Genomic DNA, 121,896 nt, shown 5'->3' on the forward strand with positions numbered 1-121,896 from the left:
TGGACTCAAACCATGTAGAAATCCCCAATTTACCTGAAAAAGAATTCAGAAGGTTAATTATTAAGCTAATCAGGGAGGCACCAGAGAAAGGTGAAGCCCAATCTAAGGAACTACAAAAAGTGATACAAGAAGTGAACACAGAAATATTCAAGGAAATAGGTAACATAAATAAACAACAATCAAAACTTCAGGAAAGAATGGACACACTTATAGAAATGCAAAATACTCTGGAAAGTCTCAGCAAGAGAATTGAACAAGTAGAAGAAAGAAATTCAGAGCTCAAAGACAGGGTCTTCGAATTAACCCAATCCAACAAAGACAAAGATAAAAGCATAAGAAAATATGAACAAAGCCTCCAAGAAGTCTGGGATTATGTTAAATGACCAAACCTGAGAATAATTCATGTTCCTGAAGAACAGGAACCTAAGAAGAGAAATCTAAAAGTCTGGAAAACATAGTTGGGGGAATAATTAAGAAAAACTTACCCAGCCTTGCTAGAAGCCTAGACATCCAAATACAAGAAGCACAAAGAACACCTGGAAAATTCATCACAGAAAGATCATTGCCTAGCCACTTTGTCATCAGGTTATCTAAAGTTAAGACAAAGTGAGAGGTGAAGCCAGCTGAACTTCCTGGGTCGAGTGGGGACTTGGAGAACTTTTCTGTCTTACAAGAGGATTGTAAAATGCACCAATTAGCACTCTGTAGCTAGGATTGCAAAATGCACCAATCAGTGCTCTGTGGCTAGCTACAGGTTTGTAAAATGGATCAATCAGCACTCTGTAAAATGGACCAATCAGCACTCTATAAAATGGACCAATCAGCACTCTGTAAAATGGACCAATAAGCAGGACATGGGTGGGGACAAATAAGGGAATAAAAGCTGGCCACCCCCAGCCAGCAGCAGCAACTTTCTCGGGTCCCCTTCCATGCTGTGGAAGCTTTGTTCTTTTGTTCTTCACAATAAATCTTGCTACTGCTCACTCTTTGGGTCCATGCCACCTTTAAGAGCTGTAACACTCACCACGAAGGTCCACGGCTTCATTCTTGAAATCAGTGAGACCAAGAACCCATCAGAAGGAACCAACTCTGGACACAAAAGGAAAGAATCTTAAGAGCTGTGAGACAAAATCACCAGGTAACCTATAAAGGAAAACCTATCAGGTTAACAGCAGATTTCTCAACAGAAACCCTACAAGCTAGAAGGAATTGAGGCCCTATTTTAAGCTTCCTCAAAAAAAAAAAAATTATCATGTAGGAATTTTGTATCCAGTGAAAACTAAGCTTCATATATGAAGGAAAGATACAGTCTTTTTCAGACAAACAAATGCTGAGATAATTCAACACTACCAAACCACCACTACAAGAACTGCTTAAAGGAGCTCTAAATCTTGAAACAAATCATGGAAACACATCAAAACAGAACCTCTTTAAAGCATAAATCTCACAGGACCTATAAAACAAAAATACAATTATAAAAAGAAAACAAGACATACAGGCAACAAATAGCATGATGAATGGAATGATACCTCACATCTCAATACTAACATTGAATGTAAGTGGCCTAATGCTCCACTTAAAAGATACAGAATTGCAGAATGAATAAGAATTCACCAAACCATCTGCTGCCTTCAAGAGACTCACCTAACACATAAGGACTCACATAAACTTAAGATAAAGGGATGGAAAAAGATATTCCATGCAAATGGACACCAAAAATGAGCAGGAGTAGCTATTCTTATATCAAACAAAACAAACTTTAAAGCAACAGAGGTTAAAAAAGACAAAGAGGAACATTATATAATGATTAAAAGCCTTGTCCAACAGGAAAATACCACAATCCTAAACATACATGCACCTAACTCTGGAGCTCCCAAATTTATAAAACAATTACTAATATACCTAAGAAATGAGATAGGCAGGAACACAATAATAGTGGGAGACTTCAATACTCCACTGACAGCACTACACAGGTCCAGACAGAAACTCAACAAAGAAACAAAGGATTTAAGTTACACCCTGGAACAAATGGACTTAACAGATATATACAGAACATTTCATCCAACAACGGTAGAATATACATTCTATTCAACAGTGCATGGAACTTTCTCCAAGATAGACAATATTATACACAATATATAGACAATATAAATTTAGGAAAATTGAAATTATATCAGGCACTCTCAGACCACAGTGGAATAAAACTGGAAATCAACTCCAAAAGGAACCTTCAAAACCATGCAAATACATGGAAATTAAATAACATGCTCCTGAATGATCACTGGGTCACAAATGAAATGAAGATGGAAATTTAAAATTTTTTCTAACTGAACGACAATAGTGACACAACCTACCAAAACCTCTGGGACACAGCAAAGGCAGTGCTAAGAGGTAAGTTTATATCCCTAAAGGCCTACATCAAAAAGTCTGAAAGAGCACAAACACATAATCTAAGGTCACACCTCAAGGAACCAGAAAAACAAACTTGACCTTAGGTAATCTGCCCACCTCAGCCTCCCAAAGTGCTGGGATTACACGCAATTCCTTTCCATATGATTCGTCCCATAGGGCAACATGGCAGCTGGCTTCTTCCAGAATAAATGATGTGAGAGAGAGAGAGGAGAGAGAGAGAGAAGGAGAAAGACAGAATGCAACCACAAAAAAATAAAATAAAATTTGTTCAAATATATTATGTGGCTCACAGCCTTTGAGCGGGCCAGTGGGTTCATCCTGGAAATGCCACTGGCAAAAAAAGCACACGAATCAGTAGAACTTCCCCCATAGAGATGTCTCAGATGGCAAACTGGGTACAGACGCTAAAACAGAATCTTTATCACCGATTCCCCTAAAAACCTGATGCCACCATTTGCTTTGCCAGAAAAGAATGGATTCTGCATGGGATCTGATCTTCAACTTCTACTGTTTCATATCAACATCGTAAGTGCCTCACTAGTGAAGCAATTGCCTATATCCTAAGTACAAAAAGAGGCTGGTAAAATTAATTTCTGGTATCTATCTTGGGGAGGATAACTTCCCAATATAATATGGAAATTTTTCCAAACTAAATTAGGGTATTCCAAAGATTCTGGGCAATAACAAAGCCCGAGAGTGTACACTACCCTTGCCCACTTAGGTTCCCAAAGTCAGCCAATTCCCTCTTCTATATTTAAACTTGTAAACAGCAGCAATAAATTTAAGTACTAAGATAATCCACTCTCTCGTCTACAATTGAAAATGGATGCACCTCCCCAATGGAGAATCAATTTTTAAATCATATATGTATATATGATGAGATTTATAAACATACGGATGACATAGCCATGTGTGTGTGTGTGTATATATACACAGACACATGATCTATGGCTATTATCCTTAGATCTATATCATGATAGAGAATACCATGACATTCTATAATCTGTGGACTAATTTGTAAAGCTAAATAATACTAGTACATCCTACAGAAAATAGGATATTTGTGAGAACAGGATGTTTGTAGAATAGTTGTTAAAGGAGAAAAAATAATTGAGAGAGCAAGAGCACAAATCACAATAGATAATACAGATCTGCAAGTGATCATAAGGCTCCGATTGACAAGTTAAGACAATTCCTCCACATCTTCCAGATTCCTCTGTTGTAAGCCAGCAGCTTAGCTGGCTTGGGTTATTTACTGAGTGAAATAACCCAAACTTGTATTCCTAATAAAAGAATTGGAGACCTTGGAACGTGCAGTTTACCCTTGATCTTTACCATCTGATGTGGCAATACTGATAGAAAGCCAAGTGATCTCTTGGTTCAAGGCACTTTTCTCACACTCTCCCAGAATGGTAGCTATCATTCCTTTTAATAACAGGCTCATTTACCCTCAGCCAACTTTGCATCCCTTTTTTGTGCCTAGTTACGCGGTGGCATGAAGGATTTAAAAATGGGCAGGTGTCTCTCTTGAATTTTAGTTCAATAATACTTGCCTCACGTGGTAGGTATTATTGTTATGTCATCAGCTGAAATGTTCCTATTCAGGTGTGAAAATCTCAATTTCAAATCCGTGTAAGCATATTTTTTATCTGGGGACGGGTGCATATTTCAGTCTGTAGATGTCTCTGGGAAGTCTTTTTATTTGGTTACAAAAGCTTTCAAATAAGAATTAATTAAGCCAGAATTGGGGGAATCAGAGTAAACTATTGTTAAAAGATAAAATAGGTGGAACAGTAAGATATATCAATCTTATTTGCACTCTTGATTCTCAGACCCTTGTATTCTGACTTCTGGACAAATGTATTTTGACTACTGATTTAGAGCATATGGATGTATGATATCACTCCAACCTTGCAAGTATTATCACCTACATGATACTCTAATTGAGTTTTCAATAGATTCAGTTCCATAAGAATATTTTTTTCAGGTGGTGGGTGGAATATATAATAATATCAATGAATCTTTTACAATTGAAAGCCTATTGCCTTCTTTCATTGTTCGCCGGGCACAGTGGCTCATGCCTATAATCCCAGCATTTAGGAGGCCAAGGCAGGAGGATCACTTGGGCCTAGGAGTTTGAGACCAGTCTGGGAAACATAGCAAAACCCCATCTCTACAAAAAAATAGAAAAATTAGCTGGACATGGTGATGCACATCTGTAGTCCCAGCTACTCAAAAGGCTGAGGTGGGAGGATCAGGCTGCAGTAAGCCATGATGATACCACTACACTCAAACCTGGGCAACAGTGCAAGACCTTGTCAAAAAAAAAAAGAGAGAGAGACAAACAGAATGAAGGACCAATAGAATGTGTGTGTCTGTGTGTGTGTGTGTGTATGTGTGCGTGTGTAGAGAGAGAGAGATTTTTTATAAGGAATTGATTCACACTATTGTGGAGGCAGAGAAATCCCAGAATCTAGTCAGCAAGCTGGAGACCCAGAAGAGCCAATGGTTCTAGTCTGAGTTTAAAGAACTGAGAACCAGGATAGCTGATGGTGTAAGTCACAGTCCAAAGGTCAACAGCTCAAGACCCAAGAAGAGCTGATGCTTCTGTTCTAGTCTGAAGGAAGAAAAAGGCCAATGACCCAGTTCAAAAGTAGTCAGGCAGGAGGAAATCCCCCTTACTCAAGGAAGGGTCAGACTTTTTGTTCTATTCATACCTACAAATGACTGAATGAGGCCCATCCACACTGAGGAGAGCAATCTGCTTTACTCAGACTACTAGTTTAAATGCTAACCTCATTCAGAAATACCCTTCGAGACACACCCAGAATGATGTTTGACCAAATGTCTGCATGGCCCAGTTGACACATAAAATTAACCATCATAGGTACCGTACTAGGAAAAAAACCTCGTGGCCTGACAGTGGATAGGTGTTATAGGTAGAATTATAAGGATGTCCTCCCCAAGATTCCTGTCCCCTGATTATTCAATAATGCACTAATTTCTAAAACTTGTGAAATCCACCAAGCACTGCTGAGAAAAGACTTTGCAAAAGAAATTAATTTTATTGATCAGGTGACCTTAAAATAGCAAGATTTTTCTGGATTACTTGGGCTCAGTGTAATTATATTAGCTCTTAAAAGCAGAGGAGGGAGGCAGAAAAGTCAGTAGAGGAGATGTGACAGAAGACCAGTATTAGAGAAATAAGGCAGAGAGGCTTGAAGTATGAGAAGGACTCAAACCACCATTGTTGACTTTGACAGAGGCCACAAGCCAGGGAACGTGAACAACCTCTAGAAGCTGAGAATGACCCAGCTGACAGCCAGTAAAGAAATGGGGACCTCAGTCCTACAAGAGCTTGAAACTAAATTCTGCCAACAACCTGAATGAGTATGGAAGTAGATTCTCTCCTAGAGCCTCCAGAAAGTAGCACATCCCTGTCAACAACTTGATTTCAGCCTTGGAAGACTAAGTGGAGAACCAACAGAACCATGCTGTGCATGGACTTCTAACCCAAAGAAACTCTGAGATAATCAACAGCCACTAAACGTATGGTAAGTTGTTACGGCATTGACAGAAGGTTAACACAATTAGGCATTCGGTAAGTCCCCAGATAGTGCTGCTACAGAAGCACAGTCATGAAAGAAGGCAAGTAGAAATACAAAATACATTCTTGAGTCTACCAGGAAAGTGTTATTTTCTCTTGTATGTTGCTCTGTGCCCAGTGAAATCAACAAAGTGGCTTCCTGGTGTCTTAGAAACATAACGGCATATTGCCATTCAGAGTCAGTTAATGCTGTTGGCAAATTGGGCACTCATCCATGACGGTTGCCATGTCAGCTATGGTATGAGGAAGTTGATTTTGTTGAACCATGCATATTTTATGCCTCTTGGATATAGTTTCTGTGTTATCTTGTATATGATTAAGTGCATTAAGCAAGCACTGGGGCAATATGGTTTGGATCTGTGTCCCCACTCAAATCTCATATCCAGTTGTAATCCCCAGTGTTGAAGGTGGGGCCTGGTGGGAGGTGACTGGATCATGGGGGTGAATCCTTCATGAATGGTTTAACACCAATCCTTTGGTGTTGTTCTCATGATAAAGGAGTCACGAGATCTGGTTGTTTAAAAGTGTGTGGCACTTATCCACCTCTGTCTCTTGCTCGTGCTCTGGCCGTGTAAGATGTTCAAGACATTCCTGCTTCTCCTCTACCTTCCGCCATGATTAAAAGTTTCCTGAGGCCTCCCCAGAAGCCAAGCAGAAGGCTCTATGCTTCCTGTACAGCCTGTGGAACCAAGAGCCAATTAAACCTATTTTCTTTATAAATCACCCAGTCTCAGGTATTTCGTTATAGCAATGCAAGAACTGACTAATACATGGAGTAACTAGAAGAAGGGCAGAAAAGAACAAGTCCCCTTGTCTACTTGATCACTGACAGCCTCTTCTGTAGTGGGTCACCTCTCATAAGCATACACATGGGGTGCAAATATTCTGACATCTGGCAAAAGATGCATCTAAGTACTCAAGCACACTTGTCACCAATCCTTCAAAGTTATTCCATCAAAGTCTCTGAAAACATAATAGATATGGATCCACTTTCTCAGGCCACTTCTCCTTCCAGGTAAATTGGACATTGCTCTATGTTTTGCCCACTAGGAGGCTTTCTCTTCCCAGCCCTCCCTCAGGGCCACCTCTTAGGTCTACAGTTGGGCCAGAGTCCAGTTCTGGTTCATGTGTAGCCACCAGTAAAGAGGCTCCTTTTATTTTTATTTTTATTTATTTATTTTTTTTGAGACAGAGTTTCACTCTTGTTGCCCAGGCTGGAGTGCAATGGCGCAATCTCGGCTCACGGGTTCAAGCGATTCTCCTGCCTCAGCCTCCAGAGTAGCTGGGATTACAGGCTTGCACCCCCACACCCGGGTAATTCTGTATTTTTAATAGAGAGGGGGTTTCTCCATGTTGGTCAGGCTCATCTCGAACTCCCGACCTCAGGTGATCCGCCGGCCTCAGCCTCCCAAAGTGCTAGGATTACAGGTGTGAGCCACCACGCCCTGCCAAGGCTCCTTCTTTTTCTTCCTAATTAACTCATCTAAGGAAACTTCCTCTGCAATCATAGGCAAGAGTTTAGCAGAGATGTGGCTGTACAGCAAAAGTTGGCATCTTGGGAGTGAGAACTACCTGCTTAGTCAACTAGATTTGGTTTTTTGGAGCTAAAATATACCATTTCAATTTCATGTTAAAGGGCCGCTGAACCACTCTAGTTTATGGCTTAGTTTCAGATATTACCTAGTCTTTGATGGGCAGTACAGATCCTATGAACACCTAGAGCACCATAGCCAGGAATTTAATCTCTAGTAGAAAAAAAACAAGAACTGCTTCTCAAATAAAACAGTCCAAGAGCCAGGCGCAGTGGCTCACACTTGTAATCCCAGTGCTTTGAGAGTCAGAGGCAGGAGGATAACCTGAGACCAGGAGTTCAAGACCAGTCTGGACAATGTAGTCCCCCATCTCTACGAAATATTTTTGCAGGAGGATTGCTTGAGCCCAGGAGTTCAAGGCTGCAGTAAGTCATGATCACACCACTACACACCAGTCTGGGCAACAGAGTTGGAGTGTCTCTGTTTCAAAAAAACAGAAATTAAAAAAAAAAAAAAAAAAAAGCCCGGGCGCAGTGGCTGACTCCTGAAATCCCAACACTTTGGGAGGCCAAGGTGGGCAGATCACGAGGTCAGGAGATCGAGACCATCCTGGCTAACACAGTGAGACCCCGTCTCTACTAAAATATACAAAAAATTAGCTGGGCATGGTGGCGGGTGCCTGTAGTCTCAGCTGCTCAGGAGGCTGAGGTGGGAGAATGGCGTGAACCCGAGAGGCGGAGCTTGCAGTGAGCCAAGATCATGCACTGCCCTGCAGCCTGGGCAACAGAGCGAGACTCTGTCTCAGGGAAAAAAAAAAAAAAAAAGTCAAAGAGAGCATGATTTTGCTACAAATTTCTATTATTAAGTGCCTCTATATAATTTCCCAATTAGAGCCTGCCTTAGACTTCATACAGCATCCAGATCTGCCATAGACATTTGAATCTACAGAGGCATGAAGAATACATGACAGATCCCCTGGTCCAGCTAAAGAGGTGTCTCTTCCAGAGCCTGCTCTGAGTTGGCTGGCAGCCTTTCAGGACACTTAGTTAAAGGTTTGGAATAGATGTACAGTCCCCTTCTAAAATCCATAGAAGACCTCTAAACATTGTGCTGCTTTTTTGGTACAGGAGTGGAGGAAGAAAATATAGACATTGAAAAACAGACAGAACCAGATGGTTTTTGTTCATGTCTATGCTCTATCCAGGAAAGATTTCCATCTTACAGATCTGAGAACAAAATTAAAATTTTTTTAAAGCACACTATCTGAAAATTTAACCTGGAATTAATCTGTGGAAGGGAGAAATAAGCAGGAAAAAAAATGGTTTAATGTAAGAAAAAGGAGCCTAATAATACCCATTCTGCAAGTTATTTTACCTTATTCATTAATTATTTAATCTAATATTTAATCCCCTGCACTTTTGAAAAATACAGAGATTAATAAGGCACCTGTGCAAAAATGACTCAAACTCATAAAACATTTCATATTTTTCCAATACCTATCAGGGTATGTGGCTGTTTTTACAATCTCAAGAATTGTTTCTTTGAATGACTGATAAGATCATTCTAAAAGAATCTCACATCATTGCTAATATGATAGAGCAGAAATAGTCTGAACTTTGGAACCAGAAGACATCTAGATCCAAATCTTACCTTGAACCCTTACCAGCTTTGTGACCCGGGGGAAATTAGTTAGGCACTGTCATAGGCTGAATAATGGCCCCCCAAAGATGTCCACATCCTAATCCCCAGAACCTGTGAATGTGTTATTTTACATAGCAAAAGGGACTTTATAGATGTCATTAAGTCAGGGATCTTGAGATGGGGATATAGTATTATCCTGGATCATCCAGATAAGTTCAGTATAATTACACAGGTCCTTAAAGGAAGGTAGGATGGTCAGAGTCAAAGACAGAGCCGTGATGATGGAAGCAGAGATTGGAGGAACACAGCCCTACTGAAACATTGATTTTTGAACTTCTGCCTTCCAGAATGGTAAGAGAATAGATTTTAAATTTTGTCATTTTAAGCCACTAAAATTGTGGTGATTTGTTATTTCAGTAATAGAAAACTGATCCAGGCACTTCAAAGCTCAGTTTCCTCCTGGGAAAAATGGGAATAACACATTTGTACTATGAAGATTAAAAATATTTTTAGGCTGGATGCAGTAGCCTGTACCTGTACCTGTAATCCCAGCACTTTGGGAGGTCAAGGTGGGAGGATTGCTTGAGGCCACCAGTTCAAGACCAGCCTGGGCAACATAGTGAGACCCCCATCTCTGCAAAAATTTTAAAAATTCAGCCTGGTGTGGTGGTACATTCCTGTGGTCCCAGCTACTCAGGAGGCCGAGGTGGGAGGATCACTTGAGCCCAGGGATTTGAGGCTGCAGTGAGTTACGATCATGCCACTGCACTCCAGCCTGGGCAACAGCATGACAACCTCTGTCAATAATAATAATAATAATTTTAAAGCAGTCATCACATAGTAACTACTCAATAAGAGGCATCTATTAAAAACATTTACTGTACTGTCAGAGATGCAGTCAGATTGACAGATGTTTCTTTCCAGGCTTTACAATTTACTAATTCTAGATTTTCTCACTTGCAAAATAGAGTTAAGAATAGAGTCATATCATAAAATTGTTGCGAGGATTAACTGAAATATTTCACATAAAAATCTTAGCCCCATGTCTGGAACAAGGTTAGCATATCACATAATAAATATTGGCTGGCCGGGCACAGTGGCTCATGCCTGTAATCCCAGCACTTTGGGAGGCCGAGGCAGGCAGTTCACCTGAGGTCAGGAGTTCGAGACCAGCCTGACCAACATGGAGAAGCCCTGTCTCTACTAAAAATACAAAATTAGCCAGGCACAGTGACGCATGCCTGTAATCCCAGCTACTCGGGAGGCTGAGGCAGAGAATCGCTTGAACCCGGGAAGCAGAAGTTGTGGTGAGCCAAAATTGCACCATTGCACTCCAGCCTGGGCAACAAGAGTGAAACTCTGTCTCAAAAATAAATAAATAAATAAATAAATAAATAAATAAATAAATAAATAAATGTTGGCTGCAACTACTACTGCAACTCCTGCTACTACTGTTTGTTTTAGCAATTTCACGCTGAAGCACTCAAAAACTGTCTCTGTAATTTAAAAAGTTGTCCCTGTAATTTCCTGCCACCAGATCACTATATCTTTCCATGGTTACTCACTCTGATCTTCAAAGGCTGAAGTCTGCCCTGGGCTTAAAATGGTGGCTTTATCCTGAGCTCACCAAGATTTAACCTTAACCATTAATTTCCTTCATTCTATTCCCCCAAAAAAATCTCTATTAAAAATAACTAAGCTAGGCTTTAGTCAACATTAACAAATACTAAAAGCAATAATGTTTTTAGCTGTAGTGAACCAAACCCTTAAGATGCAATTACTAGACAACCCCACTGTGAAGTCAAAAAAAATAAGATAAAATTTCATCTTTTCTTCCTTGTCCTAAGTATTTCATTATGAGCTTATTGTCAGTTGAGCCTTATTCACAAACATTTCTTCTTGACCTTTAGATAATTGAAAACACATATTCCAGGCCTCGTATCTTGAGAAATCATTATGGATATGTTAAACAGCAACTGTTTCAGTACCTCTTTTGTCATGCATAAGCTTTTAATTATAAATTAAATATAAAATATAATATGAAATATACATCAAAATCTTCGACATTCATAGGCATAACTTATTACCAGTTTTGAAGTACTTAGGAAGTGAGAAATCAAAAAAAAGGAAGTCAGTTTCTGATTTTCATTGATTTCTTCTGATAATATGTTCATGAACATCATAATAATTGTCACCATGAAAAATCAGAAAAAAGAAAAGAACATGCAGCTTATGTGGAAACTTGGTTCATTTCCCATTTTGGGTAGAAGACTGTATTAGTTTGTACTCACACTGCTAATAAAGACATACCTGAGACTAGGTAATCAATAAAGAAAAAGAGGTTTAATGGATTCACAGTTTCATGTGGCTGGGGAGGCCTCACAATTATGGTGAAAGGTGAAACAGGAACAAAGGCACATCTTACATGGCAGTAGGCAAAAGAGCGTGTGCAGGGGAACTCCCCCTTCCAAAACCATCAGATCTCATGAGAGTAATTCACGATCATGAGAACAGCATGAGAAAAACCCAAGCCCATGATTCAATCACCTCCCACCAGGTCCCTCCCATGGCAGGTGGGGATTATGGAATCTACAATTCAAGATGAGATTTGGGTGGGGACACAGCCAAACCGTATCAAAGACTAAGGTGCGTGTATTCACAATATTTACATTTGTACTTGCTATAGTCTGAATGTTTGTGTCCCCCCAGAGTTCATATGTTGAAACTCAATCTCCAGTGCAATGGTGTCGGGAGGTGAGACCTTTGGGAAGCGATTAGGTTATGAGGTCAGAGCTCTCATAAGTGGGATTAGTCTCCCGGGCCCTTACATAAAAGGCCCAGGAGAGTTTGTCTCTTTTACCATGTAAGGAAACAACTAGAAGTCGCCATCTTGAAGCAGAGAGCAAGCCCTCACCAGACACTGAATCTGCTGGCACCTTGATCTTGAACTTCCAGCCTCCAGAACTGGGGTCAACAAATTTCTGTCATTTATAAATTACCCAGCCTAATATATCTTGTTATAGCAACACAAACTAAGACAGTAATCATGCACACCAAATGACTCAGTCAACATAACATAGCAAATTGATCTTCTATAAACTAAACTTGAATTGGAGCATATATGTAATGTGTTACCCAAACCACGATACTTTTGAGAGCCCTAAGGGGACACTGTTAATAATTTTAGTATGTTAAGAAATAGATGTAGGCTGGGCATGGTGGCTCATGCCTGTAATCCCAGCACTTTGAGAGGCTGAGGCGGGCGGATCACAATATCGAGAGATAGAGACCATCCTGGCTAACACAGTGAAACCCCGTCTCTACTAAAAACAAAAAAAAAATTAGCTGGGCATGATGGCTGCCTCCTGTAGTCCCAGCTACTCTGGGGGTTGAGGCAGGAGAATGGCATGAACCCGGGAGGCAGAGCTTGCAGTGAGCCAAGATTGTGCCACTGCACTCCAGCCTGGGTGACAGAGCGAGACTCCGTCTCAAAAAAACAAAAAAAAAAGATGTAAACTGGTTCTATCCTGGACAGCCTGAACATGTCATCAATGTGGTCATCATTGTTGGATGGATGCAGCTATCACTCTGGTTGTGGGGAGTAGAGAGGAAGGAAGAAGGCACCAGCACTGTGCCGTCTTAAAGAAAGCTGACTCTGCCTCTATCTTTCCCATCCCCTTTAGCTGATGTCAAAATGTCCTTTAAAGGGTCACTTGCCTCTCTGGGTTTCAGGCTACCTTAGAAGATAGAAAAAGGAACCAGACTTTGTATATGCATTGTCATTATTCCCACTCCCCATGATTATCATTTTTCACACTCTATGTTCTGATGTAATTTCATGCACATTTATTAGTCGGCAGACTTTACTTAAGCACCTATTACATGCCAGGTACATTTCAAGATAAGAATTCTTGTGGAGCAGCAAATGATATAGCAGAGACAGACTGAAACCTGAGCATTCATAATACTCTCAAGTTAGCATCGTCTTTGTTATATAACATAGGTAGGGGTTGGGACATGTGTGAACAAGGTGAAATGATAGCAAGTGAGAAGGAGTGTCTAATGAGCTGGGCACAGTGGCTCATGCCTGTAATCCCAGCACTTTGGGAGGCTCAGGCAGCTGGATCACCTGAAGTCAGGAGTTCGAGACCAGCCTGACCAACATGGTGAGACCCCATCTCCAGTAAAAAAAAAAAAAAAAAAATCAAAATTAACTGGGCGTGGTGGCACATGTTTGTAATCCCAGCTACTCAGGAGGCAAGGCTGGAGAATCTCTTGAACCCAGGAAGTGGAGGTTGCTGTGAGCTAATATTGCACCATTGCACTCCAGCCTGGGCAACAAGAGTGAAACTGCACCAGAAAAAAAAAAAAAAACTAATGAAGGAAAAGAAGCCTTTAAGAGGGTGTACCCTTGAATGATGCACCAACCCCCTAGACATTCTAGCAAGAAGAACAAAGTAAAAGGGGCCAGAAACTTGAAAATCTGGTGCTGAAGAAACCTATGAGCATTTTGATGTAAAGTATACAGTGCTACTGATGCAACAGTGAGAGTGGAGTGGACACGAAGGCTTTGGAAGAATCGTGAAGGATCTTGTCTGCCAAGCTAAAAAGCTTAGATTATAACCTATGTGGAAAGGGAATCACAGAGGTGATTACACACAGCAGAGCATGATTCGGTTTATCTACCAGGAAATTATTCTGAGTCAGTATTGGGATCCATTAGAAGAAGGTGAACAGACCCAGTGGGAACTGCAAAGCAGTGACTGCACTGTCTAAAAAAGTCAGCAGTCCTCAGCCCTGGATGAACATGAGAACAACAACCTGGAAACAATATTGGGCTTCATCCCCAGAGGTTCTGGTTTGGTTGGCCTGAGGTGGGCCCAGAAATAGATATATTTAGTTCAGGTACATATGTGTGTATTTGTGTATATATAAGTGTGTGTGTATACATATGTGTGTGTATATGTGCATAGAAATAAAGATCAGGAAAGTTTTAATGCCCTACTAGTGTTGAGAGCCACTGAGATAGGAAAGGGCTTAAACTAGATTTAGGAGAAGTGGTAGGTATGAGAGATTGGAGCTAAAAATCAATAGAATGAGACAATTAGAAGGATAGCAAAGAGGTGAGGTTATAGGGATGCACGTGAAACTTAGATACAGCCTAGTTTTCTGACTTAGACAACTGTATTGATTTTGATGATATTAAACTGCCCCAGACAATGTTTCAGAAGATTTCACCCAAGGAACAAAATGTTTCTCCAAAAACAAAAAAAACAAGCAAGTACAATTTTAACAGGAAAACTAATGACTCTGTCCTCTGCTTGGTGGGAAAACAGAAATTTGGAAGATGCTGACATTTTCCATTTTTGATGTTAAAGATGTATTACCTTCATAGTCTCTGGGTTTTTTGTGGGGGCGGTGGGCGAGATCAAAAGAAGATTCCTTTGGTGATATCCATGTACAGCATTCCCCAAATTTCCCTCACCCCTCCCCAAAGAAGATGCTACAGGCTGACAAGTTCAGCATGTATTTGGCAGCGCTTGTAACAGAATGCTTTCATTTTTGTTTAGTAATAATTTTTAAGAGGAGTGTGCAAGATGCTGAATGGTATCTTCTCTCTTATCCAGATTTGACAGCTGAGGAACCACAGCTGAAGACAAAAGCTCTGACACTAAAGGGACACAATGCCCATCTTTTTCACGTATTTCCAAATGTTTTGTAATTTCTTTGACAAGCAGAACAGTATTCTGGTTTCCCCTACACATCATCCTTTGATATGAAGAAATGGGCAGGAGAAAGACAGTGGAGCTGAAGAAAGGAGTAATAATTTAAATAGTGCTTACTACATGCCAAACACTGTTCTAAACAAATTTCATTCTATTCTCCTAACAGCCCTTTGAAGTAGGGACTATTATTATTCATATTATTCATAAGAAAACAGAGGCATAGGGACGTTAAGTAACATGCCCAAGGCCACACAGTTAGTAAATAGCAGAGCTGAGCTTTGGACTCCACGAAGTCCAAACTGTTAACCACTATCCAGGGCAGCTGCATCCCCTCCTTTGGGTTTAAAGAATATGTTTCCATAAGACAAGTGGATACTATATGATAGAGTTTGGATGTGTGTCCTCACCCAAATCTCATGTTGAAAGGTAATCCCCAATGTTGGAAATGGGGCCTGGTGGAAGGTGTTTGGGTCATGAGGGTGGGTCCCTCATGACTTGTGATAGTGAGTCATTTCTCATGCAACCTGGTTGTTTAAAAGTGTGACACCCCTCATGCCAGTAATCCCAGCACTTTGGGAGGCCAAGGCAGGCAGATCAGCTGAGGTCAGGAGTTTGAGACCAGCCTGGCCAACATGATGAAACCCCATCTCTATTAAAACTAGAAAAACTAGCGGGCCATGGTGGCAGGTGCCTAATCCCAGATACTCAGGAGGCTGAAGCAGGAGAATCGTTTGAACCCTGGAGGTTCTGGCTGCAGCGAGCCAAGATCATGCCACTGCACCCAGTCTGGGCGACAGAGCCAGACTCCATCTCAAAAAAAAAAAGCGTGGCACCCACCCACCCCTGCCCGCCTCTTGCTCCAACTCCTGCCACGTGACATACCTGATTTTCCTTCACCTTCCACCATAAGTTTCCTGAGTCCTACCTAGAAGCAGAAGCTAGCAATATGTTTCCCGTATAGCCTGCAGAAACGAGAGACAATTAAGCCTCTTTTTGTGTAAATTAGCCAGTCTGAGCTATTTCTTTATAGCAATGCAAAAACAGCGTAGTACACTATAAAAGCTGTCCAGTGGTTAAACCATTTTACCAGTGCCCAACAAGAGCACTCCTCATAAAGCATCTGTTTAGAGAAGGAACCAATGAAAAGAGAAAGGCTGAAGACCTAGGAGAGGAAAAAAATTGATGGAAGAAGGTTCTGGAGAAAGTGGGACAAGTTGAGGCTTCCGTAGCCCAAATGAAAATATATATATATGTGTGTGTGTATATATATATACACGTGTATATATATACACGTATATACGTATATATATATATACATGTATATATATATATATCTTTTTTTCCAGAGAAAAAGACAGAGATAAGCATGCAGATAACTTTTTAATTATTTTTTTGTCACTCTGTCCCCAGGCTGGACTGCAGTGGCACAATTATGGCTCCCTGCAGCCTCAACCTCCCAGACTCAAGTGATCCTCCCACCTCAGCCTCGCAAGCCAGGACCACAAGTGTGCGCCACCACACCTGGCTAATTTTTTATTTTTTGTAGAGATGGGATCTTGCTATGTTGCCTAGGCTGGTTTTGAACTCCTGGGCTCAAGCGATCCTCCCACCAAGGCCTCCCAAAGTGCTGGGATTAGAGGTGTAAGCCACTACACCCAGCCCAGGTAACTTTTAGACATGTGTTGGGAACTCAGGCTTACCACACCTGATGAAGTAGGAAGCAAAGCCTGTGCTCAGAGTGGAAAACCAGGAGTGGCCCGGCCGTGATGGCAGTTTGGGGTTTCCACCTAGAGGTTGCTAAACAGGCTTAGCAGCATCACAGAGAGAACTGGTCACATGGCTTGTAGCCACATAGTTTGAGCCCCACTGCAAAATGAAAAGCAAAGTTCCTTACTGATAAATTATTAAGAATTTCAAAACAACGAAGGCACAGCAGTGAAACAATTATAAGCACAAGGTCCTTCCCCATGTGGAGCCTCGTGAGACTACACAGGTCACATGGCCATGAAGCTGGCCCTGATGAGAAGTCACAGGTAAAAATATTCTATAAATATATGCTGGTGGCAGGAATTAGAGTATGCCACTCCAAAATATACCACTTTATCATAAGGATTATTTTGAGCTGAAGATAATTAAGCAATAGCAGGTGCAGGAAAAGCTCTCTGCCTTCCTCCTTTCTGTCTAAAAGCAGGGTGTAAATTTCCCTTTGTAAAGGCAATGTAAATATCCATTTATAAAAGTGTCTCCCCCTCCCACACCAGGAAGAGAAGGATGCTGTTAATCACCAGAGACAACTCTTATCAATGGAGAAGGCAACAACTGGAGCCTGTGTAACAACTCTTGCTAAATAACTCTGCTGTGGTCTGAAAGTTTTTGTCCCCCCAAAATTTATCTGTTGAAATTCAAATTCCTAAGGTGATGGTGTTAGATTATTAGGTCATGAGGTCGGATCCCTCATGAATGGAAATAATGCCCTTACAAGGAAACCCCAGAAAGCGCATTCACTCTTTCCTCCACGTGAGGTTACAGTGAGAAAACAGCCATTGTTAACCAGGACGTGAGCCTTCACCAGACATCAAATCTGCCAGCACCTTGATCTTAAACTTCTCAGCCTCCGGAACTGTAAGAATAAATTGCTGTTGTTTATAAGCTACCCAGTTTATGGCATTTTTGTTATAACAGCCCAAACAGGCTAAGACAACCCTTATCTTCCATCAATTTCCCTTATATATTTACCTCTCCAAAATTTAACTCCCTTAGAAAACTAAGCCCCCTGTTCCTTTGTCTAATTACTTCTCCATGATTTATTACTCTTTGTAAAAATGACATAGAACCTCCCATGTCTAACCAGTTCTTTGGGTTTTCTCTTCTCTTCTGTGAAGCCATGCATGTTTACATGTAACAAACCTTCTCTCCTGTTAAGCTGTCTTCTGTCACTTTAATTTACAGAGCCTCATTCAGTGAACCTAAGAAAACAGAAAAAAAAAAAAAAAAGCATTCCCACGCTGGCATCACATACCAGATTTCTGATTCACTCTGCTACTTCTAACCAAAATCTTTCTCTATGAGGAAGAAGAGAAACAGGTAGTGACTAATTTCCTCTAATCACATGCAGTTTTCCATCTCTTCATTTTGTAGCTAAGTGAAACAATTATTCTCCTCTTTCCATAATGGAGAATATTGATCTTATTTCTCAGCAAGCCTTGCTCATTATGCCAAATTCTTTTGTCAAATTACTTTATAGTAATAATATCAGATAAATTATCAGCTTGAAAATTGACTCTACTTCTTAAAACAGAGACCACATTTTTTAACAAAACAAAATTATTTCATTGAGGAGATTAGAGAATATCATTATAGGACAATAGAGAAAAGTTATTCCTGTAAAGGAATTCTGAAACTAGCCAATTTTATTTGTCCACATAGAGGCTGAAGGAGTTTCAAGTTACAGTGTTTAAATATTTCAGAACAGTTTTTAAATTATATCTTGATTTCAGAAAATTAAAATTTAATCAAGGTGTTTCCTTCCAGTATCTCACTTTCTTCCCCCAAATTTTAGTGTTTTTCAACTAGAGCCCTGTTTCAATTATTAATCAGAAATATTTGTTTTAAAACTAATGAGATAATTACATATTTGCTTAAATACTTAAGCAACCTGACTTGTGTATATAACTCTTATAATTATTTTCATTGCTCATGAACTCTCAAGATACTGAGTGTACCTGCCGGTTATGTTTTCAAATACGTTTGTATTAGACTAGCTGAAACTATTTTAACAATGTTTGTAGAGATTTTGTGGCAGCCAGAATGCACCTGAAGAAACATTTTTAAGATAGATAAAATTGTACAGAGAAAAAGAAGCAGGTAGTATCTTCTAGTCCTCCCTCTCAAGAAAATTTACTAGCACAAATGTACCATTTGCAAAAATCTGTTGATGTAAACTAGAACACTTTGGTTGTACCTCATTTTTTCCCCTGGAACTGTAAAACAGTCGATGGAGTTAAGCTTGGATCAAACTTTGAGCCTGCAAATTATTATGACTATGCTTTGAACAATCTGTCAAAATCTCTGAGTCTGTTTCTTCATTGGTGCAATAAAAGTTATAATTTCTGAAATGATTATAGAAGCACCTTAGAAAATTGAAAGCATTATGAAAAAAGAAGAAGAAGAAGAAGAAGAAGCTGCTGCTATTCATGTCACTCTATGTTCTAACACTAACTTCATTATAATGAAGGGAGTGGACTTAGACATATAACCTCCCTGAGCCACAGTTTTCAGTAATAATAAGTACATAATAACGGTAATAATAATAACAACAATAACACCTACAGGGTTTAGATGAAGATCAAATGAGATTATATCAACTGTTAATATGCAGTTAGACAAATGGATGGATAGAGAAAGAGACAGACAGACAATAGAAATATGCTGTGGGAACATACTTTGTCCTCTCAGAAGTCCCCAGTGTAATAGAAGACATAATGTAGATACATAAATAATCGTAGCATGTGGAAGGCTATAACTGTCAAAAAAGTCATATATTAGAACACTTCTGATTTCTTCTTAGCCATTCAAACATTGTGTTCTGACCAATTTTGTCTTCAGAAAAAGAAATATTACCAGTCATCATTGTTAGACAAAAGCAGGACCAGCTACAAAATTTGTGGGACCTGGTACTAATAAAAATGCAGATCTCCTTGTTAAAATGATTAGCAGTTTCAAAACAGTGACAGTTGAGCACTAAGCCAAGTGCAGGGACCCTTTAAACACAGAACACTGTAGGTATCGTGATTGAAGATCAAATTATTGAAATAAAGTGAGAAGACAAGATCAGAGAAAAAAAGTAAGAAGAAATGAACAAAGCCTCCAAGAAACATGGGACTATGTGAAAAGACCAAATCTACGTTTGATTGGCATACCTAAAAGTGATGGGGAGAATGGAACCAAGTTGGAAAACACTCTTTAGGATACTATCCAGGAGAACTTCCCCAACCTAGCAAGGCAGGCCAACATTCAAATTCAGGAAATACAGAGAACACCACAAAGATACTCCTCAAAAAGAGCAACCACAAGACACATAATCATCAGATTCACCAAGGTTGAAATGAGGGGAAAAATGTTAAGGGCAGCCAGAGAGAAAGGTCAGGTTACCAACAAAGGGAAGCCCATCAGACTAACAGTGGATCTCTCTGCAGGAACTCCACAAGCCAGAAGAGAGTGGGGGCCAATATTCAACATTCTTAAAGAAAACAATTTTCAACCCAGAATTTCATATCCAGCCAAGATAAGCTTCGTAAGTGAAGGAGAAATAAAATCCTTTACAGACAAGCAAATGCTGAGAGATTTTGTCACCACCAGGCCTGTCTTATAAGAGCTCCTGAAGGAAGCACTAAACATGGAAAGGAACAACCGGTACCAGCCACTGCAAAAACATGCCAAATTGTAAAGACCATCAATGCTATAAAGAAACTGCATCAATTAACGGGCAAAATAACCAGCTAACATGATAATGACAGGATCAAATTCACAAATAACATTATTAACCTTAAATGTAAACGGGCTAAATGCCCCCAGTTAAAAGACACAGACCGGCAAATTGGATAGAGTCAAGACCCGTCAGTGTGCTGTGTTTGGGAGATCCATCTCACATGCAGAGACTCACATAGGCTAAAAACAAAGGGATGGAGGAAGATCTACCAAGCAAATGGAAAGCAAAAAAAAGCAGGAGTTGCAATCCTAGTCTCTGATAAAACAGACTTTAAACAAACAAAGATCAAAGGAGACAAAGAAGGCCATTACATAATGGTAAAGGGATCAATTCAATAAGAAGAGCTAACTATCCTAAATATATATGCACCCAATACAGGAGCACCGAGATTTATAAAGCAAGTCCTTAGAGACCTACAAAGAGACACACAATAATAATGGGAGACTTTAACACCCCACTGTCAATATTAGACAGATCAACGAGACAGAAGATTAACAAGGATATCCAGGACTTGAACTCAGCTCTGGACCAAGCGGACCTAATAGACACCTATAGAACTCTCCACCCAAAATCAACAGAATATACATTTTTCTCAGCACCACATCACACTTATTCTAAAATTGACCACATAATTGGAAGTAAGCACTCCTCAGCAAATGTAAAAGAACAGAAATCACAACAAACTGTCTCTCAGACCACAGTGCAATCAAATTAGAACTCAGAATTAAGAAACTCACTCAAAACCACACAACTACATGGAAACTGAACAACCTGCTCCTGAATGACTACTGGGAAAATAACAAAATGAAGGCAGAAATAAAGATGTTCTTTGAAACCAGTGAGAACAAAGACACAACATACCAGAATCTCTGGGATGCATTTAAAGTAGTCTGTAGAGGGAAATTTTTGGCACTAAATGCCCACAAGAGAAAGCAGGAAAGATCTAAATCAACACCCTAACATCACAACTAAAAGACTAGAGAAGCAAGAGCAAACATGTTCAAAGGCTAGCAGAAGGCAAGAAATAACTAAGATCAGAGCAGAACTGAAAGAGACAGAGACACAAACAACCCTTCAAAAAATCAGTGAATCCAGGAGCTGGTTTTTTGAAAAGACCAACAAAATTGATAGACTGCCAGCAAGACTAATAAAGAAGAAAAGAGAGAAGAATCAAATAAACGCAATAAAAAAAAGATAAAGGGGATGTCACCACCAATCCCACAGAAATACAAACTACCATCAGAGAATACTATAAACACCTCTACGCAAATAAACTAGAAAATCTAGAAGAAATGGATAAACTCCTGGACACAAACACCCTCCCAAAACTAAACCAGGAAGAAGTTTAATCTCCGAATAGACTAATAACATGATCTGAAATTGAGGCAATAATTAATAGTCTACCAACCAAAAAAAGTCCAGGACCGGACAGATTCACAAACGAATTCTACCAGAGGTACAAAGAGGAACTGGTACGATTCCTTCTGAAACAATTCCAAACAATAGAAAAAGAGGGAATCCTGCCTAACTCATTTTATGAGGCCAGCATCATCCTGATACCAAAGCCTGGCAGAGACACAACAAAAAAAGAGAATTTTAGACCAATATCCCTGACGAACATTCATGTGAAAATCCTCAATAAAATACCAGCAAACCAAATCCAGCAGCACATCAAAAAGCTTATCCATCACGATCAAGTTGGCTTAATCCCTGGGATGCAAGGCTTGTTCAACATATGCAAATCAATAAACATAATCCATCACATAAACAAAACCAATGACAAAAACGACATGATTATCTCAATAGATGCAGAAAAGGTCTTAGATAAAATTCAACAGCACTTCATGCTAAAAACTCTCAATAAACTAGGTATTGGGCTTCCGGGGGGAGGAGCCAAGATGGCCGAATAGGAACAGCTCTGGTCTACAGCTCCCAGCGTGAGCGACGCAGAAGACGGGTGATTTCTGCATTTCCATCTGAGGTACCGGGTTCACCTCACTAGGGAGTGCCAGGCAGTGGGCGCAGGCCAGTGGGTGCGCGCACCGTGGGCGAGCCGAAGCAGGGCGAGGCATTGCCTCACCTGGGAAGCGCCAGGGGTCAGGGAGTTCCCTTTCCGAGTCAAGGAAAGGGGTGACCGACGCACCTAGAAAATCGGGTCACTCCCACCCGAATATTGCGCTTTTCAGACCGGCTTAAAAAATGGCGCACCACGAGACTATATCCCACACCTGGCTTGGAGGGTCCTACGCCCACGGAATCTCACTGATTGCTAGCACAGCAGTCTGAGATCAAACTGCAAGGCGGCAGCGAGGCTGGGGGATGGGCGCCCGCCATTGCCCAGGCTTGCTTAGGTAAACAAAGCAGCCGGGAAGCTCGAACTGGGTGGAGCCCACCACAGCTCAAGAAGGCCTGCCTGCCTCTGTAGGCTCCACCTCTGGGGGCAGGGCACAGACAAACAAAAAGACAGCAGTAACCTCTGCAGACTTAAATGTCCCTGTCTGACAGCTTTGAAGAGAGCAGTGGTTCTCCCAGCACACAGCTGGAGATCTGAAAACGGGCAGACTGCCTCCTCAAGTGGGTCCCTGACCCTTGACCCCCGAGCAGCCTAACTGGGAGGCACCCCCCAGCAGGGGCACACTGACACTCACACGGCAGGGTATTCCAACAGACCTGCAGCTGAGGGTCCTGTCTGTTAGAAGGAAAACTAACAAACAGAAAGGACACCCACACCGAAAACCCATCTATACATCACCATCATCAAAGGCCAAAAGTAGATAAAACCACAAAGATGAGGAAAAAACAGAACAGAAAAACTGGAAACTCTAAAACGCAGAGCGCCTCTCCTCCTCCAAAGGAATGCAGTTCCTCACCAGCAACGGAACAAAGCTGGATGGAGAATGATTCTGACGAGCTGAGAGAAGAAGGCTTCAGACGATCAAATTACTCTGAGCTATGGGAGGACATTCAAACCAAAGGCAAAGAAGTTGAAAACTTTGAAAAAAATTTAGAAGAATGTATAACTAGAATAACCAATACAGAGAAGTGCTTAAAGGAGCTGATGGAGCTGAAAACCAAGGCTCGAGAACTACATGAAGAATGCAGAAGCCTCAGGAGCCGATGCGATCAACTGGAAGAAAGGGTATCAGCAATGGAAGATGAAATGAATGAAATGAAGCGAGAAGGGAAGTTTAGAGAAAAAAGAATAAAAAGAAATGAGCAAAGCCTCCAAGAAATATGGGACTATGTGAAAAGACCAAATCTACATCTGATTGGTGTACCTGAAAGTGATGCAGAGAATGGAACCAAGTTGGAAAACACTCTGCAGGATATTATCCAGGAGAACTTCCCCAATCTAGCAAGGCAGGCCAACGTTCAGATTCAGGAAATACAGAGAACGCCACAAAGATACTCCTCGAGAAGAGCAACTCCAAGACACATAATTGTCAGATTCACCAAAGTTGAAATGAAGGAAAAAATGTTAAGGGCAGCCAGAGAGAAAGGTCGGGTTACCCTCAAAGGGAAGCCCATCAGACTAACAGCGGATCTCTCGGCAGAAACCCTACAAGCCAGAAGAGAGTGGGGGCCAATATTCAACATTCTTAAAGAAAAGAATTTTCAACCCAGAATTTCATATCCAGCCAAACTAAGCTTCATAAGTGAAGGAGAAATAAAATACTTTACAGACAAGCAAATGCTGAGAGATTTTGTCACCACCAGGCCTGCCCTAAAAGAGCTCTTGAAGGAAGCGCTAAACATGGAAAGGAACAACCAGTACCAGCCGCTGCAAAATCATGCCAAAATGTAAGGACCATCGAGACTAGGAAGAAACTGCATCAACTAACGAGCAAAATCACCAGCTAACATCATAATGACAGGACCAAATTCACACATAACAATATTAACTTTAAATGTACATGGACTAAATGCTCCAATTAAAAGACACAGACTGCCAAGTTGGATAAAGAGTCAAGACCCATCAGTGTGCTGTATTCAGGAAACCCATCTCACGTGCAGAGACACACATAGGCTCAAAACAAAGGGATGGAGGAAGATCTACCAAGCAAATGGAAAACAAAAAAAGGCAGGGGTTGCAATCCTAGTCTCTGATAAAACAGACTTTAAACCAACAAAGATCAAAAGAGACAAAGAAGGCCATTACATAATGGTAAAGGGATCAATTCAACAAGAGGAGCTAACTATCCTAAATATATATGCACCCAGTACAGGAGCACCCAGATTCATAAAGCAAGTCCTGAGTGACCTACAAAGAGACTTAGACTCCCACACATTAATAATGGGAGACTTTAACACCCCACTGTCAACATTAGACAGATCAACGAGACAGAAAGTCAACAAGGATACCCAGGAATTGAACTCAGCTCTGCACCAAGTGGACCTAATAGACATCTACAGAACTCTCCACCCCAAATCAACAGAATATACATTTTTTTCAGCACCACACCACACCTATTCCAAAATTGACCACATAGTTGGAAGTAAAGCTCTCCTCAGCAAATGTAAAAGAACAGAAATTATAACAAACTATCTCTCAGACCACAGTGCAATCAAACTAGAACTCAGGATTAAGAATCTCACTCAAAGCCCCTCAACTACATGGAAACTGAACAACCTGCTCCTGAATGACTACTGGGTACATAACGAAATGAAGGCAGAAATAAAGATGTTCTTTGAAACCAACGAGAACAAAGACACAACATACCAGAATCTCTGGGACGCATTCAAAGCAGTGTGTAGAGGGAAATTTATAACACTAAATGCCCACAAGAGAAAGCAGGAAAGATCCAAAATTGACACCCTAACATCACATTAAAAGAACTAGAAAAGCAAGAGCAAACACATTCAAAAGCTAGCAGAAGGCAAGAAATAACTAAAATCAGAGAAGAACTGAAGGAAATAGAGACACAAAAAACCCTTCAAAAAATCAATGAACCCATGAGTTGGTTTTTTGAAAGGATCAACAAAATTGATAGACCGCTAGCAAGACTAATAAAGAAAAAAAGAGAGAAGAATCAAATAGACACAATAAAAAATGATAAAGGGGATATCACCACTGATCCCACAGAAATACAAACTACCATCAGAGAATACTACAAACACCTCTACGCAAATAAACTAGAAAATCTAGAAGAAATGGATACATTCCTTGACACATACACTCTCCCAAGACTAAACCAGGAAGAAGTTGAATCTCTGAATAGACAAATAACAGGAGCTGAAATTGTGGCAATAATCAATAGTTTACCAACCAAAAAGAGTCCAGGACCAGATGGATTCACAGCCGAATTCTACCAGAGGTACAAGGAGGAACTGGTACCATTCCTTCTGAAACTATTCCAATCAATAGAAAAAGAGGGAATCCTCCCTAACTCATTTTATGAGGCCACCATCATTCTGATACCAAAGCCAGGCAGAGACACAACCAAAAAAGAGAATTTTAGACCAATATCCTTGATGAACATTGATGCAAAAATCCTCAATAAAATACTAGCAAACCAAATCCAGCAGCACATCAAAAAGCTTATCCACCATGATCAAGTGGGCTTCATCCCTGGGATGCAAGGCTGGTTCAATATATGCAAATCAATAAATGTAATCCAGCATATAAACAGAGCCAAAGACAAAAACCACATGATTATCTCAATAGATGCAGAAAAAGCCTTTGACAAAATTCAACAACCCTTCATGCTAAAAACTCTCGATAAATTAGGTATTGATGGGACGTATTTCAAAATAATAAGAGCTATCTATGACAAACCCACAGCCAATATCATACCGAATGGGCAAAAACTGGAAGCATTCCCTTTGAAAACTGGCACAAGACAGGGATGCCCTCTCTCACCACTCCTATTCAGCATAGTGTTGGAAGTTCTGGCCAGGGCAATCAGGCAGGAGAAGGAAATAAAGGGTATTCAATTAGGAAAAGAGGAAGTCAAATTGTCCCTGTTTGCAGACGACATGATTGTATATCTAGAAAACCCCATCGTCTCAGCCCAAAATCTCCTTAGGCTGATAAGCAACTTCAGCAAAGTCTCAGGATACAAAATCAATGTACAAAAATCACAAGCATTCCTATACACCAACAACAGACAAACAGAGAGCCAAATCATGAGTGAACTCCCATTCACAATTGCTTCAAAGAGAATAAAATACCTAGGAATCCAACTTACAAGGGATGTGAAGGACCTCTTCAAGGAGAACTACAAACCACTGCTCAAGGAAATAAAAGAGGATACAAACAAATGGAAGAACATTCCATGCTCATGGGTAGGAAGAATCAATATCGTGAAAATGGCCATACTGCCCAAGGTAATTTACAGATTCAATGCCATCCCCCTCAAGCTACCAATGACTGTCTTCACAGAATTGGAAAAAACTACTTTAAAGTTCATATGGAACCAAAAAAGAGCCTGCATCGCCAAGTCAATCCTAAGCCAAAAGAACAAAGCTGGAGGCATCACACTACCTGACTTCAAACTATACTACAAGGCTACAGTAACCAAAACAGCATGGTACTGGTACCAAAACAGAGATATAGATCAATGGAACAGAACAGAGCCCTCAGAAATAACGCCGCATACCTACAACTATCTGATCCTTGACAAACCTGAGAAAAACAAGCAATGGGGAAAGGATTCCCTATTTAATAAATGGTGCTGGGAAAACTGCCTAGCCATATGTAGAAAGCTGAAACTGGATCCCTTCCTTACACCTTATACAAAAATCAATTCAAGGTGGATTAAAGATTTAAACGTTAGACCTAAAACCATAAAAACCCTAGAAGAAAACCTAGGCATTACCATTCAGGACATAGGCGTGGGCAAGGACTTCATGTCCAAAACACCAAAAGCAATGGCAACAAAAGCCAAAATTGACAAATGGGATCTAATTAAACTAAAGAGCTTCTGCACAGCAAAAGAAACTACCATCAGAGTGAACAGGCAACCTACAAAATGGGAGAAAATTTTCACAACCTACTCATCTGACAAAGGGCTAATATCCAGAATCTACAATGAACTCAAACAAATTTACAAGAAAAAAACAAACAACCCCATCAAAAAGTGGGCGAAGGACATGAACAGACAATTCTCAAAAGAAGACATTTATGCATCCAAAAAACACATGAAAAAATGCTCGTCATCACTGGCCATCAGAGAAATGCAAATCAAAACCACTATGAGATATCATCTCACACCAGTTAGAATGGCAATCATTAAAAAGTCAGGAAACAACAGGTGCTGGAGAGGATGTGGAGAAATAGGAACACTTTTACACTGTTGGTGGGACTGTAAACTAGTTCAACCATTGTGGAAGTCAGTGTGGCGATTCCTCAGGGATCTAGAACTAGAAATACCATTTGACCCAGCCATCCCATTACTGGGTATATACCTAAATGACTATAAATCATGCTGCTATAAAGACACATGCACACGTATGTTTATTGCGGCATTATTCACAATAGCAAAGACTTGGAACCAACCCAAATGTCCAACAATGATAGACTGGATTAAGAAAATATGGCACATATACACCATGGAATACTATGCAGCCATAAAAAATGATGAGTTCATGTCCTTTGTAGGGACATGGATGAAATTGGAAACCATCATTCTCAGTAAACTATCGCAAGAACAAAAAACCAAACACCGCATATTCTCACTCATAGGTGGGAATTGAACAATGAGATCACATGGACACAGGAAGGGGAATATCACACTCTGGGGACTGTGGTGGGGAGGGGGGAGGGGGAGGGAAAGAAAAAATAAATAAATAAATAAATAAATAAATAAATAAATAAAAACTAGGTATTGATGGAACATATCTCAAAATAATAAGAGCTATCTATGACAAACCCACATCCAATATTATACTGAATGGGCAAAAACTGGAAACATTCCCTTTGAAAACTGGCATAAGATAAGGATGCCCTCTCTCGCCACTCCTACTCAACATAGTGTTAGAAGTTCTGGCCAGGGCAATCAGGCAAGAGAAAGAAATAAAGGGTATTCAATTAGGAAAAGAGGAAGTTAAATTGTCCCTGTTTGCAGATGACATGATTGTATATTTACAAAATCCCATAGTCTCAGCCCAAAATCTCCTTAAGCTGATGAGGAACTTCAGCAACGTCTCAGGACACAAAATCAGCGTGCAAAAATCACAAGCATTCCTATATACCAATAACAGACAAACAGCCAAATAATGAGTCAACTCCCATTCACAATTGCTTCAAAGAGAATAAAATACCTAGGAATCCAACTTTCAAGGGGTGTAAAGGACTCTTCAAGGAGAACTACAAACCACTGCTCAATGAAATAAAAGAAGACACAAACAAAAGGAAGAACATTCCATGCTTATGGATAGGAAGAATCAATATCATGAAAATGGCCATACTGCCCAAGGTAATTTATAGATTCAATGCCATCCCCCTCAAGCTACCAATGACTGTCTTCACAGAATTGGAAAAAACTACTTTAAAGTTCATATGGAACCAAAAAAGAGCCCACATTGCCAAGACAATCCTAAGCAAAAAGAACAAAGCTGGAGGCATCACGCTACCTGAGTTCAAACTATACTACAAGGCTACAGTAACCAAAACAGCATGGCACTGGTACCAAAACAGAAATACAGACCAATGGAACAGAACAGAGGCCTCAGAAATAACACCACACATCTAAAACCATCTGATCTTTGACAAACCTGACAAAAACAAGAAATGGGGAAAGTATTCCCTATTTAATAAATGGTAATGGGAAAACTGGCTAGCCATATGTAGAAAGCTGAAACTGGATCCCTTCCTTACACTTTATACAAAAATTAATTCAAGATGGATTAAAAACGTAAATGTTAGACCTCAAGCCATTAAAAACCCTAGAAGAAAACTTAGGCAATACCATTCAGGACATAGGCATGGGCAAAGACTTCATGACTAAGATGCCAAAAGCAATGGCAACAAAAGCCAAAACAGACAAATGGGATCTAATTAAAGTAAAGAGCTTCTGCATGGCAAAAGAAGCTGTCATCAGAGTGAACAGGCAACCTACAGAATGGGAGAAAATTTTTGCAATCCACCCATCTGACAAAGGGCTAATATCCAGAATCTACAAAGAATTTAAACAAATTTACAAGGAAAAAACAAACAACCCCATCGAAAAGTGGGCAAAGGATATGAACAGACACTTCTCAAAAGAAGACATTTATGCAGCCAACAGACACATGAAAAAATGCTCATCACCACTGGTCATCAGAGAAATGCAAATGAAAACCACAATGAGATACCATCTCATGCCAGTTAGAATGGCGATCATTAAAAAGTCAGGAAACAACAGATGCTGGAGAGGATGTCGAGAAGTAGGAAAGTTTTTACACTGTTGGTGGGAGTGTAAATTAGTTCAACCACTGTGGAAGACAGTATGGTGACTCCTCAGGGATCTAGAACTAGAAACACCATTTGACCAGCCATCCCATTACTGGGTGTATACCCAAAGGATTATAAATCATGCTGCTATAAAGACACATGCACACATATGTTTATTGTGGCACTATTCACAATAGCGAAGACTTGAAACCAACCCAAATGCCCATCAATGATAGACTGGATTAAGAAAATGTGGCACATATACACCATGGAATACTATGCAGCCATAAAAAAGGATGAGTTCACGTCCTTTTCAGGGACATGGATGAAGCCGGAAACCATCATTCTGAGCAAACTATCACAAGGACAGAAAACCAAACACCACATGTTCTCACTCATAGATGGGACTTGAACAATGAGAATGCTTGGACACAGGGTGGTGAATATTACCCACTGGGGCCTGTCGTGGGTGGGGGACTGGGGGAGGGATAGCATTATGAGAAATAGCTAATGTAAATGATGAGTTAATGGGTGTAGCAAACCAGCATGGCACATGTATACCTATGTAACAAACCTGCATGTTGTGCACATGTACCCTAGAACTTAAAGTATAATTTAAAAAAAAAGAAAGAAAGAAACCATCTTGAAAATCTCCAATTTGTTTTCAATGTTTTCTCAGAAATTACGTTGCTTTTTTTTTTTTGAGGTGGAGTCTTGCTCTCGTAGCCCCGGCTGGAGCACAGTGGCACTATCTCGGCTCACTGCAACCTCTGCCTCCTGGGTTCCAGCAATTCTCCTGCCTCTGCCTCCCGAGTAGCTGAGATTACAGGCATGCACCACCACACCTGGCTAATTTTTGTACTGTTACTAGAGACAGGGTTTCACCATGTTGACCAGGCTGGTCTCAAACTCCTGACCTCAGATGATCCACCCGACTTGGCCTCCCAAAGTGCTGGGATTACAGGCGTGAGCCACCACACCCAGCCAATGACATTGATCTTAAACCATTTCTTTCTTCTGACCAAAACCAGAATTTGCCAGTTACGGCACTAATGCGTTTTCACCATCCATCATTACACTCCTTCCAGGTGATATTCTTGCCTCAATCATGTGATTCTGATAGGGTTTCCCATCACCCTCTCTCACTCCTATCACTATTTTAATGCCAGTGAGGCCCTGGCCCAGCCAATTATAAAATCCCTTTCCCTAGCCACAGTGGTCTTCTATGGACACTCTCAGACTCTAAGTCACCCAGGGATCTTTTAATTTTGAGATTATGATTCAGTAGATGTAGGTATACCTGAGAGTCTGCATTTTTAACAAGCTCACAGATGATGTCTATGTGGCTGATCTGTAGAGATCAAGATGTAGGTATCTCCCAGGGTGTAGGGTTGCACATTTTTTTTTTCTGTGTTTGTGGGGAGGTCTCCTGGATTGGCAAGAGATTTTTTTTTTTAATTTTTTTATTCCATAGGTTTTTGGGTAGCAGGTGGTATTTGGTTACATGAGTAAGTTCTTTAGTGGTGATTTGTGAGATTTTAATGCACTCATCACCCAAGCAGTATACACTAAACCCAATTTGTAGTCTTTTATCCCTCACTCCCTTCCCACTCTTTCCCCCGAGTCCCCGAAGTCCATTGTGTCATTCTTATACCTTCACATCCTCACAGCTTAACTCCCACTTATGAGTGAGAATATGTGATGTTTGGTTTTCCATTCCTGAGTTACTTCACTTAGAATAATAGTCTCCAATTCCATCCAGGTTGCTGTGAATGCCATTAATTCATTCCTTCTTGCGGCCGAGTAGTATTCCATGGTATATATATTCCACAGTTTCTTTACCCACTCATTGATTGGTGGGCATTTGGGTTAGTTCCACATTTTTGCAATTGCAAATTGTGCTGTTATAAATGTGTGTGTGCAAGTATCCTTTTCATAGAATGACTTCTTTTCCTCTGGGTAGATATAGGGTTGCACTTTAACCATACCAGTCCGGGTAGTCGACACAGAGGAAGCCAAGGGATGGGAAGAGAAGGCATAATTCTGTTGTGCCTGGTACCAGTCCTGCCCCACTCCAGTTACACGGCCCAATAAGTCTGCTTTTTGTTTAAATAAGACTGAGTTGAATTTCCTCATTTACAACCAAAAGAATTCATAGGATATAGATTTTCTTTTGATATAAGCTAAGTGTCCAAGCTGTTCTGGGCATAGCTATTCCTCATCTGTTACATTTGCAAACTACCTTCAAGAATGATGGCTTGTGACTCATGATTATAAGAAATAACTAGGAACAGATGTAATTCCTAAATTACTTCTTACATGTTGGAAAATTCATTTTTCTATTACATTAGTTATTATCTAAGTAAAGCTAATACATTGTCTTTTAGGGTTACTTGCTGATCAATTGAGTGAAAAAAATTGTATTAATTAGAAATTTTTATTCCCACTCTTCTGGCTTCCTGTAAGTAGATACCTATTGACTTCTCTGTAAGTGAATATACTTCTGGAACTAGGAAAACCCAACTCCAGTCTACTGTGGAGTACAGACATTTGTGAGCTAAATTCATATTTGAAATGACATGCGGATAGGTTTATGATCCTAAAATTCTACCAAGTTTATATGTTTCTACATACTACACTTATCTGTAAAAGTGTAAACCAATTGTTTTTAACTCACGTTAAAGATAAGTTGAGATCATTTTGCATTTTCAAACATTAGGGTCTCTATTAACTGCATTGTCAGTTAAAAAGGTCCTCCTCTATTCATTACTAATCAGCCTTGGAGAATAGATGGCTGGCAATTTCAAAGACAAGGTGAAGTGAACACTTGGAGAAATCTTCTTAGTGAAAAATGATTCATTGTTTTGAGAGGCAATAATGTCACAGTCCTCTGAGACAAAAAGAGAATCCTTACTACAAGAACAAATAGTAATTAGCAAATTTGCAAAGCATGGTCGTTATCCTTTTGTTACAGCAATTTATTTTTAGTCCAAGCGACAGTTTATTAGAGCGTTCATTTTAGGAAGCTAGGATAAATTAAGACAGCAAAGCAACTTTACCAGTTCAGCTCTACAGCCCAACCTTGATATGCTTCTTCCTCCTGGAGGCCTTACCTGTTCCCTTGGGATCAAGTAAGAGGCTTTGTGAAGGTTCCCACAGCATCCTAATCCCCAACCCCCATCATTATTCTCTGAACCACACCACACTGGTTCACTTTTCTGAAAGCCTCCTTGCCTCTCTTCAACCCCTCCTCACAGTGCAGTGTTTTGCACTGTTTGTGTTTTAAATATTTGTTTATGAGATGGACAAGAAAGTTGGAAGATGCTGCATTACAGTCAATGTAATTCACTAAATAAGGGCCACCTTATGTTTTTAAGTTGCTTGCATGGCGCTGATGCAATCTGCTTTGAGAAAATGTTATGCTTCATTGAGCTTTTTTTAATGTAATATGGAAAGGTTTTGTTTCTCCTATATGAAAAAAAAAACTACCCAATGCTGCTGAATTTGGCATTAAAAGTCATTGGTGGCGTTCTTTCATTCAAAAAAACTTCAAAAACAAAGCCATAGCGAAGGGTTTAATAGTATTGATAAAGTAAAGAACAAGTACCTTTTAAACACTGTCTCAAGGTAAAGGAAGGCACTTTGTGTTAGTTTTTTTCTGCTATTAAATTATATCAACAGCTACCACTAGAGGGCGCTTGGCCTCTTTTTATTTTTAGTAAACCAACTGCTGCTTTGAAATGGCACCTACTGCCTTCACATATTACTGTATCCATAAGCTGGTATTTCCATTCTTCACTGTATGTGCGAGTTACTTTATTCTTAAATGTTATATTACTCCTCACATATTTCATCTCTATAAGCCAATGATTTCGTTCATGTTTATTGAATACTAGAAAATTATAACTTTCCTCGATGGTGGTTAATTTGAAATGTATTCTTCTCCCCACTGACATACTAAGAAAAAAAAAGTTTCAATGTCAAAACGTAATAAGTTTCTACATTCAAAAAATAGATGAGAATTATTGTATATTCCTAAAAAATTAAGAGAAAAAACATTTAGCAACTATCTTTAACTTAATTACTGATGAGGTACCCAAATTTTGTCAGTGTATGGCACAGTTAGTGTCTCAGTAACTTTTTTCGCATGCTCCAAAAAAAAAAAAGTTCTGTTTATTACATAGTTAGGTTTATGCAACTTAAGAAGTATTTACATTCTAACAACTTACTCGCTGTTTGAAAAAATTACACACATAAACAAATGGGAAAAAAAATTTTTTTTTTTGAGACAGGGTCTCACTGTGTCACCCAGGCTGGACCTAGGCTCCAGTGACCCAAGCTCACTGCAGCCTCGACCTACTGGGCTCAAGTGACCCTCCCACTTCAGCCTCCCAAGTAGCTGGGACTACAGGTGCACACCACCACTCCCTGCTAATTTTTTTTTTTTTTAATTGTAGAGACAATGTCTCATTATGTTGCCCAAGTTGGTCTCAAACTCCTGGGCTCAAGCCGTCCTCCCATCTTGGCCTCCTAAAGTGATGGGATTACAGGCATGAGCCACTGTTCCTGGCCTATTTCATTATCTCACACTGACTATATTAGTTACCCATTGCTTCATAACAAATTACCCCCAACATTTAGTGGCTTAAACAACAAGTCGTTATTATCTCATAGTTTCTGTGGGTCAGGGATGCCAGAGGAGCTTATCTGGATGGCTGTCGCTCAGGATCCCTAATGAGGTTGCCTTCATGATGGTGGCCGGGGATGCAGTCACCAGAAAGGTTACCTGAGGCTGGAGGACCCACTTCTAAGATGGTTCATTCCCATGGCTATTGGCCAGTGGCATCAGCTCCCTGCTGGCTTTTTGCAAAAGAGCTCATTTCCTCTCCACATGGCACACCCACAGGGCTGCTTGAGCATCTTCACATGCTCAAGCCGTGAAGCAGCTGGCTTCCCCAAAACTGAGTGATCAACAGGAAAAAGCAAAGAGGAAGATGAAACGCCTTGTATGATCTAGACTTCTGAGTCTCACACTTGCCCTTCTGCCACATTCTAGTTTTCAAAAGCTAGTTACTAAGTCCAGCCCATATTCAAAGGGAAAGGAATTAGGATTCATCCATTAAAGGGAAGATTGTTAAAGAATTTTGGATACATTTTAACACCATCACAGTTACCAGTGAGGTACATGCACCTATTGGGCACTAGACACCCAACCTTTAGAACCAAATTCACCACCACCACCCTTATTTCCCGTTCCATGTTAATTGTCATATAGTATCTATTTTTTATCACAGCAACTTCTGAAAACCCAGCTTCCAAAGATATGTCTTTTAGAAAAGCATTACAGCACAATCTAAGGTTTAAATTATAAGGTATTTTGAGCCAGTAGTTCATGCAGCAGCCAACAAATGTTTCTGTGTTTTTCTTGAGAATTTTCAATATGTCGTGTGGCCCCTGTGAGGTCACTGCAACTTCTTGGGGTGCCTCAGTGCACAATTTGGGAATCATAAGCTTAATTATCTTTTTCTCAGAGATAAAAATGTAGAGTATGTTTAAAGAAGTCTTTCTAAATACATCAATAATTTCTCTATTATTCATACTCTGGGGATATTATAAAGGAGGCTATTTCTATTCATAGTATGGAAACAAAATGAAAATTTTATTACTTTATAAGTATTTATTTAATATAAAAATATTCTAAGGGCTGGACCTCTTTCCTTTGCCCATTTTAATTGAACAATGGATGGACTATGAAGAAAAAGTAATCCAAGAATAAAAAAATACAAATCAAAGGTTCAGTTTGAAAAAAAATTATCATCCAAGAAATAATCATTTCCTTTTTATATTAAAAAATGTTCTCTTTATTCTCATTTCCCAATATAATAATATTTTAGTGTTAGCCTGGAGTCTGTGCCAAATGATTACACAGTATGTCTACTTCCTGACCCATAGGGAGTTAATCTTCGATAAAAAACAAGCTCAGGTAATGAAAGATCTTCCTGTTAATTGCAAGTGATAGGAAACACACACACACATTTCTCTTACTCCTTCCTGAAACCCCACTAAAATAACAAAAATGATGTGAAAGGGCATAATTCCACAAAAATGAGGAGAACAGAAAAGGTGATTATAGAAGATGATTACTGTACACCAAAAAAAGATGATTATTGTACACAAAATGAAAAGCTTATAACCTTTGGTAAATGGCTTTGGACTCATATATCTCTGCTCTGCTGAGTACCTGAAAAAGAAAAAAACAACTAGAAGAAAGTTGATTCATGAACTCAGAAAACTTCTATCAATAGAGGAACCAGGGGCCTCTGAAGGTGTTAAGTTTGCAAGTAGGGCTGAAAACAGAAGAATTTGTTAAAAGTCTGAAAAAGGAGGTAACAGACTCTTCAGTCTCCTCCCACCGTCCATGCAGGCAGGTGACTACATGTCACAAAAGATGGTAGGTTTCTTATTAATAACATAGACGTTCATTGGATAACATAGATGTTCAATCAGTCTATTTTCAGAAGAGTGAGATTTCTAGTTCCCTTCTGGTAGTAGGCCCTCAGAACAATGACTGTTAGACTTATACTCCATCATAGGAGATAATGAAAATGTCCTTTAGGGAAACTGTCTAGCCCTATGAATACCGACAGCCAAGAATCCCCCAAGACAGCCAGCTCCTGCCTGAGCTCTCTACAGTAAAACCTGACACACTTGATAAGCTTCACAGGAACATGGGACTTCTTTTTTTTTTTTTTTTTTTTTTTTTTTTGATGGAGTCTCACTCTGTCTCCCAGGCTGGTGTGCAGTGGCGCAATCTCAGCTCACTGCAAGCTCCGCCTCCCGGGTTCACGCCATTCTCCTGCCTCAGCCTCCCCAGTAGCTGAGACTACAGGTGCCCGCCACCAAGCCCAGCTAATTTTTTGTATTTTTAGTAGAGACAGGGTTTCACCATGTTAGCCAGGATGGTCTCGATCTCCTGACCTCGTGATCCGCCCACCTCGGCCTCCCAAAGTGCTGGGATTACAGGAGTGAGCCACCGCGCCCTGCCTGAATATGGAACTTCTAATCAGGATTTACTGCCACTCTTTATAAAAAATAATTTATTTTAAAATAACTTACATAAAAACTTTCAGATCAGAACAAAGAATTCTTGTATCCCTTTCATTCAGATTGTCCAAACATTAACATTTTTCTGAATATGCATGGACACCAACCCCGTCTCTCTGTGTATATGTAGGGAGAGGAAGTGATCCATTATCATTAGTCATACTCTGAACTTTTTAAGAGAAAGCTTCAGACACGATGTCCCATTATCCCTAAATAATCCAGTGTGTATTTCCCCAAAACAAGAAAACTCTCCCATTCAAATTTTGCCAACTGTCCAAAACTCTCTCTTTTTCCTTTCTGGTTCAGGATTGTTCCAAGGAATATATGTTGCATGTAGTTCTTATGTCTCATCATATTCATTCAGCTTAAAACAATAATTCTGCCTTTGATGTCCTTAACCATTTTTAAAGAGTAAAAGCGGCCTGGTGCAGTGGCTCATGCCTGTAATCCCAGAACTTTGGGAGGCTAAGGCGGGCGGATCACGAGCTCAAGTGATCGAGACCATCCTGGCCAACACGGTGAAACCCCATCTCTACTAAAAATACAAAAAAACTAGCTGGGTGTGGTGGGGCGTGCCTGTAGTCCCAGCTACTCAGGAGGCTGAGGCATGAGAATCCCTTGAGCCGATGAGGCAGAGGTTGCAGTGAGCCGAGATCGTGCCACTGCACTCCAACCTGGTGACAGAGCGAGACTCCATCTCAAAAAAATAAAATTGAATTAAAATAAAGAGTAAAAGCTTCATATTCCATGTAATGACCATCACAGTGTTTCTCGGGAGCAGACACAGGACAGGTATCCTTCACAGGAATATTACGGAAACTATGCTATGCTTTTCCCACTGTATCTCATCAGGATGTACAAACTTAGCAAAGAAAACACACACACACACACACACACACACACACACACACACACACACAAAATATTAAGCCTGAGAAGTATAAGTACAAGGAAAGTACAAGAAAGGAAATGAAGCCAGAGTTTACTACGATAAAGAACTGGGAATGGTCTGAGACTTCATCTTATTTGCAAGCCAACAAGTTAGCCTGCCATAGTTTCATGGATGCTGGGGAAAGACCTGAGACTCCCAGGTCAGAGGCAAAGGATTTTATTACTCACAAAACAGTAAGCAATATGAGCTTTATGGTCACTCTGGTTCCCCTTGCCCTCCAGTTCCCATGGTGGTGACAAAGAGTATCCAAGGCAGATGCTGCATATGCAGTGGGTTTGTATCACAGCTAAAAAACCCTGAGCTTGGGGAACCTCAGTCTTTTATAATGGGTTGAAAGCAAACCTACATGACTTTTGGCCCCGTGGAAGACATTATCTTTACCATACTGGATAGCAAACACACCTGTCATCTGCTCTGGAGGGAGATGCTGTCTCTATAGTCCAAGGCTATTCACTATATTTATATCCTGGAAATCGCAGTCTGGAACAAAACCTGTCACTACCTGTGCCCTTAAAATGTGCAGAAATATAAATGACCCATGAAGAATTGTTGTCCAACCACTGCGTGACTCATCTCTGAAAATAATTACACATAAAACAATAAGGTAAACTCTAGATGTTGACTTACCCAAAAAATTGTGACTAAATATATTGGCAAAGGGGAGAAATGGGAGGAGTATGTTGGGGAAGGTAGACAGGCATAAAACATAATAAATTTTATATTCTATACTAGGAAATAAATAGATGACATCTAAAACAGAAAATCAAAAAATAGAAGTAAAAGTGTATTACTTTTAAAATGTAGGAAAATAAATAAAAGTGTTAAGTGTGGTATTGCCTCTTAGGTATAGTTTTGTTTTCATGAAATGGGAAAGGTGGAACAAGCAAGCCCTTTTTTTCAGCATAAGCTATTTGACCTTTTTAACTATACACAAGATTATCTTCATAAAAATTAAAATACAAAGCCAGGCATGGTGGTGCACACCTGTAGTCCCAGCTACTTGGCAGGCTGAGGCAGGAGGATCACTTGATCCCAGGAGTTCAAGACCAACCTAGACAACATAGAAGGCCCCTTCTCTAAAGTAAAATAAAATAAGCCTGGGCATGGTGGCTCACACCTGTAATCCCAGCACTTTGGGAGGCCAAGGCAGAAGGATTGCTTGAGCCCAGGAGTTCAAGACCAGCCTGGGCAACACAGTGAGACCCTGTCTCTACAAAAAAAAATTTTTAAAGGCCAGGCATGGTGACTCACGCCTGTAATCCCACCACTTTGGGAGGTCAAGGCCGGCAGATCACTTCAGGTCAAGAGTTCGAGACCAGCCTGGCCAACATGGTGAAACCCCGTCTCTACTAAAAATACAAAAATTAGCCAGGTGTGGTCGTGCACACCTATAATCCCAGCTACTCAGAAGACTGGGGCAGGAGAATCACTTGAACCAGGAGGCAGAGGTTGCAGTGAGCTGAGATCACTCCACTTGCACTCCAGCCTGGGTGACAGAGCAAGATCCTGTCTCAAGATCCTTTTAAGGCTCCATCTCAAAAAAAAAAAAAAAAAAAAAATTAGCCAGGCATGGTAGCACCCTTCTGTAATCCCAGCTACTCAGGGGGCTGAAATGGGAGGAACGCTTGATCCCAGGAGGTAGAGACTGCAGTGAGCCATGATCGCACCACTGCACTCCAACCTGGATGACAGGGCAAGATGCTGTCTCGAAAAAATAAAATAAAAGATAAAATAAAAAATGTAATTTAATTTAGAGAGAGAGGGAAATAGAAAGAGCTCCTGGAGCACAATAGTTTTATTATAATCATTAGATTATGGCTTGAGGAAATCTGCCCCAAACATCTCTAAAGAACTAATAAGGATATAGGCACCTCAGTGTTTGAAAAGGTAGCTTTTAAAGGCATAAAGCCAGTTGCCTTATCTTAAGGAACAGACATTCACTGTCAGACTATAGGACAACACCCTCAGCCCTGGTAGGTATGATTGGATTTCCACTCTAGCATTCACTGGGCACAATAGCTACGCGCTCTTCTCAAAGGATGTTGGAAGACACAAAATGACCTCATTGCTGGTATGGTGTCCGCAATAATATCTCCCAGCTGCTCTAGGCTGTATTCACAACAAAGGAAGCTTGACTTTGTGCAGCCCTCCAGGCTGTTAACTCTCAGGAGCCCATTCATCTACACAGACATATGGATAGGAACAACGTGGGGGTGGAGGTGGAAAAAAACAGTGAAAAAGAAAAAAATGCTAACATATTTCAATTTCATAAAGAGTCAAGTGTTATGTCACTTAACGTTTTCTTCCAATCTTTTTTGATACTAAAAAATAAAAGCAAAAAATTATGGAAGTGTATAAAGTAGAAATCAAAAGCACCCCATCCTACTTAATCATTCCCTAATTCCACTCCGCAGAAGTAACGGTTTTCAACCGTTCAAAATCTTTCCTTCCAGATATTTTTAGAATGCAAATATTTGCGCTTATATACATGTGAGCATACTGACTTGTTTTACCTAGATTATATCATACTATACATGCAAATTTGCCTTGTGTTTACTTTGCTTAAATGATTGCAAGATTGTTCTACCAGTACATAAAATCTGCCTTCCTCATTCTTTCTAAGAGCTGCAGTTTCTATTAATGATTACTTCTTTTTTTTTTTTTTTTTTTTTTTTTTTTAGAGAGAGCATCTTGCTCTGTCGCCCAAGTTGGAGTGCAGTGGCATGATCTCTGCTCACTGCAACCTCCACCTCCTGGGTTCCAGTTCAAGCAATTCTCCTGCTTCAGCCTCTCAAGTAGCTGGCATTAGAGGTCCGTGCCACCATGCCTGGCTAATTTTTGTATTTTTAGTAGAGACAGGGTTTCACCATGTTGGCCAGACTGGTCTCGAACTCCTGACCTCAGGTGATCTGCTTGCCTCGGCCTCCCAAGGGAGTGAGGCGTGAGCCACTGAGCCCAGCCTTATTTCCAGTTTTATCCTGTTATAAGCAATACCCATTCTTTTCCTATTTCTGTGCTGTTATTTGAGTATTTGTGAAGGATAAACTCTTCCAAGTCGAATCTGTGTCAGTGGGTATACAGAGTTTTCACATGGCTGCACCATACAGTCTTTGCAACCATACTGTAAAGCTAATAGTCTTGCTTTCATTTTAATATTAAGGAAAGTGAGAACCACAACATCCGGTATTTTCACCCAAAGTCTGGCAGAAATTAAGTGCAAAGATTAAAACTACATTCCTTTCAAATCCAAGTTCAAGAGTGGCTTAGACAGACAACGTCAAGAGCAGCAGTGGGCAGAATGGAGGCTTCTGGAGCAGGCATGTAGACACCCCTAAATGCTTAGGATGAGTAAACCAGAACTCCTTACTGACCAGACTGTGTAGCTCCAGCCTTTTACCATTCCCAAGATGAGGACGGTCCAGGACAGCTTTACAGAGATAACAAAGAAGTAGGATTGGCAACCCAACAAGTCAAAGTAGCCGTAACCGTAGCCACTCCCATGACCAAGCAGAAGCAGCTTCCAGAAGGAAGCAGATAGATTTGTTGTTGTGACAGTCTGGGACAGCCACACTTTGGGTGGAACAAATGAGGGCCACTGAGTCACAGAGGAACTTGGAGGCTAAGGCAGAGTGAACTGTGAATTCGAAAGACTTTCCCTGTGTTATCAAACACTAATGAGAAACTGATCACATAGTGGTTAGTGTTACATAAAATTAACCTATAAACCTCCACATTCATGGGTGCAAAGCTTTAGTTACATCTCAAAGAAGAGTTTTGATTTTAAAATGTATGTATTCAATGTTCTTCTTTCATAAGCCAAAAATATTCTTTATTTTCATAATAGTAATGTGTCGTTTGTTGACTACCTATAACTTCCAGACACTGTTAGAGGCTTTCTTTCTTTCTTTCTTTCTTTCTTTTTTTTTGGAGACAGAGTCTTGGCTCTGTTACCCAGGCTGGAATGCAGTGAGTAGCTGGGAATACAGGTACATACCACCATGCCCGGCTAATTTTTTTTTATTTTTAGAAGAGACGTGGTTTTGCCATGTTGGCCAGGCTGGTTTTGATCTCCTGACCTCAAGTGATCCGCACGCCTTGGCCTCCCAAAGTGCTGGTATTATAGGCGTGAGCCACCACGCCCAGTCCTAGAGGCTTTCAAAAATATAGGCCAGGCTCATGCCTGTAATCCCCACACTTTGGGAGGACGAGGTGGGTGGATTACTTAAGGCCAGGAGTTCAAGACCAGCCTGGCCAACATGGCAAAACCCTGTCTCTACTATACCAAAAAATTAGCTGAGCGTGGTGGTGTGTGCCTGTAGTCTCAGCTACTTGGAAGGCTGAGGCATGAGAACCACTTGAACCCAGGAGACAGAGGTTGCAGTGAGCCAAGATCATGCCACTGCACTTCAGCCTGGGTGACAGAATGACTCTATCTGAAAAATAAAAATAAAAAAAAAATTACAATATGCCTTCCTTTAATCCTTGTGAATTTGAAGTTGTTTTCTTTTAATATAAAGCAAAATTGATCTATAACTATACAGCCAAGAATTAGCAAATATCTGCAGAAAACCTCTAATAAAATGCAAAGACCACAATAAACAAACAGAAAGGAAAACTTAGGAAAAATAGAAACTATGCCAGGAGAAGAAAACAAAAAAAAAATTATATATAAAATGAAAATAAGAATCTATACTTTTAAAAAGAACATTCAGAAAATAAGTAAAATGAAAACATAAATTAAAAAGTCATTTATGTGGATGTGGAGAGAGGGGGAGTATGTTAGTATTTAGGAAATTTACCACAGATTTGAGCTAAAATAAGAGAGAAATTATGGAAATTTAAAAACCATACAAAGAGACCAAAGGTTTTAGCAAATAGAGAGTAAGTCACTGAAGAAATAAGTTTGTTAATTACCCAGAACTCTCAGATAAGTTTCCAGGTTGAAAAAGTTAATTACACATACAACATAATAGACAAAAATAGAACCATGTACGTCGTGAAATTTCAGGAAAATGGCACAAAAAAAGATCCTAAGAGTTTCCAGAAAGAAAAAAGAAAAAAAAAAAGGTTAAATACAAAGAATGCCTTCAGACTTCTCACCAAGAAGACTAGAAAGTAAAAGGCAATAGAACAATGCCTTAGAAATTCTGAAGGGACATTTTTCCCCAAACTCAAATACTGTATCCAGATAAACCCTCCATTGACTGTGATGATAGAGAGTCAAGAAAATAGCTTTCAGACATGCAAGGACTGAAAAAAGTTGCCTCCCGTGCATTCTTCGTCAGGATGCTACTAAAAGATTAGGCCCATTAATAGGAGGGAATAAATCAAGAAACAGGAAAGTATAAAATACAGGGAAAAGGAGATTCAACATGAGAAAGGGGTGGCAGGACTCTACTAGATGATGTAAATAGTACAGAATGACAGCTGTACACTGGCATAGAGGACTAGTTCCAACTGCAGTTAGTCAAAAGCCTCTGGAAGAAATTTCTCCCAGCACAATGTAATTGCTAGAATATCCCCAGATAACTGGCAAAGGCTTTGTGTTAAATAGCATGTTTTCCAAACTGGGATGTACTGACAGCAAGAGAAAGCATTGCTATTTATTACACCAGACAAACAGGCATAGACTGGGATGAAGGGTCAGAGTGGTATGAACAAAAGAATCTTCAAGAAAGGAAAATGGTCATAGTGGCATGAACAAAAGGAACATTATGATTACAAACCTGTGAATATCTCTCATAATATGTGAACACTGATTTTTAATCCAAACAAAATTACAGCATAATCATAGTGAAAAAATAAGTAAATATATGGAAGGAGTGGATAGGTGTGGTGAAGATGGGGGAAGAAAGAAAACAAAATCCTCATCTTCTACAGTGAGAAACTGATAGACAACGCATAAAACTGAAAAATAAAGTAGTCCTATAAGCATGTTATTTACAGGCAAAAAAGTAAATACAAGCTAGGCATAGTAGTGTGCACCTGTAGTTTCAGCTACTTGGGAAGGCTGAGGTGGGAGGATCACTTGGGCCCAGGAGTTTGAAGCCAGCCTAAGCAACAAAGTGGAAACTCATCTTTAAAAAAAAAGAAGAAAGGAGGGAAAGAAGGAGAAAGAGAGAGAGGGGGAGGAATGAAGGAAGGAAGGGAAGGAGAAAGGAAGGGATGAAGGAAAGAAAGAGAAAAAGAGGAAGGGAGGGAGGAAGGAAGGAAGGAGGGAGAAGGGAAGGGAGGGAGGGAAGGAAAGAGAGAGAGAGGGAAAGAAAGAGAGAAAGAAGGAAAGAAAGAAAGAAAAAGAGAAAGAAAGAAAGAAAGGAAGAAAGAGAAAGAAGGAAGGAAGGAAGAGAGAAAGAGAAAGAAAGAAAGAGAAAGGGAGGGAGGGAGGGAGGAAGGAAGATAGGAAGATGGGGGAATGTAGTTTTCCCTAGGGAGAAGAAGATGGGCAGACAGGAACAGGGAACTGCTGTTTTTCATAATTATTTGACTCTTTCAGCTTTATACATTTATATCTTTGATAAGAACAAAAAGTAAAAACAAAAATAAAGATGGGAGAGAGAGGAAAGAAGGGAGGGAGGGAGAGAGCAACATATGTAGTTTTCATCTAGTATAACTTAAAAATGTCAATAGAAATATCAAATCCAAGCTACATTTGACAGGATTTTCCAAAGTGTAGTTTATTTTGCTTTGGTGAGTTGCAGGGAAAGGGCAGGCAGAGTCTATGTAAAAGAAACCACCCTCCTTTGCGTTTACAAGAGTAAGGAAACGAGGGCAAACTGAGCTGATGCTGGAGCATGCCTGGTAGTTATGTATTCAGAAATGAGCCACTCCGCAGTGTGTGTTTGCAAAGCCGTGAATCGTGGGCCTTTAATTTTCTTCGTGGGATTTTCAATAACCAACAGATGTTACTGAGCAATCTATAAAATGAAATTGTGAAAATAAAGGGAAAAAAAACCACCCACACCTTTTCTTTCTTTGCTATGTTCTTATGGTTGCTGCTACTTCACCCAAACAGATATTGCCTTTTCTGAAGGCACCAAATACCTGTTTGTAATTTGATTTTCAGAAATCTTAGCCAACATGTTCTGATTAGGCCTAAAGAAAATACGGTGTTGCTAATACCTCTTCATCACTGACTTACCTCCTTCAGGGGTTTGGGAAAAGGCTATTTTTTTTTTCTAAATTTCATCAGTGATATACTTGTGCAAAGCCCTGTGTGAAGACTGTTATCAGAGGCTGCCTCCTGGTAGATATGGACCCCCTGCCCTCAAACTCTCTACTATAGGTACATATTTTCTTATCTTCTCTGAGCATCACTTACTTTTAAAGCCATTAAAAAAAAATTGAGAGTTACAAAAAAATTCAGTCAGCACAAATTCCTAATGAAGGTGTTCAAAGCACCTTTTTTTTCTTTTTTTAACAGAGTCTCACTCTATTGCCCAGGCTGGAGTACAGTGATGCAATCGTGGCTCACTGCAGCTAATTGTTTAATTTTTTCTAAAGGCAGGGTCTTGCTGTGTTGCCCAGGCTGGTCTCAAACTCCTTATCTCAAGCAATCCTCCCACCTCGGCCTCTCAAAATGCTGCAAATACAGGCATGAACCACTGCATCGGCCTATAACTTTTTTTTTTGAGACAGAGTCTTGCTCTGTTGCCCAGGCTGGAGTGCAGTGGTGCAATCTCAGCTCACTGCAACCTCCACCTCCGGGATTCAAGTGATTCTCTTGCCTCAGCCTCCCAAGTTACTGGGATTACAGATGTGCACCACCACACCCAGCTAATTTTTAGTAGAGATGGAGTTTTGCCATGTTGGCCAGGCTGGTCTCCAACTCCAGACCTCAGGTGATCCACCCACCTCGGCCTCCCAAAGTGCTGGGATTACAGGCATGAGCCACCATGCCTAGCTGCGCGTTTTTTTTTTAATAGACTCCACTATAAAACATTTACTAATTCAACTCACATCCTTGAACTTAAAAACAGAGAAACAATCTAACTTACTGTCAACAATTGCTACAGGCCATGGGATGCCCCCTGCTTTTATGGCACCATGGACCCAGCATTTAGGGGAGGCAGTAGAGACACATCTAGGACTGAATTCCTACTCCACAAGTGTCTAGCTGTGTAATTTTTTAGGTATTAATCATGCCATACCTCAGTTTCTCTATCTGTAAAGTAAAAACTGTAAGGCCCAGCCAGGCACCGTGACTCATGCCTGTAATCACAATACTTTGAGAGGCTGAGGCAGGTGGATCACCTGAGGTCAGGAGTTCGAGACCAGCCTTATCAACATAGCAAAACACCATCTCTAACAAAAACTAGCCGGGTGTGGTTGCGTAAACCTGTAATCCCAGATACTCAGGAGGCTGAGGCAGGAGAATTGCTTGAACCCGTCAGGTGGAGGTTGGGTTGCAGTGAGCTGAGAGATCACACCACTTCAACTTCACTCCAGCCTGGGCAAAAAAGCGAAACTCCGTCAAACAAAAGAAAAGAAAGAAAGAAAGGAAAGAAAGGCAAGAAAGAAAGAAAGAAAGAAAGAAAAGAAAGAAAGAAAGAAAGAAAGAAAGAAAGAAAGAAAGAAAGAAAGAAAGAAATAAAGAAAGAAAGAAAGAAGAAAGAAAGAAAGAAAAGATAAAACAGTAAGGCCTTCACATATGCTTTACCACAGTAAGTGGCTTACTTCAGTAAGGCAATCAACAAACACAGAACTCTCTTTCCTCTTATTTCTTGAGGCATGGGGAAAGAGTATGCAGGCATGCCTACTTTCCCTTTCACATGACCCAGGTTCTGCACTGTCTCCTCTTATTTGGGATATGAGAAGAAAGGGAAGATGTTAGCCAATGAAAGACATCCTTGTGAGCTTGCATTCAATTCACATTAAAGGATCTGGAAAATCAGATCAACCCCCTGGGTTCTGCCCTTTCACTCAAGAGTCTGGACTTTGTTAAATCACCGGCAGATATATATTTTTTTTCGGTGACACTGTCAAATCAAAGGCCAGTGAGAGCTAGCAGGATTTCTCTCTTTGAAAAGGGTTTCTAAACAGAAATTACAGGACAATAGTAATTCACTTGTGTCCCTTTAGGAAACGCAGTAAAGAAAAACCATAAGCCATACAACAGACAAATAAATTAGCAGATTATAACCAGGAATTCCTCATCTTTTCTTCTTGGGTATTGTCTATATTATGATCTTGCATTTGTATAGAATAGAATACACAAAAATCTTAGGGCCTAGAATATTAGAGGCACTTAAAACCAGTAACCCCAATTTACAGATATAGAAACTGTTCACAGAGATCAATAGCCTTTTCCAACTTACTACAGCTTATTAGCAGTGGGTCTTATTTCTATCCATGCACTTTACTCTTTAGCTTGCAATTCACCAGCTTTAGCTTGCAATTTCAGACACAATGCAATTCATACACAATGCAATTCACAATTTAGCTTGCAATTCACTAGCTTTAGCTTGCAATTTCATACACAATGCAATTGTGTATGAAAACTGTATTTTTGCGTGCCACAGATTTATATAACTATATTATTCTGTGATTTAGGAATGAGCTAATAGGCTTTACTTTTATTTTAAGGAACTCTCAATAAAAGTTCTGCTTTTTATTTAAGTAAAAAATGTTAAAGGGCCGAGCACAGTGGCTCACACCTGTAATCCCAGCACTTTGGGAGGCTGAGGCAGGTGGATCACTTGAGATCAGGAGTTCAAGACCAGCCTGACCAACATGGTGAAATCCTGTTTCTACCAAGAAATACAAAAATTAGCCAGGTGTGGTGGTGCGCACCTGTAGTCCCAGCTACTCAGGAGGCTGAGGTGGGAGAATCGCTGTAACTCAGGAGGCGGAGGTTACAGTAAGCGGAGATCACACCACTGCACTCCAGCCTGGGTGACAGAGTAAGATCCTGTCTCAAAAAAAAAAAAAAGTTAAAGGGTGAGTGTAAAAGGAAAGGCTGGGTGTTTGGGGAATCAAATAGAAAATAAGGAAATTGTCTAACACTTCATTGGCAAGTCTAGAAATAAAAACGAGACTGTTTTTTCTGTTTCTTTCCTCCTTTGTATTGTCCTTAGGTTCCTCTCTGAAGGCAGAAATGTCAAAGATGCTTTGCTAAAACCCAAAAAGTTGCTATGCAACCTACATTTAAAATTATTTCTTCCTACCTAGAATCCCAGGGATCTATAATTTTGCCATCTAAGAGAGAAACATGCCACGTCAGAAGGAAGGAGAATATGACAGCAGATTTTGGAATCAATTGTCAATGTAGTTTGCTAGCTTATCATGGTTTCTTAGACACTGTGTGAGCAAATCTCACAAATGGAACTGATTTACCATAAAAATGTGCCTAATTTCCATTAAATCTTGTTCGTTGCTTTACTGAGGCACTGAAGTTACCAATGTTCCACTGGTTGACCTGCGGGGCTATCTCTAGGTTATGTTACTCCAGAAAATGAATTGTGTATAAAAGAGGCCTTGGAGGAAGGCGTTTTATTCGCATCAGTTGTTTTGCACATTGCTTAAGCTAGAGATGTTAGCAGCTTCTTAAAGAGAGCAGCGTTAGCCAGACCTTTGGGGCAATAGTGGGAAATGGAAGTTTCTCTGTCCTATGCTTGATAGAACCATGTCGGTTGAGACACGTTTCTATCATGCATAGGGCAGGGTATAAGAAATCTGTTTTCAGAGACTTCATGGGATAAATGAAGGCTTAAGAGCCCTTCATATCTCAGTTAAAATCCCAGAGCTGCTATTTGCCCTTGATGAAGTTAACCTTCAAAAGTCATTTCCTTCTTCTAGAATAGGCATGAACCAACTCAAGGGGTTATGATGAGAATTAAATTTTAAAATCATATGTAAGGTGCTCATCCCAGATGTGGTCATCAGTATGTACATAACAAATGCCAGCAATCTTTTTGATTACAGTGATGATGATTATTCTAATTGAGGCACTGCAATTTACCAGCAGTGTGTCCTTGAAAGCACATTTTCTTCAATTGGAAAATGAGGATAATAATATTTACCTTGCAGAGTTGTTCTGAGGACTAGAAATGCTGTATGGAAAGTAGCCACAGTATCTAGCCTCACACAGGTAGACTCTTGATAACTTGTTGTTCTTGCTATTTTCACTGCCACCTATTATTTATATAACAATCTGTTTAAACTTGAGAGAAGCCATGTTTCATATAAAGGCTGGCTTTTCTTGATATAGTAAGTTTTATACACTGTTCTATTTGATAAATGTTCACTCAAGAGATAGATTAAATTTCCCTTTGTCTCATAAGTCTCTGTTCAAGTTACCCTAAGCATAATTCCCAAAAGAAAGTTGTGGTTAAAATCAAACCGGTGTCCACTACTAACAGCAGAGCTTATCAGCACCACCGTGAAAAAGACACACAAAAAATTCCCCAGCTAATTGAGATATGCGCTGTCAGCAGTTTGGACAAGGCAGGAAACCAACCAGGGTTAGAGGGCCTAGAGAGCATTTTATTCTCTTTGGCCTCAACCTTCTAAATATCTTATTGCCACATATAGTTTATTAGTCATAGAAGAATGGGCTTTATTCGAGTAACATTTTGCAGAAGCTGTTAGCCATCTGGTCTGCCCACATTAGGCACCAGATTCTTGATTCAATTATCAGTTGGAGCCACATGGTTCCAGCACATCTCTTAAGCAATGCCAAAATACATCCTTTTCAATTGAGAAAAGAGAGGAAGTTAGTGGAGAACACAGAGCCTGCAATATGGGAGAAAAACATTTAGTTGCTTTGGAAGTCCTAAGTTCCGCCTTATTTTGGCTCTGCACTACCAGTACACCCTTCCCTACCAATTCAACCTCCTAGGCATCTATGGCTTAATAATTCCTTCACCAGAATTAACAATGTCCTTCTGCAGGTCTCTCCAGGCTCTAGAATTCTAAAAGACATTCTCTTCAACTTGGTCAATTTTTTCTCAACCAGGCATATGTTTCTAAAGATTTTTGAATTGATTGGTAAAGTTAAACCCTCCTTCAGGGAACTTAGGCCTCTTTACCAACTGTTCTCTGATATATCAGTTTCGTTTCCCTGTATTAGCCTGGGTTTCCTGAGACAAGGTAAGAGGAATTTAGGGGCAGTAATCCTAAGGAACAAGAGTAAGGGACTTAGTAGAAAGGAATTGAGGAGAGAAAGTCAAACCAAACGTATGTTACAAAACTGGTCATCACTATGGGCAACAGAGCCTTGATCCTCCCACCTCCTGGAGACTCTCTGAGAAGCCGTGTTGATGTGATGCAGGGTTGTCAACCTGGGGGGATGAAAAAGCAGAGGACTCATCCAGTCGCCCATCTTCTACTGGTCAAGCATTGCCACATGGAGCGTTCGCACTTCCTCCCTTTTAGGTTTGTCCATGCATCAGAATGGCAGAACACGTTCCCCCAGGCATCTTTACAGGGCTGTGACAAAGAAGCCCATGGCAGAAAGCACAACACTCACAGTGCAACTAAGACAAGGGGAAGTCTAGTTTCACCTGCCATGCCTGGTAGCCACAGCAATGACTGGATTAAAAATGATTAGAACTTCCAGAAAGCTAAATACATGGAGGCCAACAGGAAAATGAAGAAGAATTCATCCAAGTGCCGGGAGGGTGGCACACCCCTTCCAGACCTCACCCTTGTATGTTTTCATCTGGATGTTTATCCTTTAAAATGTCCTTCTCAGGGCCAGGTGCGGTGGCTCATGCCTATAATCCCAACACTTAGGAAGGCCAAGGCACCCAGATAGCTTGAGCCCAGGGGCTCGAGACCAGCCTGGGCAACATAGCAAGACCTTGTTTCTAGAAACAATTAAAAAAAAAATTAGCGCCAGGTGCGGTGGCTCAAGCCTGTAATCCCAGCACTTTGGGAGGCCAAGACGCGTGGATCACCTGAGGTCGGGAGTTTGAGACCAGCCGGACCAACATGGAGAAACCACGTTTCAACTAAAAATACAAAATTAGCCAGGCGTGGTGGCGCATGGCTGTAATCCCAGCTACTCAGGAGGCTGAGGCAGGATAATCACTTGAACCCGGGAGGCGGAGGTTACGGTGAGCCAAGATTGCGCCATTGCACTCCAGCCTGGGCAGCAAGAGCGAAACTCCATCTCAAAAAAAAAAAAAATTTTTTTTTAAATTAGCTGGGCATGGTGATACGGGCAGTCCAGGCTACTCAGGAGACTAAGGTGGAAGGATCACTTGAGCCTGGGAGGTCAAGACTGCAGTGGGCCATGATTGTGCCACTGCACTCCATCCTGAGCAACATAAGACCTTGTATCAAAAAAATTTTAAAAGGTTGGCTCTAAGGTGATAGAAAGCAGATCAGAGAGGTGACCCTGATGTTCATGTGACCTCAATGGGAAGATTCACATTAATAAGGCTCTCTTCAATATTTTATCAACCTTCATGAATGGTAAAGAAAACTTTATCACTTCCATTTCATAATCTGAATCTTGTTTGGGGTGAGAGATATAGTTTTTTTGACAGTAAATGTATATTTTTAAAACTTTCCATGGAGCCTGTTACTTCACAAATTATTTTTAAATTATACATTTTAAAAGTGGATTTTTAAAATATTTATTGAACATTTATTATCCTAGATATTTTTGAAGAGGCAGAATACAAAAAGAACAAAATGAGATCCTTTTCTCCAACAAGCTTATAAACTACTCAAGGGAGACAGGGTAAGACAGATAATTAAAGAGATTGAATGAAGCTAATAGAGGGAGTAGAACCAATAATGAATGTACTCTAAATTTGTAGCAGTTACTCAGCAGACAGTCATCAATGCTTCAGAATCCTAGCCAGATGTACAGAAACATTATAGATTGACCTGACATACATAGAAACAAACATGGATACAAAAACAAACAAGAAAAAACACTATTTTCAGAAGCCAAAATTTTAAACTGCCCTGTAGGGCTGAGGTTTTAATACCCATTAGAGAATAGAGGATGTAGCTTCAGGGGCTAAAAGTGGAGGAGCTTAAATTGAGTCACCAGGTAATACTGACAATCACAAAAAAGCTTCCCAACTTACGAAAAATGCATTTAGAAAAATTATCCAACTAACCAAAATAACAGAAAACAATCTTGCTATCTATATACAAATTTAAACCACTCACGTAGTGCAAAATTTACAAGCCAAAAAAATTAATGCTTCATTCAGACTATTGAAATTGCTAGGGTCAAGGAGAAGAAAACTAAAAACTGATCTTTTACAATCATAACCAGGAAATGCAGAGGCTCTCAACAAAATTCTTCAGTGCAAATGGGTCACCGTAAAAAATTACAACCTTTACAAAGAAATGAACCACCATAATGGAGAATTAGCAGATACAGCAAAGAGAAAAAAAATAAGTGGTAGAATAATCTGAAAGAGACTCTAAAATAAGTTTGTGTGCATCAGTTAGCTTCTGCTGCATAACAAAGTTCCCCAGGATTTAATGGCTTAAAACAACAACTACCTCATTTTTGCCGTCAGCAATTAGAGTGGTTCTTCTAGGCTGGGCTGGGTTGGGCTGGGATAATTACTCAGGTGGGCTCACTCCTATGTCCTCGGTCATCTTATGGATTGGCCAGGCCTGACTGCTTTAAGTTGGTGTTGTCTGGGATGAATGGGACTCCTGGAGCCCCTTTCCATGTGGTCTCTACAGCAAGCTAGTGAGGGTTTGTTCCCATGGTAATCTGAGGGTTCCAAGAAAGTAGACAGAATTGTGGAAACTTATTGAGCCTTAGGCTCAGAATTCGTACCATGCCTTATCTCCCACAATCAGTTGGCCTAAATGAGTCACAGGGTCTATTAGTCAATTCTCACACTGCTAATAAAGACATACCTAAGACTGAGTAATTTATAAAGGAAAGAGGCTTAATGAACTCACAGCTCCACATGGCTGAAGAAGCCTCACAATCATAATGGAGGTGAAGGAAGAGCAAAGGGACGTCTGACATGGAAGCAGGAAAGAGAGCGCTTGTGCAGGGGAACTCCCACTTGTAAAACCATCAGATCTCACGAGACTTATTCACTACCACAAGAACAGTATGGGGATAACCGCCCCCATGATTCTATTATCTCCACCTGGCCCACTATTGACACCTGGGGATTTTTACAAGGTGAGATTTGGGTGAGGACACAGCCAAATCTTATCACAGGGCCAATCCAGATTGAAGAATTACAGGGATAGACTGGACTTCTTAGTGGAAGGGAAAGAATCTGTGATCATTTTTCTGCAACTTGCCATAATGATGTAATAACTTAAAAAGATAAAAGAAGAAATAGGAACTAATCAAGGAAGAGGCCTGATATGGTTTGGTTGTGTCCTCACCCAAATCTCAGCTTGAATTGTAGCTCCCATAATTCCCACATGTTGTAGGAGGGACCTGGTGGGAGATAATTGAATCATTGGGGAGGTTTCCCCCATACTGTTTTCATGGTAGTGAATAAATCTTACAAGGGCTGATAGCTTTATAAGGGGAAACCCCTTTCACTTGGTTCTTATTCTCTCTTGCCTGCCACCACATAAGATGTGCCTTTTGCCTTCCATCATGATTGTGAGGCCTCCCCATCCATGTGGAACTGAGTCCATTGAAACTCTTTTTCTTTATAAATTACCCAGTCCTGGATATGTCTTTATCAGCAGCATGAAAACAGACTAATACAAAGCCAGTATGCAGAAACAATAGGAAAATTTGGGAAAAAAAAAAAGCCGGGTGCAGTGGCTCATGCCTGTAATCCCAGCACTTTGGGAGGCCAAGCCAGGCAGATCACCTGAGGTCAGGAGTTCGAGACCAGCCTGACCAACATGGAGAAACCCTATCTCTACTAAAAATACAAAATCAGCCAGGCATGGTGGTACATACCTGTAATCCCAGCTACTCAGGAGGCTGACCAGGAGAATTGCTTGAACCTGGGAGGTGGAGGTTGCAGTGAGCGGAGATCGCGCATTTGCACTCCAGCCTGGGCAACAAGGTGAAACTCCATCTCAAAAAAAAAAAAAAAAAAAAAAAGAATCTTCCTCAAGTGTCAAAGTAGAAAAGAAGGGATCTAAATACTTCATCAATCATTAAAGCTCTTCCCTATACTCAAGGATCTCTCAACCCCAATTTCCAGAATTAGCCTCCTTCTACTCCTCCATGTGTCAGCCAAAGCATCTCACTCTCCACAGATGGTTTTGCTTCTAAATTTCCTTCTGTCCAGAATATATCTTTTCTACCAAACTGCTCAATATTTCAATATCTCCTTTCAAACTTCTATTTATTCCACCTACCTTTTCTTCCATGGAAATTAAAAATAGAAGTAATAGTATTTATGATTATTTATGATTATAGTACTTAAGATTCTTTATCATGTTTCAGCTACTGTTCTAAGTACTTTGCATGAATTCTGTTACCTATTCCTACAACACCTTCTCAAGGTAAATACCATTAAAGATCCATTTACAGAAGGAGAAAAAAAATCCGTATCTTCCTGACTCATACTTTTCACAATCTGCATGTTAACTTCCACTCTAAAGTATCATTTCTCAGTTCTCCTAAAGATATGATTTCTCTAACTTTTGGCTTTTTATTTTTCTTTAAACAGACTGACAATAGCAGGTATTGGTGAGGGTGCAGAGCAACTTACACAGTGCAGGTGGGAGTGTAAATTGATATAATCACTTTGGAAACCAACCCACTATTCTCTCTAAAATGAAGGTACACATATCCTATGATCAGAAATTCAAGCACTATGCTAGGAGATACCAAACAAATGCATGCATATGCACTAAGAAACAGATCCAAGAATGTCCACAGCATTTTTTTAATAATCCCAATCTTGAAATAATTCAAGTATCCATTAATAGAAAATGGATAACTAAGTTCATGTATTATAAGATGGAGTACTATATTGCAATAAAATTTAGCAAACTACAAATATATGATGAGCATGGGTGAATATTAAGCACATAATGAGTGAAAGATGCAAGACACAAAATATAGTGCATGACTCCATTTATATAGAGTGAAAAAAAGAAGGCAAAATGAAAGTTCATTGTTTGGGGATGCATGCTTAGGAGAGAAAACTGTAAACCAATGCAAAAAGGCTGTTGCCTTAAAAGTTAGTAAAGCTCTTTCTCCATATGGTAGAGAAGAAGTAATGTCTAGGAGGAAACATTTGGGGACCTTCTAGGTTCTGGCAATGTCCTATTTCATGACCTTTCTGGTGGTTCCATGAGCATTTCCTTAACGATCATTCATTAGGCTGTACGATCTTGTTTTGTGCACATTTCTATATATTTGCAAGTTATGTTTCACAATAAAAATGTTTAAAGAAGAAATAACAAAGATATGTAGTTACTTCATATGATATGGAAGCTAAAGGGTAGGTAGTTGAGCATTCAACATGATCACACTACTGCCTCTTGGAACACTAACAGTATGTCTTGCATTAGTTCAGATCCTCCAAAAGCAGACGTGAAGATCGGATTAAATATGCAAGAAATTTATTTGAAACACCTCTTAGAGAAGGAATGAGGGGAGCTAGAAGAGGCAAGGCCGGCCTTCAGACAATGATACAAGTTCTGACAGTTTGAAGGTGAGAGGAGAGAAAGGGTTGGATAAGTAGAGTCTCAGAATGCAGGGACATTTTAAGAAGCTTCAGCCAGGCAAATGAGACATATTCAAGCCAAAGTCACCCTGTGGAAGATACCTGCTCTTTGCAGGGTTTGACCTGCTTTAATGTCCCTGCCATTCTCAGGTATTGGCTGAGAGCAGCTTGTGGGAAATGTAGCCTTTGAGGAAATGCAATGGTAGATTCAGAGCCCAGCAGCTATGCACCAGTTACATCTTCCCCACAGCAGGAGATCTGAGCAGCACATTTCCATAACTGCTAAATCCACTAAAAGTGATGTAAATTGTGAAAAATCAAATATAGCAGTGCAAATAAATAAGAAACACAAAACAATGTGAATTGCATAATTACTAACTTATAGTGTAAATATGAATAATGGATTCGCTAATAAAGTTTTATGATCATTTCAGTCAGTAAATCATTGAATATATATAAAATATTACATTACTATTACTCTCATTATTACTATAACATACTGTTAGTCTGCATTGAAGACTAGGGAAACTAGATTTCATATCCACTGAGTTCTATCTGAGATTGGCAGGTAACATACTGAATGATTGTATTAGTCCGTTCTCATGCTGCTATAAAGAACTGCCCAGCGACTGGGTAATTTACAAAGAAAAGAAGTTTAATTGATCACGGTTCCGCATGGCTGGGGAAGCCTCAGGAAACTTGCAATCACGGTGGAAGGGGAAGCAAACACATCCTTCTTCACATGATGGCAGGAAGAAGGAGAGCCGAGTGAAGCTGAGCTTCTGCCCCTTATAAAACCATCAGATCTCATGAGAACTCACTCTCTCTCATGAGAATAGCATGGGGGTAACCGACCCCATGATTCACTTACCTCCCACCAGGCCCCTCCCATGATACGTGGGGATTATGGGAACTACAATTCAAGATAAGATTTGGGTGGGGACACAGCAAAACTATATCAGTGATTTCGATTCCTAAAGCCCCGAGAAGCCAGTTGAACACTTCTATTCAAAGCATTTGGCTTTGTCTTTCAACCTTGATAACCAAGATGATAAAGAATATCCCAGCAGGTGGGGATGTGTCAATCTTTATTGGTGTCCTGGTCTAGAATTTGAACAGCCTAGAGCAGGAGTCCCCAACCCGCAGTACCGGTCTGCGGCCTATTAGGACCTGGGCCACACAGCAGAAGGTGAGCCACCGGCCTAGCAAGCATTACTGCCTGAGCTCTACCTCCTAACAGATCAGTCTCCCATCACCCCCAGACGGGATCGTCTAGTTGCAGGAAAACAAGCTCAAGGCTCCCACTGATTCTACATTATGGTGAATTGTATAATTATTTCATTATATATTACAATGTAATAATAAAGGAAATAAAGTGCACAATAAATGTAATGCACTTGAATCATCCTGAAATCACCCTCTGCCCCCCTTCTGGTGGAAAAATTGTCTTCCACAAAACCCATCCTGGTCCCAAAAATGTTGCTGACCACTGGTCTAGAGAAATTTGACTTTTAATTAAAGGCATTTAACTTGAAGTTGCCACATTGTAACAGAAAGTAAACAAGCTACCAACCCAATCCCATGTGATTTAATGGTAATGATAGAGTGTTAAGAAAATAACTATCTCTAACAGTAAGGGATCCCAACCCCTTTGCCCGAAGCAGAAGGAGAAAAGAGCAGGCATTCATGCTCGACACTCAGGTTTCTCTGGAATATTTTGTTCTCTCATTGTGTTTGTCATACCATGATTGTGCTATTTAGAATTCACTTTCATTAGTAGACTAGGAAGAGTCTACAAATAATGAAAGTCAATAATGGGGGAAATTGAGAAAACTGGTGTGTGTTTCTTGGTGGCTGTCATTTCACTGAAACTTATTTATCCTTGGGTTATACCATGGTTTAACAGGGGAAATGTTTGTATTTCAACCTTGAACTTGTCATTGTTCACCTGTTTCAATAGGTGAAATGCCTGCTAAAATAAAAAGTAAAAACTTCCTTGGAAATTAGGTCAGAGGTCCTTTATTACATTTTGAAGTAAATATGCTGCTTATTTCTTATTCTTTTTTTTTTTTTTTTTTGAGACAGAGTGTTGTTCACCCTGGCTAGAGTGCAGTGGCATAATCTCAGCTCCCTGCAGCCTCCACCTCCTGGGTCCAAGTGATTCTGCTGCCTCAGCCTCCCAAGCAGGTGGGACTACAGGTGGCACCACCATGCCCAGCTAATATTTGTATTTTTAGTAGAGACAGGGTTTTGCCATGTTGGCCAGGCTAGTCTCGAACTCCTGGCTTCAAGGGATCTGCCCACCTCAGCTTCCCAAAGTGCTGGGTTACAGGCTTGAGTCGCCATGCCTGGCCTGCTTATTTACTCTAATAGTTCTACATTTCCTTGATATTGTTCTCAGAAGCAATGGAGGCTATCATTTTAAAATGCAGTTACCTGTGTTGGAAAGAAAATTGTAGCATTTCCTTTTTTGAGGAAATGAAGTGAAAAAGTGAGCCACTGGGTTAGTCTCCAAGTGAAGAAAGTCAGGAATTCTTGTCCCAGTGGGAGAGGATGAGTTTGTTTTCAGGCATTACATTAAATGAGAATATTTGTCTCATCACTGTAAGTGTGGGAAGAAGTATGCGTGTGGATATTGGAAAGCCAGAAGAGCCCTTGCCAGGGCAGTCTTGATGGATGAACATCCTACCTGCTAGGGAACATGAAGGAAGCCAATCCCTCCCAGCCATCGTCTTTGCTCCTACCCTGGCAGTCACAACACAAGCAAGAGATTCAGGTAGGCCAACTGGATGTTCTTGCTCAAGTGTTTGAGTTATAAATAAGTAACACAAAGAAAACAAAATAGTCAGAATCCATTCACAGCCACAGTAATGGTGATAGTGTCGTGGCAAAATCACCATTGACTAGCCAGGCATCCTTTTGCTCTGTAGCTGCCCTGGTTCTTGCCCTTTCGTCAAAATTTTCCTGCAGTCTTTCATTGATTCCTGGAGATCTCCATATCCTTCTAACAAGATTTCTTCTTGCTTAAGATTACTACAAAAGCAGTTTTGCAACAAAAGGCAACCTAACTGAACATTAGCTAAGCAGGCAAAGGGGAGCTAAAATTGTAATCCCAGTGTGGGATCAGGTCACTAAACAGGAGCTGGAGGCAGAAGCTCAGTCACAGAGAGTTAAAAGTAAACACCAATGGGAAGACAAATTGCTTGGGGCTCCCCCCAGGCATCTGAATGCTAACTCTTCACCAGTTTAGCTAATTCCCTTGCCGTCAGCTACTGAAGCTCAGGGTCCCCCTGCACCCTCTGCTCTGGTCAGTATAACTCAGGAAGTGGCTACTAGTGATTCTGCCAAGAGTAAGCCAGCATGTGCTGGTCTCCATAGGAATGGAACCAGAGAAAACAGGGACCGAGAAGCTGTGAAAATCATTAGTAAAACTCTAGAGCTAGCAAAAGTTCATAAGGTCAAGAGTTTCCATGGAAGGAGGGGTCTCCACTAAGTGGGAAGATACTTCTTCCTTTAAGACAGAAGGAAAAGGTGGAAAGCTGGGGAAGGAGGCAGCAGGATTGGGGATAAGAATATGTGAGGTAAGTTATATTGGTAGCTTCTATTTTCTATGGGAAGCAAGAAGCCAGTCTGTCTGCTAAGAATGAGGGACTGAGAGAAAGAATAGAGGTTTGAAGATCAGATAAATGCTGTCAATGGTCACTACTGGGGAAAGTATGAATAAAGCAAAAAAAAAAACAATGGTCTGGTGCAGTGGCTCACGCTTGTAATCTCAGCACTTTGGGAGACCAAGGCAGGTGGATCACTTGAGGTCAGGAGTTCAAGACCAGCCTGGCCAACATGGTGAAACCCCATCACTACTAAAAATACAAAAATTAGTCAGGCGTTGTGGTGGGCACGTATAATCCCAGCTACCTGGGAGGCTGAAGCACAAGAATCTCTTGAACACAGGAGGCAAAGGTTGCAGTGAGCCGCGATCGCACCACTACACTCCAGCCTGGGCAACAGGCAACAGAGCAAGACTCCGTCTCAAAAAAAAAAAAAAAAAAAAAGGAAAGAAAAAAGAATGGTTCATAAATCCAGGTGGATTGAAAATAACAAATTAATTCAGTCTAATCATGTGCTTCTCCTCCAGCAACACCATGCCCAAAACTATTAGCTGTGAAAATAATGGTCCAATTACTTAAAAGCTAAGAATATCCAGAATTAGCAGAAGGCCAAAGGGTAGAGAGAAGTGAGAGTGTTGATAAGGGGGCCATTGGGGAATTGAAACATAGGTTTTTGGTGTATTCAGGGAGGGAGGCAAAATAGGAAGAAACTGAACAAGTGGGAAGCCAGGAAGGAAGCCAGAACAGGGAGGATGTGATGAAAAAGAAAAACATGTTACATGGAAAGGAAGGAAATAGTACAGGTAGGAGAAGTGACAAGATAGGGCTTTGTGATCGGAAGTAAAATCACAGATTTTAGAGTATGTGACTTCAGAAATGAGTGCTGGGGAGGAACAGAAGTAAAGGTCGTTCACTGTACCTAATGTAAAGCTACCAAGCATGGCATCCCAAGAAAGTTGAAGTCACCCAGGATGATGGCAGGATTTGAGTAGAGAAGACACGTGTCTGTTGTCAGTTGTCTAAATGAGTATAAAACCATGAACGAAGAGTCAAGGGGACAATGGCAGAAAGAAAGCAGCACAACTGGGTGGTATGGTTTCAACAAGGGGGTAGCCTAGCACAATGGAGTAGAAATGAGGGTCAGAAAATATTTAAACCATTTTACATCAAAGAAATGTTTTAATTATCACAACTGTCACAACTGGAAGGCCAGAAGTTTGATGGGTTTTGAAGGTGAATGATTGGAAGACGACCATGGCATCAAACTTTGTTTCCTTCTGTATTAGTGCTTAGCCCAGAGCTTCAACCTAACTTGACCTTGAGGTCTTCAGATGGCTTCCAGTAGCAATCAGAGCTATGTGCTCCTTGTTTACGTTCAGCAAAAGATAGAGAAACTGGTTTCTCATCTAACACTTTCAAAAGGAGAGAACTTTCTGAAACACCTACAGGAAATTTCTCCTTGCATCTCTTTGACTGGAATTGAGTCACATACCAACTTCTAAACCAATCACTGCCAAGAAAATAGCACTTCCTTTAGACAAGACACATCCAACTCTTGAGCCTCATATTACATCGTAACTTCTCAATAGGGGAAGGTGGGAGCAGATGTCGGGGAGTCTACCGTAACCTCCACCACTCACATGCATTTGTGACTACAAGGTTTCCTCAGCTTCTTTTTTAATGTGGCAGGTCTAGAATGGGTAACAAGTAATGACTTCAATTCTCTGAATAAACGAAGTTTTGGCTTTCTATTGAAAAATCAAGTTTGCATTGGTGACTCTGGACACACTACTCAATTTCTAACAATGCATAGAAACAGAACTCTCACAATTGCAAATGGAGCTAAGAGTTACAAGCACATTTTATTCCATCTTGCAAAACTGCAGCAACCTTGTGGATCTCTTGCCAAGACACCAGGACCGTCTTTCTATGCTTTGCACTAAAATTCCAGAGATTCTCCTCCAGCTACACATCCTAAATGCCATGCTGCTTGAGTATTAGGCCTCTACCTCCTACCTGCTGAAGCTGGAGACCATGAATAATATGCAGGCCATCTAGAAGTCCTTACAGGCTCTTGTAGCAGGCAAGGAACAGGTGCACAGACCAACCAATGCCAGTACAAATACAAGACTTTCACTGTCCTGATTAAAAACATCTGGTGGTTCCCAGACAGAGAACAATGTCCCAACTCCTTAGAGCTGCACAAAGGACTAGTTGCAAACAGACACAACCAAACACAACCAAGCATAGCAGCTTCATTGCCCACTTTGCATCCCAAATACGTGCTTGGCATCCCTGAATGCTCCTTTACATCTCTATGCTTGTGAAGATCCTTTTTCCTCTACTAAGAATTCCCTCCCCCTGCTTTTCTAACCAGTGATTCCCTTTTCTTCTTATAGGAAATGAAATATTCCGTGCTCTGAAGTTTTCCCAGACACCTCAAGCAGCAGCTCCTCTGTTCCTCCGTGTTCCTGTAGCAATTCCCACCTGCCTCTATGGAAGTACTTCTCACACTGTTCTGTGATCATGTGTTTCTGTACTTGCCTCTCCTAATTAGAGTGAGAGCAACTTCAAGCAACTTTATTCACTGTTTTATTTTTAGTGTCTGAAAAGTAAAAGGTATCTATGTTTGTTTACATATAGATCATTTATCTTTAAAAAATACTTTTAAAGTTATAATTTGCTATGTGAAATCACTTCTTCCTACTTTGATAGCTAATTGTCTATTATTCATTATCAGTATAACTCACTATATTAACGCACCTAGCCAAACTCCACAGCAGCAACAGCCAGATATTTGGCACTTTAAAATAAAAGTCTAGTATTTTCTGACTTTTTGAACTTGGTTATTTTTAAAATTCTAGCTGGGCACGGAGGCTCACGCCTGTAATCCCAGCACTTTGGGAGGCTGAGACGGGCAGATCACTTGAGGTCAGGAGTTTGAGACCAGTCTGACCAACATGGTGAAAGCCCGTCTCTACTAAAAATACAAAAATTAGCCAGGGGTGGTGGCATGTGCCTGTAATCCCACCTACTCAGGAGGCTGAGGCAGGAGAATCACTTGAACCCAGGAGGGGGAGGTTGCAGTGAGCTGAGATTGCACCACTGCACTCCAGCCTGGTGACAGAGCGAGACTCTGTCTTTAAAAAAAAAAAAATGTAAGTAGTTAAGAACATCTTTGTGAGTAAATCATTTCATTGCTCATTTACAGCAGGAGATCTGGTATCATGCGGCTACAATTTACGATATATGCAGCTGATTGACATACAGACACGGTGCTAAATGAGATGAAGTAAAGCAAACCAGTAGGGCAGGATGGAAGTGTCAAAACTGATTGGCCGGTATAAATTTTCAAAATGTGTGGTCAGTATTCCTGGAGGCCAAATCCACTGGGTGGCTTGTTTCCAAAATAACAGTATAACCTTCTTAAGAAACTGTTTTATTGTATAAAACTACTGCATTAGGAAAAGTTAGTCACTGTGTTTACTTCATTCTTCTGCTAACAAAAGATAAATTATTTATTTTTTTAGATGATAAGGAAATCTTAAATGCTGTTCTCAGCTGAGAGAGGCTGAGAGAACATCGGGCCAGTTACTCCCACAACATACTTCTGAGAGTACAGAACTCCCATGTGATCTAGGATTGCTCTTGTCTGGCCTTGTTATTTCCAAATTATGTTGTCCCTGTCTCTGTTAAGGGATGGCATGAGTTGAGCTTTAGATCTTGAAGTAAGGTTCATCTCCGTTTCTGAATATCATGTGAGAAACAAATGTAAAATGTAAAGCTTTCTCCTCATTTCATTCCAAATCCTGGTAGTGAGGAACTGGGAAGGGAAAGGAGGAAGGTAACAGTTTTTGAGTCCATATTATGTGCCAGGCAAGGCTTCGAGATTGCAGCTTCCCCCAGGATGGAGATAGTATCTTATTGAACTTTAATATCTAGCACAGTTTCTGACACGTAGGCAGGTGCTCAATGAATACTTATTGACTGAAACAATCTAAATCCATTTCAGATATAATCTCATTTAATCCTCACAACCACCTCGAATTTGGAAATACTTTCTTCATTTAACAGAGAGGTTGAGTAAATTGCCTCAGGTCACACTGAAAGGCCTGGATTACAAACTAAGGATGTAAAAATCAAAGGGCATCTCAAAGTCATCCAGAAAAATGCAACTTTTTGTGTTAATCTGTCTAGGAGCTGGGGTAGAAAAAAGAAAAATGCTGCTTTTTATAGATGAAACAAAACATTCATTGAATTTTAGTGACTTTTTTGTTTCACAACACATTGCTGTAAAAGTGAAAATCAAGACAAACATACACAGTCTTTCTTAAAACATTCTAGACAGTGAGTTTGACCATACATACACTAACATAGAGGATTCAGTTCTTTTTTTTTTTTTTTTTTTTTTTGACACAGGGTCTCACTCTGTCACCCAGGCTGGAGTGCAGTGGCACAATCTCAGCTCACTACAACCTCTGCCTCCTGGGTTCCAGCAATCCTCCCACCTCAGCCTCCCATATAGCTGGGAATACACGCTGGCACCACACGCTGGCACCACCACACCCAGCTAATTTTTTTGTATTTTTTGTAGAGATGAGGTTTCACCACATTGCCCAGGCTGGTCTCAACGCTTGAGCTCAAGCGATCTTCCCACCTCAGTCTCTCAAAGTGCTGAGATTACAAGTGTGGGCCACCACGCCCGGCCTCAATTCAATTTTTACTGAATCACTGCTAGAATCAGTGATTATTTCATCATAATTTTCCTGCAATGTGGCAGGAACAAAAATGTCTGGGTGATAGATCTGGCAGCTCTGAATCCCAGCATGTGGTGAAGTTAAAAGATGGCATCAGAAATCATAAAATAGGCCGAGAGCGCTGGCTCATGCCTGTAATTCCGCACTTTTGGGAGGCTGAGGCAGGTGGATCACCTGAGATCAGGAGTTCGACACCAGCCTGGTCAGCATGGTGAAACCCTGTCTCTACTAAAAATACGAAAGTTAGCCGGGCTTGGTGGACATATGATATAACAAATAACTCCATACAAACTAGAAAGAAGAAGAAGGATATTGATAAAGAAACAAGAGCAGGAGCAAACAACAAAGTCACAAAAGGTCTTGATGTAGAAAGGTAACCATGAGGAACTCCGTAGGGTGGTTGCATGGAATATGTGGGATGAAATCGTAGGATATAATATTGGAACTGCAGATTATTGGATGTGAAGGGCTCCATTCACATCCACTTGTTAAAACAATAATGACGATTCTTTTAAATTTTTGTGCCAAGTATGCAGAAGAAGACCCAAGTGCACTGGCAGACCCATGGCATCAGTACACATCTGCTATTGGCTCACTTCCTCTAATCTCCAGGGGCTTTTTCCCAACCTTCTGGTTCCTTCTCTGTCACTGACCATTATAGAAGGAAAATGAATCCAATAATTAAATCTTGACCCAAACTCAAAACAAATAATTTCTTTGTGATTTTTTTGTTTGCTTTTTTTTTTTTTTTTTTTTTTTTGAGACGGACTCTTGCTCTGTTACCCAGGCTGGAGTGCAGTGGCGCAATCTCGGCTCACTGCAACCTCCGCCTCCCAGTGCAAGCGATTCTCCTGCCTCAGCCTCCCAAGCAGCTGGGACTACAAGCATGTGCCACCATACCTTGCTAATTTTTGTATTTTTAGTAGAGATGGGGTTTCACCATATTGGCCAGGCTGGTCTCGAACTCGTGACCTTGTGATCCACCCGCCTTGGCCTCCCAAAGTGCTGGGATTACAGGCGTGAGCCACCACGCCCAGCCAAAACAAATAATTTCAACAGCATAAAAACATTTTATTCTCCTAGTGTTGTAACGAGGTAAGCATTTTCATATCTGAATGAACCTCCCTTCTTCCCGTGATAGGAAGAGTTGATGTACAAGAATTTGATTAAAAAAAAATACACAGGAGAGGTTATGTTCAGCCTGCAGGTTAACAAGATGGGTGGATAGGATAGAACCCTAAAGCATAATTAAAACAGCTTAGGTAATTGTTTTTAAACCAAGCTTTGAGAACTAAAAATGAAATTTCATATTAAGAATATTCATGTGTTTTTCTGAACACTGCTAGAACCAGTGATTATTTTTGAATAGGTAATATAAATTATAATGTTGCCTAATAGCTGAGAGGCTTTTGGGCCAAATACTCCCACCGCATATATTTCCTAAGAGCATGGAAGTCCCACAAGCCTATGTGTACCTAACAATGGCATGTGTACGTGACATCATAATTTCACTTATCAAGGGAGGAAATGAGTCACACCTGAAGTTGTGTCATGTCATTGAAGCCAAACAATCTGTCAATTTCAAAATTGGGGATGCAGTTTATTTCACAAAGAGTGTGTAGGCTAAAAATGTACGTCCTCTTCTAGTCTACTGAAGCAAGAGAAGACAGATACCTTCTGCTGGTCCACCTCCAAATCTAGTTCTTCATCTTGAGGGATTTGTGTTACTTCAAAACAGCAGAACAATTCTTTCTGCCAGAATGTTCTCTTCAGCCATGGGTATGCTTCTAGGATTTCATTTCCTGATATTGTCCTTCTCCTCTTTTCGGGCAGGTGCACCTGAGTTTCAAATATTTCACATGTCTAAGTTGGTGCAGGTAAACTACATTCTTTTCCTTTTGCTTTCTGATCCAGTTATTTCATTTCCTAGCACATTCTTCTATATTTGGCCTTATGGAGCATCTGCCAATGAGAAACAAATGTCTGCCAAAAGCATCTGTGCTCCGAACAACCTTTGTCCATTCTTATTTCCTCTATTTGGATAATTCCACCTACGTTTAATCCTCTCATCAGCCTACCGTTCATCTCAAACCTGATTTCTATTTATTTTTGTCCTGGCTAGCTCCTCTTTAGTGCGTATTATCCTACCTTTTCCGGGGGTCTGCAAACTTTCTAAGCATTATCCCTAATAACAAATACTTTAGAAACTTTCCTACTTACCACAAATGTATCATTTTGAGAATCACGTAATAGGGGCTAATGGATTCTGTGCTAAATTTCCAAGCCTTCTCCTGTCTCAAGTCTGTCCATATTATCTAAACCCTCCTTGTATATAGCTTTTTCAGCCTTTGAGGCTGGTTCCCCACTGATTATTATTTGCTATCTGGAGCTTTCAGAGGCACATCTCAAAACTCGCCAAGTTCCTTGTTTCATCTAGTAAAGTCAGTGTAATATTACATCTATAATCTTGCCTCTCTTCTGTTATTGGAGATCTTCCAGGAATATTTCTTATTATTTCCCCATCTTTGAAAGAAGTTAGGTCAAATTAAACAGAAAAAGGAATTTATTGGAGGTACACTTGGTTGTCCACATCTTCAGGAAGACTAGAGAACTACATTCAGAATAGGCATTAAAAAGAGGAGGCTACGCCACCAAAACCACAGCCAAAACCAAGCCACAGAACAAATCCAGTGAGGATACCACTGCATCACAGAGCCACTGTGGAGACCATCCATACTGCCAGCATTGACCCTGGCCCTACCACTGTCTTGGTTGCCAGCATGCAGCCCAACACCCCACAGCCAGAAAGATGTCCCCACTGCTTTTGACCCTTGGTTTCTGTCTCCAGGTCTGAGACTCATGGGTCTGATTGTCACACCTAAGTCATGGGTTCAGGCCCCAGCTTCAGGGGAGGTTGAGAGGTAAGTTTCAAGTCTATTCAGATTTTACAGTGGAAGATGAACTCTGCCTCCCAGCAAGACCAATAGTATAGATATTCCAAATGTAAGAAAGGAATTCAGATAACAGACAAACGGTAGGGGAAGTCTATTATGTTTTGACTGCTGTCATCTGCCTTATGGCATAGCCAGTAGACAACTCATCTGTGTGTTGCACTATAGCTAGGGCCCTTACAGGAAATATGTCTTTTCACTTTCCTTCATCTAGCACGGCAGTTTCCAAGCCGTGCTCTGAGGTACCCCGACCCCCACCAGGTGCCACAGAGAACTCAGAAGACCCAGCAGCATATTTTAAATTTTCAAGGACAGGCTGGGTGCGGTGGCTCAAGCCTGTAATCCCAGCACTTTGGGAGGTCGAAGCAGGCACATCACTTGAGGTCAAGAGATCGAGACCAGCTTGGCCAACACGGTGAAACCCCATCGCTACTAAAAATACAAAAATTAGCTGGGTGTGGTGGCACGGCCTGTAATCCCAGCTGCTCAGGAGCCTGAGGCAGAAGAATCGCTTGAACCTGGGTAGGTGGAGGTTGCAGTGAGCTGAAACTGCACCACTGCATTCCAGCCTGGGCAACAGAGTGAGACCCTATCTCAAAAAAGTAATAATAAAATAAAATTTAAAAAAATAAATTTTTGAGGACAGCACAGTGGCATCTACCAGACACCACTCAGTCTCTACCTCGAGGTGGTTCGCAGTTTCATTAGATCAGCCTACATTCCCTTCAAAGCCAGCCCTTTCTTTGCAAGGCTGGGTGTTCAGCAGTCACTACAAGTTTTTAGAAAGTGCCATATGAAAAAGCAATGTGGAATAGGAAATGAGAGTGACATGTTCATTCTGATTCCAAACTTGTCCGGTTGGCAGTGCCCCACAGGCACACACGTCCCATTAGTAACTGTGTTCATTCAAGAATGAAACTAAGTATTACTTGTTCTTTATATTTATATGTTTGCTTTCCAAATAGCTACTTGGTTGTTAAAACATAAATATTTAAAGGTGTTTGAACCTACTAACTTAATACACGTAACTGCTAGGGTTGTTTTGGCAAGGAGTGAAGGGGGAGTGTTTTTGTTTTTGTTTTTTGGCCCAGGAATGTTGTGAAAAAAATTAAAACACAAATGGCACCATAAACCAAAAGAGTTTGGGAAACTCTGAACCAGCACAATGTCTATTGATTTTTTAAATTAATGTTTTATTCTTCACAGTCCTGCATTGTTCAAGAGAAGCCTCCACTGTCCTCTCTCAAAGAATAACTTCTGAGTAAAGACAAGGAATAATAGAAAGCTATTATTATATTATTATTATAGCTTCCCACTCATATGATAGGTGGCAAGTGGATGACTAGAATTTCCAAAAGCAAACAACACAGCTGGGAGAGACCAGGAGACGAAAATATAGAGGAGAATACAGGCAAATGCAGAAAGTCCCCAAAGAACAAAGACAGAGTCAGGGAACCTCCCAGCCTTCTAGAAAAGGGACTCATGGGCCGGGCGTGGTGGCTCACACCTGTAATCCCAACCCTTTGGGAGGCTGAGGTGGGCGGATCACCTGAGGTCAGGAGTTCCAGACCAGTCTGGCCAACACGACGAAATCCCGTCTCTACTAAAAATACAAAAATTAGCTGGGCATGGTGGCGCATGCCAGGCAGGAGAATCACTAGAACCTGGAAGGCAGAGTTTGCAGTGAGCTGAGATCATGCCACTGCACTCCAACCTGGGAAACAGAGTGAGACTCTGTTTCAAAAAAAAAAAGAAAAATGTAAAGGGACTCATGCACCCATTACCTAGCAGAAGTGCATGGTATCACTGCTGGCAAGCACAAGGATGTCTATATATCCAGTAGGGAGAGTTTGAATAATTCTTCTGTGGAGAAAATATAAGCATGCGGCAGAAAATGTCCAACTTTGGAGACAAGAAATTTGCTTATTGATATTTCTAAAAACAGTGTCATGTTTAAGGATGAGTTTCTAAGGAGAATGCAGATAATGACAGAAGAGCTCTAAAATCTTACACGAGTCATTAAACCCAGTTTTCTCTTCCATAGAAAGAGTGTATGTACTTGGCATCTAGCCTGCTAAAACTCTTAGTCTGTGTTGGTCTGAGATTTTTGGTGTCCTCAAAAGTGAATTTTATTTGTTTGTTTGTTGTTTGTTGTTTTTTTTTTGTGACAGGGTCTCACTCTGTTACCCAGGCTGGAGTGCAGTGGTATGATCACAGCTCACTGCAGCCTTGACCTTCCAGGCTCAGATGATACTCCTACCTCAGCCTCTTGAGTAGCTGGGACCACAGGCAAGCACCACCATGCTCAACTGATTTTTTTTTTTTGGTAGAGGTGAGGTCTCACTATGCTGCCCAGGGTGGTTTTGAACTCCTGGGCTCAAGCGATCCTCCTGCCTTGCCCTCCCAAAGTGCTGGGATTATAGGCATGAGCCACCATGCTGAGCCTAGGAGTGAATTTTGTACATAGAAAAATGATTTCAATAGTTACTTACTAAAATTAATTCAATCTATTAAAGCTATAAATTTTAAAAACCTACTTCTTTATTTGGCTTTTAAATTCTGTCTTGCTGAGTCTCTTACTCTCGCTTGCTTTGATGAAACCCAGCTGCCATGAGCCTGCAGCTCACAACAAGAGTTGGTCCATATGGAGAGGTCCATATGGTAAGGAAGTGAGGGAGGCCTCCAGCCAACAGCCAGTAAAAAACTGAGGCCCTCAGTCCAACAACCCATGAGCAAGTGAATGCTGCCCAAAATCACATGAACGATCTGGGAAGTGGATCCTTCCTCAGTCAGGCTCTTGGATCATAGTGACTCCTGCTGGATCTCCTTGACTGCAAGATCCTTAGGTAGAGGCATCCAGGTAAGCTGCAGCTGGATTTCTATCCAGGGGAAACTGTGAGTTATTTTAAACTTGAGTTTTGGAGTCTTTTTTTTTTTTTTGAGATGGAGTCTTGCTCTATTGCCCAGGCTGGAGTGCAGTGGCACGATCTCAGCTCACTGCAACCTCCATCTCCTGGGTTCAAGCGATTCTCCTGCCTCAGCCTCCTGAGTAGCTGGGCTTATAGGCATGCACTACCATGCCCAGCTAATTTTTGTATTTCTTTCTTCTTTTTTTTTTTTTTTTTTACTAGAGACAGGGTTTCATCATGTTGGCCAGGCTGGTCTTGAACTCCACACCTCAAGTGGTCTGCCCTCCTCAGCCTCCCAAATTGCTAGGATTACAGGCGTGAGCCACCATGCCCAGACTTGAGTAATTTTTATGCAGTAACAGATAACTAATACAGAAACTAAAAAAGACATGACAGGTAAATGCAATGTGTGACCCTGGACTGGATATCGTGGGGAGGAAGAGATACTAAAAGGACATATTGGACAATTGCCAAATTTGAATATTGACAGTATATTAGGTAATAATATTAAACTTCTTAATAGGATTATTGGACTGTGGTTATGTAAGGAAGTGTCCCTTTTATTATGAAATTCACATTGAAGTATTTAGAAATAAAGGAAAATGATATCTGCAATTAACTCTTACATGGTTCAGGGAAAAATTAACAATAATATGCATTATAAGTAGAAAGAGTAGTAAGGCAAATGTGTCAAATTGTTAATTTATGAATCTGGATAAAGGATACATATTTAAAAGATATGTGTACATTTCTTGCAGCTCATCTGTAACTTTGAAAGTATTTTTTAAGGTTTTTTTTAAGTAGTATAGAGAAGCAATTTGTCATTTGTGGCTTAAACCTAAAATGTGTTGTTACAGAATTTTAAAATTAATTAAGACGTTCATTTCTTTAGTAAGAAAAAAGAGACTTATTTTTTTCTTTTAATAATGATAGTCTTTCTCTTTTGGCGCTTTTAAAACCAAATACAAGCATAAATATATTCTGCCCATTGTATTTTCAGGAAAAAATTAGATTTGGCTAAGTTAGATTAAAACGCTATGTATAAATTTCTGTATTTAAATCCTACACTTACTCCGAAGTAAAGAGTGTTGTTCAAGTAAGGAGACTCTAAAGAAGAAGTTGAAAGGATAACAATCCAATTCTAAGGCCTACCTTGTGCAAAAAGTCAAAATTTGACTTCGGTACCTTCCTGACATTCTATCTTGACAACACTTTGTGACAACCTGACTTGTCACCGTATTCACCTTATTTCCTGTGCTAATCCAAGGATATTTTCTGATTAAAATTTTATATCACAAGAATTTTATGTTATTTTCCTCACCTTAACACTTTTATCCCATCACTTGAATATTTTACCTTTTAATTTTTCACATTTTCAAGTGAGTGTTGTGGAGACAAATGTTGTCCACTATCCTTCACACCCATCTTCATTTCTTTTCTACCCCCTACTCATTCTACTTTCTTCTTTTACCTTCTTGGGCGCCTTGCTTTCCTTTCTCTCCCATGGCTTTCTTATCTCTTTGACGCCTTCCCTCTTGCTTCCTCCATACTAACCCCACTTGTTATGGTTTGGATCTGAGTCTTTGCCCAAATCTCATGTCAAATTTTAATCTCTGATGTTGGAGGTGGAGCCTGGTGAGAGGCGATTAGATTACGGGGGTGGATTTCTCATAAATGGTGTCGCACCATCCCCTTGGCGCTGTTCTCGTGATCATGAGAGACTTCTCCTGCGATCTGGTTGTTTAAAAGTGTGTAGCGCCGCTCCCCTCCCCCCACCCCCACTCACTTTCTTGCTCCTGCTCTGGCCATGTGATGTGCCTGCTTCCCTTTCACCTTCTGCCCTGATTGTAAGCTTCCTGAGGCCTCCCCAGAAGCTGAGCAGATGCCCCCATCGTGTTTCCTGTACAGCCTGCAGAACCGTGAACCAATTAAACCTCTTTTCTTTACAAATTTCCCAGTCTCAGATATTTCTTTTTTGTTGTTTGTTTGTTTTTGTTTTTGTTTTTGTTTTTTGAGACAGATCTTGCTCTGTCACCCAGGCTGGAGTGCAGTGGCGCGATCTCGGCTCACTGCAACCTCTGTCTCCCGGGTGCAAGCAATTCTCCTGCTTCAGTCTCCCGTGTACCTGGGATTACAGGCATGTGCCACCACACCCGGCTAATTTTTGTATTTTTAATAGAGACGTGGTTTCACCTTTTTGGCCAGGCTGGTCTCGAACTTCTGATTTGGGGTGATCCGCCCACCTCAGCCTCCCAAAGTGCTGGGATTACAGGTGTGAGCCACCACGCCCGGCCATCAGATATTCCTTTATACCAATGCAAGAACAGACTGATACATCACCCAAGGCCAGCTTTCACCATTTCATACCTAGATCACAGCAATCACCTCAAAACTGATCCTCTGCCTATAGGCTCTCCAAGCTTCCCCAAACATTACAGAAGCATTCAATTTTAGAAGTTCAGAACCTATACACCTGCCCATTATATCTGGTTTAAACTTACCAAGTTTCTATACTATCATTTCCTTACCTCTGAGAGGTACCAAACCACCAAACCAGTTTTTTTTTTTTAATTTGACTTACCTGAGCCAGTGTTTCTCTCCACTTTTAGGGCCACCTATCACTAATATATTTAGGAAAAGACCCATTGCAGGTTTGTTGTGGAGTTCTCTGTTCCCAGCTGTTTCTCCACATTCTGCCATGGCCCACGTGTCACTTAGCACTGTCAGTGGGGACCTGGATAATTTCCTTTAGTCTTGTCCATCTCCTCTTCCACACATCATCACACATAGATGCTGGGAGAAATAATAAGAGGAAGCATAAAATATGAAAAGATAAATTTGAAACTAGCCTCTATATATGACTTTTTTCCCAACAAAGTCCAACCAAACATCATCTAAGGAGTTAAAGGTTTTGTAGGGGTTTCCTTGTGAGCATACTGTGGAACAGCTGATCTCGAACTCCTGGGCTCAGGTGATCCTCCCACCTCAGCCTCTCAAAGTGTTAGGATTACAGATGTGGGCCACCATGCCTGGCTGACTCTTCTTTTTATAAAATTGCTTTTTCCTCAACTTTTTGTTTTGAAAAGTCATAAGCCTACAGAAAGTTACAAGAATTAATTTATACACCTATATGAAATTTGTTAGTTGTTAATTTTTTCAAAGTTCTCAATCTCTCTTCCCCTCTCTCTCCCTTTCTGAATCATTTGAAAATAAATTACAGGTATCTAGTCAGGCATGGTGGCTCAAGCCTGTAAACCCAGCACTTTGGGAGGCTGAGGCAGGTGGATTACTTGAGGTCAAGAGTTCGAGACCAGCCTGGCCAACCTGGTGAAATCTCATCTCCACTAAAAATACAAAAATTAGCCAGGCGTGGTGGTGGGTGCCTGTAATCCCAGCTCCTTGGGAGGCTGAGGCAGGAGAGAATTGCTTGAACCCAGGAGGCGGAGGTTGCAGCGAGCCAAGATCACACTATTACACTTCAGCCTGGGTGACAGAGTGAGACTCCATCTCAATAAATAAATAAATAAATAAATAAATAAATAACAGATATCCTTGTTTACCCCAGCAAGAATCTAAAAACAAAGACATTCTCTTGAATATTCTTACATAACCACAATACAGTGATCAAAATCAGGAAGTTTTAACATTGATACAACACTACTTTTCTGATATTGTTTTCTCAATAATATTCTTTCTAGCCAAGTTTTTGCCATCTAGAGTCACACATTGCATTCGGTTGCCATGTCTTTAGCCTTTTTCACTCTGAAACACTTCACTGCTCTTTCTGTCTTTCGCGGCATTGTCATATTTGGAGGGTAGTGGTCAGTAGTTTTGTAGAACAGCTCTCGCCTTGGGTTTGTCTGATTATTTCCTTATGCTGAAATACAGACCATGCATTTTGGAAGGAAGAGTACAGGAATAATGTGCCCTTCTCAGTGCATCGCATCTGGAGGCTCCCCTGACGTCCGTTTGTCACATTATTACTGATGTTAAGCTTAATCACTTCTTCACAGTGAAAGTATCTCTTTCTTCCTTTGTGACTAATTAGTAGTCTGCTTTTATAGCAGCTCTGTTCATAATTGCCAGAAACTGAAATAAATTCAAACGTCTTTCAGTGGATGAATGAATAAACAAAGCAATGCCTTCATACACTGGAATACACTGAACAATAAAAAAGAACAAACTGGCCAGGCATAGTGGCTCATGCCTGTAATCCCAGCACTTTGGGAGGCTGAGGCAGGTGGATCACCTGAGGTCAGGAGTTCAAGATCAGCCTGGTTAACATGGTGAAACCTGTTCTCTACTAAAATTAAAAAATTAGCTGGGTGTGGTGGCGGGCGCCTATAATCTCAGACACATGGGAGGCTGAGGCAGGAGAATCGCTTGAACTCGGGAGACGGACGTTGCTGTGAGCCGAGATCAAGCCACTGCACTCCAGCCTCCAGCCCGGAGACAGAGCAAGACTCCATCTCAAAAAAATTAAGCCAGCCTCAAAAGATATACTGTATGATTCCATTTATGTGACATTCTTCTTGTAAAGACAAAACTATAGTGACAGAGAAGAGATCAGTGGTTGCCAGGAGTTAGAGGAGGTATGACTGTAAAGACATAGCATGAAAGAGTCGTAAGGTAATAGAACTGTCCTGTACGCTGAATGTGGTGGTGGTTACATAAATCTATACTTGTGTTAAAATTCATAAAACAAGGCCAGGTGTAGTGACTCATGCCTGTAATCCCAGGTGTGGAAAAAAAATTCATAAAATGATACACCAAAAAATAAGTCAATTTTATAGTTCAGTGATTTTTCTTTTTTTTTCTTTTTTTTTCCTGAGACAGATTCTCACTCTGTTGCCCAGGCCGGAGTGCAGTGGAGTGCAGTGGAGTGCAGTGGAGCGCAACGAAGCGTATTGGTGCGATCACAGTTTACTGCAACCTCTGCCTCCCTGGCTCAAGCAATCCACCCCCAACCTAAGCCTCCTGAGTAGCTGGGACCACAGGCCCACGATACCTGGCTAATTTTTGTATTTCTAGTACAGACAGGGTTTCGCCATGTTGGCCAGGCTGTTCTGAACTCCTGACCTCAGGCGATCTGCCTGCCTCAGCCTCCCAAAGTGCTGGGATTACAGGTGTAAACCACCGCACCTGGCTGATAAGTTAATTTTACAGTTTGATGATTTTTCTTTTTCTTTTTCTTTTTCTTTTTTTAAGACGGAATATCACTCTGTTGCCCCAGCTGGAGTGCAGTGGAGTGCAGTGGAGTGCAGTGGAGTGCAGTGAAGTGTGGTGGCATGATCATAGTTCATTGCAACCTCTGCCTCCCTGGCTCAAGCAATACCCCCGACCTCAGCCTCCTGAGTAGCTGAGATCACGGGCCCGTACCACCATGCCTGGATAATTTCTGTATTTTTTTGTAGAGACATGGTTTCACCATATTGCCCAAGCTGGTCTTGAACTCCTGGACTCAAGTAATCTGCCCACCTCAACCTCCCAAAGTGCTGGGATTACAGGTGTGAGCCACCATGCTTGGCTGTATGTATGATGACGCTTTAAAATAAAATTTAAAATAATTCACCTGTAAGAAGATACTTGAAGACTCTGTGAACATTTTGTTTAGCTGATAAACACAATCATTACATATCACTCAATTCTTTCTTTCATTCTCCACCTGAGCCCAACTGTCCACTTCTATCCAAACCTTTCAGTGACATAAGGACTTATAGCACCTGTAGTTATCCTCCTGTGGTTAATCATTCCCCCATTCCTACAGACTATCAAATTGACATTTGCAGGGACCGTATCTTAATCACAACCTCTAGAACAGTGTTGTTCTCATATAGGCACGCTTGGAGAATTTATGAATGAATGTGACTTGGCAGCCACCTCTTATGCCGGCGCCTATGCACCTACAGAGACTTCGTGAAGCCCTGGCACATTGTTTTTAATTGTTAAATTTCTCAGTTATGGGTATAATAGAGGCATTAAAGAGCATATAAGATTGTCTTCTCATTATGGATACAGACTTTCATTCAGGTAATCCTATTACACACTTTACCTTTGCATCTGTCTAGTGCAGCCATTAGTTGGCCACAAAATCTGAAATAAATATTTCATATTAAATTTAAAAATTGGCTGGGCCGTGGTGGCTCACGCCTGTAATCCCAGCACTTTGGGAGGCCAAGGTGGGCAGATCACGAGGTCAAGAAACAAGACCATCCTGGCTAACATGGTGAATACCCTGTCTCTAATAAAAATATAAAAAATTAGCTGGGCGTGGTGGCACGTGCCTGTAGTCCCAGCCACTCGGGAGGCTGAGGCAGGAGAATCACTTGAATCTGAGAGGTGGTGGTTGCAGTGAGCAGAGATCACGCCGCTGCCTCCAGCCTGGGCGACAGAGGGAGACTCCGTCTCAAAAAAAAAAAAATTAAAAACTATGATGTGCAGATATTTTCCCCTAGTATGAAAGCTTAAGTTATTAAATCTGTAGAAAGGCTGAAGAACTTAATGAGGATGTTTTATGTTAATAGGATAAATTTAATTGTTAAGATGTTAAGGTGGTGTGTTAAGGTGACAAAGGGGAAGTGGAAGGAAAGAGAACTAACATTACTGGGCACGTACTACATGCCAGTATCTGCTTCAGGTGCTTTAAAAACATTCTCCCAGTCCCCACCCAACTCTGGGACACACGCTCCATTATGCTCACTGCAGGGTGTGGATGGAAAATGAAAGGGTTAGTTCTACCCAGAAGCACCTGCCTAAGATGCCCTGTGCCCCATCCCTTGGGCCCACCTGACATTAGTGGCACTAATGTGAACAGCGGCATGCATGCTGCAAGTGCCCCACCTTCAGTGGGTGCTGTGGTGTCCCTTGGGGACACCCAAGCAGGCCACAGCCTGGAAGTGCAGGAGAGTTAGTAAGTAACAGTGGATGGAAGTCAGCAGATTAATGCCCCAGCCTCCTTGTCCTTCAGTGGAACAATGCTGAAGCACAGTCTATGAAGTTCCACAGCTGATCCCGAGTGTAAGTGGGCCTTATTTTTCCATAATGGTTTCCAACTGAGTAGCACACACTTTATAGGCTTTCTCACTTCCTTGTCTCTCTCTTCTCACACCTCACTTCTGCTTCCTGGGATCAATATCATCAGTCAATAGGTAAATGCAGATAGACTACCTGCATCCAAGTCCCTTGCCTTAGACTCTACTTTGCAAGAACCCAAGCTAAGACATACAACAATATTAGTCAGTCTCCTCCTTCTTTAATAATGAAACCCCCAGCCAGGCGTGGTGGCTCGCTCTTGTAATCCTAGCACTTTGGGAGGCCAAGGCAGGCAGATCACCTGAGGTCAGGAGTTCGAGACCAGTCTGGCCAACATGGTGAAACCCCGTCTCTACTAAAAATACAAAAATTAGCTGGGTGTGGTGGTGGGCTCCTGTAATCCCAGCTACTCAGGAGGCCGAGGCAGGAGAATCGCTTTAACCCAGGAGGTGGAGGTTGCAGTGAGCGGAGATTGCGCCACTGCACTCCAGGCTGGGCAACAGAGTGAAACTCCATCTCAAAATAAAATAAAATAAAATTTAAAAATATTGAAACCCCCAGGTTTTAGCTGTGCCCAGGACCATTGAGTTATAGATTATATTATCCCAGCATCTTTGCAACCAGATAAGACCATGTAACTTTTTGCCAATAGGATATAAGTGCTTTTATTTAACAAGCTTTGCCTTTAAAAGAAATAAGGGTGTATTTTCTTGTTCCTTTGACCATTCCTGCTGTCTGGGATGTAGATGTAATGGCAGGAGCTAGAACAGCCCTCACAGATCCAGAGATAGAAGCCATATTTTGAGGATGGGCTGAGCTGTCCATCCTACCCTACCCTGTTCTGCTTCACTGAGGACTATTTCAGGAGAGAAAAACAAATGTCTCTCTTCCTTTTTTTTTTTTTTTTTTTTTTTTTGGGAGACGGAGTCTCGTTCTGTCACCCAGGCTGGAGTGCAGTGGCAGGATCTTGGCTCACTGCAACCTCCGCCTCCCGGTTCAAGCAATTTCTCTGCCCTCAGCCTCCTAAGCAGCTGGGATTACAGGCGCCTGCCACCACGCCCAGCTAATTTTAACATCTCTCTTCTTAAGCCACAGTATTGTAGGGATCTCTCTACTAATGTAGCATGGCACACATATATGGAAATTGGAACAGTGCAGAGATTAGCGTGGCTCCTGTGCAAGGATGACACACAAATTTGTGATGTGTTCCATACTTTTAACATAGTTAGAAAGAATGAATAAGATCCAGTGTTTGATAGCACAGCAGGGTGAATATAGTAAATAATAATTTAATTGTACACTTAAAAAATCACTAAAAGAGTATAATTAGTCTGTTTGTAACACAAAGGATAAATGCTGGAGGGAATGGAGGCCCCGTATTCCATGATGTGATTATTACACACTGCATGCCTGTATCAAAACATCTCATGAACCCCATAAATATGTACACTTATATTTACTCAAAAAATTTTAAAAATAAAATAAAGTAGCGTGGACTGTATTTTTGCAGAGGATAAGATATTGGACAAAGTTACACAGCTTTGGAGTAAGGTGTAAAGGGAAGGTTTGCATTCAAATCTGTGGGAATCCACAGCTCAGGCTCTTAAGTGAGCCCTTCATTTATTGTGGGTGCGTGACTTGCCTCCTATGTGTTGGGGTAGTAAAAAGGCTGAAAAATATTGCATTATTGATGACTCCTCACTGAAAAGATTTACCTTCCTTTATCCAACAGGGGAGGGAAAGGTTAATTCTGAGTTCCATCAACATGCAAATGAGGCCAGCTGCAGGTGGCCTACACCGATAATCCCAGTGCTTTGGGGTCAAGGCAGGAGTATCGCTTGAGCCCAGGAGTTTTTGACCAGCCTGGGTAAGATGGCAAGACCCCCGTCTCCACAAAAAAGAAAGAAGAAGAAAGAAAAGAAAGAAAGAAAGAACGAAAGAAAGAAAGAAAGAAGGAAGGAAGGAAGGAAGGAAGGAAGGAAGGAAGGAAGGAAGGAAGGAAGGAAGGAAAGAAAGAAGAAGGAAAGAAAGAAGAAAGAAAGAAAGAAAGAAGAAAGAAAGAAAAAGAAAGAAAGAAAGAAAAGAAAGAAAGAAAGAAAGAAAGAAAGAAAGAAAGAAAGAAAGAAAGAAAGAAAGAAAGAAAGAAAGAATATTAGCTGGGCATGGTGGCACAGGCCTGTAGTCCCAGCTACACGGGAGGCTGAGGCAGAAGATTGCTTGAGCTCGGAAGTTCGAGGCTGCAGTGAGCTACAATTGTACTACCTCGCTCCAGCCTGGGTTACAGAGCGAGATCCCATAGAAGAAGGAAGGAAGGGAGGAAGGAAGGAAGGAAGGAAGGAAGGGAGGGAGGAAGGGAGGGAGGGAGGGAAATAAAAATGAAAATGGAAGACGTCATGATGCTATGAAGAAAGCTTAAATCTACTGAGGTTAGAATTGCCTTTTTTGTAAGAACCAAAGCAAAATATTTAACCGTTGTTATGAGCTAAATTGTGCCTCCTTTCCCCCATCCCCCATCCCCCGCCCCAAATTCATATGTTGAAGCCCTAACTCCAAGTACCTTAAAATGTGACTGTCATTGGAGGTAAGGTCATGAAAGAGGTAATTAAGTTAAAATGAGGCCATTAAGGTGGGCCCTAATTCAGTCTGACTGGTGTCCTTATAAGAAAAGGAAATTTGCACACACTGAGAGACCCCAGTATGCCTGCATAGAGAAAAGACCATGTGAAGAGGCAGCAAGCGAGCCAAGGAAAGAGGCCTCAGAAGAAACCAACCTGCCGGGACTTCAATCTTGGACCTTCAGCCTCCAGAACTGCGAGGAATACATTTCTGTTATTTAAGACACCCAGTCTTGCCGGGCGCGGTGGCTCACGCCTCTAATCCCAGCACTTTGGGAGGCCGAGGTAGGCGGATCACCTGAGGTCAGGAGTTTGAGACCAGCCTGACCCACATGGAGAAACCCCATCTCTACTAAAAATACAAAATTAGCCGGACTTGGTGGCGCATGCCTGTAATCCCAGCTACTTGGGAAGGCTGAGGCAGGAGAATCGCTTGAACCTGGGAGGTGCAGGTTGCGGTGAGCCAAGATTGTGCCATTGCACTCCAGCCTGGGCAAGAGCAAAACTCTGTCTCAAAAAAAAAAAAAAAGACACCCAGTCTGTGATACTTTATTACAGCAGCCCTAGCAAACTAATAGTCACTTACCCTCATCAAGGAAGGATATAGCATGTTTCTACCGGATGAATAATTAAGTAAATGAATAAATGAATGATCATGGTGCTATACTGCTAGGGAAACAACATGAACATTTTGCTCTATAACATGCCATTCATTAAAATACATTTTAATTCAGCTTGACTGAGAGAGAAGAATGCTAGCATGACCTAGCTTAGATATGTGTAGTAATCAAAAAGAACACAAGAGTCTGTGAGTTATTTCAGTTTTGCTAAACACAAAATGACATTGTCCTGGATGCCTCTGTAGCCGAGTCAAGAAATCTGAAATGATGAAACAGCAGAATTCGGAATTTCAGGCTAAGTGGCTGCATGAATTTCCAAGAGTGATGAGGTTCTGGAATGAACCATTAAAATTTCATCAAAAGTAGGCCACAGCTGGAGGTCAGAGGAAAAGATTACATGAGGTTATACAATCCTAAAAGAACAATATTTCATCTTTGGTTTTTAGTGAACCAATTATTTCCATGGTTATAAGGAAGCTTCCTATATTTCTAAATAAAGCACCTTAAACACAAAATACCCAAAATCGAATTCATGTTTTTTCTCTTGGAATTTTCTCTCTCTTTAGAGAGGAATCGTTTTAGTTGCCAATACCATTATCCTCCTAGTCACCCAAACTGGAATTTCGTTTCTGTATAGAACTGAGGACAAAACTTTCTCTGCCATCTCTTTCCATGGAAGAGTATCCTGAGTTTCTAGGTAATTCATGTTAAAGTTGTTACCATTTGCAACTATGTATCTGTGTAAAAATTATCTTGCCACTATACAAGAAAAAAAACTCAGATGTAAAAGAATTGCAATGCTGAGGCTAGTATAAGATACAATTGCCATCCATAATCTCTGTATCAAATTTGCATTCAAACATCATAATGTTCATTGCTTTAATTTATAAAATAAATTTATCCTAATTAAATTTCCTTTTAATCTAAACCTAATTTCTATATTAAAAAGAATATCTTTTGGCCAGGCGCAGTGGCTCACGCCTGTAATCCCAGCACTTTGGGAGGCTGAGGCAGGCGGATCACGAGGTCAGGAGATCGCGACCATCCTGGCTAACACAGTGAAACCCTGTCTCTACTAAAAATACAAAAAAAAATTAGCTGGGCGTGGTGACGGGCACCTGTAGTCCCAGCTACTCGGGAGGCTGAGGCAGGAGAATGGCGTGAACCCGGGAGGCGGAGCTTGCAGTGAGCCGAGATGGAGCCACTGCCCTCCAGCCTGGGCGACAGACAGAGACTTTGTCACAAAAAAAAAAAAAAAAGAAAAGAAAAGAAAAGAAAATCTTTTAATGTTGGAATCCCATGTAAATTTTTTTTTCTTTTTTTTTTGAGATGGAGTTTCACTCTTGTTGCCCAGGCTGGAGTTCAATGGCACAATCTCCACTCACTGCAACCTCCACCTCCCAGGTTCAAGTGATTGTCGTGCCTCAGCCTCCCAAGTAGCTGGGATTACAGGTGCATGCCACCACACCCTGCTAAATTTTTTGTATTGTTAGTAGAGACAGGGTTTCACCATGTTGGCCAGGCTGGTCTTGAACTCCTGACCTCAGGTGATCTGCCCACCTCGGCCTCCCAAAGTGCTGGGATTACAGGCATAAACCACCACACCCAGCCGGAATGCCATATAAAATTTAATTTGGGAAAAATGTCTGCTGCTATAATTATGTGGAAAAAAAGTCATTTATCTCTAGAATAAAAAGCAAGATCACAAGACAATAGAATGACTCTACTTGCCTCTTCAGCCCATCCCTTGCTACTCAGTCACATCACACATAGTCTCTGGAAAATCATCTTTTTTCTCATTCCATTCCTCCTTCTGCCATCCTCTGTCTACAGTATCCCTTCGCCTGCACTTTAGGCCCACAAACCCTTGAAGATTCAATTCAGATCTCACCAAAAAGTATTTTCTGGCCCACCAAGCCCTGGCCAGAAGTACCTCTTTCAAACATCTCTTACGTTAAACAGCATTATGGAACACTATTGTTTTGGACTGAGCTTCTGCACTAGGCCCCAAGGGACCAGACCAGACCAAAATGGAGTCACTTGTGCTAAATGCCACTTCATCAAAATGAAACTTTAAGGAAGTCGATAGATCTCAAAACAGATCAGTTTTTCCTGAAAACTGGAGATTGCAGTCTGAGTCAGCTATAATAAGGACACTTCCGTTTGCTTAAACTCATATAAAAAAGTAACCTGAAGTAACCTAATGTTTACCAGTCAAGCTTTTTTTTTTTCTATTGTTCTGTTTCCTTGTTCCCACCTTGTAAAACCCACTGTTCAGCAGTTGCTCGTGAGAGCTTTCAGTACATTTTATGGAATGAAGGCTGCCCTGATTTATAAATCCCAAATAAATGCCCATCTTTGATCTATAACTAAATTTGTTGTAATTTTGTCTTTTGACACTTAAAATAACATATGTTTTCAATTTTTATATTTACATTTCCCACTAAAGTGAGTGTCTGGAGGAGAGATTGTGCTAGAGATAGCCTAGCACATGGTGGACATGCAGAAATATTGGAAGGAAGGAAGGAAGGAAGGAAGGGAGGGAGGGAGGGAGGGAGGGAGGGAAAGAGGGAGGAGAGGAAAGAGAAAAAGAGAAAGAAAGGGAGGGAAGGAGGAAGACAATTTCATATTAAAGGGCTCGTAAATGAGGCAAGTTTTGCTGTCATGGCATAATTCGAAGGAAATATTAGCTGAGCTATATCTCAAAATTATGTTTAATATCCAGCTTTCAGCAAACTGAATTTCCCACCATAAGATATTCTTTACTGGGGCAGGGGAGGGAGGCCAAGAATTAGTACTCTGAAAGCAACCATTTAAGATGGAATACTCCTCTGTATCTAAAATATGACAGATGTCTCCAAGTCTTCAGACCGGGTTAACCAGAGGAGAGAAGGGCCTGGGAAGAAAAGACAAAAAAGTAGGCAGTGAGACCCATTTCATTCCAGTTTCCCAGAGATGGTGGGAGAGAAAGGACAGAACAGTACAGACTCATCAGGAACAATTCAGTGCCCAGTTACGACATGTTTAAACACTGCCTTTTTTGTGTTTTTTCGGCAATCCTGAGATGGGAGGGTGCCACACATTTCTTCATTTGGAGAAACTGAGCTCCTAAAAGATTAGATAGAAGTAAAACTGGTAACAGCAGCCAAACTTTTCAATAGTCGTCTCTCTCCTAGAGCAATGCTCTGTGGAAGGGAGAGAAAACTATGTTGCCTCCCTAATGATAATGTGCTGATTCTGTTTGTTTAACTAAAGCTGCACCAGATTAGCAGACCATAATTACAGCTAAAATCCTTGTCTCTGATACAGTTGACAGAATGTCTGTTTCACTGAGCTGAACTCCCAGGAAAGGCTTTACTCAAGGTTAAGCCAGGCTGCCTGAAAGCAATAGTGCTGTTTCAGTGCTACACTGGATACTTTATCTGAGCAGCGGGATTTCCTACACTTGGGTTTCACATGGTTTACTTTGATTTCTTGGGGCGATAAGGACGTTTGCTCCTCTTTGAAAGGTTGTGTTAGTGGCCATACCATTGTAAAACCTTAAGAACTTTCTTTTGTGTCTGGATATGAAGATATCTGCCTTTTTCTTGATATACAACTTTACTAGGACTTCTTTTAGGGAAATCCCCCCTCCATCCCCCAGTTCTTTCCTTGCCTTTCAGCTTTGCAGAACGCAATGAAGTCTGTCATTAATAATCTTTCCTTGACCAGGCGCAGTGGCTCACAACTGTAATCCCAGCACTTTGGGAGGCCAAGACGTGTGGATCACCTGAGGTCAGGAGTTTGAGACCAGCCTGGCCAACATGGCGAAACCCCTTCTCAACTACAAAAACAAAAATTAGCCCGGCGTGGTGGCGGGTAGCTGGAATCCCAGCTACCCAGGAGGCTGAGGCAGAAGAATCGCTTGAACCCGGGAGGCGAAGATTGCAGTGAGCCGAGATCCGGCCACTGCACTCCACCCTAGATGACAAGGGTGAAACTCCATCTCAAAATAATAGTAATAATAAATCTTTCCTTTATCTAGTCAACTTTGAATGTTATGCTTAATTCCTTGAGACCTAGAAATGGAATTCACTGTGTTTGTTTGATCACTGGTGGTTTTCTATAGTGGATCGAGGAATGTTCTCACCTCTTGCCAGAATCTTTTAAATAGTCCTGCTCTCTTCTCTGTCAGGTCGCTTCTCTATTCACTCTCATCTACTTTGTGAATCATAAGGCAAATTGTCAATGAATTTGACTAAAATTTCAAGAAATAAATCAAGGTGAGAAAAGTAAGCTGACAACAGAGTTGAGAATAAAAGGGGAAGTATTTGACTGGGTCTGTTTTGCTTCCCCGCCCAAAACCATCCCAGACGTTCCTTAAATAGAGCCCACAGTTTGTGGGCTTTCTAATGAATAGTGGCCAAGAGGCAGCCTCACATTTGAGGCATGCTATTACCATTTTTTCTTCATTCCCTCTCCTTAATTAGGGTCTTTAAAGGGAGGCTGCCCTCAGATTCTGACAAACAGTATTAGCTTCCTCATAATGCAATGCCTGATCCTGGAGCTATTTTTCAGGATGGTTTGCACTGAGTCTGTGACATTGTCTATATTTCTAGAATGCAGGAGGAATACCTCAACAGAGAATTAGCTGTGGAGGTTCTAAAAAGCCTATTCCTGAAGGCCTGAAGAACTGATTTTAATAACCCATAATAATACGGGAGGGAGATAGAGTTGACTAATTTTCAGTTTCACAGTTTGGCTAATGCCTACAGTAAGATGTATTTTACCTGTACCAAACACACACACACCAAAAAATTCATGAAACAATATTTATCCCTTTTCCATGCAATTCCTTCTATTTTCCATTCTAATTTATTTCAGTTTCTAAATGCAAACCTCCACCCACTGAATTGATTCTCTCACACTAAAGAGTGGCAACCCACTGTTTGAAAAGCACTCAATGGGATGCCCTTTATTTTTCTAACCCTGTAATTCAATATAGAGAGACTCTGAATTGAGGACAAGCCTGATGAGTTTGAGGTATGGAATAAAGGAATCTGATCGGCTCCGGGTTTGTTGTGTTTTTAAATCTTCCTGTGTGTTCATTCTCTTCACCACAGAGAGGACTCTATTATCTTTGCTCAAAGAGCAGACAGTGCTCTAGCTGTTTTCCCCTGCTTAGCTTTGATCCCTGCAGCCATGCTCAGCCCTTCCCCCAAGCCCTCCCTTCCAGATGGATTGAGGCTGTTGAGACTCCAGGGGTGTTCGGGGCTGGGAGCCTGCTGAGTGTTCCCTGTTCCCACCTCCAATCTGCTCCATCCTCCAGCTGCATTTCATTCCGGATCTACCAGGTTAATGGGATTATCGTTCTTCTCTGTTATTCTGTTATTTCATATAGGGTGAATCAGTTTGTTCCTGGGACAATTTTTAGATGGTTGCTGAGATGACAAAAATGGATGGGGATTTTATTTTAGGAATAAGTGTTCTTCATCAGCCAGGATTTAATCTGGGAAGAATTTATTCACTCTCAAATGGGTTACTTTTTGAAGTGACTTAAAAATAAGATTTTTTTGGCTGGGTGTGGTGGCTCACACCTGTAATCCAGCACTTTTGGAATCTGAGGCAGAAGGATTGCTTGAGCCCAGGAATTCAAAACCAGCCTGGGCAACATATTGAGACCCAGTCTCTATTATTTAAAAAAAAAAAATTTAAATAAGATTGTTTTATCAGATAAAAGCAAAGCATACCTTAAGGCACAACTCATGTTTTAATGCCTATATCATCATCGAATCAACCATACAACATTTTAGCTTCAAATTTTAATTTTGGTTAGAAAGATAAAGTGATAGACTGATTATATCATTTATTTTATTCATTATATTCAACAACATTTGCTCAGTACTTATTGGATACAGAGCACATTTATTGACCTCAAGATATCTAGACCTTTAGAAGGGAGTTTTTTTTAAATGCCTACAGATAGCCATTATATAAAATAAGATTTTAATAAGTGACTATACACAGTATAGTTCATAGCCTAATCATAGTATCTCCTCCTTTTCAGAACTTGTAAGAGTGAAAAGAGAAATTACTCATTCCTAGTGTATCTGTTTTTTCAGGACATGAGATTGCCAAATTTCTGTATTCTTCATTTTAATTAAATGCATGATTGATTGACTGAATGGATGCTGACTGTCTATTTGGTGCCATGTGCTATAAATGTGATGAAATGATCTTCCTATTGATCTTTCTTTGGTTTCTTGATGTTTGTCTCAAAAGAATTGACTTCCCAATACCTGGAACGCATGAGGGTGGAGAGAGACTGAAAAATGGAAAGAAAGAGGCATGAAATAAGGCTACTGGGGACTCGGGTTTTTCCTTCCTCTCTGATTGTCCAAATCCAATAGAAATATAAAGTGAGGCTGGGTGCGGTGGCTCATGCCTGTAATCCCAGCAGTTTGGGAGGCCAAGGTGGGTGGATCACCTGAGGTCAGGAGTTTGAGACCAGCTTGGCCAACATGGTGAAACCCCATCTCTACTAAAAATGCAAAAAATTAGCCAGGAGTGGTGGAACACACTTGTAATCCCAGCTACTCGGGAGGCTAAGGCAGGAGAATCGCTTGATCCTGGGAGACAGAGGTTGCAGTGAGCCGAGATCACACCACTGCACTCCAGCCTGGGCAATAGAGCAAGACTCCATCTTGGAAAAAAAAAAAGACATATAAAGTGATATAAAATATAAAATTTTAAACTATAGTAGCTACAATTGAAAAAGTCAAAAGAAACATAAAATTTATTTTTAACAACATATCTTGTACAATCTAATATATCTAAAATATTATCTTTACAATGTGAAATCAACATAAAAAACATTAGTGAGATATTTTACATTCTTTCAGGTATTTTTGGACTATTATCTTCAAAACCTGGCATGTATTCTTCACTAACAGCACATCTCAATTTTGATTAACCATATTTCTTGAGTTCAGTAACCACAAATCACTAGTGGCTGTCATATTGAACAACATAGCCTAGATAAAGAAGCAAAAGTCAAGGAAAATCTAGATAGTTAATAAATTTCTTTAATATTTAGAGGAAGGGACTCTTACTTCATGGGGTAGGAGGAAACCTGAAAACCAGTTTTCTCTTTCTGCTGATGGAGAAATGGGAGTTGCCAACTCAAGATCCACTCCTTTCTCTTCCAGCCTCTCAGACGTGGGGAAATGAGATAGAGCTGGAGCTGAACCTCTCCTACTTCTCTCCAGCACCCCAGAATTAAATCTGCTCTGAGGAAAATAAAGGCAACTCTACAGTCCTCACATTAGTATCATGACTTGCAGTTGATAAATGCTTTCATGTACAATATATCATTGGATATTTAATCATACTGTGACGTGGTCAGTCGAAGTATTACTATTCTCACTTTATAGATGAATGATCTGGGCCTCAGGGAGATTAAATGGCTTGCTCCAAAGTAGCACAGTTAGTATCCAAGTGTTTTGAAATTTAACCTAGTGTATGTCTCACTAAACCAGAGCTGCCTGGCAAAAGGAAGTTAAGAAAATATTTACAGAAGTATGATTTTTTTTTCTTCTCTGGACACATTTCATCTACTCCACACCCGCCCCCCACAAAAAATAAAAGAAAAGAAAAAAACCACTGGTGATCATTTTGCAGAAATAACCTCTTGGCCAATTGAGCTTTTAACTGGGTTTTTGTATTTTTTTTTAAGTTGGACCTCATTGTCTAGTGTAGCAATTTAGAACATCTAATTATTGACAGCAAGTCAGCATATTACAAAGGCAGAGTTTTTGCATTGGCTCTGAAATGTGTTGCAATCATTTTTGTCTGGGAAAACAAACAAAAGTGGATAGGCAGCATGGTTGTTACATGAGATGCTGGCTGAGTCCCAGGCCCTAGGACATTGGCTTACCTACCAACAATACCTCCCTTTCAGGCGATGCCAACTGTTTTATGAGAAGATCACAGTTCTCTGGAAGTGAGCTTTTGTGTTTTGCTCTAATCAGCAGGATCCAACTTTACTACTGTCATGGAGGGAATTACAGTAATTCTACCAACTTTTGAGGCAACCTTCTTCTGACACTGTGTGAAACAGACTGAAAAGACTCTAAAGATGGAGAGAGCTCAATGCTTGAGAAAAGGAATTCTGTCCTTTGAAAGGTCTCTAGAACAAAGGGTATGCAATATGTTTATCACTTCAACTTCAGAAACATAATAGGCTCTAGAAACACATTCTCATTGATCTGTTTCTACTGCTTCTGTTTTTTTTTTTTCTGCTTCACCCAATCGTCTTCCTATTTTTATCTCTTTCATTCCACTCTGGAGCCATGTTGCTTGGTCAGGCCACCCTTCAAAATAAATGATTTTTTCCCTCTTTCATGTTATACCTGTTTTCTTAATTCTTGGCTGTTACTTTTCTCAGTTAACCTTTGGCAAATCATAATGAAATTAAATTTAGCTGGTTGTAGAGAGAAAGAGTCATTGTAGAAGTTGGGATGGTCTGGAAGTGAATTAAAAAGTATTTTGATAGCCCTCAGAATGTGGACAAAAATAGTAAAAATCCAGCTGGGAGTCAGTGTATCTATTTTATGTCATTTGCAGTAAATTGTTGGGCGTCTCCTTGTAGCTGCCACAATAATGCTAATGATGGTGACTTCTTGCTCGAAGTGCTGAGTGTTGAATCCTTTGCCCCAGTTATGTGCCACATACTGATTTCCTTAGCAGTAGACAAATACTGGAAACACAAAAGGCAGAAGCCATGTCCTACTAAGCCATTCCCTTTGTCTAGTTTATCACTCAGTTCTGTCTATTCTTTCCTTCCTCTGTGGGAAATGGGGAGTTCATAAATGGTAATAACAAACTTGCAGAAAAATGTTAAGATAGAAACTTTTGTAGCAGCCAGCATTTTTCTTAGAGGAGGTCAAAGCATAAAGAAATAAACTGATCAGCCTCTGTTCCTATCTCCCCCAAAAACTCCTTCTCTAGATATCCTACTCTCAGAAACTAGTAATCAGGCATTATGAAAAATTACTTAATCCACTGGGCCAATTCATGTAGCTTATCAGCTATCTGCCTTTAGACTGAAAAAAAAAATAGCCAAATTATTTACTTGCAAATCCAGAAAGTAGGTGAAGTTCTTTAGCAGTTTAATGTTACTATAACAGTCTAATTCACAGGAGCACACACATTTATAAAATTGTCATCTGCACGAGTTGGCACACCCACATGAGAGAAATGTCATCCATGACAATGGGGCTATCAGGTCTTTTATAGCATACATTCTACTATAAATTTATAGGGATCAAGGAAAAACTTCTCTTTGCCATCTGAAGGCTTACTGAAAAATCAACTGACAAAAGGCAGATTAATAGGCAAAATGGCCTACAGATGTGTTAGTGAGCATGAGGGAGAATCACAGAATGATTGTCCAATATCCCAGTGAGGTACAGATGGTTGTATATACTTCTTAGGGGAAAGACAGATAGAGACGTGTAGATGATTTTTAGGGGATTTCGATGGGCCTGGAGAACCTACAGTGGCCTGGGATAAAGTCTTTTGGGCCAGCAGAGCAGACAATAGTTTGTGACCAGTCTGTCCAGGCGTGTTGATAGAATTCAGTCTTTCTTCCCATGAGTTCAGTTAATAAAAACTCAGGGAAGGGGCCAGAAGTAATTGTTTTCTTCATTGTCAGGTCCAAAATGTAGGCAAATAAGGAATTTCAGGGGACAACTTCATCCTGCAAGGAGGATTAAGAGACAGGACAGGGAGGAGGTCCAAGAGACCTTGAGGCTTCTTTTTCAGTTCAGCATGTCAAAGTGCCATATTTTGGGGTATCCGTTTCTAAGCTCTAACACATTCAAAGTACCTCAAAAGAACCAGATGCTGCTAAGATAGTTCACAGGGAAGATTCTGTCCTCTTCTCTGTATCCTCTATTTAAAATTCAAGTGGTTTCTCTTTCTAGGCTACCCCATAACTTTGTTGGTTAAAGGATGTGCTACTCATTTAAAATGTCAAATTACAAAGCCAGAGAACTGGCCTACCTGATTCACATACTTTGCCTTTCTCAATCCCTGTAATCTCAGCATCATACATTCTATCTTTTCAACGTGCATATTAAAAGGTATCTTAAAGACTATCTTACTCGGACTGAAACGCAAGAGTATCTGCGAACACTGATTCAGCTTGCAAAATACATAGAAAAGTAGCAAGAAAAATGATGTAACATCCCATGTAGTCGGCATACTGGCCTAGTTTCAAGACCGAAAGCAGTCTGAAAATGTCTGAAAAAAGTCGGAAAATGTGTGTGTGTGTGTGTGTGTGTGTGTGTGTGTGTGTGTGTGTGTGTATGTGCAGCCATGCCTAACAGCTCATGTTTAGCTTTCTTTTTTTTTTCCTTTTCTTCTTTTTTATACAGAGTCTTATTCTGTCACCTAGGCTGGAGTACAGTGGTGCAATCACAGCTCACTGCAGCCTCGATCTCCTGGACTCAACTAATCCTCCTGCCTCAGCCTTCTGGGTAGTTGAGACTACAGGTACATGCCACCACAGTCCCCTAATCTTTTAATTTTTATTTTTAGTAGAGATGAGGTCTCACTATGTTGCCGAGGCTGGTCTTTTTTTTTTTTTTTTTTGAGACAGAGTCTTGCTGTGTTGCCCAGGCTGGAGTGCAGTGGCTTGATCTCGGCTCACTGCAACCTCCGCCTCCTGGGTTCAAGCAATTCTCTGCCTCACCTCCTGAGTAGCTGGGATTACAAGCACCTGCCACCACAGCTGGCTAATTTTTTTTGTATTTTTAGTAGAGACAGGGTTTCACCATCTTGGCCAGGCTGGTCTTGAACTCCTGACCTTGTGATCCACCCACCTCGGCCTCCCAAAGTGCTGGGATTACAGGCATGAGCCACCGTGCCCGGCCACCCAGGCTGGTCTTGAACTTCTGGCCTCAAGCAATCCTCTCGCCTCAGCCTTCCAAAGTGCTGAGATTACAGGCATGAGCCACCCAGCCCACTCACGTTTGGCTTTCTTTTTCCTGTTTTTTTTAAACTTCAACTTTTATTTCAGATACAGAGGTAGATGTGCTGGTTAGTTGCATGGGAATATTGCATGATGCTGAGGTTTGGGGTTCGAATTCCATCACCCAGGTAGTAAGCATACCACAACATAGGTTTTTCAACCCTCCCACTCCCCACCTTGTAATAGTCTGTAGTGTCTTTTCCCATATTTATGTCCACGTGTGATTAGCTTTTCCCATATTTATGTCCATGTGTGATTAGCTAGGTCACTTCCCAGAATGTTATATACCCACACACATTGAGAAAGTTTTTGGCACTGGAATTGCCCTGGGTGATTGTGTTGGAACAGGTGCCAAAACAGTAACGTTCTTACCTGAAACACTGCTGGGGTTTGCAGGAAGGCACTGATCCACCCTTCCTACAGCTTGTTCATGCCAAAAAATACAAGGAAAGCTGCAGCTCCCCGAAGGAGAGGGAGAGAAACTCTTGCCTCTTTTTAAATGAGTAGACTAAGGGCCGGGGGCGGTGGCTCACACTTGTAATCCCAGCACTTTGGGAGGCCGAGGTGAGCAGATCACAAGGTCAGGAGATCGAGACCATCCTGGCTAACATGGTGAAACCCCGTCTCTACTAAAAATACAAAAAATTAGCCGGGCGTGGTGGCGGGCGCCTGTAGTCCCAGCTACTCGGGAGGCTGAGGCAGGAGAATGGCGTGAACCCGGGAGGCGGAGCTTGCAGTGAGCCGAGATCGCACCACCGCACTCCATCCTGGGCGACAGAGCCAGACTCCGTCTCAAAAAGAAAAAAAGTTATAAACTAAGATGAAGGGAAAACATAACACAAATATTTTTCAAGGAGTAGTAAGATATTAGAGCCCTAAAAGATTTGATGGGCACATTTGTCTTGCTTGTTTCACCCTCATCATCATCATACGAGTTTATTTCATTTAAAAAACAGAAAACATAGAGAAGCATAGAAAGCATTCCAATCCCCCATAATTCCGCCTCCTAAACATGCATACATTTATAGACTACGGTTCCATGGGACCTGATATATATGGTACCTGATACACATGGATAAATTTTTCCTACCAAAATATCATAAATTATATTGTGTTGTAGAAATTGTCTTTGTTACCTAACAACAAATCACTATGTCAGTATATAAATATTTACCACATCATTGGTTGTTTTTTGGGGTGCTTTTGTTGTTGTTGTTGTTGTTGTTGTTTTGAGACAGGATCTCTCTGTGGTGCTCAGGCTGGAGTGCAGTGGCGTGATCTCAGTTCACCGCAACCTCTACCTCCTGGGCTCAAGCAATCCTCCCACCTCAGCCTCCTGAATAGCTGGAATCACAGATGTGCCACCATGCCTGGCTAATTGTTTGTATTTTTGGTAGAGACAGGGTTTCACCATGTTGCCCAGGCTGGCCTCCAACTCCTGAGCTCAAGCAATCCTCCCACCTTGGCCTCCCAAAGTGCTGTGATTACAGGCCTGAGCCACTGCGCCCAGCATACCACATCATTGTTAATGGGTACATAGTATTCTCTTAAGTGGATGTATTATAAGTTATTTAACTAATACCCTATGATTGATTGCTTGAATTCTTTTCAACTTCTATAATTATAATTAATTCTACAATAAACAGCCTTCTGGCCAGGTGCAGTGGCTCACGCCTGTAATCCTAACACTTTGGGAGGCTGAAGAGGATGAATTACCTGAGGTCAGGAGTTCAAGAACAGCCTAGCCAACATGGTGAAACCCCGTCTCTACTAAAAACACAAGATTAGCTGGCTGTGGCAGCACATGCCTGTAATCCCAGCTACTTGGGAGACTGAGGCAGGAAAATCGCATGAACCCAGGAGGCGGAGGTTGCAGTGAGCTGAGATCAGGCCATTGCACTCCAGCCTGGGTGATAAAGCGACACTCTGTCTCAAAAATAAATAAATAAAAATTAATTAGTTAATTAACAAACCCAGATTTCAGGTGTCTCCTAATTTGAGGGACCAGGAGGGAACACCAAGACCATATATAGCTGCATTTGTGTTCATCCCTTACCTTATGACTACCAGGATACGTGAACTCAGCCTGTCTTTGAAGCTCTTAAATAATCCTCTAATGTAAAAACCTCAGTGAACATGTAAACATCACCGGAGTTTTCATAGAGAAGGTGGAAAACAGGTTTTGCAAAACACATCTCACAGAAAAAAATCCCTCATAGACATGTCTGTTCTTACTCATTATCTGTTATATCTGGGACTGGGGTAGAGGGTGGCTGGCAAACAAATCAGTTCTTCTGTTCAACTTGCTTCCTCAAACTTGCCTTGATGCTCAGCCAAACAAAGGGCCCTCCAGTTACCAGAAATTGCCCTCCTCAGAAGAAAATTTAGCAATCATCTAAACTTGTTTTAAACATGCCCTTTGAGATATCACGCCCAGCTCCAGCAGTTTGTATTAGAGTATTTCTTCAGATCCTTGTCTGTTAAATCCTTCAAGAGTGTTAACTTTTCTTCACCTAGTTTCTGCCCATTTCTTGTCAATTTTCTTTCTAGTTTTTTTTTCTTATCTTTCTTTCTGTTTTTTGTTTGTTTGTTTGTTTTGGTTTTGGTTTTGGGTTTTTTTCGAGACAGTCTTGTGCTATATTGCCCAAGCTGATCTCAAACTCCTGAGCTAGGGCAATCCTCCCACCTCAGCCTCCTGAGTAGCTGGGATTACAGATGTGTGGCATCATGCTCAGCTCTTTTTCTAATAATTTTTTCTTCTCTGGTTGCTACTGCAGTTGGTAACTTTACTCCACTATATTATCTAATCAAGCCTTCTTTATATAAAGAAAAACTATTGATTTAGATACTTTTGTGTGTGTGAAGTCAACTAGCTTACTGATTTATCTCATTGTTTCTTCTGTTTTAATTGATATATTATTATCTGCAAACAATAATTGTGTCTCCTCTTTCAAGTATTCATACCTCTTACTACTTTCTCACGTGTAATTACATTGAGTAATTACATTGAGTAGTACCACTAAATTAGGAGTACTAGTAGTGATGATGGACTTCTTTGCCTTCCATTGCAAAATCTTTTAATGCTTCCATGAAAAACGATACTGGCTTTGACATATAGTTTAAACATATACACACATACACACGCAATTTTAATTTCAAAGACTTTACATTTATTCCTATTTAGTGATGGTTTAAGTTCCTTATCTGTATATTTGCTTTGTTTGCTTTTATTTTTAAACTAGGAAGAAATACTGGATTTGTCAAAGTCCTTTGAGATACCAGTCTACTGATCCATACTAAATTTGAATTATCTTCTTTTTAAACACTTAAATAAACTTAGACATGTTTATGGGCTGTTCATTCTATTGTACTGATCTACAAGTCATTTCTAACACCAATAAAGTGCAGGTCTATTTATTGAACATTTTAACATATTATAATAGCTAGAAATTTCAGTCCTTCTATTTTTTTTTTTTTTTTTTTTTTTTTTTTGAGTCGGAGTCTCGCTCTGTTGCCCAGGCTGGAGTGCAGTGGCACTATCTTGGCTCACTGCAAGCTCCACCTCCCAGGTTCACGCCATTCTCCTGCCTCAGCCTCCCGAGTAGCTGGGACTACAGGTGCCCGCTGCCATGCCTGGCTAATTTTTGTATTTTTTTTTTAGTAGACACGGGGTTTCACCTTTTTAGCCAGGATGGTCTTGATCTCCTGACCTCGTAATCTGCCCACCTCAGCCTCCCAAAGTGCCGGGATTACAGGCATGAACCACAGTGCCCGGCGTCCTTCTATTTTTCTAATCTTTAAGGTTTTCTAGGTAGGGCATGGTGGCTGTAATCCCAGCACTTTGGGAGGCCAAGGTGGAAGAATCGCTTGAGCTCAGGAGTTTGGGACCACCCTGAGCAACATAGTGAGACCCCATCTCATAAAAAATAAAGATAAAATAAAATAATAAAATTAATTAATTTGAAAAATATTTTCTTGCTTCATGTGTCTTAATATTCTAACCATTATTATATTACTATCATGTAGACAGGCAAAATTAATAAGATAGTTAGAAAATAATACAAAATAATTTGGGGCACTTTTATTTAAAAATTAAAATGCATCCAGTACCATAAATTCCAGGAGAGGCAGAAATCAATATGAGCTTAATGAGTGATGAAAATTACCACAGATTTATTTTTTGCAGATACAGAAGATGAGAGAGAGAAAAAGAGAGAAATTACAGAGTGACGGAGAAGGCAGACATCATGCAACATGCTCAAGGGCTATTCATTTTAAGCTGAAACATACATGTGTAGAAAGCATCCTTGTACTTATAATCCCAATGACTATGAAGAAAAATAATTTAGCCAAATAGTTCCTAGAACAGGAAAAATAAGGAATTATATTTTGAGATAAGAAGTTAAGCTCTAGTATAACAATGATATGGGTCAAAGAAAAATGAAAACAAATTTTAAAAACGTTGCAACATGAATAAAAGTTTCACCAAATCGGGAGTCTATTATAAGCATGTTTTGAGTTATTTTCTTTCCCAAAGACTTCATTTTTGTTTCAATTTATTTCAGTAGTATACACTTCTGAAAATATTTAACTAATGTCGTACTGGTTCTCGTAAAAGGTGAGGTGGAGCAATTCCATTAAGCTATAGTGAGGTGAAGAGAGAATATCTGGTGAATGAATTTGAAATAAGCTCCTTCGCGATATGCCCCTTCCATAACCTCTGTATCCTTGTCATCCCAAACTGCCCACATTTCGCTGAACTCCTTGCACTTCTCAGAGGACATCTTACCTGTCAACCCACGGTATCAGTTGGCTGGGGGAGGTCCCCAAATACTGGTGAGACCCTGACCCCTGCTAATGTCCAGGCACCTGACACCGATATAGAAGGAATCCAAAGACGACGAGTCAGAAAACAGTGACTGTATGAAGATTTACTGCAAAGTGAATCTCCACGGAAGTGCAGTTCAGGCCTACTCAAGAGAGAGACACTCCCAGAGGGGCTTGGGGCTGCTATCTTTATGGGTTTCTTTAGCCAAAGGGTGAAATATTCATGAAGATTTCTGGAAAAAAGGTGAAGATTTCTTGGAACTGTGGTGCCACCCATTTTTACACCAAATATGGGTGTTCCCAGAAGTGTCATGGCATTGGTGGGTATGTAATTTAGTATGTTAATGAATGTACAGTGAAGTCCTCATGAGACCTAGGTGAAATCCAGCACCATGTTGGGTCCAGTCAGCCTCAGCCAGCTTGGTCTACACCCTGGTTTGCAAAGTATCAGCCCCTAGTTTATGCAGCTATTTCAACAGTTTCCTTTTTGCTAGTCATGTGAAACTGCTGCCTAGAATTTTCTATTCTCCTACCACCACCCTGTATTATTCCTGTCTCACTACCCTTCAACTTCCACCCCCTTTTCCTCTAGATACTTGTATAGTACTCTTCAGACATAGGAGTGTGGAAATCGTCCCCTGCGTCCCAGTCTGAGACAGGTAGTTCTTTTTTTTGCCATCGCATCTCATGCACGCCTCTCTGAATCACTGGTTTTCTTGACTGTCTCCCTCAGCAGAGACACCACGGAAGGCATCTTAATTGTACATTCAGCATTTAGCATATGGAAGCATTAAAGATGTTATGCAAAAAACATAAGCTTCTTTTTTAACTTCTTAAGAAATGTGGGCTCAAGCTCTGCTCCCTACTGTATTTATTTTTCTTAATACCCTTGTGGTTAAAATGTCACATAACGATGTCACATAATCTCACTAATATCATATGTTATGGGTATGATATTAATAGTCATATTCAAACTGTTAATGAATCACATCAAGAAAGCCCGTCTCCTTTAGTGTCTTATAAAAATTATAGAGGAAAAACAGTGCAAGTCAGTAAGTATAATATTAAGGGGCCGGGTGTGGTGGCTCACGCCTATAATCCCAGCACTTTGGAAGGCCGAGGCCAGCGAATCATGTGAGGTTAAGAGTTCGAGACCAGCCTAACATACTGAAACCCCATCTCTATTAAAAATACAAAAATCAGCCAGGCGTAGTGGCGGGCGCCTGTAATCCCAGCTACTCAGGAGGATGAGGAGGAGAATCGCTTGAACCCGGGAGGCAGAGGTTGCAGAGGTTGCAGTGAGCTGAGATCGCGCCATTGCACTCCAGCCCGTCTGACAGAGCAAGAATATGTAAAAAAAAAAAAAAAAAAAAAAAAAGAATAAGGGAATCAACCGGGCTCAGTGGCTCATGACTGAAATCCCAATACTTTGGGAGGCTGAGGCAGGAGGATCACTTGAGCCCAGAAGTTTGATCCCAATCTGGGCAACACAGGGAGATCCCCGTCTCTACAAAAATTTTTTTAAAAAAAGAGAATAAGGGAATCATAAAGTTGGAAAGGTAGGTGAAAATCATTCTTCCTGTGGTTCCTAACTCTGGCTGAGCTTTTAATAAAATGCCAACAACGCCCAGGTCTTATGCTAAGAAAATTTGATTACACTTGTCTTATGTGGTGAAGGAGTAGCTGTGTATGTGCGGGTGTGTGCATGTGTGCGCGTGTGTGTGCGTGTGTGCATGTGTGTAGAGACAGGGGCTCATTATGTTGCTCAGGCTGGTGTCAAACTCCTGAGCTCAAGCAATCCACCTGCCTCAGCCTCCCACGGTGCTGGGATTACAGGCATAAGCCAGCAGGCCCGGGTAAGCAGTATTTTTTTAAAGTTCCCCAAATACTTCTAATATGCACCCAGAATTGAGGACACCCCATCTAATCCTACTCCATGTTGCCTAATCATTTTCCTGATGAGGCAACATGAGAGGTGACGTCACTTAGGAGAGTGAGTAAGGGACACACTAAAAATAACTAAAGTTACTCATCAGATCATAGATTCATTATGGAAGGAATGATCAGAAAATCAAGAGATTGGGAAGAATTGGCTTGTTTAGATGACCAGTACGGGTGAGATTAACTAGATGGAAAGTAAAGCAACCGCAAGCTGTATGTGGTGGCACTTCAAATAGGAGTAGTGGGAACTAACATGAAAAGAAAAAAATGATTACAGTTGGCAGGCAAAGGAGGGATCTGTGCAGGAAATAACTTGGCTGAATAAATAGAATGAGCTAAGACTAGATTATCCAAACACGAGATTCATTTCTAAATCAGACAGAGCTGAACTTAACAACAACTCTATCTACTTGTAGTTTCCTCTGTATAAATTTTACACTGCTAGTGAGCATGGATTTACAGTTATCTGCAAATCTTACTCCTGAAAAATGAGAATATAGACAGCTCCCTGATTTGGAGGAACTGAGAATGGAAATTACATTGTTGCATGAGGTCAAATATTTCTCAGGTTTATCTTACACATTTAGAATATTAAAAAAAATAAATTGGGGATAGCAATGAGGGAGATCAATGCAGGAGGTCAACCGATATTTATTGGCAGAAGAGCAAGGGAAAAAATGTGATGGTGTTTTGTTTTCCATCAACAGCTCCAATCTCTTCATCCTCCCTCCAAGCCAACTCTATTCCCAGATGGTCTTTAAATTCTAATATTTAAAGAAATATAGTCTTTCCAGGAGCAGTAGCTCGCGCCTGTAGGAAGGTTGCTTGAGGCCAGGAGTTTGAAACCAGCCTAGGCAACATGGTGAGACTCAAATCTTTTTTTTTTTTCTGAGACAGAGTCTCCCTCTGTCACCCATGCTGGAGTGCAGGGGTGCGATCACGGCTGACTATAACCTCCGTCTCCTGGGTTCAAGCGATTCTCCTGCCTCAGCTTCCCGAGTAGCTAGAATTACAGGCGTACGCCGCCACACCTAGCTAATTTTTATATTTTTAATAGAGACGGGGTTTCACCATGTTGGTGAGGCTGGTCTGGAACTCCTGACCTCAGGTGATCTGCCGGCCTCGGCCTCTGAAAGTGCTGGGATTACAGGCATAAGCCACCACTCCCGAACAAGACTGAAATCTAAAATAATTTTAAAAATAAATAAATAAATAAATAAAAATGTTACAGCTCAGCTCTTTTAGAATTTGTCTAACAGATTGCTTAGTCTTCACCAGGGCACCCCCTACCCCCACCACCCCACCAAAAAATGTTTTATCCAGGATAAAACTGCTTGCCTTATTATTTTCTTAATTTCATGCTGTAATCGTGTATACAGTTTCCCAACTTTTTTAGCATTAATCTTTCAAAATACAATTATCTCAGTTTGTGACCCTGATCATATGTCAAGTAATATAATTTTGTGACTCATACTTTCGGAATATTTTGTCTTAGCTTCCTGATTTTTATACACACATATACAAAGAAATCTCCATTTTTCTTTTCTTTATTCTTCTTTTATTTATTTATTTACGTATTTTTGAAGATGGGGTCTCACTGTGTTGCCCAGACTGGGTGTGGCTGGAATGGTGTGAGACTTAGAAATTACTGTAGATGTTGTTCATCCAAGTTGTCATAATGAAAATTGTGAGACATTCAAATCACTCTTTTTTATGTTATGAACCATGTGCTTCACAAACCCAGATCTCAAAGCTGTGTAGTAATCCTACTGTAGATTCAATCTAAATGTCAGCCTATGCAAATACAGACTATTTGATATAGAAATATTCCCACCCAAATATTACTTCCCAATAATTGTAATAGTAAGCCCATACAAAAATAAAGCATCAAAGACTTTTTAGCTGCCTAGCTACCATCCACTCTCTTTTCTATAGGTTTTCAAAAGTCTAATGGTTCCAACTTCTAATGGACTCAGCATTCGTCAGGGAAACTAGCTCCCAATACTCCTTGACCCTTGCACCGTAATTCATAATGCTTCCATTTTTTTGCTAAAAGAATCATCAATGGCTCTTGAATTTTTTTTTTTTTTTTTTTTTTTTTTTTTTTTTTTTTTGCACATATCCATCCACAAATGTCCCTGTTCCATTCTCCCCACGGGTACAGTGATATCTAATAATGAGTTACAAATTTTTTTTGTTTCCTCTTTAATAAATTTAGTACTGGTGTGGCTCTGAATAATTACTAAACAGCCAATTTTACGTCTTTAAAGTATGTGTATCCAGGCCGGGCGCGGTGGCTCACTCCTGTAATCCCAGCACTTTGGGAGGCCGAGGTGGGCGGATCATAAGGTCAGGAGATCGAGACCATCCTGGCTAACACAGTGAAACCTCGTTTCTACTAAAAATACAAAAAATCAGCTGGGCGTGGTGGCGGGCGCCTGTAGTCCCAGCTACTCGGGAGGCTGAGGCAGGAGAATGGTGTGAACCCGGGAGGCGGAGCTTGCAGTGAGCCGAGATCGCGCCACTGCACTCCAGCCTGGGCGACAGAGAGAGACCTCGTCTCAAAAAAAAAAAAAAAAAAAAAAAAATTGCGTCCACCTCTTCCTTATATGAACCGTTGTGAAGACTAGGGATAAAGTAAGTGAAGAGCCCGGATCTATCTGAAACACTCTTATCAATTGTTAGCTGTTATTTTTACTGTTTTCCCCTATATTCTTTTATATGTTTAGTGTCTTACAGGAAGAGGTTAAAAAGTGCAGGGGTGGGGGCAATAGGGGACAGGGAGAATATAATAAAGGATTAAGTAATTAAATAGAAGATAGGAAAGGGTGCTCCAAAAGCAAGTGTCCGTTCCAGAACTTGCTTCCTAGTAAAGCAAGGTCCTCAGGCCATCTTCTCTGAACCTTGATTCCACTGTATTTTCAGTGTGCGAACAGTGATTTAAATCAGTCCATTTTAGCTGTCAAACTCATACCGTTTGAGAAGATTCATAACCCCAGAGAGAGCGCTTACGAAGGAGGGATTAACATGGCAAACACATGCGCAAACTCCAGATGGCTGAGCTGAGACATGTTTGGGGGAAAGTCTCTCTCCTGACTGTGGAGGAAATGCTATATGGGAGGAAAACTAGTGTCTTTTGTGATAAAGGATGGTCAGTTAGTCACTGGGTCACAAAGCCTGTTCTACAAATCATTCAATTTAAGAAGCATTTGGGACCCCTCGAAAGTTTTTTTGTTTGTTTTTGAGACGAAGTTTCTCTCACTGTTGCTGTGGCTGGAATACAACGGTGCAGTCTCGGCTTACCGCAACCTCCCGCGCACGGTCCAAAACACATTTTCGTGCTGCATGGGCCGGGAATCGAACCCGGGCCTCCCGCGTGGCAGGCGAGAATTCTACCACTGAACCACCCATGCACCGATAGAAGAGTTGGGGAAAAGCAGTAACATGATTGGAACGCGACTGGAAGGTGTTCTTTGTTGCAAGAGACTAGATAATGGAGAAGGAAGATGATAATATTTTGGTCACTTGGCTGGGCATGGTGGCTCATGCCTGTAATCTCAGCACTTTGGGAGGCCGAGTGGGGAGGATTGCTTGAGCCCAGGAGTTCGAGACCAGCCTGGGCAACACAGGGAGACTCTTGTCTCTAAAAAAAAAAACTAAAAAAAAAGAAAATGAGCCGGGCATGGTGGCACGTGCCTGTAGTCCCAGCTACTCAGGAGCCTGAGGAGGGAGGATTGCTTGAGCCTGGGAGGTCAAGGCTGCAGCGAGCTGTGGTCATGCCACTTGCAATCCAGCCTAGGTGACAGAGTGAGACACTGCCTCAACAGCAACAAAAAAGTTGGTCACTTGAAGTATTGCTACTTATTGATTCATGATACAATTAAATGTTGCCTCTCCAGATTGTTTGGGGGAATTGGGGGGTTTTTTGAGAATAAAGTGCTCCAGATAGCCGTGTGAGTGCCTCTTGAATAAACACCAGTTTTTTTAAAAATTGAATTCATTTATATAAAAATATAAATTGCATTAAATGCTATTTATATTAAATGCTTTCCTGCCATCTTAAGCAGAATGCGCTGAATAATACCTTACTGAGGACTCAGCACCGTGACAGCCATTGCTGATTATTGCAGTGAACTGTGATTCAGTGATGTGGGACACACCGTCAAGGAAGTGAGTGCAATGAGAGCTCCACATACACAAAGTTCAGAAAAAAACAAAGCACAGGAGGCTGTTTGCTTTCTAACTACTCGTTTCACCCCTGGACTCTGGTGTACTCTCCAGCATGCCACACTTCAGGAAGGATATTGGCAAAGTGGAGTATTCTAGCTAAGAAAAGAAGCTAGGATGGTAAGCGCTATTGAAACAAGGTTCAGCCAGCAAAATGTCTGAAAGCGTTAGAGAAGCTTAACTTAGAGAAAACTTATATATAAATATTTAAATGTTGGTAGTATTGTCTTGTGACGATGCCTTGAATAGAAACCTGTAAATATCAACCTGGTCTCTACTAAAACTACAAAAATTAGCCAGGCGTGGTGGTGCAAGCCGGTGGTCCCAGCTATTCAGGAGGCTGAGGCAGGAGAATCGCTTGAACCTGGGAGGCGGAGGCTGCAGTGAGCCGAGATCGCGCCATTGCACTCCAGCCTGGACAACAGAGCGAGACTCTGTCTCAAAAAAAAGAAAAAAGAAAGAGAGAAGGGGTGGGGAGAGAGAGGAATAAAGAAAACTGTAAATATCTAATAGAATACTAAGACTAATTGGTAAAAATCATTACAGAAAAGCAGATTTTGGGCCGGACGCAGTCGCTCACGCCTGTAATCCCAACACTTTGGGAGGCCGAGGCTGGCGGATCACCTGAGGTTGGGAGTTCGAGACCACCCTGACCAACATGGAGAAACCCCGTCTCTACTAAAAACACAAAATTAGTCGGGTATGGTGGCACATGCCTGTAATCCCAGCTACTCGGGAGGCTGAGGCAGGAGAATCGCTTGAACCCAGGAGGCGGAGGTTGCGGTGAGCCGGAGATCGCGCCATTGCACTCCAGCCTGGGCAACAAGAACGAAACTCCGTCTCAAAAAAAAAAAGAAAAGCGGATTTTGATTCAATATGAAAGAAACTCCTCTTTATAATTCATTTTGATTCATAATTTATGTGCAAGATCTTACTTGGTTTCGCAGGTAATGGAATAATGAGCGAACAAAAGTCCCAAACTCAAAAAAGACATTAACCTAGGGTAGCTGGAATGGAGAGTGCACGAGGCGAGGAGCAATGAGAGTTGGAGAAGCAAATGGGACTAGATCATGGAGGGCCTGGAAAGGTAGGATTGTTTTAAACAAGTAACTGGAAGTGATAAATCATTTTAAAATATTTTTAACTCACATTTTAATTACAAAGCTAATTATTATAAAAGTAAAATAAGTTTATTAAAATTTTAAATATATCAAAATATATTATGTAAAAGTGAAAGTTCACCCTAACCCCAATTTACAGAGGTACCTGTGAGTCGTTTAGCCCGTGTCTTTTTTTTTTTGAGACAGAGTTTCGCCCTTGCCCAGGCTGGAGTGCAGTGGTGCCATCTCGGCTCACTGCAGCCTCCGCCTCCTGGGTTCAAGCAATTCTCCTGCTTCAGCCTCCTGAGTAGCCGGGATTACAGGCGCCCACCACCATGCCTGGCTAATTTTTTTTAGTTGAGACGGGGTTCCGCATGTTGGTCAGGCTGGTCTCAAACTCCTGGCCTTTCAGGTAATCCACCCGCCTTGGCCTCCCAAAGTGCTGGGATTACAGGCGTGAGTCACTGTGCCTGGTTTTTTGTTTTTTGGTTTTTTTTTTTTTGAGATGGAGTCTCACTCTGTCACCCAGGCTGGAGTGCAGTGGCACAATCTCGGCTCACAGCAACCTCAGCCTCCGGGGTTCAAGTAGCTGGGATTACAGGCACGTGCCACCATGCCAGGATAATTTTTGTATTTTTAGTAGAGACAGGGTTTCGCCATGTTGGCCGGGGTGGTCTCGAACTCCTGACCTCAAGTGATTCACCAGCCTCCACCTCCCAAAGTGCTGGGATTACAGGTGTGAGCCACCACACCCGGCCCCTGGCCTGTGCCTTTACTTGACCTTTTTGTTGCTATGTGTTCCACATCTATAAAATGAGGATCATAATAGTACCTACCCAATAGAGGCAACATGAGAATTAAATTAATTACCGCCAACTCCATAAAGGCAGGGATTTTGTTTGATTTAGGGGTTTTCAACCTCTGTACTACTGATATTTTAGGCTGAATAATTTCCGGTAGTGGAAAGAGGGGCTGGTGTCCTGCACACTGTGGGTTGTGTAGCAGCATCTCTGGCTTCTACCCACTTCTACCTGCAACAAAAACTATTTATAGACATGGCCAAATGTCCTCTGGGGGGCAAAATCACCCAGGTTGAAAACCACTGGTCTAATTTACTGCTGAGAGCCTGTCACCCAGCACAGCATGCAATAAATATTTGTCGAATTGAATGAATGAAGTGAATGCATATAGGAAGCCCTCAGTAAGTGTTACCTATTTTTATTATACTATTTTCCAACTATATAAATTTCTACATAAGTGGGATCCAATTATGTGTACTTCAAGGCAAATTGCATTTTTTCTCTAACAATCTACCTTGGTCATACTTTTACATCACCACCACCATTTTATACAGTTGTATCTCGATTGCTTTCTATGGCGTGAAAGTAGTTTTATAATTCATTTATTCAATTCATTATTGATGTGCATATAGGCTAATTTCAATTTGTTGTTATAAATAATGCTACAAAGAACATTTTTCATTATGAATTTTTATTTACTGTCACATCCGGGGCTATGCAATGTATCATGCCCTAATTTGGAAAGGGATTTTGTATTAGGCAGGTTTCTCCAGAGAAACAGAATCAATAGGATGTATATACACACAAGGAAACTTGTTTATAAAGAAATTGTCTTACACAATTATGGGGGTTGGCAAGTCCAAAATCTGCAGGGTAGACCAGCTGGCTGAAGACCCAGGAAAGAGTTGATGCTGCAGTCCAAGTCCGAAGGTCATCTGCTACAGATTCCCTTTCGCGGCAGGTAGCTCAGTCTTTCATTCTATTCAAGCCATCAACTGATTGGATGAGACTTACCCACATTAGGAAGAGTAATCTGGGCCAGGCGTGATGGCTCACACCTGTAATTCCAGCACTTTGGGAGGCCAAGGCACGTGGATCCCTTGAGCTCAGGAGTTTGAGACCAGCCTGGGCAACGTGGCAAAATCCCAATTCTACAAAAAATACAAAAATTAGCTGGGCATGGAGGCGCATGCCTTGTGGTCCCAGCTATTCACAAGGCTGAGGTGGGAGGATCGTTTGATCCCAGGAGGTCGAGGCTGCAGTGAGCTGAGATTGTGCCACTGCCCTCCAGTCTGGGCGACAGAGCGAGACTCCATCTCAAAAAATATATAAGTAAATTAAATAAAATAAAATACAAACACAGAATTAGCCAGTTGTAGTGGCACGCTCCTGTAATCCCATGTACTCAGGAGGCTGAGGGAAGAGAATTGCTTGAACTCAGGAGGTGGGGGTTGCAGTGAGACGAGATCTGCCACTGCACTCCAGCTTGGGCGACAAAGCAAGAATCTGTCTCAGAGGGTGGAGGTGGGGGGTGGGGAAAGAACTACCTGGGACTGCATACTTTATAAAGAAAATAGGTTTAATTGACTTACAGTTCTGCATGGCTGCGGAGATCTCAGGAAACTTTCAATCATGGTAGAAGGTGAAGGAGAAGCAAGCACCTTCCTCATGAGGTGGCAGGAGAGACAGAGGATGAGAAATGCTACACTTTTAAACGATCAGATCTCATGAGAACTCACTATCACAAGAACAGCATGGGGGAAACCACCCCCATGATCCAATCACCTCCCACCAGGTCCCACCCTCAACATGTGGGGATTACAGTTAGAGATGAGATTTGAGTGGGGACACAAAGCCAAACCATATCATCCTGTCTTAAAAATGAAAAAAGTAATGGTAACCTGTCTTATTCAAAGTCCACCAACTTGAATGTCAATTTCATCCAAAAACACGCTCTCAGAAACATCCAGAATAATGTTTGATCATATATCTGGGTACTACGACCCAGCCAAGTTAAAGAAAATAAAATTAGCCCAGTGCAGTAGCTCACGCCTGTAATCCCAGCATTTTGGGAGGCTGAGGCGGGTAGATTGCTTGAGCCCAGGAGTTCAAGACCAGCTTGGACAACATGGAGAAACTCCGTTTCTACAAAGAGATAAAAAATTAGCAGGGCATGGTGGCGCACACCTGTAGTCCCTGCTATTAAGGAGGCTGAGATGGAAGGATTGCTTGAGCCTGGGAGATTGAGGCTACAGGGTGCTGTGATTGTGCTACTGCACTCCAGCCTGGATGATTGAGTGAGAGCCTGTCTCAAAAAAAAAAAAAAAAATCCATTCCAAATCAGGAGTGCTGGTAAAAAAAAAAAAGAAAAAAGAAAATTTATCACACATAAAATTAATCATCACAGATTCCTTGCCAACACATCAGCAGAACTGTCTGACCACCCAAAAAGAGAACTGTTGATGTGAATTGTATGCTAACCAGGGGCCTGGACTGGACAACCTCTCTATGCACGTGGGGTTCTGAGTCTGGAAAGAGATGCCATCTGAGAATGGTGACATATGTCTTTCTCTTTCTTCCTAACCGTGGCTACAGACTAGTCTATTTTTGTGGTTTATCTGCCTACTGTTTAGAATTATTCTGTTTTCTTGGGGCTGTCAGGCACTCAACTGACACTTCTTGATGCTATTGCTGTGTCTGCCTTGAGCAGCTAATGATGGATGTGAAAACCCTTTTATAATTGTTCATTCCAAAGGAAATGTGCAGCCACATGCTCCTGTGGTCTCCTGTGGGCTAAATAAACCCTGATAACCAAGCTTATTATCATTATGTCTAAAATTAAAGTAAACAAATAATGAGTGAGGGCTTGAGTGGTTTATTGTGGTTGAAAAGTACTGACTGACTTAACGCATGAATCTTATAACACCTATTTATATGGGTAAAGATTTGGAGGGTTATTCTAGTTTCCCATCTGGGTTCCAGATATGTGAGATTGCTGGGTGGGAGAATGTTATAGATTGTAGGTTTGTTGTCTTAAGGCAGGTAGCTGTCATTTCTGCCTAAATTATCTGTAAGGCAAGAAACCAAATATATAAATTAATACCATAAATAAGCAAACAAATAATTCTCTAATCTCAATCAATACTTCCCTACTTGTGAACTGAAGAATTAATACAGTCTCTTTGTTTGCTGCTTGGCATGAGTTTCCTTTACCTTTAAAATTAGGTTTGTGTTCATGAAACAAGGTTAGAAATTTAGGGAAGGGAAGAAATCTACTATTTAAAAATATATGACTATTTATTTTTAGCTACCACTTTTTAGCACCTAGGTATTAAAATACATAATAATTAGGAGCTAAGTGTATCCCATAATCTGTCATCATTCGCTCACTTCAAGAGGCCCATCATTAACCTTTCCATTAATTCTACGTCTTTTAGATCTTCCTAAATCAACACCTACTCTAAATGATTCCTCAAATTAAACCCTAGTTTTGCATCTGCACTTTCTCCGTTCTAGCCTGAAAAGCCTACAATCTTTTCTGTCTAGTCCCCATTTCTGCCTCACTCCAGAATCTGGCTTGAAGCCCTGGACTTTCTCGAACTCGATTGCTGGCAAGCAAGTCCTCCATCAAACAGATCCCTCACATGTCTGTGCATTAAAAATAGCTAATATGACTCACTGGCACTTCTTACTTACTCAAACTAAAGGACAGCATCTGTGCTTCAGGGATAGGAGAGTGAAGAGAGCAGAATGTGAAGAGGGAAACTACCAACATTCAAAAATCATTTTCTGGACTTGACATTGATGTTAGCTTTGTCCCTGGTATTTCTATCAGGAAACATATCTGCAAGTGATTGTATGTAGAATTATTCTTTCTTAGCTGATCTATCTGGGGAGGCACATTTTCAAGGATGTCTGCTATGGTGAATATAGCATTGCCATGCTTATTCATGGGTCCCACTGTTTAGACTAATATTATAATAAAGGTCCTAGTTTCAAAAATGCCTTTTGTCAAACTTTTGTCTGCCTTTGTGTCCAAAGATGAACCTTTTAATTCATTCATTCCTTCAATCAAGAAATCATTATTGGCTGGCGTGGTGACTCATGCTTGTAATCCCAGCACTTTGGGAGGCCAAGGGGGAAGATTGCTCAAGCGTAGGAGTTTGAGACCAGCCTGGGCAACACAGGGAGACTCTGTCTCTACAAATTGAAAAAAAAAAAAAAAAAAAAAAAAAACTTATGCTGAGGTAGGAGGATCACTTGGGCCCGGAATGTCAAGGCTACAGTAAGCCATGATCGTGTCACTGTACTCCAGCCTAGGTGACAGAGCAAGATCCTATCTCAAAAATAAAAAAAAGAAAGTATTATTGAATGCCTTCTAGGGCTGCCATGTTCTCCAACTTGTAAGGGCACCATTCTCAGTATAGTCTCTGGAGTTGAGCTCTAGCGGGGGCATTCCCTTCCGGGGTATATTGACTGAGGGACATACAATGGTATGTATGACATAGTCACCTATCTATAGCCCTCCAGGGGGGATTAAGAAACATTTTTCCATTTTCAAGTAGATTACTGTATGTTTATTTGTTTGTTTGTTTGTTTGTGTGTTTCTTTGTTTTGAGATGGAGTCTCGCTCTGTCACCCAGGCTAGAGTGCAGTGGCATGATCTCGGTTCACTGCAACCTCCGCCTTCCAGGTTCAATCAATTATCCTGCCTCAGCCTCCCAAGTAGCTGTGACTGCAGGCACACGCCACCATGTCCAGCTAATTTTTTTTGTATTTTTACTAGAGAGGGTTTCACCATGTTGGCCAGGCTGGTCTTGAACTCCTGACTCGAGTGATCTGCTAGCCTCAGCCTCCCAAAGTGCTGGAATTACAAACATGAGCCACCGCGCCCAGCCAGATTACTGCTCATTTGTTACTCATTCATACCTACTGGTTATTCATTAAAAATAGCCCAGGTTTATGTTTTTATTGGCCTTGTCTAGTGGCTTCCTCCATGTCCGGAGACTCTCTCTGTCCCTGATATGAAAGCACACTTAGTAATCAAACATAAGCACGGTACAGGCAGAGATTCGAAACCAACTATGAACCAGGAAATACAAATAATGACTTTCATATAAGGTTTCTGTCTTGTAAATGTTGATAATGCTTATCAGCTAAAGGAATAAAGTCCAGCCCTGCACCCAACACAGCTGACAACATGATCTTTGTAATCCACAAAATGTCAAGTATAATTACCCTGACCGTTCCTTCACTTAAAAAAAAAAAATCAAACTGGCCGGGCGCGGTGGCTCACGCCTGTAGTCCCAGCACTTTGGGACGTGGAGGCGGGTGGATCACGAGGTCAGAAGATCAAGACCATCCTGGCTAACACAGTGAAACCCCGTCTCTACTAAAAGTACAAAAAATTAGCCGGGCGTGGTGGCGGGTGCCTGTAGTCCCAGCTACTCAGGAGACTGAGGCAGGAGAATGGCGTGAACCCAGGAGATGGAGCTTGCAGTGAGCTGAGAACACGCCACTGCATTCCAGCCTGGGTGACAAAGCGAGACTCTGTCTCAAAAAAAAAAAAAAAAAAAAATCAAACTATGACAAGAGAAAATTTGTGTTTCTTTAACAGAACCCAGCCAGGAAGGTCATAAAATCTAGTCATGACAGGTTCTCCTCTCAGTAGAAAAACTTTTTTTCCTAATAGTAACTGACCTTTCTCATAATTTTTTTCACCCCGTCAAACATTTCGAAGACTTAACGCAACTACTTTTGTTAGTTGGATGGAAAACACCTTGTGATTCAGGTAGAAATAATTCTTCAAGCAGAGGAATTTATATAACTGTGCCTTTTACTATCCATTAAGCAGTTTTTTTATGTTGGCCTACTTGTAATGTGTATCAATGTCAGTTTAAAAGAGGAAACAACATTCAGCCTTTTCACTGGTTTATAATAAGAAATCACTATTTCAAATGACCTTCCCTGAATACCACTCTCTACTGAGTGCTGGAAGGAGCGTGGACAAAGATGAGTAAGACACTGCCCACGCTCTCTGTATGCATGCAATCTGGTGCCTGCGATGACATCTACTCAAAGAACTCAGTCAACTGGCAAGCTAACAAGGTCTATAGCCATGGGTGAAACAGACTGCCTTGAGAATATGGGAAGATTAATTCCAACTGGGGGATTTGCTAGGGTGTGTAGTGACCACGTGGGGATGTCAGAGGAATGGGAAAACAAGAAGATTAAGGGATGAAAAGAGACTTGAAACATTTAAGAATGGAAGTCTGGTTGAGGAATTCAGACTTAACCATGTAAGTCCTGGGACTGGAAATAACAATGCTCAGACGTGTGTTTCCTTAGCAAGATTTTATGTGTTCTTCATTTCATACAATGAACAACATAAAATATATTATTTAAGGTCTACAAAAATCTCCAACCCTACCTTCTGTTGCTGATCCTCTTGGCCATTTTGTTCCTGCAAAAGAGCACTCCTTTCCCACCAAATGCACTTTCTCTCTGACCCCCCGGCATGTCTTGAGTTCGGTCACCTCTGTTTCCCTCCAGCTCTGCTACCAGCCTGAAATCTTTGTCCAGTCTTCTCTAGCTATTCAATTTATACACTCAGCATGCTTTTTTTGTTTTTGTTTTGTTTTTTTTTTTTTGAGACAGAGTCTTGCTCTGTCACCCAGGCTGGAGTGCAGTGGCAAAATCTTGGCTCATTGCAAACTCCACCTCCGGGGCTCAAGCGATTCTCGTGCCTCAGCCTCCCAAGTAGCTGGGATTATAGGCGCCCACCACCATACCCAGCTAATTTTTGTATTTTTAGTAGAGACGGGGATTTCACCATGTTGGCAAGGCTGGTCTCAAACTCCTGACCTCAGGTGATCCGCCCACCTCAGCCTCCCAAAGTGCTGGGATTACAGGCATGAGCCACCGTGCCTGGCCTCACTCAGCATGTTAATTGAAATTACACATATATATGTAATTAATATATAATAATATAAACATATATATTTTTAGAACTGAGGGCCTAGTATGTATTAAGCAGTGTGAGAGATAGAAAAGTATAACAGATCAGCTCACTGCTAATCAGGGAGTTTACCGTCTATCTAAATTCTATCCATCCTTTGAGAGAGCTTTTCCAGACCAGAAGCCCAGCCTGTGAAATTTGAGGGTAAAATATTCCAGAGTGAGGAACAGTCTGTGCTAAGCCCTCGAATGCAAGGAACGCAGTGGAATGCAAGGATGCACGGGGAGCATCCCAGAGCCCCTCTTCAGAATGAGATTTGGCTAAGGGCTTTGTTGCAAGTGCTCCAATCCTATGTCCTTCACTCCTCGATAAACTTTCTACCTGCAAGTTCTCATCTCAGACTCCCTGAGAAACTGGACATAAAATAGTAAAATATATAGTGATGATTTTATAACATCAGCAACAGGCCGGGCGTGGTGGCTTATGCCTTTAATCCCAGCACTTTGGGAGGCCAAAGTGGGTGGATCACGAGGTCAGGAGCTCAAGACCAGCCTGACCAACATGGTGAAACTTCGTCTCTACTAAAAATACAAAAATTAGCCAGGCGTGGTGGCGCACACTGTAATCCCAGCTACTCAGGAGGCTGAGGCAGGAGAGTCGCGTTGAACCTGGGAGGCGGAGGTTGCAGTGAGCTGAGATCGCGCCACTGCCTTCCAGCCTGTGCAACAGAGCGAGACTCCGTCTGAAAAAAAAAAAAAATCAGCAACAAAAAAAGTAACGATAATCTAAAACAGTAGGATATATAGCAATAAAAGAGGCCGGGCGTGGTGGCTCACACCTGTAATCCCAGCATTTTGGGAGGCCGAGGCAGGCGGATTACGAGGTCAAGTGATCAAGATCATTCTGGCCAACATGGTGAAACCTTGTCTCTACTAAAAATACAAAATAAGCTGAGCATGGTGGCACACGACCGTAGTCCCAGCTACTCAGGAGGCTGAGGCAGGAGAATCACTTGAATCCGGAAGGTGGAGGTTGCAGTGAGCCAAGATTGCACCAGTGCACTCCAGCCTGGCAACAGAGTGAGACACCATCTCAAAAACAAACAAACAACAATAAAAGAGAGATGAAATTTTGCCTAGAGAAAAACCTTGAACTCCATGATATGGAATTTATTTATTTATTTATTTGTTTTATTTTATTTTATTTTTTGAGACAGAGTCTCACTCTGTTTCCTGGGCTGGAGTGCAGTGGCGTGATCTTGGCTCACTGCAACCTCCACATCCCAGGCCCAAGTGATTCTCATGCCTCAGCCTCCCGTGTAGCTGGGATTACAGGCATGCGCCACCACATTTAGCTAATTTTTGTATTTTAGTAGAGACGGGGTTTCACTATGTTGGCCAGGCTGGTCTCAAACTCCTGACCTCAGGTGATCCACCCGCCTCGGCCTCCCAAAGTGCTGAGATTACAGGCATGAGCCACTGTGCCTAGCCTGGAATTTATTCTTTATCCTATGAAACAGTTGTTTCCAAAGTGAAGTGGCTAAAAGGATGGTAAGGGGTATAGGAAGAAATTATTTATTAATTATTCATAGTTTTATTAATGTCTTTTTTCTGTTTTGTAATATAGATAACATATTGGTAAAAATAACACATCTAAATAATTTGAATATATATGTGTGTATAATAATGTGTGTATATATATATACACACATATACATACACACATATACTTTGGTATGTGCTCTAATTTTTTCTTCTTTTTGTTGTTGAGGCAGGGCCTCACTCTGTTATCCAGGCTGGAGTGCGGTGACTCACTAAAGCTGAGGCTTTAGTGGTAGGACTAAACCAGGAAGTTGAGACTTCCTGGGCTCAGGCAGTCCTACCATGTCAGCATCCCAAGTAGCTGGGACCACAGGCACAGGCTACCATGCCTGGCTAATTTTTAAAATGTTTGTAGAGACAGGGTCTCACTGTGTTGCCCAGGCTAGACTCAAACTCCTAGGCTCAAGCAATCTTCCTGTCTTGGCCTCTTGAAGTGCTGACATCATACCGGTGGGAGCCGCCGCACCTCTAATTTTCTTTCTTTTTTTTTTTAACCAATAGATGTATGCAATTAAAATTTAAGACCATACTGTAAACAATGGGAGAGTCATTGAGGTCTTATTTGCAGAGGAGGATATACTCAGCATATAAATTATAATAATGGATAATGGTTCTCAACTTTCTTCCTTTCTTTTTTTTTTTGTTTTTTGTTTGTTTGTTTGTTTTGAGATGGAGTCTTGCTCTCTGTCACCCAGGCTGGAGTGCAGTGGCACAATCTCGGCTCACTGCAACCTCTGCCTCCCAAGTTCAAGCGATTCTCCTGCCTCAGCCTCCCGAGTAGCTGGGATTACAGGCGCCCACCACTACATCCGGCTAATTTTTGTATTTTTAGTAGAGACGGGGTTTTACCATCTTGGCCAGGCTGGCCTCGAACTCCTGATCTTATGATCCACCTGTCTCGGCCTCCCAAAGTGCTGGGATTACAGGCATGAGCCACTGCACCCGGATGGTTCTCAACTTTCAACCCAGGAGAATTCCCTGGGAATTATTAGAAATTACTGATGACCAGACCACACCCCAAATTAATTACATCAACTCTCTGGGGTAGGAACGAACATCAATATTTTTCTTTTCTCTTGGTGATTCTAACGTGCCAGGGTTAAGAACCACTGAATTAGAGTTATAATCAAGTTTGATATGAATTGGCCAATGAAATAGTATAATTTAATATTAAATGTTAATTAATTAAAACTATTAAATGTTCTCAAAAGTTACAGAAGAATAAAAACTAAATATTTAAGAAGTTCTTTTACCTTAAGTATTGAAAATAAATGGTTTTTCTCTTCACGGGTTGTTTTTATTTCCTTATAAAGCCTAGCTGTCATGTGATCCTCCTGACTCTGCGGAAGTAAGTCAGAGAAATAAAGACTAACTCACTCATTAAGAGACCTTTTACATAAAACACTTTCTTATCTGTTAGAATTTGAGCTTTCTCAGACTCTCAGCTTGTTTTCCCAAGTTTACACAATAATAAAATACACACAGTGACCTTCTTACTCTTCTTTTGCCAGCGGATTATTTAATACTGATTAGCTTTGAAATGCAAATAGCCCTATCAAATAGCAAGCTACTTGCCTTCAACCGGACTAAGGCTGCATTAGAGTGAAAGTCAAAACTGTTTTATGCAAAGAAAAAAAATAGTCTGTCAAAGGCCCCTAGGTCTTCAATTTTTTCAGGATTATATTCAGGATATGAAATTCTTTGTACTGACTAACGGATTACCTTTTCTTCTAAATTCTTTTGTTTCCAAACTCCCAATCCTATGTTGACTTACAATTAACCCTTTGCTGACCATTAGTTGAACTTTCAAACCAAACATAACGCTTTCAGCATTTGTATTTATATCACAACATGACAAATACTAGTAAGAGAGGGAATTTTTACAGAAAAAGCTTATCTAGCCTCTTACATGAGGACCACTATTTGTTTTTCTTAAACAGAGAGTAACAACTTCAGGGCTGCAAAATACCTTTGAGATTACCTAATTCACCCTCTTCATTTTACAGATATGCACCCAAGGTCTGGTACGCTTTTACTAGGTCAGTGTTTGGGCTGAAGAAAACAGGGTTGGGTTGCTGAATAGTAAATTCCTGGTGGAATGGAAACTGAGCTGACATTGGCAGATGGGTATTAAACCCGCTGGAGTCCTCCGCCTGAAATTCAAGGCTTGAAAGAGTCAGAGGCTGACAAGATACCAAGGCTGAGACTGATTTACTCTTTCTTTTTCTTTTTCTTTACTTTCTTTTTTTTTTTTTTTTTTGAGACAGGGTCTCACTATGCCCCCCCAGGCAATGATCATAGCTCACTGCAGCCTCAAACTCCTAGGCTCAAGCTATCCTCCCACCTCAGCCGCCCCAGTAGCTGGGGCTACAGGTGCACACCACCATGCCAATTTTTTTGTTTTGTTTTGTATTAGACAGGGTTTCTTTCTGTCACCCAGGCTGGAGTGTAGTGGCTCCATCACAGTTCGCTGCAGCCTTGCCCTCCCGGGCTCAAGTGATCCTCCCACCTCAGCCTCCCAAGTAGCTGAGACTACAGATGTATGCCACCATGCCCAGCTAATTTTTGTATTTTTTGTAGAGATTGTGTTTCACCATGTTGCCCAGGATGGTCTCAAACTCCTGGGCTCAAATGATCCTCCCACCTTGGCCTGCCAAAGTGTGGAGATTACAGATGTGAGCCACCATGGCTGGCCTGCCTGGCTAATTTTTAAATTTTCTGTAGAAACAGGGTCTTGCTATGTTGCCCAGGCCAGTAATGAACTCTTGGCCTCAGGCCATGGGGATTACAGGTGTGAGCCCCTGCACTTGTCCAGGACTGATTTCTCAAAAGCAGCAGAAGTTGGTGGGGTTGCAGCCAGGTGGCCCAGCCCCTGACAGCACCTACCAAGGGACTGGGGACTGCCCAGCACTGGCTGGTCCCAGGTGATCCGGTCAAACTGGGCATTCCTCTGTAATATCCTTCTGAAGAAGCTGAATTAATATCTCAGTGGGATAGTTTAGAAATGACACAGACCTGGGGCAGAAATACAAAGCTTGCTACCAGCTATGGAAGCATCATCCTGTTTGCTTTGTCTTTTTTTTTTTTTTTTTTTTTTGAGACGGAGCTGGCTCTGCTCTCAGGCTGGAGTGCAGTGGCGCGATCTCGGCTCACTGCAAGCTCCGCCTCCCGGGTTCACGCCATTCTCCTGCCTCAGCCTCCCGAGTAGCTGGGACTACAGGTGCCCACCACCACGCCCGGCTAATTTTTTGTATTTTTAGTAGAGACGGGGTTTCATCGTGTTAGCTAGGATGGTCTCGATCTCCTGACCTCGTGATCTGACCGCCTCGCCTCCCAAAGTGCTGGGATTACAGGCGTGCAGCCGCGCCACGCTGCTTTGTCTTTAAAATTATCTGCCATTAGAAAATCAAACAGTTGCCAGGGGCTGGGAGAAGGGAGGCACGAGGAGTTATTGTTTAATGGGTGTGGAATTTCAGTTTGAGAGGATAAAATAAGTTCTGAGGATAGATGGTGGTGATGGTTGCATAACAATGTAAATATACTTAATGCCACTTGCCACTGAACTGTAGATTTTAAAATGGTTAAAATGGTATATGGTAGATTTTATGTGTGTGTGTGTGTGTGTGTGTGTTTCTTTTTAGAGGTAGAGTTGCATTCTGTCACCCAGGCTAGAGTACAGTGGTTCAATCATAGCTCACTGCAGCCTCAACTTCCTGGGCTCAAGTGATCCTCCTATCGCAGCCTCCCAAGTAGCTGGGACTAAGGAGTGTACCATCACACCTGGCTGGGTTTCTTTGTTTTAGTGTTTGTTTGTAGAAATAGGGTCTCACTATGCTGCCCTACCTAAATTTTGTTATGTATATATTACCACAACAAAAATATATCTGCTATTAGTTCTTTTCTTTTTCTTTCTTTCTTTTTCTTTTTCTTCTTTCTTTTTTTTTTCTTTTTTTAGATAGGGTCTTGCTCTGTTGTCCAGGCTGGGGTACAGTGGCATGATCATAGCTCACTGCAGCCTCTAACTCCTGGGCTCAAGCGACCCTCCTGCCTCAGCCTCCTGAGTAGCTGAGAATACAGGCACGTGCCACCACGTCCAGGTACTTTTTTTGATTTTTAGTAGAGATGGCATTTCACTTTGTTGCCCAGGCTGACCTCAAACTCCTGAGCTCAAGTGATCCTACTGCCTTGGCCTCCCAAAATGCTGGGATTACAGGCGTAAGCCACCACGCTCGACCTGCTGTTAGTTCTTAAATCACCATCTCTGTGTTGTTTTTTTTTTTTTTTTTTTTGTCTTTTTTTTCTTTGAGTTCAAGAGTTTTGCTCTTGTTGCCCAGGCTGGAGTGCAATGGCATGATCTCAGCTTACTACAACCTCCGCCTCTCGGGTCCAAGTCACTCTCCTGCCTCAGCCCCCCGAGTAGCTGGGATTACAGGCATGAGCCACCACACCTGGCTAATTTTGTATTTTTAGTAGAGGCGGGGTTTCTCCATGTTGGTCGGGTCTCAAACTCCGACCTCAGGTGATCCGCTCACCTCGGCCTCCCAAAGTGCTGGGATTGCAGGCATCAGCCACCTCGCCCGGCCCATCTCGTCTTTTAAATAAGTATCTCAGGCTCAGCACGGTGGCTCACAGCTGTAATCCCAGCACCTTTGGAGGCCGAGGCGGGCGGATCACCTGAGGTTAGGAGTTCGAGACCAGCCTGGTCAACATGGTGAAACCCTGTTTCTACTAAAAATACAAAAATTAGCCAGGCTTGGTGGCGGGTGCCTATAATTCCAGCTACTCAGGAGGCTGAGGCAGGAAAATCGCTTGAATCCGGGAGGCAGCGGTTGCAGTGAGCTGAGATCGTGCCACTGCACTCCATCCTGGGCGACAGAGCAAGGAACCATCAAAAAAAAAAAAAAACCCTCATATTCTCATGTAGTTTTTTAAATACCAAAATATTCAAGAAGTCTAGGTTTTGAGAAAATCATTGCCAGACTGAAAATTACCTGATAGTAAAATCTCTGAGTAAATTTAGATTTTAAAAATTTTGTCAGAAGCAATTGGTACTCAAAGAACACAAAGATTTGTAAATTTCAGGGAAGCTAAAGTTTTCTAACAGCCTCAAAAATTTTATTTCCCAACACTACTTTCCCCAAAGAGAAAAGTTTTGTTGTTGTTGTTGTTGTTGTTGTTTTTGAGACAGAGTCTCGTTCTGTCACCCAGGCTGGAGTGCAGTGGCACAATATTGGCTCACTGCAACCTCTGCCCCACCCCAGGTTCAAGCGATTCTCCTGCCTCAGCCTCCTGAGTAGTTGGGATTACAGGCATGTGCCACCACACCTGTCTAATTTTTGTACTTTCAGTAGAGACGGGGTTTCTCCATGTTGGCCAGGCTGGTCTCGAGCTCCTGACCTCAAGTGATCCGCCCACCTTGGCCTCCCAAAGTGCTGGGACTACAGGTGTGAGCCACCACGCCCAGCCAAGAAAAGATCTTAATACATAAGTAAAATATAGAACAGTCTCCTTGTAAGTGTTTCCAACACATAAAAGAAAGGGGAGGATCTTTTTGGAATTGTTGCGGTTTGTCATTTAATCGTCACTTTAAAGTGAAGAAGATTGAGTATTAGAGAAGTTAGTTTGTCCAAGGTTTGGAAGAACAGGGTTTTGGATTAGAACCTAAACCAATCAAACTCCAAATCCTCACTGTTAACAATTTTCTGTTGGCATGCAAATGTATTTCTTCCATCAGGCTATGTAATAATTATAAATAATGGGGCTGGTATAGACGTAAGGTACTGACACTGAATAATTCCCCAAAGAACCTTGAAGTAAACTGCTTTTACATAGTGGGAAAGAGTCCTCATAAAGCACTCAGCCCTGGAACATTCTTTCAAAAGCAAGACATAAAAAAAAATCAAAAGTAAAAATTCTCTATCACCGAAAAGGAAAAGACATTTTGTTGAGTGCAAAAGAAGAATCCTGCCAAGCAGAGAGAGTGAACTGTAGCAAATAGACACAGATATATCTGGATAATTAGGCATGATATAGTGAGTGTTTCACTGAAACTTGAACAGCTGTAGACAGAAACTGAGAATTCTATAAAGTTTCTATATTTACTCCCATATCAGGAAATTACCAACCTGGCTTGAAGCTATATGGCTCAGCCTGGGATAAAAACTGGTGTGAGAGTTCCAAAGGATCAGCAGGTGAATCAGAGCCAGGACAATAAAGAGAACAAGTACAGAGCTGTTTATCTTATTTCAGCTACAAGTTTTTCCAATACCTGACTGAGAAAGTGTTGAGAGTCAACACCCTTGTAGTCACGTATGGTCTATGTGTCTTGGTTTTCACATGCATCAGGAGCTGTACATGTGTACATATGCACACTTAGGAAAGCCAGGCCTTGGGCAAAACTATGGACAAACACAGCCACAAATTTATATAACCCCAGATCTGTTCCTTCTATCCTCTGGGAACTCCGGTTTTCCCATAGCCTTCCAGAATTGTTCTAGGAGGGACTAGAGCCTATTTTTCATGAGCAACTGGGTCTAGTTCTTGTTATTAGATATGACTCAGATCACTTCCAATCTGCAAAGCAGAAGCTGTGATGCCAGTGTTTGCTGAAAATGCTGCCACTGCTATTGAACATGCAGAGGTGTGCCGTTTTGGGGCCAATGTCTAATGTAGAAGAAAACATGTCCTTTGTCCGATCTATGAAGTCAGACGGCCAGGGTTCAAATTCCAGCTTTGCCATTCACTAGGTATATTAGCAGTGACAAAGGTTTGTGTATTTAGCAAATGGGATTTTCATAGCCCTACCTCATAGGATGGTGGTAATGGCAGATGATATAATGCATATAAAATGCCTAGTTAACAGTGATTGAATGCTTATTATAAGCTAAGCAAAGTACTAATACTGCTATTATCTGTAAGAAGCAAGCAGAAGATGCCACTCTCAGCAGTGTTCCATGCAGCAAATTGCTCTGCCAGTTTTTACTCAGTCTTTAATTGCAGGCCCTCGCTTTAGGATCTAGACTGCTCCTGAGTAACATGAATGGCAGAACCTGTGCTATGCTAAAAAACATCTTCTGGCTGGGCACGGTGGCTGACACCTGTAATCAGAGCACTTTGGGAGGCCAAGGCGGGCAGATCACGAGGTCAGGAGTTCGAGACCAGCCTGACCAACATGGTGAAACGTCATCTCTACTAAAAATACAAAAATTAGCCGGGCGTGGGGGCGCACGCCTGTAATCCCAGCTACTCAGGAGGTTGAGGCAGGAGAATCGCTTGAACCTGGGAGGCGGAGGTTGCAGTGAGCTGAGATCGCGCCACCGCACTCCAGCGTGGGTGACAGAGCGAGACTCCATCTCAAAAAAAAAAAAACAAAAAAAAAACCCATCTTCTGCACAGGTCCATATGTGGCTTACTCCTGGGGCAAACCGAGTGGGATGTCACCAATATCCAGGAGGTATAATAAATTGTACCTAGTTTACTAATTACGGAATTGCAGTACAATAGTAATGTTTTGTATCTTTTTGAATGACCAATTTAAAAATATCATATAAAAAGGTAGGAAAAAACCCCACAATTTTCAGAGACTTCCAGGTGTTGTTAAGAAGGGCCCCAAACATGATAAACGCCACTAAAATCTGAGTTGCCCACTAATATGGTTTGGTGTGTGTCCCCTCCAAGTCTCATGTTGAAGTGTGATCCCCAGTGTTGGAGATGGGGCCTGGTGGCAGACATTTTGGTCACAGGGGTAGATCCCTCAGGAATGGCTTGGTGCCCTCCAGATGGTAATGGATGAATTCTTATTCTGTTAGTTCATGGAAACTGGTTGGTTAAAGGAACATGGCACCTCCTCCTCTCTTGCACTCTCTCTCTCTCTCGCCATGTGATATACCAGCTCCCTCTTCACCTTCCACCATGATTGTAAGCTTCCTGAGGCCGTTACCAGAAGCAGATGCCAGCATCTTGCTTCCTGTACAGCCTGCAGAACCATGAGCCAAAATAAACCTCTTGCCTTTATAAATTACCCAGTCTCAGGCATTCCTTTATAGTAATGGAAACAGACTAATACACTCACTTTCAAAGGACACAGGTAAAGTCCCTCTTACAGAATGGTGCCTCACAAATCACACCTAATGTACATTAAGAATTTTATGAATTCCTCCTAAGCCTTTGTCCTATAGATCTACTTTCATGTCTGCACACATAGATATATGAACAAAGATAAGTGTTGTGGCAGTACAGCATATATGCATAAATAGAAACAAATGTCTGCAGAGAACAGGATAACTAAATAATGATACTTTTAAAAATAATTGAATAAATCTCTACGTTCTGATATAAAAAATTTTCAATATCACTAAGTGAAAAAAGCAGATGTTAGAAAGTATCTCTAATATGCCCGAGTTATGTGTGTGTGTGTTTTAAAATATGTATACACATCTGTTTATATACCTAAAACAATTATGGAAATATATACTATATATATATATAATTCCACATGGATATAAAACAGACAAAGTAAAAATCAACTACACGTCTAATATTTAGGAATTAAAATGATATCCCAAACTTCTCCCTCCTGTTAGTTTTACTTATTTTAAACAATATTTATTACGGCAAAATACCAATGAAAAAATTTGAATAATCTACAAAAATGTGTTGTAAGAAGAATGTAAAAGTAAAAAAGGCATTAGACATTAATGATAATTTTCTTTATCTAAACCTGTACCCAGGTTGTCTTTTCTGAATTCCTACTTACATCTCAGAACTGGAGGGGCTACGGAGTTACTTGGTTAAAGTATCATCCATTACCCAGCCATGTTCACAAGGGCAGAGGGAAAAAAAGCATTTCTTTTCTAAGTGCCTCAGACTTATGAGAATTGAAAGTTATAAAGTGCCATTTAATATTGTTTATCTATATTTTCCCTTTAGTTTAACCAAATCATACTGGGAGATATCTAGGGCCCTGTATTATGTAGAATAGAAGAAAGTATTTTAACAATTGTTTTACACTATAAGATAGCTTAACAAAAACATGAGCTGAGAAAATCTCTCAGATAAAATGATCAAATAACATAATGATTTTCTGAAAACAAATAAAATATTGCAGTCCTAAAGAAAAAAAAATGAGGGCCAAAACAATATTAGTACAAAAGTTTTCAACCGATGGTAAATAAGAAGATAGTCATAATGAAAGCATAATGAAAAAGATAAAGATTAAAGGAATTCCATATGAAAATAATCTAAGTATAACTGATGTTCTTGAAGAAAACTCAACAAATGTAAAGAAAGTTTTATTCAAAGATACAGTTCAAGAAATACCCCTGAAATGAGACAAAAACTGAATCTGCAGAACAAAATATCACCTCCAGGAAAATTTGATTTAGAACATTCAACTCATAGACAAGCTAATGAGGCTCAAGAATGAAGACTTTTTTTCCAGGCATCTAGATTTTATAGATAAACTACCACCAAAGGGAGAAAACTTTGGCCGAATCTCCGTGGCAATACTCAATG

General features: G+C 41.0%; 1 long non-coding RNA gene, 1 other non-coding gene and 1 pseudogene across 3 annotated transcripts, besides 6 other annotated features; 2 read left to right on the plus strand and 1 right to left on the minus strand.

Annotated features, from left to right (window-relative positions):
• Positions 17,048–18,247: an enhancer, noted in NCBI's record as "P300/CBP strongly-dependent group 1 enhancer chr21:18743116-18744315 (GRCh37/hg19 assembly coordinates)". NCBI's record gives its function as "activates an origin of replication core promoter dependent on BRD2, BRD4, P300/CBP, MED14 and CDK7 cofactors, with strong dependence on P300/CBP, by STARR-seq in HCT116 cells {active_cell/tissue: HCT116}" and the evidence as "EXISTENCE:reporter gene assay evidence [ECO:0000049][PMID:35650434]".
• Positions 64,699–65,898: an enhancer, noted in NCBI's record as "P300/CBP strongly-dependent group 1 enhancer chr21:18790767-18791966 (GRCh37/hg19 assembly coordinates)". NCBI's record gives its function as "activates an origin of replication core promoter dependent on BRD2, BRD4, P300/CBP, MED14 and CDK7 cofactors, with strong dependence on P300/CBP, by STARR-seq in HCT116 cells {active_cell/tissue: HCT116}" and the evidence as "EXISTENCE:reporter gene assay evidence [ECO:0000049][PMID:35650434]".
• RNU6-113P (RNA, U6 small nuclear 113, pseudogene) lies at positions 77,798–77,898 on the plus strand (annotated as a pseudogene).
• Positions 84,770–85,353: an enhancer, noted in NCBI's record as "OCT4-NANOG hESC enhancer chr21:18810837-18811420 (GRCh37/hg19 assembly coordinates)". NCBI's record gives its function as "activates a minimal SCP1, AML or CMV promoter by ChIP-STARR-seq in naive H9 embryonic stem cells {active_cell/tissue: H9 hESC(naive)}" and the evidence as "EXISTENCE:reporter gene assay evidence [ECO:0000049][PMID:30033119]".
• Positions 85,141–95,436, plus strand: LINC01549 (long intergenic non-protein coding RNA 1549). 2 transcript variants are annotated; one of them, NR_037585.1, is made up of 4 exons: positions 85,141–85,248; positions 87,925–88,094; positions 90,334–90,451; positions 95,116–95,436. It is a non-coding gene; the product is annotated as a long intergenic non-protein coding RNA 1549 (long non-coding RNA). The 2 variants fall into 2 exon arrangements; NR_037586.1 differs by having other exon boundaries at positions 95,122–95,436.
• Positions 100,880–100,949: an enhancer, noted in NCBI's record as "active region_18293". NCBI's record gives its function as "activates an Ori minimal core promoter by ATAC-STARR-seq in GM12878 lymphoblastoid cells {active_cell/tissue: GM12878}" and the evidence as "EXISTENCE:reporter gene assay evidence [ECO:0000049][PMID:35858748]".
• Positions 100,990–101,199: a silencer, noted in NCBI's record as "silent region_13220". NCBI's record gives its function as "represses an Ori minimal core promoter by ATAC-STARR-seq in GM12878 lymphoblastoid cells {active_cell/tissue: GM12878}" and the evidence as "EXISTENCE:reporter gene assay evidence [ECO:0000049][PMID:35858748]".
• TRG-GCC1-5 (tRNA-Gly (anticodon GCC) 1-5) lies at positions 101,040–101,110 on the minus strand. Its single transcript has one exon. It is a non-coding gene; the product is annotated as a tRNA-Gly (tRNA).
• Positions 118,922–119,216: an enhancer, noted in NCBI's record as "tiled region #2602; HepG2 Activating DNase matched - State 5:Enh". NCBI's record gives its function as "activates a minimal TATA promoter and a strong SV40 promoter by Sharpr-MPRA in HepG2 cells {active_cell/tissue: HepG2}" and the evidence as "EXISTENCE:reporter gene assay evidence [ECO:0000049][PMID:27701403]".

This window comes from Homo sapiens, chromosome 21, assembly GCF_000001405.40.
Source record: "Homo sapiens chromosome 21, GRCh38.p14 Primary Assembly".
In the NCBI taxonomy this organism is placed as follows: domain Eukaryota; kingdom Metazoa; phylum Chordata; class Mammalia; order Primates; family Hominidae; genus Homo; species Homo sapiens.